Below are 144,179 nucleotides of genomic sequence, written 5' to 3'. Positions count from 1 at the left end.
CATTTTCAAGATCAGTAGACTCTCAGGTAGATAATAAAAGTTTCTCAAAGATTTGCCACGGTGCGACCAGGCCATGCCTCGCTCGCACCGCTATCTCTTTGTCGTCGTTCCAAGCGCTTGCGTGACTAGTTTCCTTTCCTTCCGCTTTCACGGGGTAGCGGTCCCGTCGCGCGTGTCTACTTTTCGCGGGGTGGCGGTTTCGTTACAATTTGTGTTAGAATGCTTTAGTTTCCTGTGCCACACAAATTGCGCAAATCCCACCACTCACCACCGGTGGTGTATAGACTTGACTCTAGCTAAGAACGTGTCCAAGATTGTACCCGAGACGATCAATGTCTACTATAGCAATCAGTATATATATATATATATATATTATTTACATATTGGGTACAGATTGCTGTCAAGGCCTTCGGAACCTAGTCGCTCAACTTGCTCGCGAGCCTCTTCTCCGTGTCGTCCCCTTCTTTCCTGTCTTTCAAGAGCTGGCGCAATGACCGCTACACTACCCCCCCCCCCCCCCCCCCCCCCTTCTAGTCGATGTGACGATTGAAGGTAGAAAAATGAACTTTGCGGTGCGTTGGTTTGAACACTTTAGTCCCCGGGGGCTCCTGACGTGACGGTTGGATATGCGCGGGCTTCAGCCTGTCTATGGATACAGTCTCTTTTTTCCCGTCTAACAGTATTTGGAAGTATTTCGGTGTCCTCTTCAAAACCTAAAATGGACCATCGTAGGGCGGTTAGAGGCAGCGGCGTAAAGCATCCTTTCTGACGAAAACGTGGGTGGTTGTTGACAGTTCGCGGCTGACAAAAACAGGGCATGTCGATGACGGTTTTGCGGGTGTGGGGCGAAGTTGTGACATAGCGTCCTTGAGACGGTGAACGTAGTCGGATGGATCGAGAGTGACTAGTATGTCAGGCGGGATGAAATATTCGTGTGGTAAGCGAAGCGTCGTTCCGGAGACAAGTTCGGCGGCTGAGCATGAAAGTTGGTCTCTGAAGACCGTTCGAAGACCCAAAAGCCCTAGAGGTAGCGATTCGGTCTAGTGGGTGTGAGTCCCGCGTGCGATGAGTGCGCTCTTCAGCTGACGATGAAATCTCTCAATCATTCCGTTGGCTTCGGGGTGGTATGCTGTGGTTCTCAGCCTGCTGATACTGAGGGGAGAAGTGAATTTCTTGAAGAGCGCCGATTCGAATTGTCTGCCCCTGTCCGTGGTGACAATTGCTGGAACACCGAATCGCGAAATCCACACGTGTAGAAATGATTGTGCGACTGTCTGAGCCGTGATGTCAGGAATGGGAAGCGGCTCAGGCCATCTCGTGAACCGATCAATGACCATGAGAATATATCTGGAGCCTTGTGACTCCGGCAATGGGCCCAACGATGTCTATATGTACATTTTCAAAGCGAGGTTTAGGAAGTTGGAAAGAGCCTGTGGGGCTTTGTGTGTGTCGATGAATCTTCGCTCTTTGACATGCCAGGCAATGTTTGGCCCAGCTTCTGACATCGATGTTTATGTTTGGCCAGACATATCGAGAGGTCATGAGTTTTTGTGTTGCTCGTATGCCTGGATGGGATAAACCGTGTAGAGAGTCAAAGCGTTGCCGCCTTAACGAGTAGGGAACGAATGGGTGGGGAGAACCGGCAGAGATGTCGGAAGTCAGGATACTTTCTATCCCAGGGAGACTGATGTCTTTGAGGTGTAGTGCTCCCGGTGTAGTTTGAAGTCTATTAAGTTCTGAGTCCATATGCTGGGCATCCACCACTGCGGCCGGAGACAGAGGCGCGGTATTATCACCAGTGACTGGGGCTACGCTTGGTCGAGACAGTGGTTCCGCGACTACATTCTCCGTCCCCTTTATGTGTCGTATATGAGTCGTGAATTCCGAGATAAAAGACATTTGGCGTAGTTCTCTTGGAGAATGATGTCCGCTGTCTGGTGTGAGTGATTGTATGGCGCCCGCCATAGGTTTATGATCAGTGAGGATGTGAAATGATCGAGCTTCCATAAAGTGTCGAAAATGGCGGATTGCCGAATAGACGGCGAGAAGTTCCCGACCGAAAGTGCTATAGCGTCGCTCGGTAGTTGTAAGTTTGCGGGAAAAGAATGAAATCGGTTGCCATTCGCCTTTGACAAACTGCTGGAGGACAGCGCCTACTGCGATATCTGAGGCAAGGTGGCACGTGCAATGTGCGTCTTGATGCTGGTGAATGCCTGTGTAGCCGCTTCAGTCCATTTAGGAAGGCCTGTTTTCGAAGGTGGAAGAATATCTTGAAGAGGCTGAAGCAAGGTAGCACAGTGAGGAACAAAACATCGATAATAATTAACTAAGCCTAGAAAAGCTCTAAGAGCGCGCGCAGACTGAAGTTGCGGATACTCTCGTATGGCGTCGACTTTGCTGGGAAGTGGTCTTAGGCCATGTCGGTCAATTTAATGGCCCAGGAAAGATACATTCGTTGCACCGAAATGACATTTGGAAGTATTAATCATAAGGCCATTTTCGTCGAGTCGTTGGAAGAGGCTGCGAATGTGGTGCTTGTGTTCGTCTTCGAATTTGCTCGCAACAAGGATGTTGTCTAGATAGGCGTACACAAAAGGTAATCCGCGGAGGACCTGATCTAAAAATCTTTGAAAAGTCTGGGCAGCATTTCGTAGTCCGAAAGGCATCCGAAGACATTCAGAGAGTCCGAATGGTGTGGTGATTGCCGTTTTTGAGATGTCTTCGGGTGCGACCGGTATCTGATGGTACGCGCGAACAAGATCTACTTTGGAAAATATGATTTCACCATCGAGAATTGACGCAGCATCGTGAATGTGGGGCACCGGGTAGCGATCAGGGGTGGTCGCTTGATTGAGGGCGCGATAATCCCCGCAGGGGCGCCAGTCGCCAGGAGTCGATTTTGGAACCATATGTAGCGGTGAAGCCCACGAGCTGGAGGAGGGCCGTATTATGCCCAATTCGAGCATATGGTCGAACGCTTGCTTGGCGGTCCGGTATTTTTCGGGAGGAAGCCTTCGGGGTCGTGGATAAACGGGGGGTCCTGTCGTCTCGATGTGATGTTGGACGTTGTGTTTGACTTGACTTGTGAAAGTGCAGGGACGTACTAGGGAAGGGAACTCTTGCAGAATATCAATGTAGACAGAATCTGTCGGGACGAGTAGTGGAGCCAGTCCAATTGATTGCAGCTTCGTGCGGGTCCCTGATACCGAAAGAAGCGTAGTGGCATCAATGAGACGACGGTTGTGGATGTCCACAAGAAGGTTGTAGTGTTGAAGAAAATCTGCTCCGAGGATTGGATGTTTGATGTCTGCGATAGTGAAGATCCAGCGAAAAACTCGGCGCAATCCTAGGTTGATCGTGAGAGTGCGGACTCCGTAAGTGGGAATGAGAGGCGTTAGCTGCCTTAAGTTGCGAGGATTGTTGATTACGTCGATCTTGAGCTGTTGGAGGCAATACTGATACCTCGGCGCCAGTGTCAACTAGGAAACGAATTTGTGTGCCCTTATCTGGAAAACAAAAACAGGCAAGAACGACGTTGCAACCGGCCAGGCGTACTCGTCGTCGCTAGTAGCTGGCGTTGCTGTTTCCCGGCGCCGTACAAGTGCATTTCTGGGCGCGGGAGCCGAATGTACGATGATACCAACATTGTTGGTTAGCAGGACTGTAGGACCTGCTACGTCGGCGGGCTGGCGAGTTACTTCGGCGTTGCGTTGGCGATCGTGAAGGGCGAAGAGCAGCCACCATTTCTGTCAACTGGTCCATGCGTCGCTCCATGGCGGTGTAGAATTCTGAGGGCTGTTGTGGAGATTGAGTTGTTTCGTAAACTTCTGGACGGCGTGTCGTTGATACTTCGACAATGCGATCCGCCACCTTTGCGAGGTCATCCAGGGTTGCGCTGTCTGCTCTCGCGAGCATCATACGGACGTCGTTGGGCAGACGCTGCAGAAACAATTGTCGCAGGAGTGAGTCCTCAATGGTGGCGTTTCCCAACAAGTGCCTTATCCGACGCAGTAACTGAGAGGGTGTCTCCCAGCTCTTCTGTAGTCAGGAGTTGTTGTAGCCGTCGTTGTTCGGATAGGCTGGTGCGTCGAACTAGTTCTGCTTTGAGGGTGTCGTAGGGTGTTAGCGTGGGTGGTGCTAAGATAATATCGCGCACCTCCGCTGCATCTACTGATGACAACGCGCTTACGACGTGATGGAACCGCGTCTGCTGGTCCGTGATGCGCCGCAAGGCAAATTGTTACTCTATTGGCGCGAACCACAACTGTGGGTCCGCGGGCCAGAATGGCGGAAGGCGGACGGCGAGGGCCGCGACTTGGGGCTGTGGCGCTGCAGAAAAGCCGTCCGTTGCCATTGTTGCTCACCTTGGTGTTCTGTCGGGACGTCCTGGTCACCACTTATAGCAATCAGTATTTATATATATACATTGTTTACATATCAGGTACAGATCGCTGTCAAGGCCTTCGGAACCTAGTCGCTCAACTTGCTCGCGAGCCTCTTCTCCGTGTCGTCCCCTTCTTTCCTCTCTTTCAAGAGCTGGCGCGATGACCGCTACATCTACCATTGCGACCATAAGGCCATCGTCACCACCATCATGACAAAGTAATCCACCGATGAAGACAAATAATGACCCACCGATCAAGACAAATACTGACGACCGATTAAGACAGTTCAATATATGTGTGTGCGTACGTTCCGTCACGATGACCACTGAACAATGCAATAAATGTGTTCGTACGTTTGTTCAATATTTTGTGTCAGGCCTGTGCCGTGTGCTAAACAGCTTCTTTGGTCATCTCCCTTTACAGAGTTGAATAGCTCAATATTTGTTTTTTTTATCAGACAATCTTTAACATCACGTCGAGCGCCTATGCATTCGTCCATTGCAACGGTTTTAGCGACGGTTTGTTTGGAGTGGAGCGCCATCTTGTGACGTCATCACTTGCGGGGTCAATTGTATCTGCATCGCAGCAGAAGTTTTTTTTTTTTCTTTTTTTTTTTTTGGTTGATGATAAATTATTTTCCTCACCCTTAAAAAGGTAGAGCCTTTCCTGTCTTTCGAAATCGCTCTTAATGACAGCCGTGCACACATGCTGAACGTTCGCTACGTTCGCTCTTCAAAGGCAAGCACATAATTGATTGCTCTATTTTAATTTTGGGATGTATTTTGAGATGTGCCACCTATGCTCCGTTCACACTACATTCGACCGCTGACAACACTACGACGCAACAGAGGTACACCTCTGTTGCGTCGTAGTGTTGTCAGAGGTACACAACAGACCTCTGACAACAACAGAGGTACACAACAGACGCAACACACCAGCAGTGTGTTTCTTTCTCTCTTCGTCGCTTTCCTAACGTTCAGCTGGTAATCAGTAAGCACGGATAACCAACCGGCTCAGCTACAGGCCATCACAACAGAGGTATCAGTCTTGGAAAAAGAAGTGTATTTTCACAGGGCTTGTCGCCTTATTTGTACGTTTGCTACCACCGGCCAAACCAATCACACAGAGTAAAAAAACAAAAATACGACGTAATAATTGCGCGCGATTGGTTCAGCCGGTCTGAGCAGAGGCACGAACACGACCAGTGCCGTGACGACGCATTGTTGCACTGCCTGTCCTGCGCCTCGGGACTTGGTGTAAAACATAGTATTGGAACCAACCTGCTTCCCCCTCTGCGCTGCCACAAGAGGTGTTCTTTGTTGCTCAGGCGGCGCTGCAAAAAGAAACTAATTTTGGGTAGTAAAACGTGGGCGTCTCAAACTGTCACACGTCTAGAAGCGTGCCTGCTCTGGCGCGGAACGCAATCACGAGGGAAATACAAGGAAACCGCGAACAGTCGACCGCCGTTGTATTACAGGTCAAAGACAAGACGCCATGGGCGTGAGCCACAATGGCGCGAGTCAAAAGACGCCGTTTCAAGCGTCCCATAATAGAGAGGAAAAAAAAAAAAACACGTCGCGACGCCAGGTATTATTATGTCACTACGCAAAGATAGAGGACGCGTACTATGGCGCTGGTTTCGATTGTTCTACGGCGTAGCACCTAGCCGATTTCAGGTGTCGAAAGGTGTCCTTCCGTCCTTCATTACTACAAAAACATGAAAGAAAAGAGAGCTCAGCAATGGCGTTACAAGTAGTGCGAGGTGCAATCAGGTGATTTTGTACTACCGAAGAGAAGGCTCCACCGTTTCTTCAATGCTTTAGTGCCGGAAGCCTATGGCTGTGGTCTGGGAGAGTGGGCTTCCAGTAAATGCTACGTTATCGTGCCTGGGTTCCCTCACACTATCTGATTGTTATGATCCCACAGGAGCGCGACTGTGAACTGTTGACCCGGACGGTAACGCCGATTGGCTGCTTACATCAAAAGCAACACAAAGAATTGTGACGGAAAGAGCTGCCCCTTACTACAGCCTGCCCAACGCGTCCCCCTTGCACTTCGGACATACGTCAACGACATGGGTAAGACGATACAACAGCAAGGTCTTATTGAACCGCTTTGTCCTCACGTGTCACACTGCTATACTGTGTTTCATTTTGTGTTGAACAGCAGGAAAGGCTACAAGCGCGAGCTCCTTGCTCTAGGGCATATCTCGGCGGCACAAGCTCTCGTGCACCAAGGGCAGCTGCCAACGCTATGAGCTCGCGCTTCTAGCCTTCGCTGCGGTACAACATAAGGTTAAATGGAGTGTAGTAACAAAACATTTGCTGGGACCTTAATCTCCAGAGTTCAATAAACAATAAATACATCGTTTAAGTTGCAATCCTCTAAAATTATTTCGAAGACATTAACCTTCTGTTTCCCCGAAGTGAACAAGAACCTTTATTTTTATCAATTCCCCCGCTACTTTGAGCGGGGAAGCTGGGTATATAAGTCACGTGGTTTCAAATTCCACGCTTAAATTAACGGCAAAACTACATTGGTGAATTGGTCGCGTGAGGTCAAATTTTCTGCTAAATTAAGGGGGAAATTTTATTGGTGTGTCACGTGTCCTCAGGTCACGTGTCGTCAGGTCACGTGCCGTCAATTTCCCCGCTCAATTTAACAGGGAAACTAAATCGGTGTATAACGCACGTGAATCCAATTTACCTGCTAGATTCAGCAGGGAAATTTCATTGGTGTGCCACTTGTCGACAGCGCACGTAATGGCAGCTTTCCCATTTAATTTAGTGAGGAAGCAAAATTTGTGTATGTGGCACGTGAAGTCAATTTTTCTGATATATTTAGCACGAAAATGTTATTGTTATGCCACATGTCATCAAGACACGTGGGGTGAATTTTCCCGCTAAATTAGGCAAATTCATTAATGCGCCAAGTGTCGCAAGGTCACGTGACGTTAATTTTTTTTTCGCTAAATTTCACGAGACATCTGAGAGTGTTTTCCTCGTTTAAGATTAATTTTCCGCAAATTTTAGCGGGAAAAGTGAATTGGTGTCTATCGGTCAAGGCAATGGTCAAGGATCCTTCCAGTCTGTTCGAGTTTAGTGGAGGATGTATTATATTTCGCAAACCCAAAGTTAGAAACATGCTCCGTCCGACAGTCGACGCCTGCAAGGTCGCTTTTCTCATAGATATTGAGTCCAGCTCGGCGCACGCGACCGGTTTTCTGCCATTACGGAGTTGGCGGGATAAAGAAAAGGAACGCAATACTCTGGCTCTGCAAGCAGAGCCTACACAGTTACTGCAAAACGCAGTAGAGTAAAGCGCCGTTCACACTCTTGGAATCAAGTACGACCGAGAGAGACCAGACCGGTTTTTAAGCCTCTTGCGACGCCTTAGGGCCAGTTCCGCTGCAGCGCATCCGGTCCCAAGACGTCGTAAGAGGTTAAAAAGCCGGTGTGGTCTCTCATGGGCGTACCCGGTTGCAAAAGCGTGAACGGGCTTTAACTGTACATACAGTTCACAAGCAGCACGGATATGGCCAAGCAATGGCCAATGTCTGGCGAAGGTCTTTTGGCCAGTGGCCAGAGAGCGGCCGTTCATTGGCCAAAGCTTGGCCGCTGGGTGATGCCAGTGGCCGTTGGCCAGTGGCCATTGGCCAGTGGCCATCGGCCAGTGGCCAGATAAAGGCCACTCACCGGCCAGTTTGTGGTTACTGTCTGGCCACTTGGCTATGGACCATTGCCAGCCATTGGTTGATGACTGGCCAACTCTGTGCAGCTTGGGATTTAATCTAGCACGCAGTAGAGTAATTGTATATGCTCCGCTCTCGGAGCAGAGTATCGCAATGGTGCTCCCTGGGTGGCCATGTTGGATCCAAGCTCCACGATCGGCAGCGAGAACATCAAAACAACGTAGCAGACTTTATCTGATCATCTAGAAATACACTGCAGAAACTGTGGTTTTGTCCCCAATTAAAAAAAATTCCCTCTGTTGGCGCGCACTGGTGACCCTCTCATTAGATAAATTATAGAGGCCAGAAAGAAGTCGAGCGACTTGACAGGTGTGTCAGCGTACCTTTGTTTTCGTTATTTGCCAAAGAACCATACTACCTGGCGAAGTAGTCAGTGTGATAAGCGAATATTTTCGAATTATTTTCCATACCGATTACAGCCTTCGGCGCACCAGTTACCGGTTTATCTTTGAACGCTAGAAGTATTGCTAACAAGGTCGATTGTCTTGAAATTTTGCGTCTTCCTCGCGATTCTCGTTTAGTGGTACTAACAGAACTTTGATTAGGTGAAGGAATTCAGGGTAATAAAATTGTTCAGCCCGGTTATCTTGTGTACAGGCGGAATCGGGGCTGACGTGGTGGAGGCGTGTCGGTCTTTGCAAAATCACATATCAATGTATCCGTACTTGATCAAATTGAGGGCAATGGAAATTTTTTTTTTGTAACACTGTCAATATGGAATTACAATTTTTGGGTGTGTGCTCTTCATCTAGCTCCAAACGTATCATATTTGTTTCTTGATAGTCTATACGATCACCTGCTGGCCCAGCATAGGCCAAACGTGATTATAACGGGCGATATTAATTTACCCATTTTTGATTGGAAGCAGTAGGCTACAGATCATCCAGGCAGACTTTATGTTATGTTAGGCATGATGCTAGCCTTAAAACGGTTAAGAAACGAAAATTAAACGGATAGATTATTCCTGAAAGGGAATGCTCATAGGCTACTTAGTACAAACACCAAGTTACGCAATTTTTACTGCTCTCGGAATTGCAATAATCCATTTACAAATTTTCATCATTTTCATCTGGCGACCATGCACTGCCCAAGTTAGTCACACCATGGTGTCCACAACCACGTGATCATGAATGCTCTCTCATTCCAGGCGTCCCCGTGATCTCCCAAGCTCTTCCCTCACCGCGGTACGATCAAAACCACTCACGCAACTCGGTATCCCGAAAGCTATTCGGGAGTTTTAGAATAACGTACGCAATTTTAGCGAACACTAGCGCTAAATTTAGCGCTTGTATCAGCGCACGCGACGCGAAAGAGTTTTAGAATCGCGTTTCTCCGTCGCGACGCGTAAGTCCAAGCATCTCGCGCTTGCGACGCCACCAAAAAACTGTCACAATTTTGATTTCACACACGAAATACTGTAACTTTAGAAAAATACAAGTTTTTTTGGTCCAGAGTACAATTTTAGACTTATTTAAACATGAGAATGCGGCGCAAGCGGTTGACCGGTCGTGTCCGCTTGCGTCGCCTCGGCAAGCGAGGTCTCGTGTACTGACCTTCGCACATCGCACATTCGCCGAGAAATGTTCGCGCGTAGCAATCATCAAACTGTCGGTGATCATTGCCAAACCGAGTACAAAGTCGTCCTGTATTGAAAATCGCAGTCGCGAGGATGCCGCCGACGTCGCACTCACGACATTGCCAAAGCAGCCGCCGACATCATCCTGAAAGCCGCCGTTTTTTAACTCTGCTCGTCTTGGCTTAAGCCAAATTCTCATCACGAATCCTTCTTGGAGAATCGCAAAGACTTTTTGCGTACGCACGCTATTTCTGCGAAATAGTGCACGCTAAAATTGCGCACGCAAAGCGCGAAACCTTGTTTGCGTTCGGAGCATGCGCAGTGGCGACGACGCTATTCTTTGCGCACGCAAAGCTTTAGCGTGCGTTATTCTAAAACTCCCTATTCTCGCTCTCGCCCCCGGCCCGTTAACCTTCCATCCTGCATGCGTCTGCGAGATATTGACGGACGACGGTGACCACGGCGATTTCGTCCGTAACTCGCTGTCGCTGGAGCTGGTCGCCAGCGGGTCGCAGTCAAAAATGAACAGCTTCCAACATCTCTTGATAGCAATCACTCTCATCGCTGCTGCGATCAATGTCGAACGCTTTGACAAGGCACGTGGTGCCGTAGACGTAATCGCCACGGACGGCATGCTCGAAAGGCTAAAGGTAGACGAGCAAGCTGAAGCTCGAGACGCCAAAAGAGCCAAGTCTGTGAGTGGGTGCAAGGGGACGCCGCGCGGGAGACTGGCTATCGTAGCCAGCCTCCCGCTCCGCCTGGATCCGCCCCTCCGAGAGACCCGCATATAAAACGATTTCTTAACGGAACTATCGCGCTATTTTCAAACCAAATGTAGCAGTATTTTAGGAACATACATTGGGTCCTAGCAGTATTGTCATCTATATCTTATTTGTGGCGTGTCATAACCCCTTTAAACCTTGATAAAAGCGTTCGCGAGTGCGCTCGTGAGAGTGCTCTTCTAGATATTTCTTTTTGTTAGTCAAATGTTTTCTGAGAGCGTGCTTAGTGTCGAACCCGGTATTTTAGATTATCACTTGTGGTATTTTTGTTCTATTGCTAAAAGACAAGAAATGGTTCTGTTCTAAATATAAAAGAATTTGGAAGAGGTACTAACGATAGCATTATTAATTACCTGGATGCTGAATTAAATATTACCTCTGAGGATAATTTTTGTAGTTTATGGGTGAAGTTTAAGGATGCTTTAAAGTTTTCCATTGAATATTGTTTCCCTTCCAGGAAAGTACGAAAAAATTGCACAAAGCCTCAGGTTAGTCTGGAAATTATTCAGATTAAACGCAAAATAAAGAAACGCAGAAGGCCACATTACACCTGAACATGGAAATTTCAGGAAATAAAACAGAAATCGGTGGTGAAGACAAGTTTGTCAAAAACAAACTGTTTTATTGTAATACTTTTTGAATTTATTAAAAGTAACCAACAAAAAATGTAAGCGTTACCTATGAAACAAAAAAAGAAAGAAAGAAGTACCGGAAAAACTAAAACTATATAGGGATTTTGTACCCGAGGATAGGAAAATGGTAAGAGGTTTAAATTGGTACTTTCACTGTCGGTCATTCCATGTGAAACGTCCCAGACGTTGCGCTCGACCACCTCCGATTTCTAAAAAAAAATTCATGGGCTTCGACCACAATGTGAGTAGCCATACCCTAAAATAGTTTTGACGAAAAAAATATTTTGAAGACGTGAGCGCGATTTTAGTTTTTGAAAACAGCGTGAAACTAGGCATCACTCAATAATTTACGAAAAATCAGCTTTTTTATGAAACACCAAACAATATTTTTTTCTTAACTTTGCACGGTTGTCGGCTTATAATGTGGTTAAGTTTGTGCAGTTTTGTTTAATTTAAATATTTTTTACAAATACATAATTTTATTAAAAAATAAACATTTTTGTCATTCTATTAAGAAAAATATAATTGCTCCCGGGACCCAAATTAACTTTTTACTGGCTGCCCTTCAGGTATATAACCTATAAAAATATTTTAAAACGCTCAATTAAACATCTTGCAGTAAAAAAAAATCCTGAAGTTGCCAAAAATTGCGTTTTGACGCATAAAGAGCCGTTCATTGCACCCTGAGGTGGTCCAAGTAAAGATACTAAATATGGTGGGTTTGAAAGAACGATTGATCGTCTTTTGATTCTGAAAGTTTAATCAGAGTAATTTATGTTTAAAGCGAGAAAACAATTTTTGAAATTAAACTCTCATACCACTACCCGGCGTCGCTTCTTAACGCCTCTTCGCCGCACAGCACGCCACCTGCGACGATAGCCGAAGCGATTAGGTCAAAAGAAACAACGGAGTTTGCTGCCCGCTTCCCCTCGTCCCTCTTTTCTGGCTGTAAGGGAAGAAACGGCGGGTATCGTGTACTAATCGGGGGTGCCGACAGTGCGTCGCCATAGCAGGCCGGCTTTGCCCTTTGTACCCGAGGGCGGCTCCTCACACACCGAAACCCTATGCCTAATCGACGGGCGGCATCAGCTGACGTGGACGTCTGAAACGCGATAATATCGCTGCGAAATCTAGCCGTCACGCATGCTGCGGTGAAAAGCGGAACTATGATCCGGTTCGCGCTTAGTTGGAGCGCAGTGAAGGCTACAGGCGCGTCATCAAAGTCTGAAACGCACTGATTCAGTATGTTAACTCGGACGCTTGAAGCATCGTCGCAAGCCAAGAGTGCGCTTCTAGCATTATTTTCGGTCCATATGGTCAGTGCGGGAATCTTTACATGACCCATTGGAAATAATGAATAAACAAAGGCACGTGTCCGCACTATTGACACTGGGTATCGAGTCTCATTCCTTGCCTTTTGAGGAACCCGCTTCTGCGCTAGTAAGCTAAGAAAGGGCTGACAAGCGAAAAGTTGGCTTTTGAACGACCATTTGAGACCGGAAATCTGTCGAAGAAAGAACTTCATTTTTCGTCAAGTACGTTGTACGGTGGTGTAACGATGGATGAAGCTGGTCCCTCTGGAGAAAGAAGTCAATCATACGGTTCCTGTGGATGCTGATCAGGGTACGTAGGAAAGCCGGCTTTATTTTCTACAATACAATGACAGTTGTTTCGTGTTTACTCGTGCCTACCCTGTCACAGTATCTGTATAGTTGCGGCCGCTCAATTCATGACTTTTTCAAACCAGATGGACTAGCTATTTTTTTAAAGCTGGCCGTTTGTCGTACATGTAGTATGTGTTACGTTAGACATGTATAAGCCCAAGCTTTAGGGAAGGATGTGTTGGCTTATATTAAATACACATGGTTCGCCTTATACCTGTCACAAACCAATTAGCGTTATAAAAGTTCAAAGCCGAATGGCGTTTTGCGTACAAGGCTAGCTTCTGCACGTAAGGCGCATATGTGCCCGACATGTCATTTATGCGCAGCACGCAGATATGGCTCCCATGAATGAAGGAGCAGTCATGTTGCATTTAAATTTCTTTTTCATTGCAGAAGCCGAACTTCTTCCGTGCTCCCTGGGTGCAAGGGGTTGCCATGTGACCACACAGACCAGCACGCGGTCCCTCATCAACGCTCAAGACCTGACGCACACTGATCGGCGGCTCCTTTCGCTCCGTTCCGGGCGCCCACAAGGTGACATCCGTACAGTGTGTTCACATCATTATCAAGTATACCTTAAAGACTACACATCACTGATTGCATCCAAGTGGTGTTCTAACCCTTTCTATGAACACGTCAAAAACCGCCGTGGATCAGCTGTAATTACAATAGCCTTGGCAGATGCGCACCCCAATTTAAACCTTATTCCTGGAAACCGAATTTGTCAAGCATGCCGGCGAAATTGTTTCGAATTGAAGAAGAGACCTACTTTTCAAGCACCAGCACCACCTCTGGCTCATGATGCCTCTTCTGAGCATGATGACCCCGAGGTAGCACTTGAGAGCGTGAACGAGGCCCTCGCAGCTGTTGGAGAGAGCCCTCTCCAACGAAAACGAGGGCGAATAAGCCCCGAGACATACGCCCAAAAGAAGGCTAGACAACTTAAAATCTCCGCCGAAAGAAGAATTTATACATCTTTGGGTGTACAGCAAAAACGAACTTCTCAGCCGAACCAGGATGAAGATTTTGTCTTGAGTGACTACGTGTGACTCATGCAAGATGTAAAAAACAAGTTTGACCTGGAGAGAAATAAAGAGAAAAAATTACAACTTCTAACATTGGCCCCACCCTCTTGGTCTCGCGAAAAGATTATGAACTTCTTTGAAGCCTCGGAACGACAAGCGCGTCAAGCCGTAAAGGTCAGGTCAGAATCAGGAATATTGGGCACCGTGCCAAAAAGAAGAGGCCGCCCGGTCAGCGAAGAAGTTAAGGCCTCCATCATGGAGTTCTATCAGGACGACGCTGTCTCGTACTGCCTACCGGGAAAAAAGGACTTGCTACGTGGTCGCCAAAAGCGTCTGTTGTTGCTCAACTTGAAAGAAATGCACGAGGAATGGAAAAAAAGCTGCGATTTCAGGTGCGACTTTTCAACATTCGCAAGTCTGCGGCCTTCACATTGTGTCCTAGCAGGGGGGAGCGGCAATCACACAGTTTGCGTGTGCATGCAACACCAAAATTTTAAGCTCATGCTTCATGCTACGGGATTAGACGAAAGCACCGAATAACTTCTATCCACTACAGTATGTGATCTACACAATGAAGAGTGCATGCTTGACAGGTGTGCCAAATGCCCAAGTACCGATTTTGCTGATACTTTGCTCCGCAGCGCTCCACTTCTTGATCCGGAAGAAACGGATTACGTCCATGTGCAACAGTGGGTTAGCGGGGTGCGTTGCCGACTGGAAACCATTGTTCTGACACGAGACGAGTTCCGCGAAAAATTCTTGGATATGCTGAAGGCACTGAAGGCTCACCACTTTGTGAGCAAACAACAGGCACGATACTTGCGGGAGCGCAAAGCAAACATAGGCAAGCACGAGGCAATAGTACTCATGGACTTCGCTGAAAATTATAGTTTCATCGTGCAGGACGCCCCGCAATCCTATCACTGGGTGAATACTCAGGCATCAGTACACCCCGTTGTTATTTACTTTCGCAAACAAGAAGCCATCACCCCAGAGATTTCTATAAAATCATTCCGTTTTATTTCTGACTGCCTAGAACACGACATGGTGGCTGTTTCTGTATTTCAGAGTGAAGTAATTAAGACACAGGGGATTTGCGGCCACTCGCTTGGCTGGAAAGCTAATCTTGTCTTCCACACTTGCAGTTTCATCAACAAGTTTTCTCGAGCCCAAAGTGAAGCACAAGCGTCTACATCGTTGCCGCATCGTGCTGTCCTTTTACGTGGCATTCGACGGCACTCAGCACCCTGCTCAACGGATTTACGGAGCCAACTGGTTCCCGTTACGACCGCTTCACGCCGCTCGGACTCTAATTGTCTGCTAGTTCTACACCCCCGTGTCACGTGCTTACGTGACTGCACAAAAGGCTCGTCAAGCCTTCATCGTCTGGGATTTACGGCCACTCGCTTGGCTGGAAAGCTAATCTTGTCTTCCACACTTGCAGTTTCATCAACGAGTTATCTCGAGCCCAAAGTGAAGCACAAGTGTCTACATCGTTTCCGCATCGTGCTGTCCTTTTACGTGGCATTCGACGGCACTCAGCACCCTGCTCAACGGATTTACGGAGCCAACTGGTTCCCGTTACGACCGCTTCACGCCGCTCGGACTCTAATTGTCTGCTAGTTCTACACCCCCGTGTCACGTGCTTACGTGACTGCACAAAAGGCTCGTCAAGCCTTCATCGTCTGGGATTTGCGGCCACTCGCTTGGCTGGAAAGCTAATCTTGTCTTCCACACTTGCAGGTGAGAGTGCACGCTTACTCTTTTCTTGAGTAGAATTGTTCATACTACCAGGCCGCAAATCCCAGTGTTCTACTTTTGTTTGTACAGTGCGTGTTGGCAAATCATGGGTGTCGATGTTTGTGTTTATCGAGAAAGAATAGGATGTTTCCTCCCTTCTAGCACCCGCAAATGTGTAAAGTTGAAACGTTTTTTATTCTGTCCGCGAGTTCTTGCTGTTGTTCCGTCGATCAGAGTTGTGTTTGCACTCGCGTTGGTATGCTCACTCCTCATTTTGTCCGGAGACGTAGAAATGAACCCCGGCCCCAAGAATGCTCCCGACCAGCCAACTCTCGCTACGTTGCAAGAGAAGCTGGAAGCTCTCCTCCTAAAGACTGAGTTAAACCACCAAGAAAGTCTGTCAAAGCTTAGCGCGATCACAATAGGGGTCGGTGAATTAAGCGAAAGGATCACGAGTCTTGAAAGAAAGGTTGAGGAATTGTCGGGAACTAATGAAGAAGTTACTAGAGTCTCTCAAGACCTCCGCTTGCTGGAAGAAAAAGTCGAATCAATATCGTTAAACACTGAAACTACACTAAACCTTGCGAGCGACCTCAACGCTCTTGATAACCGTATCCGCCGGAATAATCTTGTATTCAAAGGCATTCCAGAGGAACCCAGGGAAACCTGGGCCAGATCTGAAGAAATAATAACTTGCTTTGTCAAAGAACACTTAGATATAGAGGCAGGTGTAATTGAAAGAGCCCATCGGACAGGTAGAAAGAACGCAAACTTCCTCCGCCCCATCATTGTAAGATTTCTTAGCTTCAAAAGTAAGCAATCGATTCTAGAAAACGCACACAAGTTGAAAAACCCAGAATCTCCTAAGGTATGGATTGAGGAAGACCACTCGCCATTGATCCGTGAAGCACGCAGAAAGCTTTGGGATTACGCAAAAACGCATCGTAGTCCCCAATCACGCGTGCGTCTAGTGTTTGATAAACTTTTTATGAATGACAAGGTGTTTTTGTACGATACCCAAACAGACACCGTTGTTGAGTCGCAACGGTCTATTCCAAGCCGAATTACAAACTGACTAAAAAAGAAAAAGAGTACGTCTCATGATTTGTCCTTTTTTCTTGCCAACTTTCGGAGCATACTATCTAAACAAGATGCTCTCGCTGATACAATTGCAATGTGCAACCCCGACGTCGTGTTAGGAACGGAGACTTGGCTTTCTGATAATATACTGAATAATGAGTTAGTACTCAACAATGACTTTGCGATTTTTAGAAAAGATAGGATACAGTCACGTGGCGGTGGAGTCCTTATTGCTGTCAAAAGAAATTTGCCCGCTGTTCCCATTCTAATGGATGACAACATTGAAATAATCTGGGTGCGTGTAAAGGTTGCTTCCTCTTTCATTTTAGTAGGTGCATGCTATCGACCGCCGAACTCTTTGTCTGATTTCGTTGATGACCTGTATACCTCTATTGGAAATGTTACCTCTCGTTATCCAAGCTTGCCTGTTTTTCTTGGAGGTGACTTTAACTTTCCCGGGATTGAATGGACCACTGTTAATGTGTCTGACGAATGTCGCAACAATTCGCTTACATCCGCCTTTCTAAACATCTCGCAATCATTTTGCCTGACCCAAGTAGTACTTAAACCCACTCGGGACGATGCAATTTTAGATTTATTGTTCACTTCTGTGCCAGAATATTTAAAAAAGGTCACGTGTCTTGACAAGATCAGTGACCACGTGGCTGTCTTGATTAACTTCAGTATATCTATAAGAAATGCTCCCTTACAGTCCAAGGAAATTCACGACTTCTCTAAGGCAAACATTGATGGCATAAACAGTGTTTTAGAAACTTTTATTGGCGAATTTAACTCCGATTTCTTTTCTAGGTCAGTGGAAGAGAATTGGCAAAGGATAAAAAATAAGCTTAAAGACATACTTGCTACATTTCTTCCAAAAATTACTATACCTGATGCATCGGAAAAGCCGTGGTTCACGAAATCCCTGAAAAAAATGCTGAACACCAAAAGACGTCTCTTCAAAAAGGCACAATCTCGGGATACTGACGAATTATGGTCTCAGTACGATACTCAGGCTAAGCTGTGCAAACGTGAAACCAAGGTTGCAAAATCCAACTTTTACGGCAATGGTCTAAAAAACTTGATGCAAAAAAATCCCAAGAAATTTTGGAAAATAATTAGCCCACCTAAAGACACAATTCCTAATTGTTTCTTAGACCAGCATGGAAATGTAATGTCACCAACGGAGTGTGCAAACAAATTTAATGAGTACTTCGGAGATGTTTTTACCGAAGAGTCTTACCCGCTGCCCCAGTGTGATTTGGCACACAACCATTCTTTATTATCGAAGATTAAAATTGACCCGGATGGTATTAACAATATAATACAAAACCTGCCCCTCCAGTCTTCTCCTGGTGCCGACGGCATCAGTTCGAAGCTACTAAAACTTACACAGCCATATGCCGGGCTTCTTCTTGCACAGCTTTATCAACAATCCTTAGACCAGAGCATTATACCGCATGACTGGAAACATGCAATCGTCACTCCAGTTTACAAATCTGGTAGTAAATCGTTGTTTTGTAATTATCGACCGATATCTCTCACCAGTGTCCTATGCAAGATTCTTGAGCATGTTCTGTACACTCATATAATGAACTTTCTTGTAGATAATGGTTTCATTTTCATAAATCAGCATGGCTTTCAGAAGAACCGGTCTTGCGAAACCCAACTTTTTGAATTATTAACAGATCTACACACAAACATACATTCGCGCTTTCAAACTGACACTATTTTTATTGATTTTTCTAAGGCGTTCGACCGCGTGCCACATAAACGCCTACTTAAAAAACTCGAGTGTCTTAATATTGATAGTTCTTTAATTAACTGGAATCGGGAATTTTTGACCAACAGAACACAGGCAGTTTCTTTTCATTGTAATGTTTCTTCTAGTATTAATGTGAAGTCTGGAGTTCCTCAGGGATCGGTTTTGGGCCCCTTGTTATTCCTTATCTATATTAATGATATTGCCACTAGCATTTCCTCTACAGTCAGACTCTTTGCAGACGACTGCGTTATTTATAGAACTGTAAAAAACCAGACCGACTGTCTCTCACTACAGCATGACTTAGACGCCCTCTCTTTATGGTGCGACCGCTGGCAAATGAACATCAATACCTCAAAATCTAAATTTATGAGCTTCTCCACAAAAAAATCCACTGTAAGTTTCAACTACTCAATAGGACATTTATCAATTGAGAAAATAAATAAGTACAAATATCTAGGAGTTATTTTGAGCGAGAACCTACACTGGCAGGACCATGTAAATTATGTGGCTAGCAAGGCTAGTAGGTCATTAGGTTTTCTAAGACGAAATTTATATCTGGCACCTCCGGACGTTCGTTTACTCGCTTACAAGTCATATGTTCGGTCTCAATTAGAGTATGCCTCTATCATATGGAATCCTTGTCAAGACTACCTTATTCAACAAATAGAGTCAATTCAGAATAGGGCAAGCAGATTTATTTACAAAGATTACTCTCGACACTCCAGCGTATCTCAACTGAAAGAAAAAGCTGACTTGCCACTCCTCTCTATCAGAAGAAAACTTTCTAGGCTAACCTTCGTCCATAACATCTATTATAATAACCCACTCCTCAAGCTTAAACTATTAAAGCCGCCACACCGTATTTTTCCTCGATTTGACCATCAGCATAAGGTATTACTACAAACATCACATACTAAACTTTTCCAGACGTCACCTCTACAGTTGGCAATTTCCGACTGGAACAAACTTCCAGCCAACATTGTAACTTTAGCAAATGTCGACGAATTTAAAAATGCGTGTGCTCAATACTGCGTAAATTGAAATGTATGTTTTCCACGTGTTTTCATTACATTGTTATTTTTGCATGATGTGTGTTCATATTTCCACTGTTCTGTTTTCCTTGTATACTGTTGAATTTCCCCCCTCATGTATGCCCCCTTAATGAAATATTGAAGCGAGACCTTCCGCAAATTAGAAAAATTCACTACTTTTCAAATGGTGCGTCCTCTCAGTACAAGAATAAAAAAAACTTTGCAAACCTCTGTCAGCACGAAAATAATTTCGGCATTTCCGCTGAATGGAATTTTTTCGCAACGTCCCACGGGAAGTGTGCTTGTGACAGAGTCGGGGGTACAGTGAAGCGTCTGGCAGCAAGGGCCAGTCTTCGAAGTCCCTTCGAGAACCAAATCATGACCCCCCAGCAGCAGTTTACCTGGGCCAAAAATAACGTCGGGGGCATAAAAATACTTTGGGTGCCGAAAGAAATGGTTGAAGAAAAACGAGCTCAACTCACTCCAAGATTCAGCTCAGCGGTCCCCGTCAAAGGGACAAGAAGTTACCATCACTTCAAGCCTGCGTCACCATCTACGCTACGTGCTGGACTTACGTCCTATTCAGCAACGCAAGAATTTTTCATTTCAGAGCCGATTTGAACACAAACGACGCGTGAGCCTTCAACGGCGCGCATTCGTCAACACCACATCACCTCGTCGTTCGAGATTGCCCGTTCACGGGTCTTTTGTGCTGCTGTTTACATCTGTCCTGACGTAAACAAGAGAGAGTGATCGGGTTCTGTATGTAGGAAACAGCTAGCTTACTAATGGATGCTCTGAACCGGCAGCGCTAAGCATCTCCTGACATCAAGACACTGGAAGATCACAGGAGGACATCGCCGCGTAAAACGGTCGAAGTGGGAAAAGCCATAAAGCAACAAGAGTGAAAAACAGCCCCTTTTCACCGAGATGTACCCGACAGCTCAAGGTCCTGCTCCCTACCTGCGTGGGCCCAGCGTTGCCAGTCGCACGCTTCACCGGGCTCGACGGTGCCGTGCTGTGCAGAGAAGAGGCGCAAGAAACGACACCAGGTTGCGACGTAAAAGCTCAACTTCAAAATGTTTTTTTTTTGTATTTAGAACGAAATTATTTTAATTAAGCTTTCAAGAACAAAAGGCAATAAACTCTTCTGTAAAAGTCACCATGTTTCGCATTTTTCTTTCGACCACCTCAAGGCAGAATTGACGGCTCTTTAAACGGCAGCACGAAATTTTGCACAAATTAAGTTATTTTTTCTGCAAGATATTTAGTTGTACGGCCGGAAACTTTTTTGTGCAGTATATTCACAGGGTTTCCAATACGGATTTTTAATCATCTACAGCAACGAGATAGTTTGTAACCAAACTATCAAAAAGGCAAAACTTCTCATATATTATTTTTTTTTTAAATTGCTTCAAGCGAATATCCATGATCCTTATTACACGACAATCAAAATACCACGTGGTTTTTAGGAAAAAATAGTCCACTGTTCTCTAAAAATATCTTCATTTTCATCAATTAATAAATGACTCAGTTTCACTCCTTTTTTACGAGTTCAAACCGCCATCACCCTATGAAATTTGTTTCTCGTCAAAAATATTTTAGGGAAGCACCACAAACATTATGGGGAAGAACCATTGATTTTATTTTAGGAATCGGAGGTCGCCATGGGACCTTTGGCATGGCATGAAGAACTCCACGTCAGCTGATGCCGCCCGTCGATTAGGCATCGCGTTTAGGAGTATGAGGAGCCGCCCTCGGGTACAATGGGCACAACGGGCCTGCTATGGCGACGCGCTGGCGGCACCCCCGATTAGTACACGATACCCGCCGTTTCTTCCCTTACAGCCAGAAAAGAGGGACGAAGGGAAGCCGGCAGCAAACTCCGTTGTTTCTTTGGACCTAATCGCGTCGGCTATTCTCGCAGGTGGCGTGCTGTGCGGCGAAGAGGCGTTAAGAAGCGACGCCGGGTAGTGGTGCGAGGGTTCAACTTCAAAAATTGTTTTCTCGCTTTAAACAAAAATTACTCTGATTAAACTTTCAAAATCAAAAGACGATCAATTGTTCTTCCAAACCCACCATACTTTGTATTTTTACTTGGACCACCTCAGGGTGGAATAAACGGCTGTTTATGCGTCAAAACGCGCTTTTTGGCGGCTTCAGGATTTTGTTTTCACTGCAATATGTTTAATTGAACGGTTTAAAATATGTTTTATAGGTTATATACCTAAAGGGCAGCCAGTGAAAAGTTATATTAGGTCCCGGGACCAATTATATATTTTTTAATAAAATGACAAAAACGATTATTTTTGAATAAAATTATGTATTTTTAAAAAAATTTTAAATGAAACAAAACTGCACAAACTCAACCACATTATAAGCCGACAACCGTGCAAATTTAAGAAAAAATATTGTTGGGTGTTTCATAAAAAAACAGATTTTTCGTAAACTATTGAATGATGCCTAGTTTCACGCTGTTTTCAAAAATTAAAATCGCGCTCACGTCATCACAAATTTTTTTTCGTCAAAACTATATTAAAGAATGGCTACGGACATTGTGGCCGAAGCCCATGAATTTTTTTTTTAGAAGTCGGAGGTGGTCGAGCGTCGTCTGGGACGTTTTACGTGGAATGACCCATGTGTGTTGAATGCAAAAATGGAACACGAGGTGGAAAACCAGTAAGTCCGTTGTAACGTGATTTTGTCCGTTTCAGTGGAAAGGGTTTTGACCATGCCACGTAAGTTGAAAGTTAAAAAAAGCTCAGGTCCGAATAGGCTCTCCGGTGATTTTTAAAGCGCTACACTGAGCAGTGGGTTTAATATTTAGCGAATATCTTTCAAGTTTCGTTACTCACCGATGAAGTGCCTAACTAATGGAACAGAGCTTGAGTAAAGCGCGAAACACATGTACGTCGAAACCTTCCGATCCGACGTGTGGACTGCCGGATTTGGGGGGCGAGGATTTTCGTAGCATCGGAGAGCTTTGAAAACCTTCGACCGTCGTATTGCGTGGTCGGACGTCGGATCGGACGGTTTCGTCGTACATGTGTTTCGCGCTTAACACCGAATTTCGAAAAAAAGGAGATAAATGTTTAGTGTGAACTAATCGGCCAGTATCAATGACTTGTATTTGTTGCAAGTTACAAAAACACGTGGTGAACTGTTTTATTATAACTTTCTTTTTCAACCGAGGGGGTATTTTATCGACTATTCAGCATGAATTTATGAAGTGAATGTCTACCGTCACGCAACTTGTGGCGACAGTTCATGAGTTTTCCGCAATACTCGATGAATTGGGGCAAGTTGATGTAATTTTTTAGATTTTTTGTAAGGCCGCAAGGTACCACTTGGAAAACTGATTTATAAGCTAAATCGCTTAGATTTGCCTTCTTATACTATCATTTTGATTGCAGCATATTTAAGAAATATAACTCTGTTGATGTTGACGGTCATGTTTCCGAGGTTCTTGCTGTGACATCTGATGTATCTAAAGCAGCGGTTCTCAAATGGGGGTCCGCGGACCCCAAAGCTCCGCGAAGGAATTCTAGGGTTCCGCGAAGCCCTGCCTCATCAGTCAAGCCCGGCAAAAAGTGGTCTTTTTTTAGGTCCAGAAATATGCTTCAGTTTTCGAGGGCGTTTTTCGTGTGTATGTCGATAAACGAGGTCTACTTCACACTAGCCCTTAGTAATATTCATTTACTAAATTATTATTATACCTAACCTATCACTTTTATTTCCTCTCAGCACGAACGGGGTCCTCTATCATCTCCGCCAACCCACAAGGAGTCCGCGTAACATCGATGGTTGAGAACCACTGATCTAAAGAACTGTGTTATGGCGTTTCCTTTTCCTAATATTTGTTAATGATTTTTCTGAAATAGTGCCATAGTCGGTTTCGATAAAGTTGTTCGCGGACGACTTTATTATATTTAAAGAGATTAACTCTGGTGACGATCATGTTGCGCTTCAAGAATCTATCTTTGGAATTGGAAAATGGTGGGAAAATTGGCACTTGAACTTGAAGATCAAGAAAACTGCTTTAGAGAATTACGAGGAAAATGAGTATTAGTTCAGTTGTGTAGTGCTTACTTAGTTGTGATATTTCAGACGTTACTAGCTATCTATAATGAGGCGTAATAATTACTAACTCTTTAACATGGTCAAAACAACTTTTGAATATTTGCTCCGCAGCATTTTTAAAATGTTTTTAAAGTGCAGCCTCAAACACGTCTCAAGTAACATTAAGATTCTTGCATATGACACATTAATTAGAACTAAACTTGAGCATGCAGCAGTCATTTGGAACCCATACATTGAAAATATGACATTAAACAGATTTAGATTGTTCAAAGAAAATCGGGCAGATTCACATTCGGTAAATACAGGACACTAGACTACCCCACAAAACTTATGAAATAGAATCGCATATCAATGCTAGAATCACGTAGAAAAATTTCTCGGATATTATTTCTTCATAACGTATTAACACAGAAAGTAAGCAAGGAAGCACCCACTTACGTAACTCCGCTTAGAACAACATGGAGAGTAAGGAACACACTCTCCAATTTATTGTCTGCAAGACAAATGCTTTTAAGAACAGTTTTTTTCCTCGTACAGTTCCTAAGTGGATTTCACTTTCGAAAGATATTTTTCAAACATTTAGTTTCAATCAGGCTGTAGAAGACTATTTACTTCATTGCCCTAATTTGTTTGCAGCATTGGTATTGTCTTTATGTTTATATATAGTATATAGTCATATATATATATTTACTATATCTGTTGGCCAAGATTGTTTTGTTGTGTTGTCTTGTATTTTCTGCTATTGTGTATTTACATGTCTTTTCGTGCTTCTATATATATTTGGTTCACCTGCTTGGGCCAGAGAGCTGGCCTGTAGTATTGTGAAATGAATAAATAAATAAATCTAAAAAAGGTGGCATAGAGTAAATATATAAAATATATGTGTAAACAGTAATACATAGACATTTTTCGTATCTCTAAGAATTATGTTTTTATGACCAATTCAGTGAACACTACGCCCCCGACCTAAACTTCCGAAAATGTGAGAGAATAATTGTCGCGGTAATTTATTACTTTATTACTTGTTTGTCTGATAAGGAGCCACACAAAGATTTGTGTGGCTCCTGCTCCAACCGCTTCTACGCAAAATAGCAATACCTAAATTGCTCGGCCGGCTGTAACCGCCGTTTTCATTGTAAAAGCATCGACGTGCGTGCCGAAGACTACAACGTACTTATGGAGACTGGTTTCAGCACCTACAAGTGTACATCGTGCATTCGACGGTCATCAAAGCCTAATGAATCCGGAGACGAGGAGGGCTCGGCAAGCGTTGAAAGGACACCGGCAGTTCCGTCGATTGTGAACGGTGAGTCGCTCTCTTCGGAGGCGGTCCACATGTTCACAACTATTCTGAACAAGCTGGACTTGCTCGTGACAGAAGTGAAGTGCCTGAAGGCAGAAAACAACAGCCTTCGGTCTGAGCTGTCACAAATCCGCAAATGCCTCCCGAGCTCGAGACCGATGCAGGCTGGGCCACGAATGCCTTACGCTGCTGACATGTCGGCGAACGCGAGTGCTGCTCCACCTACCACGAATGCGTCTGGGAGCCTCGATCAACAGTCTTCGTCAGCTTGGACTGCCCCTGACATCGGCAGTCACAAGACGGATTTGAACTACGATACTGCTACATCGGCTGCGTGTGCTTCGACGGTCGCGGGCCGTGCGGGCCAACCTGGTCCGGGGGTCAGCTCCCCAACGAACGTTACCGAGGACGGTTTTGTGCCGTGGAAGTCTCGACGCCAAGCAAAGGCCTCCAGTGGAACGTCCAAGAACTGCAAGGTAAAATCTGTACCGCGCAAGGCGCTGTCGAAGGCCCTGTTTGTGTCTAGGCTAGATCCGGACACATCGGTTACAGAGGTGCTCGATATTATCAAGCCTGTTCTGAAGGGAAAGATCGCCTCTTGTGCTAAACTTAGGACGAAATACACCTCGTGTGCTTCTTTTCATATATCTGTGGAAGACGAGACGTTCGAGGCCTTAAATAACCCTGAAGTGTGGCCGGAAGGGTGCCTGTTTCATCAGTTTTTCGGGAAACTGGACGCGTCGCGCGTGTCTGAATCAATAGACCAAAATGGCAGCGTCGAAGAACACAATTAAGATATACTATCAAAACGTCCGCGGATTACGAACGAAGGCAGATGAATTTTCGTCGAACCTAGCGCTTTCCTCTTTTGACATAATCTGTCTTACTGAAACTTGGTTATGTGCCGAAATACATGATTCACAATATTTTACGAATGACTACACTGTGTTTCGCCGCGATCGTGATTATAGCGCCACTGGTCAACGTTTCGGCGGTGGGGTGTTAGTTGCAGATTCGAGCAAGTTAAAATCGTGCCGTAGACAAGACCTTGAGACTTGTGACGAGTGCGTATGGCTCGAAATTTTATTGCGTGATCGTAGTAAATACCTCATCGGAAACTATTACTTCCCACCTAAATTTGAATGCTCAACTTTTATTTCATACTTCGACACTTTAACAAGTTTAATCAATTTTAGCGAATACAAAGTGCAAATTTTTGGAGATTTTAACCTTCCAGGCGTAGACTGGGCCCTTGGCAGACTTGATTTTTGTGATTACCTGACAGAGAGCAAAGCTTCTTGGTTTTTGCCACTTATCAACTTTTATGGTCTTTCACAGCACAATCTAACGAATGCTTCTGGCAATACACTTGACTTGCTTTTATCAAACTTCCCTGTCGGCGCGATAGCGTTTTCGTCACACCCCTTGGTGAGGGTCGATGCTTATCATTTGCCCTTTGAAGCCGAATTTTACTTGCCATGTTTATCGCGAGAACTATCGAAATTCATTTACTGTTACGAAAAGGGAGATTACTTCAGCATTTACAGGCATGTAGAATCACACGCGTGGTCTGAGCTATATGATTCTAATGACTCAGATTTTGCAGCACAAAAATTGACTTCGGTAATGAAGGAAGCTATCGAAAAGTATGTGCTTAAAAGGCTCGTTAAACCGAGGAAATTTCCGAGCTGGTTTTCGAGGGAATTGAAGACGGCTCTGAGTAAAAAGACTCGTTTTCATGGTCTACAAAAGACAACGTGTAAACAAGTATGGTACCAAAAGTTTTCCAACTTTCGTTCCTTAGCTAAAATATTGCTTGCATGTGATAAATACGTCCACGAAAGACATGTTGAAAATAGTCTATATTCTGATCCCAAATCTTTCTGTAAACACGTAATCACTAAACCGCATTCGTTTTCACAACATTCATCTCTGCGCTCTTCTAGTAACGGTGATACTCATTATGTTACATCGCCAAAAGACATCGCTGATGAGTTTGCCTCGTTTCTTAGCAGCTGCTACTTACCGCCCATACATTCGGTGAAGTCAGATCTAATCAATGATCCCAGTGATGGGGACTCGCTCTCCCTGTTCAGTGTTGCTACACGGGACGTTGAAAAGGCGATAAAAAAGCTCAAGCCGAAATCGTCAGTGGGCACTGATGACATTCCACCATTTATTATTAAAGGATGCTGTGGGCTTCTAGCGCCAATTTTAGCCCATATTTTTAATGTATCTTTGCGTACCAGTATGTTTCCAGCAATATGGAAGGAAGCCATAGATGTGCCCATTCATAAAGCTGGTGATGCTGGTATTGTATCAAATTACCGTCCCATGTCACTACTGTGTGGTTTTGCTAAAGTATTTGAAACCATTATGCAAGAATGTCTTTTCTCTCATTTATCTAAGTATCTGACGCTGCAACAACATGGTTTTATTGAAGGGCGCCCTGTTGAAACTAACCTTTGTACTTTTCTACACTACGCAGCCCCGGTCATTTCAAACCGAGGGCAGGTTGACTCGGTATATTTCGATCTTACAAAAGCCTTCGACATGGTTGACCATGCTTTGCTTGTACATAAATTGAAACAATATGGTTTCGCCCCTGAACTTTGTGAATGGGTTTATAGTTATTTGTCATCGAGGAAAAATTTTGTTCGAGTTGATACTGTTTTTTCTAATCCGTTTTTCCCAACTTCAGGCGTACACCAGGGGTCAGTGTTGGGGCCACTGTTGTTCTTGGTATTTATAAATGATATATTAAAGTGTGTAAAGTTTGCTAAAGTGCTTTTATTGGCCGATGACATTAAGTTATTCTCAAGCATTTGTTCTGAAAAAGATTGTGGTGCGTTACAGTCTGATGTTTTGAGTATTTTGCAATGGTGCTCATCCAACCCTTTGCCTTTGAATGTAAACAAAGCTAAAGTCATCTCGCTAACTAGACGTAAAAATCCCTTACATTTTAAGTACACGTTGGGAAACTGTATTATTACTCGAACTGATATGATCAGGGACCTCGGGGTGTTAGTCGATTGCAAACTGACGTTCAGTTCTCATGTAACTACTATTTGTGGTACCGGGTTCAAAATGCTTGGTATGATCTCCCGTTTGACTCGGCACTTCCAAGCACCTGAGGCCATATTATGTTTATTTTGTGCTCTGGTCAGGCCCAGGCTCGAATTCGCTTCTGTCGTGTGGAACCATTTAACGGAGACTGAATGTAGACGTATTGAAGCGGTGCAAAGGCGTTTGGTTCGCATAGTCTATGATCGATACTTCCACAGGAGACTTTACTTCGACCACCATTCTCTGCTTAAGATTTTGAATCTCAGCACTGCGGATGACCGAAGGCATTGCCAAGATGCGGCTTTTCTACAAAAGCTTATTTAGGGTGTAATTGACGTACCTGACCTTTTCGGCAGCATAAAGTTACGTGTGCCAACGAAATTCACGCGACAGTGCGACATGTTCTACCCCGACATGCGATTAAAGGAGTCACCGATCTATCGTATTCAGACATCATGCAACCTCCTTGTCCAGCACGATTTTTTTCATGCCTTACTTTACCTTTAACACCTGATGTGTATTTTATGTACTTTGTTACGACTGTTTTATTATGCTGACTGTTCTAATATGACTATTGTGGTTTCCATATGTTTGCATGTTTCATAGGAATCTGACTTCTGTGCACCACTTTCAAAACCATTATGGTGTTTTTGGGCACGCAATAAATAAATATCAATATCAATAACTAAAATGGAATAATTGCCGTAGCCTCTAAGAGGAATTGCAGTAAATACTGTATTTTAACATAATTAATTTAAAAGAGTATCGAAGGTCAATTAAAATTTTGGTTAATTAATCTACTGTGGGTTTTTTATAAACGCTGAATTAAGCTATATAAACGATACCCCCGGAGAATTCTTAAGATATCTTATGCAGGCTTAATATACGGCCAGCATTTACATGTTTATGCGACAAATACAACAGTAACCGCCCAAGTCGAATAGAAAAAAAGCAAGAGTGCTATACAAAGCGATCGGGTGAACTTGAAATTTCCAGAGGAGAATGCGTCATAGGTTTCACTGTTGTGCTGCTGTTGTTTTTTTCTATTGTTTGTACATTTCAGTCGGATGTTTTGCATATTTCGGCATGTTTGCGTATTTAGAGCTCAAATGGCGAAATACACACGTCAGCGGAAAGGGCAAGGACAAGTAAAAGACGTAGAAAGGGCAAGCCTTGAACTCAGAACTGGCGTTTAATGGAAAGGTTGTGAGGGAAAAGAAAAAAAACTTACGGGCATTTGTAAATTTTAATTAAAGGAATGTCGAACAAACTTCATAATTAGCCTCTGACCTGTGGTAATGCTCTTCGTTCATCGCGTGTTCCACAACCTAAACCGAGTGGCCGAGAGGTTTGAGGTTCGAATCCTCCTTGCTGCACCTGACAAACTTAGACGACTGCGTGCAGAGATCGACAAGCAGCAAGACTATCATGACTGATGTAACATCAATCATGCACGGAAGTTGGTTGGCTGTCGCAGCAGCATCATTTACGAAAACCCGTTATCATGTGGAAAAGTGTATGGCGGACAATCAGGGAGGTGTGCCAACGTGAGACTCGAGTGGCATGCCGTATCCCTTAAATCTTCACAAGGGGGCTATCTAGCCGTGCATGTGGGGGACTGTGGTTGCGCCAGAATTTTGTCTGCCATGAAAGTCCTCAAAACGTTTTATGACCCAAGGGCTAGAGAAGTATATGAGGCTCAAGTGATTAGGTCAAAAGGACAGGCCTGCGTAAGTTCGGCATCGATAGCCCTGTCGGTGAAAAAGTTAGATTTTTTATAAATTGTTGTCCCTGATTTACCTTTTTCTTTCTTTTATGCGTAAACACCGTCCCACAATTACCGTCATCTTCTTCCTTTACATGTAAACTTTGAATGTCTTCTCTATTTAGTATAATCACTATATTTATGAGGATAGGTGATTTTTGATATGTATCAGTTTTAAAACTAACGACACGTCAGAGGCTAATTATGTAGCTAGTTCGACATTCCCTTAATTTTAAATTTAAATATACCCGTAACATATTTCTTCTCATTTGCAATCTTTTCATTAAACGTCAGTTGTGAGTTCAGCGCTTGTCCAGTCTACGTCTTTTACTTTTGCTTGCTCTTTGCGCTGCACTGTGAATTTTGTATAACCAACTGGCCCATTATACAATTTTAGCTCAAATGGCGAGGTAAATGCAAGCCGCGCAGTTCCCCTTTTTGTTTACCGCTTTGAACGCCATTTCGTGAAAGTTACACCAAGCATGCTCTGTGGCCCTAGACGCCTAAATGCTACAGGCATTTAGGCGTCTTTTTTTTGTATCTCTACAAAAAAAAAAATTTTTTTGTAGAGTAATATATTGGACATTTCTGTATCGCCTTTTAGGGAGAAAGAAAAACCCTATATTTGTGGAGTGTAGCTCTTGTGAGAGTTAGTGCCGGTTACTAGATAATTTTAGATGTTTGGTTAGTAACCGGTAGTAGCTTTGTCAGTTAATGACGCTACAAATGACAGTTTCTACCTCTAGTTACTAGAAACTAGTGAGTGTTGTTACAAGCAGGTACTAACTCCTAATTAACAGGCTGAAGTCGAGCTAGCATAATGCAAAAGAAAGCAGTCAGCTGGAACGAAAGGGGCAAAACGCAGACAGGGGGAAACAGGAAAACATCACTGACTATCAACTGAGGCTTAATGCTTCTTCTGCATCACTTTAGCTCAAAGATTCACACCTAAAGTAATGCCAATCAATCAACCTAAATACTTACATTACACTGCTAAATTAAATAAATTATATTAAGTTAAATAAGTAAATCTGGTCACTTACACCTCCCTGACCTACTCACAAACCACCACCGACACATATCCCTTTTATTCCCTTTCACGGCGTCGTGCCACATTACAAAAACATGCGTTTTTTTTCTTGCTGACCGTGACGGAGGACATGTTCCCGGAGTCATCGGCACTTTCCTGAATGGCCAGGGCCTCGAGAATTTCGCGTGCCAAGGAATATCTGTCTCTTTTAAAAATAGAAACGCTGCTAAAGCTTGGCGTGCACTTACACATGCGGCAATGGGCTGCAAGGTGCCCAGCACCCGTTCCCTGCGGTGACGCCGCGTGCTCCCTGAGTGTCGTTAATGCTGCGTCCCGTCTCCCTGATGTAGTAGCTCCCGCATGCCATTGGGATCTGGTACACAACACCAGTCTGGCACGTGGCGTTTTTAGTCCTGTGCGCAGTGTTGCAGGTTTTCTTATGGTTCTTTGCCTTATCTACTCTGGGGCACATAAGGTTCCCTTTGTTCGGTGCCCAGCACACGACCCGGACATTTTGTCGTGCAGCGATCTTTTTGAGTCGGTGGGTTACACCGTGGATGTAGGGGACTACCACGAAGTTCTTTCCTGGAGTTTGTCTTTCTCGCTCGGTCCTTGGTGATCGTCAAGAACAATTCTTTATATAATATCAGATACGGCAGATACGGCTCCAAGAGGGACATCTGGATACCCAGAGTCACAAAGGCGGTCGATCCGTTTTTGGAAAGCTAGCGTCAGCGTGATGGTGGCATGATTTTGGCAGCGCTGACATAAGTGCCGTGTTGGCAACAATTCGTTCGACGGTTTTTGTATGGCCATATTCAAACGGAAGAGAATATTTGCTTGAACGAGGTTCCTACCTCCATCGCACATATCCATGCTTAAACTCAAGTGCAAGGTCCAGGAACCAAATAGACTTGCCCACCGGCAGTTCGTGAGTGTAGACCAGGTCGGGGCAACATTCATGGATGTTCCCATGATCGTGCTCCTGCATCCGTTTTCTTCACTCCAACGTTTGGGCAGCACAAGATGAGAAAATCGTCCATCTACCTAAAGAGGGCTTCGATTTTGGCATAGTTCAGGGTAGATTGGACGTGCCTACCACACGCCGTCAAGAACAGATCGCATAGATGTGGCGCCACCCTTGAACCAATGCAGACCCTACTTTTTTAGACGTATTCTATACCTTCCTATGAGATCACGGTCGCCGTTAAATATACCCCAAGTAGTTCCAAGAAGGCGTCTATCCTAATCCCTGTAGCGGTTTGAAGAGGTGTTAAGCCGTGTTCCTAGATGGTTGTCGCAAAAATGGCATGAAACTGGTGTGGGGTATTGAATAGAACATATCCTGGATGTCAATGGAAAATCCAGAAACTACCTCGGACCCATGTTCCTCAAGATAAGCAGTAAGTTGTTATGAGTTGTGAATTCTAAATGAATCATCGCATTGCACCAAGGACAAGTGCTTTGCAAGGTAGGTTGACACATGAGCTTGACAGGTTTTCCTCTCCGAGACATTGGCACGAAACGGTACCCCTACCTTATGTGTTTTGGCCAAGGAGAAAACGTCGAGGTGTCCGCCCTTTGTAGCTTTCACTTTCGTGCCCTATCTGGTTAGGTTGTGTTATTCAAGAAGCCGCTTAACAACAAGCTTAGTTTTTCTGCTCCGATTTGCATCAACCTGGATGAAGTTTTTTGCTACGGCAGCAGTGGCCTTCTCTTTGTAAGTCCCGGCATCAAGGATTACGAAACCTCCGACCTTTTCTGAGACACATAGCCGCAAATCCTTACTCCGTAGTGCTTCTACCGCGCTGCCCAAGCCTGGAGGTGCCGGGCACCCTTGACTTGCGAAGCAATCATCATCTTCATCATCATTTATTAAACCTTGAAGGCCATTGCTGGCATTACACAAGGTGGGAGAAACTGCTGAAGAAACATTATATAAAGGAACAAACAAAAAAGTGGGTTACATGCTGGAAAACATTGCTATGTAAAACAGCAAAAAACAGGAAAAAAAAAACACTTAAAGCATGTTTAGGGAAAAACAGCTGATGAAACAGAAAAATACCCAAAAAAAACATTTCTATAAACACGAGTTGACTTTGCTATTACTGCAACTGCAGATGAATGGTGAGTTGGGATATGAATGTATTATAATCTGTCTGGGTTACGATACTGTTAGGCAGGCTATTCCAGTCCGTTATTGTGAATGGCAAGGTGGAGTTAAGAGACGAAACTGACGAGGCGAAAATTGGACGAACTTTACAGACGTTATCAATGCGAGGAAATATGCGAGTGGCTGGGGATAATAGTGAAGTTCTGATGTCATGGTTATGATAGTAAATCTTGTGAAAAAGAGACAGGCGTGATAATTTCCTTCTCGTTGAGAGGAGATCAAGGTTAGCTTTCATTCGTAAAGAAGTGATGCTGGTGTCTTGTAAGTAATCTGAAAAAAAATTAAAAAAAAATACCTTTCGAGATAATTTGTGATTTTTGCTCTTCGTGAGCTCCTGAGCTCGTGTTTTTCTAAGTAACAGGTTAGTTTTGTGAAGGCATAGTCTTTAAATGTGCGTGTATCACATTCGAAATCTTTAAATTAACTGCTCGTATAATTTTGCAATGTACCGAAATATTCCCAAACTATTATTATATTCGTAAACCCTTCCGTTTCATCAGAAGGATAATTCTCGCTTATATCACTGAATTATTGAGTATTAACCAATCCGTGCATTACAGTAGCGTTTAGAAAGTGTTTGTTCAAATTGGTGAAATTAAGAAACGTATTTCTTTCCTAACTGCGTAAGAATCACCGCTAATTCCTCTAGAACTGCTGGGAAGCCACATTCACAATCTTTGATGCGAAGATGCACAGCTGCGGAAGATATAGTAAAGGTCATAAAGACAATTGCCTCTGACGTCCGCTAGCACTATCGAAATAAAGATATTTGTACGTAAGCAAGCCTATAACGTACAGCAGCAACATTTAGCGACCACTCAGTTCATCATCAATGCCCGCTTGGCCTCCCCGCTTATTTGATCAACGGCTTCTTAGTTTACTTAGATGTCTGCGCTGAGATTTAGAGACCTGGCAGGCGGAGCAACATTAACCCGCCAACGTATAAAATAAAACAATGCTTTATTGAAAGAAATAGCGTTTGAAAAGAGCAGAATCAAAAACGGTTTTTCTTCATTGCTCCACGACCTTTTGACTCAACACTCAGAAAATAAATTCCCATCGATATCTCGTTCCAGCATAAGTTGACAAAGGGCGAAAGCTATACGTCACCCTAGTACCATTCAGAGTCTGTGCAAATCATAAAACAGAAATTACGTCACCCTGTTGAATATTGTTTTCAATGTAGTGTGTATTTGTAAAATTGCAACAGTATTTGACAATATATTACAGCCTAAAGTAAAACTAATGTCTTATTCCTTAGGAACCTTGTCAAATAGAACTTTTATTAACCTCTTAAGCGTGATGTTACCGCTCCAAACAAACCGTTGCTAAGGGCGTTGTAATGGACGAATACATGGGACTAGATTAGGCACCGAAAGAACGATCGGTCAAAAATCGGATGTGGAATTCAAACGTCTAAAAATAATAGAAAGAAGAAGCCTAGATCTCACACCTAGCCCTACAGTAGTTTTTCAAGAGCCGGCTGTTTTTGAAATGTTTGCTACGGCAACATCCGGTCCTCGAGACGTCTCGAGATGCCTGCTGCAGACGACAGACGTATGACGAACGCATATGCAATAACATAAGTGTGCCCTCTGCAACACTTCGAATAGCTTGCACAATAATATGATTTGGATTTTGTATTTATTCGGAACATGGCAGGCCTAAGAAAACTCATTAATTTTATAAAAACGAATTATATTTTGCAGTGCGATAGGGGATACTGTCTCGCGAAATTGATAACACTCATGGAGATCTGCTAAAAATACAGTGATAAAAGCATTTGTTTAGCACATGATATTAAAGCAGCTTCGGTCCGCTTTTATGATTTTCCGCTTCATGTGCATTGTAATCAAAGCGCCATAATTTTGACTCTACCTTTTGCGGTTGGAAACCCCAAATCATCCCCTGTTTTTATTGGAGTATGTTATCGCCCACCGGGAAATGACCCATCATTCGTACCCATCCTTAACGACCACATTGTTTTGTTGAAGCGTAAATATCGTAACGCCAAAATGTTTTTATTTGGCGATTTCAACTTTCCTGGTATTAATTGGTCTACTGGATTACACACTAATGCAGTCGAGCGTGATTTTTATGATATGTGTCTGAACTTAACCCTTTCTCAAGTAATAAAAGATGCAACGCGTGTGTCCTCCCAATCATCAAATATACTAGACTTAATACTTACAACTGCTCCTGAAACGTTGGATAGTATATTCCACCTTCCCGGTATTAGCGATCATCAAGTAATACTGGCTAACATCAAGCTCTCATTTAAAAAAAGTCCTACTCAGCAAAAACTAATAACACTTTATGACAAGGGAAATTATGAAGCTATTAACACTGAACTACACAATTTTTACAATGCCTACGAGATCGGTTTTCCAACGCGGCATGTTAATGATAATTGGCTTTTATTTAAGAATGCTATGCGGGATCTCATTAATTTATACATACCAACGCGTCTAATTAAGTCAAATCCGCAGGCACCATGGTTTAACTCGTCACTAAAGCGTCTTAATAATAAAAAGAAAAGGTTATTTAGGTCGGCAAGTAAATATAACACCCCCGCTGCATGGAATAAATACAACTCTGCCGATGAAGCATACAGGTCTGCTTTAGAATCCACCAAACGATCATTTTATTACCAACGTCTGCCTAATATGCTAATGAACACCCCTAAACAGTTCTGGAAAGTTATCAATCCATCTCCAACAACATTAATTTCTTTAATTGATAAGGCGGGAATAAGCATCAATGTTGAAAACTGTGCTAATATTCTTAATGAAGCGTTCAATTTGGTTTTTACGAAAGAAATTGTTGGTAATCATCCTGTAACTTCTGCCTATAACTTTCCACTTCTGTCAGCCATCGAGTTGGATGAAGAAGGCATCTACAATATAATCAAGAATCTGAAATTATCATCTTCAGCTGGTGTCGATGAGCTTAATTCAAAAGTTCTTAAAAACACAAATACTCTTACTAGTAAAATATTAACCCTCATTTTCACCCAATCACTAACTACTGGCTGTATTCCTGACGATTGGAAAGTGGGGAAGATCGTTCCGATCTCAAAAAAAGGCAACAAGTTCTCTCCTTTGAATTATAGGCCCATCTCGTTAACATGCATACCCTGTAAAATCATGGAACATGTAATCTTCTCAAAGCTGGTATCTTTTCTTGAAATGAATAAGTTCTTTTTTCCTTATCAACATGGTTTTCGCAAAGGGTTTTCATGCGAGTCGCAACTTTCCGCTTTCATTCATAATCTACATTGTAATCTTGACAATAACATACAAACTGACGCAGTTTTTCTGGATTTTTCCAAGGCCATCGATAGGGTTCCCCATAACCGACTGATGCTTAAACTTTCCCAGCTTAACTTAGATGCTAACGTCATTTCTTGGATTAACTGTTTCCTTACCGGTAGAACCCAGTTTGTACTCGCTAACAACCAATCCTCTTATCCTTCTCCCGTCACGTCTGGAGTTCCTCAGGGGTCTGTTTTATGTCCTCTTTTGTTTTTAATATATATTAATGACCTTCCAATATCAGTAGCTTCTAACATTCGTCTTTTTGCCGATGATTGCGTAATATATCATAGCATTATTTCTTCCGCCGATAATATTATCGTGCAGAACGACCTAATAACCATCGAAAAGTGGTGCACAGACTGGCAAATGTCACTCAACGCTGATAAATGCATGCTCCTTTCCTTCCACCGCCGCACTAACCGAATGTCATTTGTGTATCGCTTAAATAGTTTCGCCCTAACATCCTGCACATCGTATAAGTAACTTGGTGTATATCTCACCCCAAACCTCTCGTGGGCAACTCACATTGAGCATCTAATTAAATCTACTAACCGCTCTTTAGGTTTCCTCAAGCGTAACTTAAAGTCAGCCCCACATCACCTCAAACTTCTCGCCTTGAAAACACTTGTTGGCCCTAAACTAGAATTTGCTTCATCTGTGTGGGACCCTCATCAGTCATATCTCTCTTCCGACGTCGAAGCAATTCAAAATCGCGAAGTCAGGTTCATTCATTAAAATTATTCGTATAACACTAGTGTCACAGCGTTGAAGAAACAAGATAACTTACAAGATCTCAGCATACGCCGCAAAATAACTCGTCTTCTGCTCTTTCATAAACTATTTAATGACGCTACTAAGTGTGAGTCATACATTCAAGTAGCTGCTGAACGCCATCTCCGCAATTACCATCCTCACCAAGTCATACCTGAAAAATTTAAAACAACTACTTTCATGAATTCATTTTTTGTCAAAACTGCTAACGACTGGAACGATCTTCCCCGTGAAATCACTTCACTTGCTGACCCATTGAAATTAAAAACAGCTCTCCTCTCAATTTTCTAACTTGTGCATATGTTTACATTGTCCATACAGCCAGTATTGCTATCATCAGTATACCAGTCTAACTAAACACCAGTATCATATTTAGAAGTTTTCTAGCATTTATCGAGCATTTTTTCGAAACTCATTATTTTTGTGTGTGTTTACTGTTTTATTTTTATTTGTATTGTATAATTTGCAAGTTCTTATTTGAGTGTCTATTTGTTACACTGTTTATTTTGTACTTTTCCATGCTCATAATATGGGCACGTGTCTCGTACCTGCCTAGTAATCATCAAGTTGAGAGAACAAATCCCTCTGATTCTTTAGTTTTAAGTAAGACCCCGAGTGTCCATGACTGAAAAGGAACGCGTCTCCGTGCCTCTAGAACATTCGAGGTTACTCTTATTTCGAGTTTAAAAAATAAAGAATCCAGAATGACCTTGCCTACTCAGTCTCCCGTGCATACTAACAAAAATTTTAGGCCCAATTCTCCAGATGCTGAGTGCAGCTAGATAAGGAGCCAAGCGCAGCTTTGTCAATTCACAGCCAGTCGTCACGCCGACGCACCGTCGCTCGCTGCCGCCGCCGTCGACGCTCATCTTTTTTTTTCTAGGCACGAGTGTTTCGAATAAATCTTTATTTTCGATTTACGCTTATCGATCCATTTACACCTGCGACACCATGTATATATATGTTACGGACAGTTCGTTGGATCACACATATTTACACTAAAGCAGCTGTGCTTTCAGAAATACTTGAAACTTGTGCTGACTTGCACCTCGACCTCAGTAGATTTCACGTTGTCGTCGTGGTCCGTTATTCGGCTCCAGAGTTTGTTTCTCTTCTCAGATGTTGCGGAAGCGAGCTCCACGGGCAGGCATTCGCGCGCTTGTGCTCCACAAGCGTCGATCAAATTTGTGCACGGGAATCGTTCGCTTCCGAAATCACACAAAGAGTTGACCCCGAAAATAGAAGTTTCGTTGATCGTAACTAACTTCATTCAACGCGGTCGTGTACTCCTTCACAAAGAACCACTTAAGCCACGAAGCTATTGCGTCGTCTGCTAGCAAGGCAAAGCCAGTTGGGAAACTTTATTACGGGCTTTTTTCATCGCCTTATGGCACAGAGATGATAGAAAAGTCTTCATGATTAGATATTGAGAAGCCACAACGGTTATTCCCGAGTTCCAGTAGAGCAACAAACAGGAACAAACGACAGCGACAAGCGTCAAACCAGAATCTTTCTCGATTCGACAGGCTTTGTGGACAAAAGGAGGCTATGCTAAAACAAGAGCATCATGCACGCGAGGGTTGCTTTGGCAGGCTTGCAATCACTCGTGCTTACTTCACGAACACCGAACGACTAAACGCCTGCCAAACATACCATCGCTAGCATGCTGCATGTGTTTGAGGCTTGCCGCTGTTGTTTGTTCTTGTTTTTCACTCTAGTGGGACTCGGGCACATAAAAAATATTTACTTTTACAGCGCAGCTGTTTATGACTAGGATTCCGTGGATTTTTCGTGGGCGTCAACAGACACTCAGGCCCCGAGACTGATGGAAAATAGCTTCATTCTACCCCAAACGCTTATACGTCTTATCACTTGGATATGCATTTTCAGTGGATTAGTTATATATCGGCACCTTTTCCGAGATCAGTAGACTCTCAGGTAGATAATAAAGGTTTCTCAAAGATTTGCCGCGGTGCGAGCCGCGTAGGCCATGCCTACGCTCGCACCGCAACCTCTTTGCCGTCGTTCCAAGCGCTTGCGTGACTAGTTTCCTTTCCTTCCGCTTTCACGGAGTAGCGGTCCCGTCGCGCGTGTCTACTTTCAGCCGGGTGGCGGTCTCGTTACAATTTGTGTCGGAATGCTTTAGTTTCATGTGCCACAGAAATTGTGCAAATCTCACCACTCACCACCGCCCGTGTATAGACTTTACACTAGCTAAGAACGCGTCCGAGGTTGTACCTGAGACGATCAATGTCTACCATTGCAACCACAAGGCCATCGTCACCACCATCACGACAAACGGATCCACCGATGAAGACAAATACTAACCACCATTTAAGACAGGTCAATTAATGTTGTGTGCGTACGTTCCGTCACGATGACCACTGAACAATACGATAAATGTGTTCGTACCTTTGTTCAGTATTTTCTGTCAGGCGTGTGCCGTGCGCTGAACAGCTTCTCTGGTCATCCCCCTTTACAGAGTGGAATAGCTCAAGATTTTTTAAATTTTTTTATCAGACAATTTCTAACTTCACGTCGAGCGCCTATGCATTCGTCCATTGCAATGTTCCTCGTGACAGCTTGTTTGGAGCGAAGCGCCATGTTGTGACGTCATCACTTACGGGGTCAATTGTATCTGCATCGCAGCAGACGTTTTTTTTTTTTGTTGATGATGAATTATTTCCGTCGCCCTTAGAAAGTAAAGCCTTTCCCGTTTTTCGAAATCGCTCTTAATGAAAGGCTTGTAACTTCTGTCGTCTACATTCATGCTGAACTTTCGCTACTTTCGCTCTTCGAAGACAAGCACACAATTGGTTGCTCTATTTTGATTTTGGGATGTGTCACCTATGCTCCGTTCACACTATATTCGAACGCTGACTACACTATGACGCAATGGAGGTAAACGAGTCGTGGAAAAAGAAGTGTATTGTCACAGAGCTTGTCGCATTTGTACGTTTGCTGTCACCGGCCAGACCAATCACTCAGAGTAAAAACAAATTACGACCTAATAATTGTGCGCGATTGGTTCAGCCGGTCAGAGCTTATCACCAGCCAAGCCGATCAATCAGGGTAAAAAAAAATTACGACGTAATAATTGCGCGCAATTGTTTCAGCCGCTCAGAGCAGAGGCACAAACACGACCAGTGCCGTGACGACCGATTGTGGCATAGCCTCGGCTACGCCTCGGGACTTGGTGTAAAGCATAGTATTAGAACCAGCCTGCTTCCCCTCTGTGCTGCCACAAGAGGTGTTCTTCGTTGCTCAAGCGGCGCTGCGAAAAGAAACTAATTTTGGCTAGTAAAACGTGGGCGTCTCAAACAATACAGGACACTAGACTACCCCACAAAACTTATGAAATAGAATCACATATCAATGCTAGAACCACGTAGAAGAATGACTCGGATATTATTTCTTTATAACATATTGCCACGGGTGGTGACCAAAAAAAGGGGAAATAAACAGGAAGAAATAAACGTTTAATGTGGCGAACTTGTGCCAAAAATAAAAGGGTACAAAGATAATAACAGAGCGTCGCGGGCGTCGAAGTCAGCGAAGCAGCACAGTCGAACGCTGGGGCGAAAACTGACCCCGCTCGCCTTGCGGAATTCCTTATGTACCCTCGTGAGTTTCTGGATCGTTGTGCGTAGAAGGTTCGGCGCGTAGAACATTCTGACCTCGAAGAACCCCCCCCCCTCCCCCCCCCCCCCCCCCCCCCCCCCCCCCACCGTGGATGTAGGGGACTACCACGAAGTTCTTTCCTGGAGTTTGTATTTCTCGCTCGGTACTTGGTGATCGTCGAGAACATTTCCTGATATAGTATCAGATACGGACATCTGGATACCCAGAGTCACAAAGGCGGGCAATCTGTTTTTGGAAAGCTAGCGTCAGCGTGATGGTAGCATGATTTTCGCAGCGCTGACATAAGTGCCGTATTGGCAACAATTCGTTCGACGGTTTTTGAATAGCCATATTCAAACGGAAGACAACATTTGCTTGAACGAGGTTCCTACCTCCAGCACACATGTCCATGCTTAAACTCAAGTGCGAGGTCCAGGAACCTAATAGACTTGCCCACGGGCAGTTCGTGAGTGTAGACCAGGTCGGGGCAACGTTCATGAATGTTCCCATGATCGTGCTCCTGCATCAGTTTTCTTCCCTCCGACGTCTGTGCAGCACAAGATGCGGAAATCGTCCATCTACATAAAAAGAGCTTCGATTTTGGCATACTTCAGGATAGATTGGACGTGCCTACCACACGCTGCCATGAACAGATCACATATATGTGCCGCCACCCTTGAACCAATGCAGATCCCTCTTTTTATGGCGTATTCTATACCTTCCTACGAGATCACGGTCGCCGTTAAATATACCCCAAGCAGTTCCAAGAAGGCGTCTATGCTAATCCCTGCTGCGGTTTGAAAAGGTGTTACGCCGTGTGGCATGAGACTGGTGTGGGGTATTGAATAGAACATACCCTGGGTGTCGATGGAAAATCTAGAAACTACCTCGGACCTATAATTAGAATGAAATTAATTGCAAAGGTGCAAGCGAGCTGGACAAGAATGTCACCTAGCTGTGTTTGGAGATTAGTGTTTGTCTTCTGTCCCCCTTTTTCCCCTTCTCCAGGGATTATTTTCATCATACCTCGGACCCATGTTCCTCAAGATAAGCAGTAAGTTGTTATGAGTTGTGAATTTTAAATGAATCATCGCATTGCACCAAGCACAAGTGCTTTTCAAGAAAGGTTGACACATGAGCTTAACAGGTTTTCCTCATCGAGACAATGGCTCGAAACCACACCTTTACCTTACGTGTTTCGGCAAAGACGAAAATGTCGAGGTGTCCGCCCTTTGTAGCTTTCACTTTGGTGCCCTATCTGGTTAGGTTGTGATCTTCAAGCAGCCGCTTAACGGCAAGCATTGTTTTTTGGCTCCGTTTCGCATCAACCTGGATGAGGTTTTTTTGCTACGGCATCAGTGGCCTTCTCTTGTAGGTCCCGGCATCTAAGACTACGAAACCTCCTACTTTTTCTGAGACACCTAGCCGGAGATCTTTACTCCTTAGTGCTTCTACCTCGCAGCCCAAGCCTGGATCGTTACTCCTAGCCGAAGATCCTCACTCCTCAGTGCTTCTACCTCGCAGCCCGCCCTTGACCTGCCAAAGATGAAAGAGCGTGTTGGTGAAAATACGGGAGTCAAAGAAAGAATAAAAACACTTAAGGACAAGGACAGACAGCACAGTTCTTTCAGAACTGTGCTGTCTGTCCTTGTCCTTAAGTGTTTTTATTCTTTCTTTGACTCCCGTATCTTGACCTGCGAAGCAATCAATACCTCTCGAGATAATTTGTGATTTTTGCTCTTCGTGAGTTCCTGAGCTCGTGTTTTTCTGAGTAACAGGTTAGTTTTGTGAAGGCATAGTCTCTAAATGTGCGTGTATCACATTCGAAATCTTTAAATTAACTGCTCCTATAACTTTGCAGTGTACCGAAATATTGTCAAACAAATATTATATTCGTAAAACCTTATATTTTTCTCGAAACCGCTAGAAAACGCTCGAACATCAGAAGGATGATCCTCGCTTATATCACTGTAATATTGAGCACTAACTAATCTGTGCATTACAGTAGCGTTTAGAAAGTCTTTGTTGATATTGGTAAAATTAAGAAATTTAATTATTTTCTAACTGCGTGGGAAACACCGCTAATTCCCTTTAGACTGCTGTTAAGCCACTTTCACGATATTCGATTTGTAGATGCACAGCCTGCGGAAGGTATAGTAAAGGTCATAAAGACCGGGGCCTCTGAACTCGGCCAGCACTATCGAAATAAAGATATTTGAACGTAAACAAGCCTATGACGTACAGCAGCAGTATTCACCGACCACTCAGTTCATCGACCGATACCCGCTTGGCCTCCCCGCTTATTTGGTCAACGGCTTCCTAGTTTACCCGGATGTCTGCGCTGACATTTAGAGACCTGGCAGGCGAAGCAGCAATAACACGTCAACGCAAAAAATAAAATTATGCTTTATTGAAAGAAAAAAAATAGCGTCTGAAAAGAGCAGAATTAAGCACGGTTGTTCTGCATTACTCCAGGACCTTTTGACTCAACATCCAGAAAATAAATTCCCATCGATACCTTGTTCCAGCATAAGTTGACAAAGGGCGAAAGCAATACGTCACCGCAGTGCCATTTAGGGCCTGAACAAATCACAAAACAGTAATTACGTCTTGCTGTTGAATATTGTTGTTCAACGTAGTGTGTAGTGTGTATTTGTAAAACTGCAATAGTATTTGACAATATATTACTGCCTAAAGTAAAACTAATTTCTTATTTTTTTAGGAACCTTCCCAAATAGAACTGTCATTGACCTCGTAAGTGTGATGTTACCGCTCCAAAAAAACTGTTGCTAGGGGCGTTGTAATGAACGAATGCATGGGACTGGGTTTCGCACCGAAAGAACGATCGGTCCAAAATCGGATGTGGAATTCAAACGTCTAAAAAGAATAGAAAGAAGAAGCCTAGATCTCACACTTAGCACGACAGCAGTTTTCCGACAATCGGCTGTTTCTAAAATATTTGCTACGGCAACATCCGGTCCTCGAGCCGTCTCGAGATGCCTGTTGCAGACGACAGCCGCATGACGAACGCACATGGAATGATAAGTGTGCCGTCTGCAACACTTCGAATCGCTTCCACAATATTATGATTTTGAATTTTTTTTATTTGTAACATGGCAGGCCTAAGAAAACTCATTGATTCTGTAAAAAACGAATTATATTTTGCAGTGCGATATGGGATACTGTCTGGCGAAAATTATAACACTCATGGAGATGTGCTAAAAATACAGTGATAAAATCATCTGTTTAGGACATGATATTAAAGCAGCTTCTGTCCCCTTTTGTGATTCTGCGGTTCATGTGCATTCTAATAAAGGCGCCATTATTATAACTCTACCATTAGCAGTTGGAAACCCCAAACATCGTTTTCCAGGCTTATAATATGGGCGCGTGTCTCGTACCTGCCTCGTAATCGTTAAATTGAGAGAAAACATCCTTCTGATTCTTGAGCTTCAGGTTAGACCCCAAGGGTGCATGACTGAAAAATCATGCACGCTTGGGGTCTAGAAGATTCTAGAAGATTTCTACAAGATTCGAGTTCTAGAAGAACTCTAGAAGTTTCGAGTTTACTCTTACCCCGAGTTTAAAACAGAAAGGGGCCAGAATGACCTCGCTTACTCAGTCTCCCCAGCTTACTAACAAGAATTTTAGGTCGAATTTTCCAGATGCTGAGTGTAGCTAGATAAGGAGCCATGCGCAGCTTTGTCGATTCACAGCCAGTTGTCACGGCGACGCATCGTCGCTCGCTGCCGCCGCTGTCGACGCTCATCTTTTTTTTTCCTTCTAGGCACAAGTTTGCCGAATAAATCGTTATTTTCCGTTTTACGCTTATCGATCCATGTCCACCTGCGACACAATGTATATATATATGTTACGGATAGTTCGTTTGATCACATATATTTACACAAAAGCAGCTGTGCTGTCAGAAATACTTGAAACTTGTGCTGACCTGCGCTTCGACCGCTATAGATTTCACGTCGTCGTCGTCCGTCATTCGGCTCCACGGTATTTTTTCCTTCTCAATTATTGTGGAAGCGAGCTCCAAGGGCAGGCATATTTGCGCGCTCGCCCACCTCAATCATCGATGAAATGTGTGCACGGGTGTCGTTCACTTCCGAAATCGCACAAAAAGTTCACCCCGAAAATAAAAGTTTCGTTGATCGTCACTAACTTCATTCAACGCGGTCGTGTACTTTTCCCAAAGAACCACTTAAGCCGCGAAGCTATTGCGTCGTCTGCTAGCAAGGCAAAGCCTGTTGGGAAACTTTATTACGAGCTTTTTTCATCGCCTTATGGCACAGAGACGATAGAAAAGTCTTCATGATTAGATATTGAGAAGCCACAACGCTTATTCCCGAGTTCCAGTAGAGCAACAAACAGGAACAAACGACAGCGACAAGCGTCAAACCAGAATCTTTCGCGATTCGACAGGCTTTGTGGACAAAAGGAGGCTATGCTCGAACAAGAGCATCATGCACGCGAGGGTAGCTTTGACAGGCTTGCATTCACTCGTGCTTCTTCAGGAACACCGAACGACTAAACGCCTGCCAAACGTACCATCGCTAGCATGCTGCATGTGTTTGAGGCTTCCCGCTGCTGTTTGTTTTTGTTTGTCACTCTAGTGGGACTCGCGCATAACAACAATATTTACTTTTACAGCCAAGCTGTTTATGACTAAGATTCCGTGGATTTTTCTTCGGTGTCAACAGAAACTCAGGCCCCGAGTTTGATGCAAAATCGCTTCATTCTACGCAAAAGCTTATACGTCTCATCACTTGGATATGCATTTCAGTAGATTAGTCATCAATCGGCGCCATTTTCAAGATCAGTAGAGTCTCAGGTAGATAATAAAGGTTTTTAAAAGATTTGCCGCGGTGCGACCCGCGTCGGCCATGCCTACGCTCGCACCGCTTTTTCTTTGTCGTCGTTCCAAGCGCTTGCGTGTCTAGTTTCCTTTCCTTCCGCTTTCACAGGGTAGCGGTCCCGTCGCGCGTGTCGACTTTCTGCCGGGTGGCGTTCTCGTTACAACTCGAGTTGGAATGCTTTAGTTTCATGTGCGACACAAATTGCGAATCCCACCACACACCACCGGTCGTGTATAGACTTGACTCTAGCTAAGAACGTGTCCAAGGTTGTAGCCGAGCCGATCAATGTCGACCATTGCAACCACAAGGCCATCGTCACCACCATCACGACAAAATGATCCATGGGTCAAAACAAATAACGACCCACTGATCAAGACAAATGCTGATCATCGATTAAGACAGTTCAATAAATGTGTGTGCGTACGTTCCGTCGCGATGACCACTGAACAATACGAAAAATGTATTCGTACCGTTGTTCAATATTTTGTATCAGGCCTGTGCCGTGTGCTAAACAGCTTCTGTAGTCATCCCCCTTTAGAGAGTGGAATAGCTCAAGATTTTTTTTTATCAGACAATTTGTGACTCCACGTCGAGCGCCTATGCATTCGTCCATTGCAACGGTCCTAGCGACTGTTTGGAACGAAGCGCCATGTTGTGACATCATCCCTTAGGGGTGAATTGTATCTGCATCGCAGCAGAAGTTTTTTTTTTTTTTATGATAAATTATTTTTTTCAACTTCAGAGAGGTAGAGCTTTCCTGTTTTTCGAAATCGCTCTGAATGAAAGGCTTGCAACTTCTGTCGTCTACATTCATGCTGAACGTTCGCTACGTTCACTCTGAAGTCAAGCACACCATTGGTTGCTCTATTTTGGTTTTGGGATGTATTTTGGGATGTGTCAACTATGCTCCGTTCACACTACATTCAAACGGTGACAACACTACAACGCAATGGAGGTAATCGAGTCGTGGAAAAAAGAAATGTACTGTGACAGAGCTTGTCGCCTTTGTACGTTTGCTATCACCGGCCAGACCAATCACTCAGAATAAAAAAAAATTACGACGTAGTAATTGCGCGCTATTGATTTAGCCGGTCAGAGCAGAGGCACAAACACTAGCAGGGCCGTGACGACGCATTGTGGCACTGCTTCGGTTGCTCCTTGGGACTTGGTGTAAAACATAGTATTGGAACCAACCTGCTTTCCCGGCGCTGCAAAAAGAAACTAATTTTGGGTAGTAAAACGTGGGCGTCTCAAACTGTCACACGTCTAGACGCGTGCCTGTTGTGGCGCGGAACGCAATCACGTGGGAATTACAAGGAAACAGCGAAAAGTCTACCGCCGTCGTATTACAGATCAAAGACAAGACGCTATGAGAGTGAGCCACAGTGGCGCGAGTCAAAAGACGCTGTTTCAAGCGTTCCATAATAGAGAAAAAAGGACGCGTCGCGACGCCAGATACTCCGAAGTCACCACGCAAAGATAGAAGACTCGTACTCTAGCGCTGGTGGAATGCATCTCAGAGTTTCGATTGCTCTACGGCGTCGGACCTAGCCGATTTCAGGTGTCGAAAGGTTTTCTTCCGTCCTTCATTACTACAAAAAACATGAAAAAAAAAATAGCTCGGCAAGGGCGCTACAAGTAGTGCGAGGTGCAATCAGGTGATTTTGTACTACCCATAGAGAAGACGCCACCGTTTGTTCAAAGCTTCAGGGCAGGAAGCCCACAGCGGTGGTCTTCGAGAGTGGACACCCAGCAAATGCTACGTTACCGTGCCTGGGTTCCCTCGCACTATCTGCTTGTTACTACGCCACGGGAGCGCGACTGTGGACTGTTGACCCGGACGGTAACGCCGATTGGCTGCTTACATCAAAAGCAACACAAAGAATTGTGGCGGAACCAGCTGCCTGTCCAACGCCTCCCCCTTGCCCTTCGGACATATGTGAACGACATGGTACGGTGATACAACAGCAAGGTCTTATTGAACCACTTCGTCTTCACTAGGGATGTTGCGAACCATCCTAGGCTCGATTTCGAAAGGTTTTGATATTTTCGAAGTGAAGTGGAGTTCGATTCGATATTTTCGTACCGACCGAACTTTGAAATCGAAAAATTCGCCACTTTCGACCACAGTGCAGTTTCGAAATCGCGAAGTTCGAAGCTTTTATGGTTTCTAGAATTTCGGGTTCACATATTTTGAATATTTTTTTACTTTAGCTTTGATAAATTCTAAGCTTTTCGAACTTTCCTAACTTGAAGTTCGAGATATTCGAAAATATCGAATACCTTGGGATCTGAAATTTGAAAAATTCGAAGATTTTGAAACTTTTTGGATATAAAATTCGAGAAATTCGAACGCTTCGATTTTTGTAAACATAAAATCGAAAATTCGAAGATTTCGAACTTCTTTCTACATAAAGTTCGAAGGTTTCAATTCTCTTTTAACGCAAAAAAAGAAAAAAAGTTTTCAAAGTTTGAAGTCCGGTTTTCATGTTCCTCCACATTTTCAGTTTCAAATAATGTTTTCACGACTCACTGGTTTTCACGAAATCAGGTTTAGAAAAGTTAGGGTGTGATATTTAGACTCCGTGAAGTTGGGTCAGGCAATTAAATGAGACGACCAGTGTCCGGGATGTGCTGGAATATTTGCCAGTGCAGAGTGACGTGTGACCATAGATCAGTAATTGTGACCGCCAGCCCCATAGGAAGGGGGGGGGGGAAGGTCTTTAGCGTGTATCACACAGTAGGGATCACACTGTTCTTCGATACTCATCCAGTTCGAAACGGCCAGGGGCGGGCAGGAGGTTGAAACTCAGAAAAAACTTGAAGCGACCTGGCGAACTACCTCCCTACCCCCTTGCACGCTGGTAGTAATCCGATCAAACACCGCCCGAGTGACGCTGACATATAGTATGTTAAGTTCGTAATTGTTCTGGAGGTTTATTTTCTGGGCCGGTGGAAACGCCTCGTAAAAAGCACAGAAGCCGACACAACTCGAGGTCGAGAAGCGTTCTACCATACAAGTATACTACTTTACTCGAGTATGCCGACGTTGTGTGGGATCCTTACACAAAATGTAATATTAACAAATTAGAACGAATTCAGAAGAAGGCGTTAAGATTTATATTTAATAAGTATGGCAGAAACACCTCGATTTCGAAGCTTTATGTACAGGCCGGCCCTCCGCTTTTAAGAAACGTAGAAAGATTAATCGACTGAAATATATTTTTAATCTAATAAATGGGAACTACGACTTAGATTATCTAGTTACTTTCACTTGAACACATCTAGGTTCACAAGAAATAAACACAGTAAATCAATCACTGAAATAAAGTGCAGGAGCGACTGTTACAAATACTCTTATTTTCCTCGTACTATCGATGCCTGGAATGCGTTACCCGAACAAATTGTATCCTCAAATTGTCTGACGTTGTTTCTAGCATTGATAAACGAATTACCAGAGTTTTGAGGTTTCAGGCCTTGATACCCCTCAAACGAATATTTTTCTGCTCTTTGTGTGTTCGTGATCATATATGTAAATTTGTTTTCTTTTTTTTTTCCTTTTTGCTGCGCTGCCACACTCTGTGCTTGCTTTTTTCGTACAACTTGATCCATCTATCCCTCCTACCTTGGCCAACGCACGGCGGCCTGTAGTATAAATAAATAAAATATGAAAGCCGTTTACAAATCCCTGTAACGCCGAATCGGAGCGCAGCTCTTGAGGAGGAGTAGGGAAGGGTACTGAGGGGGGTCACGTCACCTGCGGGTAGTCACGTGCCCTCGGGGGGGGGGGGGTCACGTGATGTCGGGGGGGGGGGGGGTCACCTGACCTCGGGGGGGGGGGGTAACGTAACCTCGGGGGGGGGGGGGGTCAAGTGATCTCGGGGGGGAGGAAGGGGGGTGTCACGTGACCTCGGGGGGGGGGTCACATAACCTCGGGGGTGGGTCACGTGATCTCGGGAGGGGGGTCACGTGACCCCCCCCCCCCGGTTACGTCGACGCCGACCGTGACGCCGACGCCGACGCCGCTCAGGATGGAAACGGGCCCCTAAGAGCTGCGCTCTAAAAAAAAAAGTGGCGTCGGGAGAAAAAGGCCACGGCTTCTCGGGGGAAGTCACGTGACATAGAAGAAAGTGTCACGTGACCCCCCCCCGAGGGCACGGGACCTTGTTAGGGTCACGTGACCTCGGGGGAGGGGGGTCCACGTGGAGGGGGAGTCACGTGCCCCGCCCCCCCCCGTGGTCACGTGACCTCGGGAAGGGGTCACGTGAATTCCCCTAGGGGTCACGTGACCAAAATTTCCCCGCTAGATTTAGCGGGCAAAAATTTTCCGCTAGACTTAACGGGGAAATTTTTCCACTAAATTTAGCGGGGAAATTTTTCCGCTCAATTTAGCGGGAAAATTTTCCACTAGGTTAAGCGGGGAAATTTGTCCGCTATATTTAGCGGAGAAATTTTTCCGCTAAATTTAGCGGGGAAATTATTCCGCTAGATTTAGCAGGGCAATTTTTCTCCTAGATCTAGCGGGGAAATTTTTCCGCTACATTTAGCGGGGGAATTTTTTCCGCTAGATTTAGGGGGGAAATTTTGCCGCTACACTTAGCGGGGCAATTTTTCCGCTAGAATTAGCGGGAAAATTTTTCCGCTAAATTTAGCGGGGAAATTTTTCCGCTAGATTTACGGGTAGTTTTTCGCTAGATTTAGCGGGGAAATGTTTCCGCTAGATTTAGCGGGGAAATTTTTGCGCTAGTTTAGCAGGGAAATTTTTCCCCTAAATCTAGCGGGGAAATTTTTCCGCTAGAAATAGCGGGGAACTTTTTCCGCTAGATTTAGCGGGGAAATTTACCCATAATGCACCGCGCGGTTACGCCGACGGCGACGGCGACGCCGACTCCGCTCAAGTCGGAAACGGGCGCCTAAGAGATGCGCGCTAAAAAAACCGGGTGGGGGGGGGGGGGGATTGCAGCCCCCCTTTCCGCCTTCCAGATATTTCGGACTGTTAAAGAAAACAATACGGGAAAAGAAAGCGTGGTCGAGCTTATTTTAATCTGAAATTATTTATGCATACGTATAGCGACTGCCGCTCTTCACTGCATAACAGATCGAGTAGATGGTCATTCTCGAAAACTCGCTGTCAGAAGGCACTACTTGACACATGCTTAGTGGTTCCAAAGTTCACAGCTATGTCTTTTCGACCTAAATAACTGTGCCATTGATAAAAAAAATTCAAAATAAACATAACAATAAATGCCGGGATAAAAAAAAAAAAAAAACTTTCAAGAATTCGGCGGAAGTGTTGTATTCTTGCATATTCAGAGGCTCAGAACTTCAAAAGAAGTTTCTCTTCCCAAAATGTGTACAGGCTAAAAGAAACACCTCCCAAGAACGTGAAGCGAAAAAACGAATGTTTATCTTTTAATGGCGTGCTGAACTTGAACAATATTAGATATCTTCTCCCATGAGTCAATTTTTTCCTTAACTTGAAAAAACAATAAATACAATATTTTGTATTCTGCAGATGGCAATGATAGGTACTGTCTGTCGTGTAATTTAAATGCGATACCTCAAACAACTTAGACGAAAAAAAAAACCAAGTTTAGGGCATAATTACCCGTAGATACATGTTTGGACATTTGTCCGAAACTTATCTTGAATAACAATAATCACATCTTAAGGCGACATTTACCTGAGCTATACATAGATCATTCTTAAAGTTTTTAACATCTCTACCATAATAAGCTTCGACTAAAGCGCGCTTCAAATTTGGCACAAACGACAATTGTCAAAAAACCGTCGTCCTTCCATGCTCCTTCGGGAATCTATTTCTTTAAAACCAAGCATGCCAGATGATTGAAATAAACGGTCCGTTTTTCGCAAGGAATGCAACACCGCATGTAAAAATACGAAAAAAAAACGAATGTACCTCACTGCTTGAATCTAAATCAAACCGCTCGCCGGTCTTTCGAAGTTACACGAACCTCGAACTTTTACGCTAAATGTTCGAAGTTCGTCCAACTTTTCACTTTTCAGGAATCGAAAGTACGACAATTTCCGAATTCTTTAGAATAATAAAGTCGAAAGTTCCAAACTTATCGAATGTTTTAGCGTAGTAAGTTAGAAAGTTCGAAAAGCTTCGAATTTCGTAGTGCAAGAAGTTTGAAAGTTCGAAAATCATCGAATTTGTTGGTCTACCCAAAGTTAGAAACTATGCTCCGCCCGACTGTACCCGCCTGCAAGGTCGCTTTTCTCATGGAGATTGAATCCAGTTCGGCACACGTGACCGGTTTTCCGCCATTACGTAGTTAGCGGGGGAAAGAAAAGGAACGCAATACTCTGGCTCTGCAAGCAGAGCCTATAGAGTTTCTAAAAAAACTCAGCGGAGTAACTGTACATACATTTACTCTAGCACGCAGTAGAGTAATTGCACATGCTCCGCACTCGGAGCAGAGTATCGCAATGGTGCTCCCAGGGTGGCCATGTTGGATCCAAGCTCCACGATCGGCAGCGAGAACATCAAAACAACACAAAGCAGACTTTATCTGATCATCTAGAAATACACTGCAGAAACTGCGGTTTAGTCCCCAATTAAAAAATTGCACTGTGTTGGCGCGCAATGGCGACCCTCTCTTTAGATAAATTATACAGGCCAAAAATGCGAGCGACTTGACAATTGTGTCAGCGTACCTTTCTTTTCGTTATCTGCCAAAGAACTAGACTACCTGGCGAAGTAGTCATGTAATAAGCGAAGATTTTCTGGGTGTTTTTTTTCTATTTCTTTATACCTTTGTCTTGCTTCATACAAAGAAGTAAAATAAACTTGAGTTGATAGTCAGCTCTGTGTTTGTCTTTCTATGTGCCTTCTTTTGGACGTGTTTATGACGCGCCGTTGCTATGAATATGAACTCTCACCGACTCGCTCAAGTTTCCGTCTGAACAATGCATTAAGAAATCATCGTCATTTTATTATAATAATATTTTTCATCAGCAAACAAGTTGAAATGTCAGGCAACATTTGTTAAAGGTCACATCTTTCTACAAATGTGAACACTGAGGCACACTTCGCTATATATGTACGGATGTAAGATAGACAGAACACATTTCCTTGCTCTTTTGGTTAGTATCCATACTGTAGCGTTTCTGCTAACTCTTAATAACTTAAGAACTTATAGAAATATTGCACATTTCTTATTTGGATGCATTTATTTAAATGAAGCACGTTACTTTTGATAAACGCATGAACTTAAGTTAGTTCAAATATTATTTAATTTTTCTTACGAAATGTTTTTACTGCTTATAGGTCATCGATGCAATTGTTTTTTATATTTCTTGAATTGTTCTAAATATCTCTTTTGTATTTTCAGTCCTCTTTGCTACTGCGAACATACGCGTAGTTGTGGAAGCCACGATGCAAGCGAATCATCTTTGGTGGCTGTTTGCAGCGCTGCAAGTCGGGTGGAGCGTTGTCGTACCTCCGAAGGGTAAGAAAACAAAGGGTTTTACATGCATCAAGCGCATGTAAAGCGCTTGATGCACTTATGATGCAAATAATTATATCTAAAAAAAGAATATCTTCACCATGTACTTATTACAGAAAAGGAACCATGTTAACCTCGGGAAACTATGGTAATGAACCCTGTAACAAACAATCAAACTCGTACAAATTCGGAGATATCCCTGCTGGCAATAAAGTTCGAATCGTAGGCTTTTTTTTGTAGAAACTATATAAATGTCATAATTTGAGATGAACATGTTCTTATCATCAAATATTTATGCAATGTCCTCTCTCAGGTCTGAGAAACAGCTAACTTTATGACCTCCTACCTTACTGCACTCAATTTTGTTTAATTTACCGCTATTGATATAAATTTAGAGGAAGAGATTATACAAATCAGATGAAGTTGGTTCATTTGGATTGATTTGATTTAAGTTAGATTTATTTAATTTACGTCAGCATTATGTGTTTCATGTGAGATATATTTATTTTTACCACTGCCGGGTATGTTCAGACAAGGAAAATCATAGGGCTGTCAGACCTATTTTTCAAATAAAGTTTTGTATGAGGCCGGAAAGCATGGGCACAAACAAAAAAAAACCTTACTGTTTAAAAATGCTGCTTTCTTTTAAAAAAAAAAAAAAAAAACGCGCCTGAAAGTAGGCGGAACAACAGTTTCTCTAATTCCGCGTAGACAAACCTTCGATGCCCCCCCAGGAATAAAAAATAAATCTTTCAGCGACGTAAACATTTTCATATATAAAGCACGCCAACGGGCATAATTGAAGTACATAAAAACCTGTTATTTTTTATTGAAAATGTGAAAATTTTGTGCTACCCGGCCCGATCCCGGCCAGCAGGCCGGGCCGGGCTTGCGCCTTCGGGCTGGCCTGGGCCCGTGCATTCCTCTACTCTAGACGTCACTATGCTCTGTTTTCTCTTGCAATGGACTGTAGCGGATGTCACGAGCCGCCTCAGCCAATAAAGCGTATCGAGTGACGTCACTGCGGCCTCTCGAAAGTCATGTGACACTCACACGGCATTGTGTTGCTTTTATTGGTTGTAGCCTCCTCCGCGGTTCATGGTAAGGTAAGACGGTGCATAAAATTACAGTACACTTAAGTCTGCTTACGTGTAGGAATGAAAGAGCATTCCTATAGGCAGGGCATTCCTACAAGCAGCGCGCTTACTCTTCCCCGGGCAGCGCGCTCGCTCTTCCGCGGGTGAGGACAGCGGGCAGCGCGCCCCGCTCCTCCACGGCGCGACATGGCTGAAAGCAGAGCGTAAAAGCCCGTTCACACTCTTGCGTCCGAGTAAGACCGAGAAAGACCAGACCGGTTTTTAAGCCTTTTTCGACCTCTTAGGACCGGATGCGCTGCATCGCGTCCGGTCCTAAGAAGTGCAAACGGCACCATCGCGAGCAGGCTGCATGGGTTTGAGTTTTGCCGCTGTCTTTTGTTTCTGTCTGTCACTCTAGTAGGACACGGGCATTATCAACTGGCGACAAAACACAACATTTAGGGAGACCGAATGCAAGCCGGTGCTATTTCAGAATCTTGGGCTTTCACCCTTTTTGAGAAACATGATATCAAGTCGGATATTTCAATGCGCTCTTCGGCTGATTTTTCTTTTGCTGTTTAGAGCGATTGGGGTAGGTAACTTCACGTAAATATTTCGAACGTGATTAAATATTACTTCTGAAATGTGAACGTTATGTTCGGACGAAAAGCCAGTCTCTCATGAATTAGGTATTCACCGCAGTGCTCCCACTCATTACAATAGAAATAACTGTTATAATCCGACAACATTAATAATTAGCAAGAACATTATGAAAACTATTTTACAATTTCAGATCATCGTAAAATAAAAGATCAATTTTTGATTGCTAGTTTATTGATGCCAGGAGGAGAATAATGGAAATTATTGTAAACGTTTAAGCGAGAAGGAATCCACCTATTTGGCAAATAGATGCAAGGAAACCAAAAAAAAAATGAAATGTTGAGAAGAAAAAAAAAAAGAAATACACCCAACACATTACACATTTTTCTGGGTTACTGCAGTCGTATGGCAAATCTTGTACCTTTTTGTATTTTTAAATGGTCCTTCTTTGACCTGCGCTTTTTCTAAAAAAATTGCGTGAGGGGCTTCCGATATATGTTTTTCTACATATGTAATACAAAGTTTAGACACTACAGTATTTTTTTATATTATTAGAAAGGGGCTCTAATAAATAATGAAATAATAACGAATTGTTTATATCCGAGTATACACTTAACTTGGATACTATCAGTAGTGGCAATACATAAAAAAATTTATTAGACCGAGGAACCTGCAATTTACACGTCATCATGTTAATATATTGGAAAAATGATAGGGTTATATGATGGAATGGAATAGTAGAATGAAATAGCGTTGAACAATTGAATCATTCAACGAAGAAAGTTTCGGCTTTATGCTCATATTTGTATATAAAATGCACGAGCTCCTATGGGAGCGCTGCCGCAAGCCGCTAATAGATGGAGCAAGCGTACGATGCCACAAATATCTGGGATACAGGGGATTCCGCGTGAGTTTAGCCAAGTTTGAACTATATTTTGCCGCATCTTATGAAAACAAAACCAAAAAATTAAGTGTGTTTATTATATGGAGGAAGTCAGGCTATTTTGTTTTGTACTTAGCCCAATGAAATAATCGATTAAGTTAATAATGAACTTTCGAAATGTTTAATAAGAAGTAAAAGTCCAAAAGACAAAGTTGTACAGCGTCCTCAGATACATCCAATTCAGTGTTTCTTTTTTTTCTTTAAGAAACCACTAACACGGTTTGTTTTTGCCGGCTTCGTAAAAAAACACTTGAATTACGAAGAAAAAAAAAATGTAACTGCGCGCTGGTGCGCCTTGCATTTTAGCGCCCTCAAACATGCCTTTAACAAATTAAACCGGTCTGGCGACCGGGCGCGCTGCCGCTGCGGCTGCTAAAATAAAACCAGAAACAAGGCACTGACAGTCAATGTGAATGGTGTATACAGACAACATGGAATGAAAGACAGTGGTCTGGGGGACAATGACACGAGGCATAGATATACATAACAAAGCGACAGCCTCCCCCCCCCCCCCCGCCTCCTCTCTCCCGAAATAACATCACCCAGCAATACCAGGAATAAGTACATTCGATTCGGTGAGAGGGTTCTGAAATAGTTATTTTCGAGTTCGGAGGAGTGCGGGTGTCGTGCACTAACGGCGTAGAACCAGTGCAGCCACCGCGCTTGTATTGGCGCTGTGATCGGCTTCCAGAACGGAAGTGCAGGGTGTCGTCTGCATCTGTTTGTTCTTGTTTCTGCTCGCCACGTCTCATGCTACATTTGATTCTTCGCGGTTTCATGCGAACATTCGCATTTGCTTCGTTCGGAGGTACATAAACGAAATCGTTTCTGTGTATGTTTAGCCATTTGAGTGTACTAAAAACGTTTTCTGCATGAAATGCCTTTCTGTCTGCATCTTTAAGGGTACCGTCTGCTTTCTATCGTTCATAAGTGTTCGCGTCTTTCGAAAGCATACGCCACGATAAGATTTACATTCACTAGACAATAGATTAATTCCAAATCTCTTAAGTTTCGCGTTTTGATGTTCGTGGTAGCAGGATGATTTTGTGTCGGGAGTTACTGGTGGTAGCAGGCGGTAGGGGTCACTTCAAAGACCAACGTCTGCCGAGAGCGTCTAATTGGCCAAAAAAGTTATCGACCGTCATTTTGGCGTCAAGTTTGTCATGTCGAGCGCTAAGAGCACGCCATAACATGATGCCTTTTGCGCTGTTTGATACGCCCTTCGGCTCATAACATTGGCCGCGCTCGGACCTAAGGTAAAGCGAAGTATAGCGAGTAAGTGTAGCTCCACTGCGTAAAGAAACAAGAAATCGCGGTTGCTTTGGATAGAGACGACCGGTTCACACGCCGAAGGCAGAGAAGCCAGGATTGTCTTTAAACAATGAGAAAAAAAATGGGACGGACGCATACTGCATTGTTAAGGCTAGCAGAGATAACGGCATTAAAAAATTACTTTGCTCGCAAAGGCGAGACATAGGCGCCAGTGCCAGAGCCATTTCCTCTTTGGTGCGTCCCAAGTGAAAATAGGTTATTTTCGCACTAGGAGACACTTATGACTTTTTTAATGAAGAGAAATCAGTCATGGTCGACGCCCTTGGGCTGCGAACAGAAACTGAAGGCAGCCCGCAAAGATCTTTCACTGCTGGCACCCTGGAACGCGACGCAGGCCAATGGCGATATTGAATAATTATGGGGTATTGAGGCAGACCGGTACGTTCACAAAGTGGCTGTGAAGCAATGATTAGGTGTTCACGGTGGCTAACCCGCATGCTAGCATGCGTGACGTGAGCGCAGAGACCGGAGTGCCTACGTCATCAACGTGGAGAATATTGAAATGTGGCAACCTTCCCTCCTCCGAGGCCCAGTTGCACCAAAACTTTGTGACCGGGTATCTCAAGTGTAAACTCGACTTTTGAAACTGCATATTGATCAAAGCAGCCGAGGATTCCTACTTTTTGAACGAAATGGTGTGGACTGACGAATCGAACTTATCCGCAACGAACATTAATAGAGTGACACCAATCCCCATTGGCTTGCGAAGGTTCGCCTCCAGTACTAGTGTCCAATGTTTGGCGCGGCAAGTACAACGGCACGCTCATGGGCCCAGTATGTTTGGACGCGATTTGTACTGGGCAGAGATAGATAGATAGATAGATGATAGATAGATGGGGCTTATTTGTGTGCCTGCAAACAGCCAAGTGGCCTGAGCAGCAGAGCACTGTCATGTACACAGATACATAAAAGTATGAGCTAAAAACACAATCAGGCGAAAATGTCTGTTTCACCAAAAAAGGCATCGTGAGTCTGTTGCAGACGTGTCATTGGGCAAGTGGCCCGCACATCAGGGTAAAACGTGTCTCTGCATTTTGATGTCCTCCCTGACGGTACCCGGAACCTCAGCGACATCAGCAGCTGGGCACAATCAAGAGAACCATGCGCAATTTGACGCAGGAAATGCATGTCTCTTGCAATTCGTCTATCGTGCAGAGGCACTAGACCGAGGTCAGTGAGCAGGGAATGGTAATTGTAGAAACGGCGGCGGCCAGATATATCGGTCGTATAAGATTCTTATAAACTTAAGCTGTACGTTTTCAATAAGATTACTATGTAACATCGTTACAGAGTTCCAAACCACAGACGCAAACTCGAGGCGTGATCTAACCAATGCACAATATAGACATAAAAGACACTCAAAGCGACGAAATTTTTTGTCATCCGCGAAATTACACCCAGTTGGCGAAGTCCTCGGCCAACAATGCGAGAGACGTGGAGGTGAAAATACAATCTCGAGTCCACAAAGACACCAACTGTGGTTGGAGGCCTCTGCGTCTGCCACTCCGGGTCGGATGAGCGGTGCACGACCGTGCGTTGATGACGACCAGGAGACTGTTGTCGAGCACGGAACTTCGATAGCGGTACGCCAGCACGCGATGCACTTGTGCCAGCGATAACAGCTGATGCGAAGCTACCCGTGGATGCGTGAGTAAAAACATGAAAGGGCCAGTCGATGACTTCTGCTTTGATGTCCCACTGACATGCTGATACCACATATCAGCATGACAATAGGACATCACAGCTGCAGGGCTCCCGCCAACAGCTGCAGTCAAGCACAACCACGGCTGGACCGTGCCTTCCCCGGACATTGAATCGGGCGCAACGAGCCGTGTCCTGGCCAGCAGGATCAGCCGATCTTACCCCTCGATTTTGTTATGTGGGGCTATAATAAAACCTGATCACACTAGCGGCAAAGGCATTGCCGGTGGCCGCATTGGCCTCCGTTTTCCTCGCATTATTGTCCTGTGACAGCACTGGCCCTCGCGTTCTTGAGATCGCGCGCGCGTATCCGCCGGAACTCCCGCGCTTTCGTCGTCTGCTCTTACTTTCTTCCGTTTCGGCTCCCATCTTTCGCATATATCAGCATCGAAACAGCACTCGCTGCTTACATGGCAGGTGTCGATGATCACGTGTTGATCAGCGCGAATACGATCATCTTAGCTTGCTTGTTAATCTTGAAACTTTGCCGCGCTCTCAACGGTAGGAGACGCAGATTCTGAGTCCGGCCGTGTTGGTGCTACCGAAACACCGAAGGACAGGTCAGTGCTTTGCTGCCCCGGCTGCGCGCCGGAGACGAAGTCTACTTTCTAGAGTGTCACCAAATCAACACGACATCCCTTACAATGCAGCGACATGCGACAAGTGCCAAGGAGAAACTCATCTGTTATTCCGAATTCGTCTTTGACCATTTTCAAGCAGTTGTCCTTAGCGTTCTTATCTATTTAGCCAGGCACGTCTTGTCATAAAAAAGGGAAACGTCACACAGTTTCGAGGAACCGCTCCGTTGGAAAACATATTGGGGAAAATAAGGATTGCAGAAGAAACGAAATGTCACTACGCTCTTTTACAGCGTTGAAGACGCGTAGAGAAGAGGCTTGGGCTTTGTCATGGCATTGCAACGTCACTATCCACTCCGCCTCGCACAGAATCCTTTCTTTTGCGGCAATAAACGGCGAGCCCTCAACCGCGTTCAGGCCGGTTGCTTGGATGGCAACGAGGGTCGAGCCGCTAAGGTTGAAAACTGGTTTTGGCCGGCAGCCCGCGGCAGCAAGCGGCGGTTGGCAAGCCTCTGCGAGGCTAGTGTGGTCACGGCAGAAACCAGAACGCCAGATGCTTTGAAGGCCAAGGTAATGGAAGTCTGTGGTGGAGTTTCGAAGATATCGCTGAAGTGCGCGACAGCAAATGGATTGACAAGATGAAACTACTGCGTTGCCTCACAGGATGACTTGCCTGAACACGTCTTGTGAAGAGAAAAAGTTTTTGAGCGAAATGTTGAACCCACGAATTAACTACTATTCCGCCTGGTACGACGCTCAACTCTCCGCCATCTAAACATCGAAGAATAACCAATCTTTTTTTCTAGCTTCAACACTGTGCTTTTTGCTATAACAAGCGGCAGTGCGATTTATTTACACACGCGAACTTTGAAATAACTCAGTGTCGCGTATCTCGCGGCCAGCGTCACAATCATGGCCTTGTTTTTGGATTTGTTTTCGCAGCGGCAGCGGCAGCGCGCCCGGCCAGCAGGCAGGCTTAATGCATTCAAGCCACGTTTGAGAGCCCTAGAATTCGCAACTTTCAGCGATGGTGGTACCGCGGTGTGAGAATCGCGCTCCCTAGCTTGTGGATGATTGGCTCCACAAAAAAGATGCTCGCTTACACCTTCCTGACGTGAAATAAAAAAATGAACTAGGGCTCTAATATTGCTCGTACATAGCAAAACTAGAATTACTCACGCCTTGCAGATCCAGCCTCGTACTGCTGTTCTACGACGATCATCCAGATGACAGACATTTTTATAGGCACCAGTGCGCTCCCTATAGGCCGTGAAAGTTGCGAATACAAGGCGCGCGAGAGCGCAGTAGCTTGTTTTCCCGTAATTTACGGGCTGTACAGGAAGACTTGAAAAACAGATAACGTTAGGAGTTTCTTGACAAAAACCACTGAATGGAATATTTCTAAAAGCGCTGCACAACTTTGTCATGGGGACGTTTGCTCTGATTTGAATATTTTAAAATGTCATTAACTCATCTTAATTAAGTATTTCATTGGAAAAACAACAAAGAATAGGCTCACTTGCGCCAAAGAACAAAGAAACCTTATTTTTTTGGTTTCGTCATTCTCAAATGCAATAAAATATTTCTAAACCTTAGCTAAAGCTACGTGGAACACCCTACCCTACATATTTCTTAGCACGATGCATTGATAATGCATTCCCTTTAACTGCAACAAACTGAAGCCGGAGATAACATCGCGAATTGTGATATGTCCCCACTCTTGCATGCCCATGTAGAGCCAAATGAATAGGAGGGCCGTCTGTCCGTGCGTCCTTGTATCTTTCAGCCCTGTGGCGAGTACCCCTGAAACAAATTATTCTGTGATTCCTTGCCCTTTTCACACTTGGTATGCTACTGATGTGGCCTTGAAGAGCACGCTAACCTCTTAAAAAATTTTGTGGTTGGTGTATGTATTTTCATCTGCAACTGGACTAACATCGACAAAGCTATAGAGTGGTATTAAGAAGACAAACCATTACAGCTTCTCTCCAGCTCAAAGTTTAAGGGTTTCTTTGACCACACTATGAACAGCCGATGTTATAAAGAGTTGTAGTTTACGTCCCTCGGTGCAAGATTGCTCTTGTATTTGTTGTGCTTCACATTTAAAAATTTTCAGTGGTTCGGCGTGAATTTTTTTATTTGATTAAATATGAACATCCTCCTGTTTGGGCTCCTGTGTTTTCCGCCTTCATGTTTGAAAAAATAACAATTATGATTCTAAGCATGACTGACATATTTCGACTTTCCGTTTTTTCTTTCTCTCACAGATCATAAGAATGTTTGCACTACGGAAGAGTGCAGAGAAACTGGTAAAGACTTTTCTAAATCGTAGTATTTTTATATAAAAATTAATTTACACTGCGTTAAAGTGAGAACGCATTTGTTATAATTTGAAGACTTTAAAGGTATCGCTTCTGAAAAGAGTAAATAAACACACCAATCGTCCATCGGGCTCGCGCAGACTTTATTGTTTACAAAGAAATATATAGAAATTAGCTCCAACATTAACCTTCAAAATCCTTTAACGAATGAAATGCATCAGAAAAAAAATACCTAATAAATACTAAAAATACCTTTTGGGAAACGATAAAGCCCACCGTGTTTGTATTTTCATACAAAACCTATTTTATACCCGACGTATTTTTTACGTAACGTATTTTGTAGGTATTTCTTATAGCCTACATGACCCTTTTTAATAACACTGCACATTGCAAAAGGGGGAGAATCAGCATGTGTTAATTGTAGCGCAGTGCAATCTTTAACTTCTAAAGATTGATTGAAACTGCAAGATATTTCGCATATTACAGTGAGAAAGTTCGAGAGATTGAGTCTCGACTTCTGATAGGAATGAATTGAATGTGTTGCTTTAAGACAGGAGAAACCGCTACCAGGAGAACAAAAATGCGTACCATTACGATCCATATGACATGAATTACCCGATTTGGCATTTGCTGTCTCTTCGGTTTCAACAAGTTTTATTATTTCTAAATGTCTTAAATCTTTCAAATTATGCGATCTTACCATCGCATTCCACTCCCTTCTCAGACCAGAGCTATCTTCAAATCTCTGGCGTAGGTAAATGACCACCAAGGGATGTTTCAGCTCATAGTATACGCGATAAAGAAGTTTGCATATATGTGATAGTTTTGAAAACATATATCCTTACGGGCAGAATATCGTGTATGTAATATTCGAAAAGTGAAAGGTAAAGGATGAAGACGAATTACCTACGTGCTTTCTAGGAGTGTTCGAGCTATGCATACATATTGTGTCTGATACCTCAAATAAGTTTTTAATATTATATGTCAATGCAGTTGCGAGAATAGAAAAAAAGCAGATGCTTGAATACCTCTATTTTCCGATTTTCAGCAACACGAATTAAAAATGGCATGAAATCTGACATCAACCCATGCGATGACTTTTATGAATTCGCCTGTGGTAATTACATCTCAAAAACAGCGATTCCACCACAGAGGACTGCAGTCAACAGATTTATTCAAACCATGATGAAGTTGGAAACGGAAATGGAACGTAAGCAGAACAAAGAGTATTATCATATATTATTGCATTGTATTTCCACTTCAAGCATTCTCATAAATAATGTTTTCACGCTCGCTCCAATGCCTACGTTTGCTTTCTTTACGTTGTAACATCTCTGTATATTATGCCTTTACGTCCCTCTGAGACAAGTAATGATGCTGCGGATATCCAAATCCTCAAGCTAAATGATAGAGCGGGCAGTCTGAGGTAAATCGCAATTATTTTGCGATGTAGCGTAACCTTTGATAACACTAATTGTAAAAAAATCACCGATCAGGCTTATGCAAGTGTGATTGATGCTGCACACCTTTGACACGGCCCCCATTATATACGGCAACCTTAAGAGCAAGCCATTCGGGTACGCAGACCTATTCTATATAAAGGTACATCGCATGTACCCGGAACGTCTAAAGGTACGTCGGACGCATCTGGACCCCAGAGCCTTGAGATACATGTCGTACGTGCGCGGTACCGAGAGATGCGTCGGACGTAGCCGCGATGGGGAAGAGTCGTATCATAGCTGGTCATAGCGTGCCTTACTGAGACCCCACTGGCAATTTTCATTCCATCTTTATTCTCATTGCTACCGTAATTAGTTCATTCTAAGTATTCCTTTTTTTACATACCCGTCATATTCAAGAAAAAAGGGGGGGGGGGTGGGGGTGTTTACATTCAAGAGTTGCTCCGATCTTTCAAAATTTGTGCGAGAAATATTATTTTAATGTAGAAAATTCATAAGCTAAATGCCACAGATGAAATAAAACTAACCCCGAAGAGAATTAGCCCGCTTGCCATCAATTCACATATCGCAGCACGGTCAACCAATTGCTCTCACCACGACTCCACGAGTCTTTGGTCCCGTTAGCTGTATACAAACTCACGGACTTTCTTCTCGAGTTTCGGATTGCGACTTTCGCATTATTGCGCGTTCCCGCACACGTTTTACGGGTCGCGGCGCCCTTGAATACCAACTCCCGCTGTCTTCTTTACCATATCACACAATATCGCAGATGCTCTGCAGTGCCGCAGTTTCTGTTGCCTTTTGCGTACGTGTTCACTGTTCGTTCTAACTTCACTGTGTACACTCTTCGCACTCTGGGGGTACAGCAAAGTTCTGAACGCCTGAACAAATGGCCTGAACCTCTTAAAAAAATAGAAGCGCGCTTGCAAGTCAGACGACGGAGTCGAACGAACGGCGACGAAACAGAAACCGAACCCACAACGTCTTACTTGTCCCTATAATCTAACGGGCCTGCGCGGTACCGCAAGTGCCGTTGCGTGTCGCCATCTACCAACTGATGACGAAACTGAGTGCTAGGGTCCAAAGGTGGTGTGCTGCCGGCGCGTTAAGGTGGGCACAAAACTAAAAGCGTGAATAAAACGTACAACGAGAAGCGGAAAGGAAACAAGCGACGTTTCGGACGCTCAGCCTTGACGGAGAGCAGACATCGCATGTCCCCGATTCCCAATTTCTTGTACAGAATTAAGATGCTTACAATATGTTCGACGTACCTTTAGACTTCTCGTTCCCCGTAAGTCCAACGTACCTTTAGAAGTTCCGGGTACATCCGACGTATTTTTAGACTCCGCGTTCCGGATCGGATACGTCCGACGTACCTTTAGGCACAGCGTTCTGCATTAGCTCCAAGTAAGTACATTCTGAAATGAATCGACCCAGGGCATGGCAATAACAAGTTTGTGTCAGATTCTGCGGCAAAAACAAAACAAAAACATTTCCTCCCGAAAATGTATGTCGACAACAGCGTCTGCTTGATGCACTGTATACGTAAGAGATCACGCATACATATAAGACACACTTGGTATTGGTTCCTAATGTAATTTCTAAACGCAAACAATGTAACACACAAGCACGAGAGGGGATGTGATGACGGTGTTCTTTGCTCGTTTTCTTTTTCGTGTGTGTTAAACACACGATAGTAGGGGAGAATAGATTATGCCGTTGCCAAAACACACGAAGAGTCTGGGTCCGTCCAAGGGTAGATCAAAATAACCCCGCAATCCCGTTACCCCGAAGAACATTATGGGATAACCAAGACGTCTCCTGGAATTTTCCTCAAAGGAATATTATTAGACTTCCAAGCATAGAACTTGCACTGCAGAAGGTCCACACGTTTAAGCTTGGGATCGTGTCTTAAAAGAAAATAATAAAAGTTTTAAATCAGTGAAGAATGACCACGCCAATGTTTCACAGGTTACGTCTAAACACGAGTGCCACGGACCCTACTGGCGTTGTTTGGCTAAGATTGTGGAAGTTCCATGGGGATAAGAGGGCGTCCGGTGCGGAGGCAGATCGAAAAACCGCCCCCCCCCCCTTCCCCCGAACAGACACCATTAACAGCTACGGAGGATTTGAATGCTCATTGCGGCCGCAACTCTCGAAAATTAGAAAACATACCTAGTAGTAACGGCGGGACACCCGGGGTTTTTATTTATATTATAACATGCAATGAGCGCGAAACACTTTCCAACTTTCCCGAGAGCCTGGTGGGCGGTAGGGTGGCATAAACACTAGGCGACACGTCACAGCAGTTTCAGGTTTGAATGAACAGCACCCACAAACGGCCTGCTCCGTCCGTCTTTCTATGTTGGTGGCCACAGCGTGATCAGGTCGGCACTAGAGTCACCGGATCTTGGAAAAGTACCGCCAAGATCCCGCGCATGTTGGCCATTCTTTGTGAGCCGTTGCGAATTTCCGGTCACAGGTTGCTTTATAAAGACATTTCGCCTATACGAATATTTGTCCATTCACACCCCGGCGAATCAAGCGGACGTCTTCGCTGCACCCCGTCATGGGCTGTCTGTGCTTGTTGGCCTTAAAAAATAATTTTCCTGCAATAAATTACGTTGTAAGAGATCTGTCATAAAAAATAATTGGTAAGCGGATTGGATACACAGTGTCAAGTACGCTTATACTGGCGAGGAGCGCTTCCAGTACGAGGAAGCTCCGTGGCGATTTTGGTGCGCTGGTTAGTACGACTTTTTTCAAGCTTCGAGGATATCAAAAGGTCGAAATGACGCTTGCCATGTCAATAGAGAGCAATCAGCCAATCAGATTGCGACGTTTGGGTCTTCCGTATGTTAGTATGTGTTTATGTCCGGCTAGGAGGTAGGGAAGGCAATGAGAGTACTTTTCCAGAATTGAGTGATTTTAAGCAGCACCATTGTGTTCAAACATGAGAACAGTTTGATCAATTCGAAGAGAAGATTTGCTTAACAAGAGGTAGACAAGGTACCATAAGCCGCAGAGAAAATGTATCTAGATCAGCCCTTTGTTAACGGAATGATATAAGGACGGCGTGTATATGGTAGTTAGAAATAATATTAAAATATATTTAAACCATCCTCCTTTCTTCAGCATTGGAGTGCTGAATTTCTTCCAGTCACAGACCTCTAGCATTTGGCAGCATGATATACACTGTACAAACTAGAAGTCCGAGCTAGGGTTTTTCCAGCCGTCAAGACTTTTTTAGCCTGTGTTTACGAAGATTCTGAAGGACTTAGATATTCCATTTCACCCAGAGTAAAAAAATATCACCTCTTTTTTTTAAGTAAGTGCCAGCGTGAGTTGTCGTAGAGGTTTTGGGCAAAGCTTCAGCCATCGAACAGATTTGCGTTAGTTTTGTTGACTGCGAGAGAGCACAACGCGAATATGACATGAAGGTTCCTCCAGTTTTCTGATATAAAATTTCAGTTTTTCATTCATACCGACAAAAGTGAAGAGTATATTTATTCAATAAGTAAATTATTTGCATCGCTTTTTGATTATCTAAGGTGTGTTCTTTATTAGATAACTCATGGGGGGGGGGCGCAATTATCTCTACGCCTCACCCTGTCAAGCGGTTTTGAGAAGGTGCTTTGTATTCTGCAACAATTAACTCAATGACATATCTCGTGCAACTGCTAACCTACAGCTTTGTTTTATTGCGTTTAGGTGTTATCAATACCTACACACCACCAGCCGGGGCGCAAACGCCTCGGACAAAAATGCATTACATCTTCAAATCTTGCAAAAAACCGGGTACGTGATTATTCATATATTTCTCTAATTGAGGTGCACAAAACGTGTTGTGAAATATTCGTTTCGTTAAAAAAAAGAAACTGACGAAATCTGTCTTTGCATTGTACAAGAAAAGTTTTCAGTTGTTTAACTTTCGGACTGTATGATTCTATGCCGAGATTAAGGGCTGTTGGGCTGATCCTACTTTAAATTTTTGCTTGGCGTGCTTTTATTCTAAATTTCACAGGCTTGAATGTAAAGGTTCGGGAGCTCTCTACCTGGTTAAGCAGTCACGAAGAACGATAAATGCGAACTCTAATCACATTTTTAATTTGAATTCAAACGTTCAGAAACCAGTTCGGTCTCTTTCTGTAAAAATTTCCAGTTGAACTTAATAGGACAAAATACGGACACAAAAAGTGATACATTCAGATTGCTGGTAGATGTATCCTTCTCAGCTGAACACTTCCAAACGAAATTCACCGAAATTGCTGAGCTGAAACCTGTAACACGGTCCGTTTTTTATGGGTGAGTCCTTTAAAAGGACACTCGCGGCCTATGCACATGCATAAATGCATAAATTTTTGATGATGTCATGTAGTTACTGGGCAGTATGCCTGAATAACTGTTCACGTTTCTTCTTGTTCTTTGATTGAACTGTGATCTAAAGAAGAAGTGCGTTCTCCAACTACTTTGACAAGATAGCGTTAAGGAGATTATGCCGCAGAAAAGCCGGCGTCGGTGGCTTAAGATCCAAGATTGGTCGATAGGCTCATGACGTCACAGCCACGTGACCTCGCGCGGAAACTTAAAACAACCGACAACGCTCACGTGAATCGTGACGCCACGCGTGGAATGCAAGTGATTAAAAACATGACATGTAATGCGAATTAAAGGTCGCCGCATATCTCAAATGATTTCACTTTCTAAACCAATTAATTTTCCTTAAAAAAACAAAAAAAAACCTTGAAGAATTTTAGGCTGGATTCAAAACCACGCTACTCGGTTAAGCGCCAGACACGCCACAGTCTAGGCGAGCACGTTGCTGTTGCTATTGTGTGTCCGGATTTTACAGGGTTTGCTGTGCTATCGCACTTGCTTCTACATCCTTCTTCAGGTCATTGTGCTCGTGTTGGAGAAGCGAGGTCGCTGGAAAGTTTTTACTTCCGGCAACGTAGAAATCGGAACAATTCAATTATGATATACGGTAGACGTCACTTTGAGTTGTTTTTTATGGGGGTCGATCTGTATTAAAATTCCAGAAAGACACCAGTTTAAAAGCAGACAAAAAACAAACTGCTCATCAACGGCCAGAGCCAGGGGCACCCCAGAAGAAAAAGGCAGAGTAGGCCTCGAAACGTTGGGTTCTTATTTGGGGTTTGGTTGGACGTTATGCTTGAATACCTGATATTATTTAGTATGCCTGTCACTGCCTGCACAAATTCATTGGCTTCATGAATTTTACCAGACGATTTTTAGCTATGGCTGCTTAATGTTAGATTATGTGAGCATCAGATATATGTGTTGTGTTTAATACACCGACGAATAATTATTAACTTTACGTAGTGAATTTACACCTGTCCATCATCATCATTTTATTTCTAGCAAAACATTCTGGATATTTTATAGGGTAGTGTCAGCCACGCTCTTTGTAAGGGAGATGTAGTATAGCATTTCTATGTCATGTGAAATGCCTAAGTAGCCTAATCTATTTATTTTACAATTATTGTTGAAGTATGTAGGGGATTCCCCTTGGTGCTGCGCGCCTCGGAGTATGACAGAAAGCACCGCTTCAACCACACGTAGTCATTTATCGACTGTCATCGGCCCGCGCCCGGCCCATAAACTTGCGCACATACTTCGGCGCCGGCCTTTTATTAGCGCTGGAGCGCCGCTCGTATAAACAATTGCGGTTGGCCGGCGTGCGGTGTAAATGGGTAGACGATTTAACATCCGGGCAATCTTGTCAAACTCTTTGCACCAACGGGTTGCTCGCAAGTATTACACTCAAGACTAGAGGCAACTTCGGTACAATAATGCCTCTATAACGCATAAAAGTAGTCGCGGAAACCTAAATTACTAAGGCCATTTTTGTTTTCTTTTTTCGAGAACCAACAAACTTGCCTCCGTTTCGTCTTCTGGGTGAACTATACATTTATTTCTTACTCGGTTACACTGGCATCCACATTACAGAATTTGATTTAAATGCACGATGTACAGACACGTGGCCTAACAATATGACACTAGCAATATTCAAAAGTTAACCTAAATGGTCACTGTGGTGTCATATGGATGTTTCTTGCAGATACAACGGATGTGAATGAGATCAAGAACCTTAAAGCAGTTCTTAAAGACAGTGGTTTCGCATCGTGGCCCAAGGTTGTTTCGACCGCCTCCCCACCTAAAAATCAATATTATGTGATTAATGAACAAGGTTGGAATGGACTCTTTGGAATTACTGTGGAAGTAAATTATTTCAACCCCAGTACCCATACAATATTCGTAAGTAACTGCGTCCTCTTGAATTTCATTTGAGTGACAAATAATATTGTCACGCCAAAACTGCAGCTTGGGCGAGTTCTTTGGGCATATTGCTTACTTTACAGGGCGCAAATATCCCGCATACACAAGTATTTTTACAAACACAGAACATACCCACTGCGTTGAACTCAGAACTCTATTTTTTAATTTATCTTTCGTTGTCTTTTTTGTCTGTTAAACCAATACACACAAATTGTCCACAAACATCTCTTTGTGGCCAATATATATAAAAAAACATCACACAACGTTTTCCCAACTATCTTCGTGTGCCCAGGTAAACTAATGTTTTTTTTTGACAACGTGAGAGATAGAGAACTGACATATTTATTCTCAAGCCCTGCAATATCCTTGGCATCAATGATTTTCCTTGTCATCTGATTAACATGCTTGCTTAGGATGGTGCAACTTGCAGAATGGCCGCACACATACACGATTCAAACACTGTATACCTAGTTGAACCGAGCTTGCATTGGCAAATTGTTGTTGTGTTAACGTAGTCGACGTTGAGAGACAGTGCAGTCTGCCCAATGCAGCTTTTTCCACAGAAAAGGGAATAGAAGTAGACCACTTTTCCTGTGCACTAAACGAGGCTGGTGCGTTTTTTTTTTTTTTTTCGTGCAGTTTACATGTGTGCGCAATGGATTCTTCACTTTTTTGCAAAGGCTGAAGGGCTCGTTCCGAGCAGTGAAGATAACTTCACGTTGACCCTAGTCGCAACTTTTTTGAGACCACGAGAGAACTTATGGATGTTAGATACAACTACAGGTCGAGTTGTCCTGTCTTTGGGTTTTGTCTTCATAGCTTCACCCTTTTTCATTGCTTTGAGGAGGCTCTCGGCGATCGACGTTAGTACTTGACTAAAAACCCTGCCGATGTTAATTGAGAGATTTGCGCGTGAAATCTTTCTTGGGTTGCACGTTGGTATCACTTGTTGGGACAGAATTTTATCATACCCTCTTGACCAGCTCGGAATGCGCAGAGCTGAACGGTAGGAGCGGTTTCTTTCCCCGTGGCTGATATGCCCAGCATACATGGTGGGTTAAGAAAAATAGTCTTATAATCAGAAATCTGACGGATCTCTTCTGTTGAAGCTCGTGTGTTCGATCGAACGGACGCATGCAGTTTTTAAAACGATATAGAACGCTGGCCACTGTAGTTGAGAACTTATTATTTTCGAAATCAAAGGAAATTAAATAATCGTCGACGTAAAAAAAAAAAAAAAAAAAAAAAAAACTTTGATGACCGTCAACGTATCTAAACAATAAGTCAGCAAGAAGCATTTCTTCTTCAGAGGAATGACAAATCTGCCGAAGGTATCGTAGGCGCAGCTTTACGACTACCCATTAGAGCCACCTGTTTGTATACCTGAACACGACTTAAAACCTACAAGTCCTTAAACGTTTTAAGCTTCATCGTGAACAGCGAGGCATCGGCAGTGGACACCTACCTCCCCCAAGCACATAAGATACGCGCCGAGCTTCGCAGTGGGGGCGCCGAGTCGGACCTGAGCTTAGCTGACAATCTCCCGAATGATTTTAGTATACTTACTTCAGTATGAACGCGGGTCTCTGTATTGTACACTTTTCTGTAATGCTCCGAGAATTGCTTGCCTCTATATTCAAGGTTTCTTTCCCAGAACTCCGCGTCGCCTTGCATTTGAACGTGAAGTAATGGCCTGGTTGCCAATTAGTGCTATACGGAGATGGTCGATAGAGTCACCGTCTCGCCGCATCCTCTTCTTTCTTACGTTGCGCCATCTGTCGGCAGCACATCGAAGAAGGCGAGCACCGTCGTCGCCGTACTGGCCGTCCTGCGATCACCCAAACTCGGCGGCGTCAGCGGCGTCTTTTATTCCTTCTCTCGAGAAACTTCACATGTGACAATTTGTTTGAGCCGGTGTGCACTGACAACTTAAAAGCACGACCCTGGGGCATTTCTAGAAGCGCATGACTCTCACGCAATTGCTCGCCAGAGTACGGCGAGTCTAGACGCACCCACCCAAACACAACGTAAACATATTAGAAGCAGTAGCATTTTAATCCCCTGTCATGGCGGCCGGAAATGGTGCCCACACCCCATAAACCAGGAGTATAACAAAGAATTTCAAAAATCGCTGCACCGTTTTTGAGGAAGCGAAAAGATCTTTCCGGGAACAAAAGTGGCAGCCTCGGCGGACGTTAACAATTAAAAAAAAATATGTACTCATTGGGTGAAAATTAACTAATGTGTACTAATCTACTTTTTAAGTACTGAAAATAAATCCATGATTCCAATTAAACTTTTTTTTTTTCAGTAATCATCGAAACCACCAATATATACTTGTTTTAGAACGATGTAAGGCAGGTACAGCGTTTTACAGCTGAAAAGAACGCTCTATTTGAACGCGTTTCTAGGCTTCGGTTTCCTACTCGAGCTAATATTAGCGCCAGCGGTCCTGCTTCCCCGTGGCTAAAGCGCGAAACAACCGCCTCGCCTCCCTCGTAGGAGTCAATGAAGTATGGCGCAACAGCGTTGCGCTTCGTGGCCACGGGAAGCGGAGGGAGGGTGAGGGTGGAAGGGCACTAGCGCAAGGATGCGCTCATATACACTTATTCCACAAGGGCATCGCCATCTTGAAATATCGCCACTGCCAGTATGGGCGAAAGCATTGTTTTGCCGTCGCCTCGCCAGTAAAATGCATTCAGGATATTGTCACGAATGATAATTGATGAGACGACAAAACTGAAGCAAACTAAACGTTTAATTGGGCAAGCTTGTGCCCAAAGCAAAATAGAAGAAGGTTAGCGCCGCAGGCGTCAATTTCGGTGAAACAGCAGGACCGAGCGCTAGGGCGAGAGTTACCCCTCTCGCCATGCTGAGTCCCTTATGTACCCTCGTGGGTTTCTGGAACATTCGGCGTAGAACTTTCGGCGCGTAGAACATTCGGAACTCGATCAGACGAAAATGTTTTTGAACCTACGAGAACGCCAAGTTAAAAGAATAAATAAAAGCACACTGCGCTTACTGGAACTGAACCTAGACTTTTCGAGCGGCGACAGTGAAGCGTGGTAATCATTCGGCCACGCACTTTTTTCCCCCTTCTATTTATTTAAAATTGAACTTTATGTACATGTTAAAAAAATTCGTTCACACTTCCACCTGCAGTCAAAGTGCAGCAGAACCACAAAAGAGCATAACGCACCGTGCAGAGTAACACAAAGTGGCGCAATATTTCGCATATCTAATCCGCAGTTCAAAGGGCGGAATTGGAGAGGCAGTATCAACCCGGAAAACCGCAGCAAGGCAAATCGCATGCCTTACTTGGCGACGGCAGAGAAGCTGCCCACTCCGAGCCGAGCCTCCAGTGTTTCCCAACACTCAAGCCCCTCCTGCTCTGTTGTCGCTACCAGCGAGCTGACATAGACAAAACCATCCAAAAATGCCTCCACGCAGGTTTCCCTCCTTCGGCAACATGAAGGTGATCCGCTCTTGACCTCCACAGCACGTGCAAACCAAGGATGGTCAGAACCTCAAAGGCTCCGACTATCTCTTCCTCTCCCACACTCAAGCAAGATTGCACTTTGCCACGACACATACAGATCCCATTCGGCCACGCACGCGCTCGCTCGGTGACGCGCGTAGCAATATAACTTGGTGAACCCTGTATAGAAATTATTTATTGAGGACATAAACTGCCCTCTATACCTTTGATGGGTGCAAAAATACATACACCGCAGTAAGGAATATATCCCTAGAAATATGCACGAACTATTCACAAAGGCGATTTTTTTTTACAAGATACAAAATAAGCTTACACTGTGAGCATGCACTTTTTTTCATTTCAGATGGATGTTCCCCGCTTCGAACCCTTGACGGAGGGAGCATTTCGTGACCTTTCAAACCCAAAGAAGGCATTGTACAAAAAGTTCATTGAAGATATAACTAACCTTTTATATCCGGAGTATAGACAACGCATGCGCTCTATTGTAGACTCAATATATAATTTCGAAGTTGAACTTATGAAGGTAAGAAGTCTTCTATACATAAACGAATGGTGCGGGTGCGTAAAATAACTAGTTAAACTCGTAACATTTACCTGAGAGAAACAAGGAAATAGGAACCGCTAGAACCGATTAATCTTTGCAGAGTACCTAAAGTGTTAAGTTTTACACGAAAACCGCGTCGCTTTGTTACATTGTTGTCCTAGCGTCGTCAAATATTTCCCGGTATCGCCTGCTTTATCGCCGCGTAATATCAAGGAGAAAAGCGGACGTTATCTTTCACTAACTTTCTTCGCAAAACTTCATGACGAAATTGTTTGTATGCACTCTCTCTGCGTGCATAAAAACCTTAATTTTTCCTTTTCTTTGTTTCGAGGTGTTGAGTGTTGTATCGCTGTAGCTCGCTCTTGCTTTTCAAGACTCAGTAATCACCCATGGCGAGGTTTAGGGTTTTGGGCGGAGTGCATGGAGCGCAGCTCCAAGTATCACCGGGGCAAGTAATCATGAGGGACTGCTTTTTTTTTTTTCGCGGGATAGATTGCTCGCTATTTGTTTTGGAAACCTTTGCGAACACCTGTGTTCATTTATTCTTTATTTATTTATTCAAATTATCATCAAGGCTGTCCGAGGGAGGGCATTACATACGGGTGGGGTGGGCGTTAGAGCCAAAAGTACATAACAATACGGAGAAAGTGACTTGATATTATGTAATGTTAGCATGATATGAAAAAAATATTGAAAAACACAAAATTCTAAACCAAGTAAGTGTGTGTAAAGGACAGATATGTGCGAAAGGGAAAATATTAGACGTTAGTGACACTGCAGGGAGTTCATTAAATTTATTTAGATCATCTTCGGTGTCTACGTGTACTGGTAGGTGGTATATATAAGCGCGTACAGACAAGGCTTAAAAATTTCGGCCGGTCGTAATTTGGTGATTGTTTCCGACCGCCGAACCAATGCCTTTTACTATTTTTAAAACTTATTGTTTCTTAAGTTAATAAGTTAAACTTATCAAATTTATTGCAAAATTAATATAACTACTTTTTATGTTGGAAAGTAGTAAGGGACGTAAGCAAATTTTTCACTGTGGCTTGAAAACGGTTGCCCTTTTGAGACAAACTTCCAGATGCCTGTATATCAGTTTTGTGCCCTTCCAAACAACCTTAAGAAGTCAATGATTTTGTCTTATCCGGGTGCCTCTTTCAGTAGTAAGCATACGACCTCACTGTAAAACGACGTTCAATGAACCCGCATTTTTTTCGTCGCTAATTGGGCTCGCTGCAAGAGCTTTCAACTCCTGAAATCTAGAAGAGTTGTTTAACACTTGAAATGCAGGAAAATATTTTTCAACTCCAGGACGCCCCTGGTAGTTGTGCCGCCCGCTAGTTCACGACAACTTAGAATCTGCGCTCGGGCTAAGAAAGTAATGCAACCACACATACATGTATGGTGCAAACATTGTCTGAAGGTTCAAGGTGCTCCCTGCTCGTGATACTTCAGCTCAAGATCTCAATTTCGCGAGCACTGAGCGAATAGCATCTTGACCATAAACAGCGGTTGAAGAAAGTTGTGGTGGCTGCATTCGAAATCACTGACGCCCGGGAGAACGGCAGGCTTTCGAACACCGAAATTCCAGCATTTGCGATGTCGGAATTTCCATCCTTCGCTGAGTCGGAACCCCTGCAGTAAATTGTAACGCAATTCGTCGAGGATCAGCGTAACGGCAACATCAATAATGTGTTATTTGTTTTTCTTGTTCTATAGAAAAATAAAAATATTCCGTGATGTTGGGTCTGTCCAGATAAGATCATGCCCACGTGTCTATGCGAGATTTTATTTTCTCATATTTTGATATGCTACTCCCCCATCCATGGATAAAACGTAATCACTAAGCTTTTGAGAGAAAAAAATCATTTCTAAGCAAGCTGGGTATCGCTGTGGGCACCTTCCGAGTAATCTGGTGAGTTGGGCCCGTTGGTATTGAGACACGATGAAAAACAGTGCGCAAAATACAGGAGAAGAAAGAGACAAACCTAGAACCCAGAAGCGCTGACTGGTAACTGATACTTATGAGAGAAAGAGAAAAACAACTTTCATACGTAAAAAAAGAAAAAAAAAAAGACGAAGCACAATACATTTCCACCATGAATATTTACAAACGCATTAAGACACTAAGAAAAATATAAATCTCTAAGGGCACACAAGCAGGACAAATCGCTTTTTCAGGAGACGCTTATTCGTTAAAAGGACTCGCTAGAACGAGCAGTTCCTTCTCATGCAGCGTTATGAATGACCTGCTGACACAACACTCGCTTAATTTTGCTGTATTGTACGCTTCCACTGGTCCGATATGAAAATTTTCTTAAAATCCTCCTTTGTTTAAACTTTGGTGTGAATCGGCACGCGTGACAGTACAGTGGAAGGTATCCTACACGATACGTCATCCCATTCCAAAGCAGTAAGAAGGGGAAGTAGCTTTGTCCATTTTAGAGTGGGCGCAGGTGAAGTCATGTTTCCACAAAGTAAAATATAGTTTTAAAGCTAAGTTGGAACGCCTACCCTCTTTAGCATTTCCAGAGCAGGTTTAAACTGAGGTAATGGAGTCCTTGTTACGCAAGGTCCCATAGAGCGGAGGGGTCGCTCGATGGTGGTTCAATACGTCCACGAAATATCACACAATTTGAAAAAACTGGCGAATCACTATGAGGTTCCGATGGTAATTTTAGCCCCCCGAAGGTGGCCAGAATTTGCTCTCAACTGCGCTCTAAAATAAAAAAAGCGCTCCGAACCCGGATGCGCGAAGCGACATCAGGGACAATTCTTTCCATGCACAAAAGGCCTTGTGTATAAAGCACTCCATATGTTCGTTAAAAGCGATGTAGGGCAGACGGATCGCTGTGTCAAAGACCTCCTCCGAGAACACTATTATTCACTTCATGCCACCAGAGGGGGCAGTAGTAAAATTACTGTAATTGAATTACTTATGACGCCACGGAGGCTCCAGAGTTCTGGCTGACTAAATGTGTGCCTAATGCGCGCGTCATTGCACACGCCACGTGTGACATATTGCGTGCGTCGTTGGGCGCTTGACGGCTTAGCGAATGGGGAGGAGGTGGCACCACGTCATGAGTGTATAAAATGAGCGCGCTGCGTCTTGCGCGTCACTTGCTCTTCGGATTTCATCGGTGTGTTTCTACTACCTCAAGGCAATGATCCTCTCAGTTGACCCCATCCCACCACCACCGACACTGCCACAACCGTTATAACGCGAAGATTACACGACATACATATATCCCTCTAATCACGAAGGCATTGTCCCAACAGATGATTACATCATCACGACAGACCTACCATTATACATGGCGGTCGTATAGCCTGAAAAAAAAAATCATCGTTCTGCAGTAAAATGGTCCGAATGTTTCCGGTCTGTGGCCAACGTATACGCAAACGCACACACCGAATCAGCAGAAAGAACTTTAATGCGTGTCGAAAACATTAATTGAAAACATTTCTCCAAGGGGACTATAATGCTTTCGCATTCCCAAGCGCAAACAGTCTTAACTGTCCCTGCCGAATTTTTTAGTTCTCTTACCTTTTTTAATATGTTTGTAAATAGTCATTGTATGAATGTGTTGTGCATGGTAATTTTCTTTCCTTTTTTATGTATAAACGTCGCTTCCTTTTTTTCTCATATATATCAGTTGAGAGTCAGCGCTTCTGTGTTCTATGTGTATCTCTTCCCTGGCCTCTTTTTTCGGTGATGTTTTTCATCATATCTCACACCTTCCAAGTTTTTCAAACTACAAAAAGAATCACATAACTCTTTCGCCCCCATGAGACTTAAGCTCAAAGAATAGAGAAAAAGTAGGATGTCCCTAGACTCACCCAGAGCTAGGATGTCCATAGACTCGCCCAATGCTAAAATGTCCCTGACGGTGTATTAGAAAGGAATAACAAACGCCTCCAAAGTTAGGAGGTCTATAGAACGTTGACGCATGATGCTATGGACATCCTAGTCACCGTTAACGGCGATACAAGAGTGACCAAACAGAAAGTAGCCAGTCCATAAAACGTCGAGATCGAGTTTTGTAGCGGTAACTTTAGCTTCTTCTTTGGATCTGTCACGGCGTTCTCTTCAAAAATGCTTTAATCAGGTTGCGGTATGAAAACAACTTATCCTTTTTGTCGCCGAAGAACATCACAATCTGAGCCCTCTCTCCACTCGTGTTCAAGCTGCCTTATTGATGCTCATTCTCCGATGATAATATACCGGCCTTGTAATTGTCTTTGTTAATCCTCGTCACCACTGTAGTCGTCGCACCGGCCCATTGCTACCGACTCGGGAGGGGACATGGTAGCAACTAAGCGCTTATTCTTCAGTAGTGATCGTTTATACTAAAAACCAAGATAGAAAAATACGTACAAGAGCACGTAGCGTAGATTACAGCGTAGCAGGAATGGTCGTTGCTCTACCCTGCGTGACTGCGTCACAGTGATGGTGTCTCTGATTAAATGATTAGTCACTCCTTCAATATGGTCTATACACCCTAGTGCATTGAAAAGATCCGGCGTGGAAAGTCAACTGCAAATATACTTTTCGCGTTTTTAAGCGATGTTCGGTAGTTCTGTGACGGTTGTGGTTTTGTACATAAAGGTTGGTGGAATACAACTATCAGCTGAGTTAGAGACGTTGTCTATCCCTGTTACTTTTTACGCTACTGTAAAATACTCTTTCCTTCTTCTGCATGCCCCAGACTCGGGTCAAACTCATTATGGTAGACTTCCACCTGATCGCCTGCACACTCACTTAAATAAGAAAAAATATTTTGGTAATGGGAGCCAAGATCTTTTTTCGTACATCGCTATAGAGGTTTGTAGACCCGTCTTTCTCCAGGTCGCGCAGTTCTTTTGTCCAACATTTTTATTTTGTCAGGGAATGTAGGGCCATAAAACCCCAGAAGAAGCCAAGGTGAAGCCCAACTTGTCTTTCTTTGGCCCAAGTTTGTGTTTCTTGGCCCTAATTCCCAAAGCAAGGACGAAAGTTAGGCTTCATTGCATCTAGTAAGGCTATCCTCCGATATCTTTGGCCCAAATCGCCGAACTGCCGTAGTTAGACTCCACTTCTGGTTGTTTGGTTATCATGCGGCAACTTTGGGCCAAAACTGACTAACGAGTGGTTGGCGGTTACGGTTAATACGTGGCATTTATGGCTTACGTCTGGCACTTTGGCAATTATGTGTGAAGCCAGAGGGAAGACATAAAGGCCAAAGGATAGTACTCTTACTATAACTAAGCCCTTGGGGTAAAAACTGCCTTAGGCCAAAGTTAGCCCCCTAGTATCACCAAGCTTATACAAAGTTATGTTTGTGTAGGACGTGCCAGCTCGTCATTGTACCGCCATCTTGCTGCTGGTGTGTGTAAATGGCCTGGTAGTCACGTCTCGCTCAGACTTGCACATGAATATTAGACTGGAGTTCATAGAAATCAATATCTACCCAAGATGGCGGCACAAAGTTTTTGAGAGGGGCTGCTTGCAATCATCTATAGCGTGTTTGTTATGTATTGCTTGTCTTTTCAAATGGAACCCTTTCTTTTAATACTGCCTTCAAACCTTCAGGCTACAACTGAAGACAGCAGAATTGATCCGAAGGACAACAGAAAACTGACGACACTTAAGGAAGTAGAGAAATTGATTGGGGTGAGTTACCTAGAAAACCCGCCTTTAGAGAATTTTCGAGTCTGGCCGACCGTGTAAGCTATATACAGAGTATATCGCGTGAGTGCAGGAATCCCCCGAAATTTAACCCACATATCTTTAGCTCAATCCGCACACTTGAAGTTTTCAGTCACGATAAAAACGGAATTTGATTTCGTGGTCGCTACTCTCAAAGCGCAATGAAACTTTTAGGTTAGCTGTCGTTTACTGAACTTACCAAACTGCCAATTTGCATGACGGGTTGAATTAGTGGCCAAATTTATTTTTAATTCGAACTATACTTGTGTAAACAAACAAAAACTTACAATATTTGTTTTCTTTTTTTTTAATTCTTGCAACATACCAGCTCGCTCCAATTTGACGAATTTATGCTGTTTCTTTCCGCAGTGAAAAGTGTTTGTGGTAACCTATAGCTTAAGTCCACGCACCTAGTTAAACAACAAATACATATATATATTTTAAAATGTGACTGCCTAAGAGTTTTTGTTTGCAGCTCTTTGTTATTGAGAAGATATTGGAAAATTAGCGCGAGAAGTATTGTGATAATTATAAAACGCACATAATTGTTTCTGCACCTGAATAAATCATAATGAATACGTTATTGTGTTGTATGTTTTCGAATGCTTTCTGAATACAAATAAGATCTTGAAGTAAGTGATTTGTAAGAGTATAAACTGATGGCCTCTCGATTCAATTGATTCCGCTAGAGAATCAGTTGAGCTCGAAAGTTGTTTAAATTGTGAACAATGACGCTTTTGTTTACTGCATTGCGAAGTGAATTTTTTTGCTTTCGAGAGTTCTTAGTTACTGCATTTATTAATGTTTGCATATGCGGTTCCTGAGATGTTATAATAGAGCACTTGTGTGCATAATGCATGTATATATCCCTCCAACTGGTAATCCCATCCGGCGATGTGGTAAGAAAAAAAAATTAAATAAATAAATAAAAATTAACAAAGTTAAATTTCTGATGAGGTTGCAATTTAATTGTGGATATTTTCCCGTTCTCATTAGTTTTATCTGCTTCAATTTGTTTGAACAGGAACTGCCCTGGAAAACAATTCTCCAACACCCATTCCAAGCGATTAGAACGGCTTTAAAAGACTCACAAAGCGTCGTCGTATGGAGATTAGGGTACTACAAAAGTGTTTCTAGACTGATTCGTCAAACAACGCCGTAAGTACATGCCTTCACTAGTTTGAATGAGGTGGCGTCAGCATTTAAGTATGCCATAAAATAAGTTGCGGAAATAGGCTCTGCGCGGCAGTCAGCTCAAATTTTGCTGTAAAATGTTTAATTTAGATTGGTGCTGCCCGTCCAAAAATGTCTAGTGCCAGCTGGTTGACACATGAGCGCAAGCTCCTCCTGCGAAGCTCCTCAAACTTCCCATTTTAATAGATTGAATGCAGGAGGGTAAGCGAGTCTCCCCACGCCTCCTCTCCAGAGTTCGTGCGGCTTAAATGAAGAGGGAAGGGCTTTGTGAGAAGAGCTTGTCCGTCTTTCTTAACCTGCAACGGCCAATAGTAGAGGGGACACAACATGCCATTTATTCATTTACCACTAGATTTATGGGCGCTGAAAAAGAAAATAGGTCAAACAAAATATAAAAAAAAACACAGCAAAGTGGGAAGCAACAATAACCAAGCAATACGACACAATTATGTTTACATTTTCCGTATCGAAGGATAGTGGTGTATGTTAAAAGAATAATGTATTACTGGAAAACTTGACTCTGTTTCTGGAAGGATAATTAACCAGTACGAATCTAGTTGTAATAACACAATTATGAAAACAAATCGCGTGAGACTGAGAAAGGTCAAAGTAATGACATGTAATTTTGATTTCTGAATGAATATTCAGCTTTTTCAAAAAAATTTAATTGTTTGAAGTTGTAACCTGGATATCCACAACAGAGGAAAGACGTTTCCGCCTTCTAAAGCAGGGTATTGATAGGCTTGTTTTAATTGTTGTTTCACTCTAATCCCGGTGATGAGAGGAAAGTCCGGAAGTGATGTGCGTGATTGCGCAGCTTCCCATACCGAGCTGAACAATTTACTTAGGAAATCATGCGGAAGCTGCATCTTTCTACCTTGTAGGAACCAGGATCTGACGTAGCAATGATATTATAAAACTGGAGTCGAAAATATTTTTTTGCGAGGTCGGGCTGGGTAGATGTGCACCACGAAGTATTTCGGGATACATATACTGAGATCGATGTATTAAAAAAATGCAGGTACCGAAGTAAATTGGTTTTAAGGCAAAAATACAAATACCGAGATACATTTCTTTTACTTTGCAACGAATTATTCCTGACTTCTAGCAAAACGTCAAGAGAGTATTCCATAGTAGGGTTATCTATCTATACGTGCATAAACATATTTATATCCGAACAGTAGTAGGTGGGGAAGGAGCAGGTAGGGGCTATTGTAAATGGTACTGTTTGTATTCTTTTTATTTGTGAGTCTATTCACACTCCCTTCTTAAAGCTCTTTATCTATTCACACCTAGAATCCAAAATGCCGTTAAAAAACATAGTTGCCCAAAACGAAGGGCTGAACACCAACGACTGCTTAATAAGGGCCATCTGCCTGAATTGATTCTTGTTTTGTCGTGAGACTATCTCTAAAGCACACAGATATCGAACGAAGCCAGATGTAGTCTGCACGGGACCTGAACAGGTTCCGTACAGGAAGATAAGCCGCTCCTGAAGTTCTCTGCAGTTAAAGACTGATTCCTTCCTCCGCTGAACTCGTCTTGATTACAGCGTTCGATTCGCTAAAACGAAAACAGTAAAAGTATGTTGTTTTTTTTAGAGAGGGGGGGGGGGGGGGGCGTATCTTGCTATTCGTCCAAGCAGTCCCTCTGCCAACGCCCTCTGTTCCTGTTGTTTATGATTTTTCTTTTTATCTTCTTTCGTGACTATGATATACCAAGGCACCACAGGCTCCCTCCTCCCCCCTTACCCCTTGTAGAGGGAGTTATTTGCCGAGTTCGTATCACGAACTCTGAAACCCTTGCACCAAAAAGTTGGTTTCTGACGTGGCAAAAATCACGGGACTGTACGTAAAAACGGTACATACAGTAAAAAGTCTCTTGTAGAGGCGTCTTCTGTCTGTGTCGTATTTATCTGCAGTCTCGGTATTTTTCTCATGCTAAATATTCACCAGCTCGTTTGCGCTCTCACGTTCATTTCAGTGTTTTTTGTTTTGTTTTGTTTGTCGTAAATAACAGAGAGTTAATTTTCGTAAACAAAGGTAACACGATACCGAAGTCTGGCTTAGAGTACCGGGATACAAGTTATACATTGATAATGTATACCACTACTCATAAACAAATACCTTTTTCATAAGTATCTCAATTTAAGATACACGTAGTCGAAAGTATATCTGAGATACTATAGCGATACATTCGTATCGCGAAGCAAATGCACCGCCCTGGTCCGAAGATAGCCTGTGGTTAGCGTGAGTCACTATGTAATAAATGTGAGACTTCTATAATATTTTGAAGTTACATTCACACTAAGTCAATCGTATACAGCTTGCAAACAAGTAAGTAGAAAGGCGCATATATTTAAAGTTATTAGTATTCCTTGTTCCTAAAATAAAACTATACCACTTTAAAGTCGGGCTAATTATGACATAAAACAGAGAGACCTCGAAGTTCCTGAGCACATATTTTTTTCTAAAAGACACAAATGAACGACCAATTTTCTTGTGTCAAATGTATCAAACAATTTTTTTCTTGCAGCTGGTGCTCGCTCTCACGAACTTTGGATCTCAGCGCTCGTTTGCCCGTGCTTTTGAGAATGCCATTCTGTGTTTGAACAAGAGTCACTAGGCTACTTCACAACACATATATAAATTTTAGCAAATTATCAATATCCTGAGAAGGTGAAGATGAAAGATAAGTTACTGTGAGATATACGTTATTGTGTCCCATATTTCAATTAGGCAAGTCAGATAGGAAAGAAAAATTCAGTAACTATCGATTGGCGTTTACTGAGTTGGCAAAATTATATTGAGTTTAGACCGGAGTTCTAAACATTGTGCTGTAAACAAATAATGTACCCATGTGGCTTTTACCGAATGAGAGTATTGCAAAGTTTGGTGCATAAGTCAAGAACCGTATTCTTTTCAATATTCCTAGTTTCCATTGTGTTAACCAGCAAGATATGCGTTGGGGATCGTATATTCGGAATGAGTACTCCGGCGTAAAAAACGTCTGTGAGCACGAAGCGAAGTTGAACTATATCCAGTGGAAGATGTTTGCTATTGCTAATACATCCATACATTTATGATGATAAAAAGATGAAATTTGAGATCATTTCAGTGCTTTGTTTGAATATGAAATTCACTTTTGTTACAGGGAAGTGCTTTTCAATTATCTCGGGTGGAAACGAATTGTTCAGCTTTTACCATACACAAGACTGACACTCTACACTACATACTCTTCATTTATGGTATCAGTTGACGCCTCCTTTAATAAGCTGTCTGCTCAAGCTAACTGCATCCGTCAACTGATGAAGAATATGAAATTCGTTTTTGGAGATTTATACACATCTGAATACTTCAAGCCAGAAGCAGTGTCTGATGTGAGTTACCTGTGTATTACCTACTATGTTTTTTTAATGATTTTGTGAGTTTCTTTGTTTGGGAAAGAGAAGAATCTGTCGAGGAGTCATTTTCTTCGACGCTGCTCGGGTTTGCTTGGTTTCGCAGGAATCATGTTGTGTCTACTTGGTCATACTGTTGACATTACGGTACGCACCGGGGTAGAACCTTGAGCGCAATGTGCACTGCGGCATACATGCGCGCACACCTCCCCCCTCTGTGATGTATGCATCTCTGCACGTAGGCCATCACGCGTGCCATTTGTATTGTTTAAACACGGAAGTGAGATCCCTCGCGCGTCTAGAAAGTGAGCAGCTCGACAGGGCGTTGGAGATTCTGCTTCGGGAAAAATACCGAAAGGTTAAATAAAAGAGCAAAATATTATTGAAAAAGCAAAGCAACAATAAGCTTCTATATCGGCGTCTTCCTAGGGCTCACCAGTACGGTAGGGTGTTGCCTACACATCTAGTCTTCCCCGAGGATGTCCTCCTAGTGGTTGGCAAGTGCCGCTCAGTAGGCCAAACAGGCGCTGTGGGGGAGCGAGCCACTCCTTTCAGGATTGGGGTTGGAGAGGGACAGGTTTGGTGAGAGAGCGGAACAAGTTTGGGAGATTAATAATAATAATAATAATATTTATATCCATTTAAAGAAATGGTGGAGCAAAAGGGAAAAAGCTTCTACAAGAAGCTTGACTGGCTTTCAGCCCCATTTTGCCCCCAGCCCCTCTTTGGAACGTGAGCCAAAAAGGGGATGGTCCTTTATCTTTTGGATTTTGTTTAACTAATTGTTTTTCAGTAGGTATTAAACAACATTAAAATAAAAATATGAGTCGGTTTCAAGAATAATAAATAAACCTTGAAGAGACAGGCAAACAATCACGTTAGGATTGAACCAGTAGTGCGTTGCGGTATACACTAACTGTTTATTTACATTATTTACACGCTGAATCTACGGACTGTCGAAGTATGACATGGGTGCCCTGCAAATTACCCGAGGAGGAAAGCTCCAGCCCGTTTGACATTTTCTTCTTCCTCCGCTGCTGGGCCTTATATGTGGTCGCCACACTATTCCCCCATCCAGTGTGTAGGATGTGTGTGGAAAAAAGAAATGGACCTTGCGTCGTGGAGAATTCCTGTGATAGCGCGTCATAGCAGTCGTGGACAGTTGTGTGGACTCCATGTGGGCAGGCCTGATTCTGTCGATAGATATGGTTTGTTGCTTGCCGTGGATCAACATGTCAAAATATTTCGGCGTCCGCTTCGTGATTATGTACGGTCCATGATAATGTATGGTCACTTACGGAAACGTGGCTTGTCTTTGTAAGATCCCTACTAATGAAAAGTGGCCGCGGGGATCGCCGTCGCGGGGATGTTGGTAGCCGTTTCGACTTGGTGTCTTTGAGCCGATGAGCATAGTTGGTTGGGTCCGGAGAAACCGCTGGGTCCGTAGGGGTGAAAACGCATTGCGGACCAACGCAGAAAGTATGCTTACCAGCTCCGCAGGAGTGCATCAAGATTCTTCTTTGAATGCTGCTCGTAGGCCAGGAAGTGCTACTAGGAGCGATTCTGTCCAATGAGTGATATCTGGACGCGCCATACTTGAATATTTTAGCTGGCAATTAAATTATTTAACAAGACCACTGACCTGTGGATGGTAAGTCGTCGTTTTTAGTCGACTAGTACCAACAAGAAAGGTGAATTCGCTGAAAAGTGCAGACTCAAATTGCCTACCGCGCTCGGTGGTGAGAGTGGCCGGCATGCCAAACCGTGAAATCCAAATTTGCATGAATCCCTGAGCGCCTGCTTGAGTTGTAATGGTGCTAATGGGGAGGACCTCTGTCCATCAGGTGAAGCGGTCAACGGCGGTTCGTATATATTTGTTGCCTTGTGATTCTAGGAGTAGGCCCACTATGTCTAGGTGGATATGCGCGAAACAGGTACCCAGAATGGAAAAAAAAAATCTGGTGCAGTGTGCGTGTGCCTGTAAACCTTTGCACGTTGGCAAGAGAAGCGGCTGCGAGCCCAGTTTCGAACGACAATGTTTTTGCTAGGCCAAACGTAACGCGCGGTTATTAGCTTCTGTGATGCACGGATACTGAGATATGTCAGCTCATGGAAGGAGTCAAAGTCTTGTCGCCATAAGGCGATTGGTACGAAGGGTCGAGGGGCACCAGCTGACATATCGCACACCAAGAGGTGGGATAGTCCAGGTAGTGTGATCTCTCGAAGAACTAATGCACCTGGTGTAGTGGTGAGCCTGGTCAGTTCTGCGTCATTATGTTGGTGTGCCAAAAGAGTAGCAGGAGTAAGGTTTGGGTTATCTGATATTTGGGCGATGACGGCTCGAGACAAGGTGTCGGCAACATTGTTATCAGTCCCCTTTACGTGCCGAATGTCTTTGATGAACACAGAAAGAAATGACATTTGTCGCAGTTCCATGGAAGAGTGAGTTCCACTGTTTGACTCCTGAGATTGTATGGCGTCTGCCGAGCGCTTGTGATCCGTAAAGATGTAAAATCGTCGATCTTACAAAAAAATACCGAAAATGACGGGTAGCAGAGTAAACAGCCAGGAGATCGCGACCGAAAGGGCTGAATCGTCGTTCCGTATTGATTAACTTGCGAGAGAAGAAAAACAACGGTTGCCATGCATCCTTGTAAAACTGGTGAATGCCAGTGTCCGAGGCGTCGGTGACAAGACATATCGGTACTCCCGTTTTTGGATGATGCAGCAAGGTAGCACGTGCAATGTGTTTGTTTATGCTGCCGAACGCTTCATTTCCGGCATCTGTCCAGTTTAATGGTGCAGTTTCTCCGGTTGGTAATACTTTTTGAAAAGGCTAGAGAAGCTTCGTGCATCCGGGAACAAAGCGGCAATAGCAATTCACAAGCTCGAGGAAGCAACGTAGGTCACGAGCTGTTTGGGGCTGGGAATACTCTTTAATAGCCTTTAATTTTAAAAAGAGTGGATAGATGCCGTGACGATCGATTTGGAGGAGTAGGAAGGAAACGCTGGACGCTCCTAAGTGGAACGTTTTCGGGATGATTATTAAGCCCTGCTCATCTAATTTCTGAAACAGACATTTTAAGGGGTCTTGGTGTTCTTGCTCGGTGCAACTTGCGACGAGAATGACGTCTATGTATGCATATATGAAAGGCATTCCTCTAAGGACTTGGTCGAGAACATGTTGAAATGTCTGTGCAGGATGCCTCAGACCAAAAGGCATTCGAAGAAGTTTGAAGATGCCAAACGGTGTTGTTATTGCTGTCTTGGGAATGTCCTCGGGAGCCATGGAAATTTGATCGTAAACACGAACAAGGTCGATGGTGGAAAACATTACCGCTGGGTCGAGAATCGCTGTTGTATCATGTATATGGAGCAAGGACACCAGACACCTGATGTGGAGTTTGGCACCATGTGGAGCGGTGATGCCCACGGGCTGGAGGAGGAACGTATGAAGCGCAGCTTGGGGTTCGACTCGCTGCAGAGAAGGGGGGTTTCCGGGGCTTGAAATCTATCTGATCTGACGGCTTCAAGGGGTGTACGAGGAAGGGACATAGAAAGTCGCCCCTCACCTGCACCAGAACAGTAGCCGATGAAAACAACAGAGAAAAGTAAAACTGAAAATATAAGTTTAATCGGCGTAATTGTTAAAAAAAAGAGAAAATGGGAGTCTATAAAACAGAAGGGAGCGTAGGGGTGCCGGTGTGGCAGCTGACTATTGCGAGACTGACTCGGCAAGGTCACACTGGGCACTTTATTTACTACACACGGTATGTCGAAGATTTGTCCTAGAATGTTCCAGAGAGTAAGCACGTATCGTCTGGGTGTACTTAGTAGGAGGAATTCATAAAATTGATGTCTGGCGCCGGAGCATTCCATTTCCATTCCCTCTCCACCCTGCGTGCGGCAATATCTCGAGTCTTAACTCTAAGATCACTTAGGGGCTTCATATTCAGCACAACATATCAAGCGCCAATCGCATGATTGAATATTTAAAACGTATCTTATAACAATCTTTGTTAGCAGTCAAATAGTTCTAATAATTTATTTGGCCTAATCTCGAAAATATTCTGTACTTTGGGATCTTCTGTGCGAGACACTTGTAGCATCTGAACTTAGTTACAACACGATTCAATAACTGACTAATATCGTCTCACTTGTTCTTACAATGTGAATAAATGCACGCGAAAAGTGCACAATGATCAAACATACCCATTTTACCGCATCTGGCATACAGATAAAGACGCGCGGTGCGCCGGTGGTGCGCCTAGCCGCGAGCTGCCAACGGCGCACGGCGCCCAGTTTCACCGCTCATGTGTTCAACGCTTTATGTACGGTTAATGGACCCTCTGCCTGTGGCGGGCCTAACTGCGAGCGGCGAGTTTTACGCGACGCGCACTTCAACCGCGCATATGTGGCATGCTTAAGCTGGTATTATAACCTGCAGTTGATTTCCATTTTAGACGTTAGGAATCTAATATATCTGTATATTAGATTTCCCCCTGTATCCAGGCACTTTTTTGCACGACAATATATTCCCGTCAATGGTATAGCATGTCGGAAAGCAAACTGTAAATAATACAAATTCGTTTAAAAAATGCGCTTGAATGTAAAACCTGCTTTACAGATAAACGAGATGATCACATATTTGAAGGAATCTTTCACATCTCTTCTTGAAGATCGGCAAAAGGATTGGCTTGACACAAGCACAAGAAAGGCGGCAATTAAGAAGGTAAAAGAGGACCTTTCAAATAGTTATTTTAGCCTGTCTAATTGAGCAAAATGTTTTTTTTTTATAGGTACAGGATATGTACCAGCTTATTGGCTACCCTAACTGGATCAAGAACCCTAGAGAGCTCGAACCTTTATATCAATACGTAAGCCTGCTTTGCCAAATATTTCTTACAGGCTTCTCAGCGCACAAATATCACACACTCACACTAGAGTTTCAGACAAATACACAACATACACACCGGGCTGAACTCACAACTTTATTTTAGATTTTATCTTTGTTTTCTCAGTCGTCTGTTAAATCAATGCACACAAACTATCCGCGATTATCTCCCTTTGGCCAATACACAAAGGTTTCGCAATTATCTCCTTCTGGCAACGTAAACTAACTATTTTTCTAACAACATGAGAGACGGAGTACTGACACATTTCTCATCAAGCCTTGCAATAAGTTCGGCTTCAGTGTCACGCTGCAGTTTTGACAAGGTTTTAATTCTTCATTTGCCACTGATCGTTTTTTTCGGGGGAAACATGATTGGAATGAGGCGACGCTACCTCCAAAACTGTGAATACACTAATTCGCGAGTCGAGTCTCAGAGTGGCAGTCCCGTTCGATAAACTGCTTAAGAAACAAGCATAGAAAGCAGGGAGATATTTCCATCGCATCCTTTCTTCGTGTATTCCGATTTGTTATCGTTTTTGTGAATTTGAAGGACACAAACACTGAAGAAAAAGCAAAACCTTTGGAACTTAGTGTTGAATGTGATAATCGATGCGTGACTCCTCCAACGATTAAGCATGTTTAAAGACACACTTTTTTATATTTAGGTAACTTTTAAGGCAAAGCGTATGTTAAGCTAGTTATTTCAAGCACATTGTTATAATAGATACTTAAAAACGAAAGAACAAAAAAAAAACATAATTGTTACTTAAAGGGTGTGGTCGTCAGTGTACGTATTTAATATTTTTATTATTCTGTTTTAACTATGTTAAGCTGGTATACATTTATACATTGATGGCGACAATATTATGTAAAAACGCCTAAGAGATTGGTTCCAAAGATACTCTTTTGTAGCGTCCATAATGATGAATTGTATGAGGCTATATGAGTTACTGCAGTAGAAATATTGCGAGACAATAATATTTTTTTATTACGGTAGTTCAAATTGACGTGAAAAAATGATTTTAAAATCTTGCTTTCCGCTATGTCTTTATCGTTTAAAATATGTAGCATCATTTTGGAACAGCGTGAGCATGATATTGTTTTCGGAAAATTAAATCAACTATGCCCGCATATAATTCTACAGTATGTAATGTATGTTGATATTGTCACAAATGTTAAGCTATGGGGAGGTAAATAACCAAAGAAATTAAAGGTTTAATGTGGCGAACTTGTGTCAAAACAATAAAGGCAACAGAAAATAACAAGATATCGTCACTGGCGTCTAAGTCGACGTAGCGGCAGGTTCGAACGCGCAAGCGAGACTGATACTCCTGTCAGTCGAACTAATTTAGTGCAGTTCAACCGAGTGCACTTCGATTGAGTGCCATTTGTGTAGTGTGCCACACGCCTTCTTCCTGAAGGACACACTCGACTTCGAGTGAGTTTGCTTCTTCTTGTTTTTTCTTATTTTCCTTCATCTTTGCGTGTTTTAATCGATCAGAATCATCCAGTTGCCGTAAGTATTGTCAATTAACGTAACACTGCATTGCAACGTGTCTGTTTAAAATACTAAATATTTCCAAAAGAGTTATGCCTTTACTTTAATATTTTAGGTGTCTAATAATATTTTACTCATCGTTATTGTCATTATTTAGGACTGACACCAATTTATCCCGTGTGGTACCGAAACACTTGAAGTGACATTTCGGTGAGCTGAAGTGCACTTGGTTGAGGTGCGCTAAATTAGCCCGTCTAGATGTAACTCCGGCTCGCCACGCGGAGCCCCTTATGTTCACGGGGTGGCTTCTGCTACAATCGCCCTAGAAGGTTCGGTATGTAGAACATTCGTTCTTCGAACAAGCAACAGGGTTCTCGAATTTACCAGAACGCGACATTTACACAAATAACGAAAATGTGCGCCCACTCCTAGGCAGTTAACCTCGGCCCTTTTGCGTGGAAGTCAACCACAATACCCATTGGGTTTTTTTTAAATTTTATTATTAAAATACGGGTATTTGTACATAGTTAAAAAAAACGGAGACTGTCCTGCATATAATGCAAGCTTCAAGAGAAGGAAACATAAGGCCACAAGGCAATATGTTAAAACTATAAATGAAAATGAAATAAACGGGACCGGACGGGAACCAAACTCCAGCAAGCAAGTGGCAGACCCCACCTGGTGGTGTAAGATAGCCCACGCACTCCGAGGCAAGCCTTCAGCGTCTCACAACACTCTAGTCCCTCCTGTTTTGTAGACACTATCAATAAAGTGGCATAAAAAAAAAAAACACTGCAACAAAATTCCTTTCCGCTGATTTGCCTCCCTCGGCAACAAGGAGCTGACCAGTTCTTGACCGCCACAGTGCATGAAGGCCCAGGATGGTTAGAACCTCAAATTTTCGACCAGATTCGCCTAACCCGTACTCAATGAACATCGCACTTCGCCATGACACATACAGATTCACTCTTAGCACCGCACGCAATTGTGCCTAAAAAGTTATGTATTAGTGCAATACAAGATAACATGTACCAGCGTTTCTGGAAAAGGACAGATAGAGCATTTGATAGACTAAGGTTCGTAAAGCCTTTTTTTCATCAATCACATTTTCATGGGTAACACTCTTCCATGCAATCAAAGAAGGAAATTTTGTGTTGCTGTTTTAACAAGTTATCAACAGAGCAAAACCAACTAGCCCAACTAGCCATCCTTATCAACAGAGCCGTTCGAAACACGTCAGACTCAACTGCCGTTCCCTCCCACATTTGATAAAAGGGAACTGGAATGAGCATGTCAAATGCGTCCTAGTAGCGTCTTCCCTTTCACCTTGTCAAGGTGCCGTTCAGAAAAAAAGGGACCTTAAAAGAACGAACGGTAGCTTCAATTTCGTTATAAGACTTATAGGGGTCACGAAATGATTTTTATACTTTTTCCTTCTTAGCTCTCTTCCTCAACTCACAAATTGCGTACACTACCAAACAGTCCATGAACACGGAAAGGAGGGACTCCTTTCTTGCTCGAACCCTCGTTTGTGTACCCAAACACCGCCATTCTCCTCCTAGAAGGCTAACCAGTCACTCAAACCCGGAGAAAAGTTGTTTTCCCTGCTCCGTTCACCCCGAAGGTGACAATACTGCGGAAGCTTAGTACTAAAGTATTAAAGAAAGATACGTGTCAAAGGAGGTTCGCATGGAGTTCAAACCCCGTTCCTCCGCTCTGACAACTTCGCAACGCACGCGGCAATACACGCATACAGCTATTTTCTTATAATCTGTACATCACTACTTCTGATTTTGCTTTTTGTGTCCCTTTTACTGTTACGTTTACTTGAATAAAAAAAATTCGATGTATATACTTAATTTCTTAGTGTGTCTAATCGCTCACGTATATATTGAACTAACTCGAATGAAGGTATCCTGAATTGAATATTCGAAGAAATCTATTGCAACTAGATTTTTGTATTATTTTATTAAAGTCGAAAATAATGTACTAATACCTTTCTGTTCTGTTTTTAGCTACCGCTACTTTCAGGTTCCATGAGCTACGTATCACTGATAAACATGACATTACGCAACAATTTTCTAGCAAACCTTAAAGAATTGCCTAAAACCGTTGACAGGAGAAATGTGTAAGTATCCACTGCCTAGATTATAAAGGGTGACTCCGTTTGTGCATACATATATCTTAAAAACGTAATACTCATTTTATGAATAATGTTCTTACTGCACGTATGTTGAACTAAATTGGACCACGACAGTCATAACCAGTGGGACAATTTCAAAACAGTATAACAAAGCTATGTACCTCATACATTACCTGCCACGTTGCAATTGCAGTATGAAGAAAGCCATTTTTCTGTGCCAGGTCAATTAAAAGAAAAGAATTAGAAAATAAAAGCGTCATTGATATATATATATATATATATATATATATATATATATATATATATATATTTGTACAGCGTTTTACCTGTAATGGAGAGGTCCCGGGTTCGATACATGGACTAGGTGCATTTTTTTGGTCGCGCACCAATCACCTAGCTGTGTTTGGAGATTTGTGTTTGTCCTTTGGCCCTCTTGTTCCCTTTCTCCAGGGAATATTTTTTCGGCATTGATATATTTTATTTTGTTTCTCTTAAATGCTACTTATTTCATCACTTGAATTGAGAATGTCTCTAGCCCCGGCATAAAGTAATGCGCAAAACCAAGACGTAGTTATAACAGCTAGCACGCCGCAACATTAAAATCGTGACGTAAATGGCTGCGACGACATAGTCGTCATGAGTAGGACTCTTTTTAATGCACCATTGTGGAATGTGTAGCACCTGCGCAGCATGTAGATTTGAAGTTGGGAGACAGTAAATGAGAAACGTTTTTGCTAAATATGAGCCTCCTTAGATCTGAGGTATCTCTAGGGATATGATACCTTTACTGCAGCATTTCTTTGAACTGTATGAATATTTCGAGCGTAAACAAACAAAAGTGTTTGATGACGCGTCATGTCGAACTGCACAGAAGTCCACGTTTAATCCCGTGGGCATGGGATCTTGAAATTTGCAAAATAATGTAGATGGTAAAGGAAGTTTCTGTTGATTATAACAAGAAATGACTAGTGACACATTCAACACATGTGCCTTGTAATTATGATGACTCCAGGACAGCGCCACCTTGCGTGCTTTTGAAGGCCATTCATATGGTGAGCGGCGAAATATCCGCGGGTGCCACTTTGGCTTTCACCTTGTATTCAACGGTCGTACATCATGCCTCGGCAGAAATTGTGCAGGATTTCACTAAGTAGTCTGCTCAGCGTGTGTGAGTCTGGCTGAAGTGCAGCACAACTGGGTAAAAAATGGCGTCGTTTGTTTTCTTGCACTAAAATACTACTTCAAATGACACATTCATGTTGATAAACTTCTGGTTTAACCCACTACATCTGCCACGGCGAATATGGTATATTTGTTTCTTATAATTCGAACAAAATAAAACTGAGAAAATAATGTCTCATCAAATTGAAAATAGGAAAGCGAAATTAGAGAACCTCTCACGTGTGTACTCAACACTCTAGTGAAAGCGTCTTCGTTTATCCTGTTGGTTCCAATGTATTTTGTGAGTGCTGGTTTCTTATTAATTCCAAGTTCATTCTTTTTTTTATTCTGTAAACCAGTAAACAAACATTTACTAATAATACCTGGCAGGCAGAAGAGGTATTCCAGAGTCGCTTCAATTAAATACCTGCTTATTCACTCAGTCGACTCGAAACATGCGAGACCACCTCGCGATCAAAGTCTCAATTCTAATGCGTCAGTGATACTTCAGGGTCTCCGAAAATTATGTATACACCTGCCGTGAATTTCTATCGCTTGTATGCTTAATTTTGCGGACCCCAATGTGCATACCGCGTGATTTGCATTTTATCAAGTGATTTTAAAGTTGTAAACAATTCTTAGTTAAAATTGAATGGAAGAAATTAATGAATCACCTATATTTGCCGGGTCATGTCTAACAATTAGGAGTTTGTGAAAATTTATGCTTTTCTTTTAAGCAAGTAGCGATGTAACAAACTTGTTTGTCACGTATTCGATATGGGAGGTTCTAAGCGTTAGTCGCTGACAAGCATTTGTTGGTCAGCATCCGTCGAGTCTCACTTGGCAACTCGGCAACTTTGTTTGCAACATAACTGTGCGCGCGTGCATATTGTCACGGGTGGTGACCAAAATAAAAGGAAATAAACGGGAAGAAATGAACGTTTAATGTGGCGAACTTGTGCCAAAAAATATAGGGAGAACAAAGATAATAACAGAGCGTTGCGGGCGTCGAAGTCGGCGTAGCAGCGCAGTCGAACGCTGGAGCGAAACTGACTCCGGCTTGCCTGCGGAGCCGCTTTTGTACACACGTTGGCTTCTGGAGCATTCGACGTAGAAGGTTCGACGCGTAGAAAATTCTGACCTCGAATCAGCTAGACGGTTCTCGATTTCACCAGAACATTGCATTACAGTGTTAACAAAAATGCATAGCCGCGGCCAGGAATTGAACCCTGGCCCTTCGCGTGGGAGGCAAGCGCGATAACCGTTAGGCTACGGCCGCGCTGCCTACTTGGCGCGCGGCATTACTCCCCCCTTAAAAAGTGCATCGCCCCGATGCATTTCAAAAGAAAACAAAGCACATAAAAAGAACGGTAAACTAAAGAGTCACTTGAAACACATAAGATTCACAGTCCTATCGAGCGTAGTACGGCTTCAGGCGCACGACGTGGACGACTTCAGGTCGTGGTGGGCGGCGTGATGATGTTCTTGTTCCGTCGGGCATCACCTCGTAGTTCAGCTCGCCGAGGCGACGAAGTACCTTGTATGGTCCAAAGTACCGTTTCAGCAGTTTCTCACTCAGGCCGCGGCGACGGATGGGCGTCCACACTCACACCCTGTCTCCGGGCTGGAAGTGAACGTCCCTGCGACGAAGGTTGTAGCGGCCCGCGTCGACGCGTTGCTGGTCTTGAATCATGAGTCGGGCGAGCTGGCGGACTTCTTCGGCACGTTGAGCAAGCGCCTGGGCGTCGTCGCTCTCATGGTCAGATGGCTCATGGGGCAGCATTGCGTCCAGCATGGTCGTTACCTTCCGACCATGTACCAGCTGGAAAGGGGTGAATCCAGTGGTCTCCTGAACCGCCGTATTGTAGGCAAACGTGACGTAGGGCAACACCTCGTCCCACGTCTTGTGCTCTACGTCGACGTACATAGAGATCATATCGGCGATTGTCTTGTTGAGTCGCTCGGTCAGCCCGTTGGTCTGCGGGTGGTATGCAGTGGTTCGACGATGGCCGGTGCCACTGAGACGAAGGATTTCTTGCGTCAGCTGGGCCATAAACGAAGATCCGCGATCTGTAATCAGAACTTCGGGTGCGCCGTGCCGGAGGACGATGGACTCGATGAAAAACTTGGCGACTTCCACAGCAGTCCCTGAAGGAAGAGCTTTCGTTTCGGCGTACCGCGTGAGATAATCTGTGGCGACGATGATCCAGCGGTTCCCCGACGTCGAAGGCGGAAAAGGACCAAGTAGCTCCATTCCGATCTGCTGGAAGGGTGTAGTTGGAGGAGAAATGGGCTGCAGAAGTCCGGCCGGCCTCGTCGGCGGTTTCTTGCGTCGCTGGCACTCGTGGCATGATCGTGTGTACAGGTGGACGGTCTTGGGGAGCTTCGGCCAGTAATACTTTTCACGAATACGGGCCAGTGTCCGGCTGTAACCAAGGTGTCCGGATGTCGGGTCGTTGTGGCAGGCTTGGAAGATCTCCTCTCGAAGGTCACTCGGGATTACCAGCAACCACGGTGTGTTCTTGTCGCCGAAGTTCTCTTTGTAGAGTACACCTTGTCGGCTGGCGAAGGTCGGCAGTACTCGTGAGAAGACACGTGGCACGGTACTCCTGCCTCCTTCCAGGCGCTCGATTAATGCGCGCAGCTCAGGATCGTCCCGTTGACGTCGTGCCATATCGTCGGTGTTCACTGCTCCTAGGAAGCACTCGTCGTCATTGTCGTCGCTGCAGCCGGAAGGGGTTTCGACGGGGGCTCTGGACAGGCAGTCGGCGTCGCTGTGCTTGCGGCCTGACTTATAGACCACTGTCATGTTGAACTCTTGTAGTCGAAGACTCCATCGAGCGAGGCGTCCTGACGGGTCCTTCAGGTTCGCAAGCCAGCAGAGCGAGTGGTGGTCCGTGACTACACGGAACGGGCTCCCGTACAAGCACGGACGAAACTTCGTTATTGCCCAGACGACCGCAAGGCATTCTTTCTCGGTCGTGGAGTAATTTTTTTCCGCCTTGGACAATGTCCGACTTGCGTAGGCGATGACTCGCTCGATGCCTTCTTGCACTTGGACTAGTACTGCGCCCAGTCCCGCGTTACTTGCGTCCGTGTGAATTTCTGTTTCCGCATCCTGGTCGAAATGTCCAAGCACAGGAGGAGTCTGGAGTCGTCGTTTCAGTTCGTCGAATGCTTGCTGTTGCTCCTCGGCCCACTGGAACTTCTCGGCGTCCTTCCTGAGATTCGTAAGTGGTGCGGAAATCCTTGCGAAATCCCGAACGAAGCATCGATAATAGGCACAAAGTCCAAGGAATCTTCGCACGGCCTTCTTATCTGTCGGCGCTGGAAATGCCGCGACGGCGCGAGTGTTCTCGGGGTCTGGGCGGACGCCTTCGTTACTAACCACGTGGCCAAGGAACTTCAGTTCGTCATAGGCGAACCGGCACTTTGACGGCTTGAGTGTGAGTCCGGCGGTCTGAATGGCTTGAAGAACAGCTCGGAGTCGTCTCAAGTGCTCGTCGAACTCAGCTGAAAATACTACGACGTCGTCAAGGTAGACGAGACAACTCTGCCACTTCAGTCCTGCCAGTACGGTGTCCATGACACGCTGGAAAGTTGCTGGCGCCGTGCATAGTCCGAAGGGCATCACCTTGAACTCGTACAACCCATCCGGCGTGACGAAAGCTGTCTTCTCTCGGTCCCGTTCGTCGACTTCGATCTGCCAGTAGCCGCTCTTCAGGTCCATCGATGAGAAGTATCGAGAGTGGCGCAGCCGGTCTAACGTGTCGTCGATGCGGGGAAGTGGGTAGACGTCTTTCTTCGTCACCGCGTTCAGCTGCCGGTAGTCCACGCAGAACCTAAGCGTTCCGTCCGTCTTCTTAACCAGCACGACTGGAGAGGCCCATGGACTGCTTGAAGCTTGGATGATGTCGTCATTCAGCATCTCTTGAACTTGCTGATGGATCACCTCCCTTTCCTTAGCGGAGACTCTGTACGGCGATCGATGCACAGGGCGCGCGTCTTCCTCGGTAACGATGCGGTGCTTGGCAACCGCGGTCTGGCGCACCTTCGACGACGTCGCAAAGCAGTCGCGGTATTCGGCGAGGAGGTTAACCAGCTGACGCCGTTTAGGGTCCGGAAGCTTAGGGTCAATGTCGAGCTGCGCTGGCGACGTACTGTCTTGCTGTGGCGGCGAGGATTCGTCAGTAATCGCGGTGACTTCGGCGGGGTTTCGGAGTTTCTCGACGTGGCCCACGGCTGCACCTTTCGTGAGGTGTTGCGTTTCGTTTCGGAAGTTCGTCACGAGGGCCACAGTCCGCCCATCCTGAAGTTCAGCTACTCCCCTTGCGACGCCTATGCCTCTTCCCAGGAGCAGTTGGAGGCTTCCCTCGAGAAGAACTTCGCCAGAGGAAGCTTCATCGATCCCGACAAGTACGAAAACACTCGACCGCGGTGGTAGGTTTACGTGGTTTGCGAGGACTCGGACCGTGGGTGACGTCGCTTGGGGTTCCTCCGCTGGTGGAGCAGGTTTTCGTAGCGTCAGCCGGTTTGTTCCGAGGTCGATGACGGCGCCATACTCGCAGAGAAAGTCCATTCCGAGGAGAACGTCCCTCGAACAGTCATGCAGAACGACGAACTTGACAGGGCACGTTTCACCGTGGATCTCGACGCGAGCAGTGCATCTCCCGACTGGTGTGATGAGATGTCCTCCGGCGGTTCGTATTTGGGGTCCTTCCCACGGCGTCATGACTTTTCGAAGGCGGCGGGAGAGCCTCCCACTCAGGACTGAGTAGTCTGCTCCGGTGTCCACAAGTGCCAATGCGTCGTGGCCGTCGATGACGACGTTTAGGTTGTTGGACACCGTTGCAGGGGCGTCGTAGCGATGCGTGACGTCGGGAGAGTGGGAGCGCTCCGGCGTTCTTGGAGGCTCTTTACTCGGGTCGTCTTCGGCAACGGCACCTCCAGGCGTTGCCGCACTTAGTTTTCCCAACGGGATAGGGGGGACAGGCTGTCACGGCGCGACCGACGGAAAGGCGACGCGGAACGTCGGGGGGATGGAGAACGGGAACCTCGTGGTGCGGTGGGCGCTGATGACGGAGGGCGACGGAGGTATTCTTCGATGTCCCTTGGTCGTTCTCCAAAACGAGGTCGACGGTCGTTTGGAGCGAATCCTCGCAGGCCGAGCTGGCGGTAGGGGCACCTCCGGTAAACGTGGTCAGTCTCCCCGCAGTGGAAGCACACCGGGCGTCCGTCATCCGTGCGCCACACGTCGGTCTTTCGAAGTCCACGCTGCTCTTGGCGCGGCGCGTACTGCGGCGAAGAGACTTCTCGTTGGGGTGCAGCTGGGTACTGCCGAGCAATAGGAGGCTGCGGACGACGAACAACGGCGGCATAGGTCACAGCTGGTGGTTTCGGTGCGGCGTCGGCGAGAACGTCTGGCTGGAGCGCTTGCTGGACCTTTTCTCGAACAATCTCGGCGATCGAGAGTGAAGCTGGGTGTTCGGCGGCAGGTATCAGCTTCTTCAGTTCTTCACGGACGATGTCCCGGACTATTTCTCGGATCCCCGGAATATTGGTGCTGAGGGCGCAGCTTGACGGCGTGGGTGCAGCGACGGCAGGAGCTCGGTGGAAGTGAGCGGCTCGTGCTTGCAGGGCCCGTTCAATGTTGGTCGCCTCTGTTACAAACGTTTCGACGGTGGTCGGCGAGTTGCGGACCAGGCCTCCGAAAATGTCATCTCGAACGCCTCGCATCAGGATCCGCAACTTCTTTTCGTCAGTGGCTTGAGGGTCGGCGCGAGTGACCAGGCGCAGGACATCCTCGACGAAACTGGTGATGGTCTCGTTTGCGCCCTGGGTTCTCATTCGAAGAAGGTCCTCGGCCCTCTCCCGTCGATACTGGTTTGTGAAAGTTCGCCTCAACTCATTCTTGCAGGCGGTCCACGAGATCAATGATGTCTCCCGATTCTCGAACCAGTGTCTGGCCGTTCCTTCGAGCGCTAAGTAAAGGTTCTGCAGGCGCTGGTCGTCCGTCCATCGGTTGTGCTCGGCCACCCGCTCGTACTGTTGAAGCCAGTCTTCGACGTCTTCGTGGGCGTCCCCGTAGAATGGCGTCGGAGTCCGGGGTGCGACTGGCAGGTAGATGAAGAGAGCAGCGGCCCGGGTCTGTGACTGCTGGCCGTCCATCGTCGGCTTCGTCGGCTGCTTGGTCCTGGGTGGCAGAAGTCCGTATTCCGGGTGCAGACCTTGGGTGCGGCGACTGGTCCGAGTTTCAGGTTCCGCGTCGAGTGGTGTTCTCACGGGGCTCGGAATCGGGCTTGCACTGCGGGCCCTGGGAGGGGAACGCTGCACGGGCATGCGCTACCCCGCACCTCCACCAAAATGTCACGGGTGGTGACCAAAATAAAAGGAAATAAACGGGAAGAAATAAACGTTTAATGTGGCGACCTTGTGCCAAAAAATAAAGGGAGAACAAAGATAATAACAGAGCGTCGCGGGCGTCGAAGTCGGCGTAGCAGCACAGTCGAACGCTGGAGCGAAACTGACTCCGGCTTGCCTGCGGAGCCGCTTTTGTACACACGTTGGCTTCTGGAGCATTCGACGTAGAAGGTTCGACGCGTAGAAAATTCTGACCTCGAATCAGCTAGACGGTTCTCGATTTCACCAGAACATCACATTACAGTGTTAACAAAAATGCATAGCCGCGGCCAGGAATTGAACCCTGGCCCTTCGCGTGGGAGGCAAGCGCGATAACCGTTAGGCTACGGCCGCGCTGCCTACTTGGCGCGCGGCAATATCTATGACGAGAGCACGTCATTTCCTCTGGTGAATGGAAATGCTTTTTCTACAGCAGCCTCTAAAATCCCCCCCCCCCCAAAAAAAAAAAAAAAAAAGAATCAAAGTCAAAGAGGTTGTGAATGGCCTTGACGCACGTTGCGCAAGCTGTAATGTGAACGTCCGGGCTTGTTTTTGCACATTCCAAAGTTATTTTTTTGTAGAAACAGCAAGTTCGTGGCGCTCTGATTCTTTAGAAAAATAAGTTGCAAATGTGATAATTGACCTATATGCGAATTAACATAGCCACACCGTGCCTTGATTAGCGCGTCATTTGCTAACATCCTTCCAGCTCCGTCACAGGTGGGTGCCCGTAACGTGGTACGATCAAAACCTATCGTCGCAAATGCAAAATTGTCAGATACCACCAAGATTCTAAAGGGTGAAACTCGATCACCAGCTTCATTTCTAAAGTTTGACCGCTGAGAATATCTTTTTGGGTATAAATATAGCAGTGCACCTTTGAAGAAAAAACGATTAGTATTACCTAAAAGTCACGCGACAGGCCTTCTATGCTTAATATGCCTAATTTTACTTTTTGTCTAAAGTTCTGGAGTGCACGACGCTCTACCTAACCACCTGGTCATATCTTGTTGTACAAAGTTCGGCTATAAATTAAATGTAAATTATTTTTACTCTCAATTTATACTATCCATTTAAATAACTATATATGCAAGATGTACTTTATCTCAGTTCACAATTAAAAAGAAAGAAGTGAAATTGTTCCCACAATTAATTTTACTCAAGACAATAAATTTCCCCACGACGTATGCAAAACAAAATATTTTAGGTTCCCGCCCAAATGCGGATAAACCCCACAACTCTTTTTTATAGCTCGTTGCAATTAGCTCGAAAACTTCGTCAACAAATAAAACTAGTATTTCTGGTAAAAGGGGTAGGACACGAGGGGTAAACTGGTATTTTACCCATTTGTTTTACGCGTTCAACGTTTTTATTGCCCGTTTATGTTTTTATTTTTTATTCCCATTTGAAATAAAATGCTCGTAGGTTTCTTAGTGTATACACTACGTTTGTGATTGTTAGAACTCCAGTAATCGCAAAATCAATTTAGGAAAGTTTATAAGTTTCGTATTTCGACCAGTCAACTCAGGTGCAACTCTGGTGTCGCTGCGCAAGTTAGTCGCACTATGGAGTCCATTAACAACGTCGTCACGACATGTGGTTAAACGCGCTCTCAGTCTAGGCTTCCTCATGCCCCCTAGCTCTCCCAAGCTTTCCATGCTACGACCTTGATCCTCAAACGTTTCTGCCATTCTCTTGTCCTAATGACCTTCGTCCCGACGTCCGGGTGTACCTGGCTGGCCTGCCCTCGGTTTTTCGGCCACGGCGCCACGGCTCACCGGTTTTCTCTACAATCAAATGAGCAGCTCCCAACGTGAAAGAAGTTCTAAATGCCGAAGAAAGTTTGCTGTGCGGTAGGTTGGAATGTACAAGACAGCCGCCGGTTTCGATGTCCCGGTTTCGTAAAAGCCTACGCGACGACAGGCTTAAAAGCGTAATGTCGGGCGCCGTGGCTGTGCCTCGTGGTACGAGATGGCTTTGTGTGCGGACTATTTCAAAGTCGAGTGCACTTATACGCGAACCATGGCGAGTTCGTTCGTGACGATCTCGTCGTGGTGGCTGGAGCTGGTCACCAGCGGGTCGATGTAAAAATGACCAACTTGAAAAGACTCTTTATAAAAATAGCGACTGGGATCAGTTTCACAGATGTGGGAACTAGAAGACCCCGACCAAGTGGGAGATATGCCTTATGCCTGTTTCACATGCTGCGACTGTGCAAAAAACAAAAAAAAAATGGTGCGACAGCCGATGCAGCGACTGCGATCGCAATATTTGGTCTCACATACTCCAACAACCACGCAATTTCTGTCGGCGCGGCCGGCTCTTCTACCCAAGGTTAGTTGCAACGGACATGGACAGGACACATTTGACTTTGCCTAAAATGGGACAAAAACGTCTTAATAAAAAAAATCTTTTACGAGCACAATATATAACTAGAAATATATCATAATTAAGCATCAAACCAAAACCCTTTAGGTGCCTAAATTTGTTTTTTTGATATTGAGCTATCGCGGATGAAAGCTGGCTAATGAACGGTTGGTTGGCCAGAAAGCGATCGTACCGACTCTGCGATAAAATACCAACTTGGTGTTAACCAGTCGCAGAGCCACTGCGACAATGCGACTGCGATTTTAGACGCGCATTTACTGCAAATCGCACCGATTTCGGACGAGAATCGCAGCTTGTGATGCAGCATTTAGGCGTCATTTTCTCGGAACCTCGTGCTTGAAACGCGGACGGTAATCGAGGAAGCTAGAGCGCGAGATGCCGCGAGTGCTTGCAAGGGGATGCCGTGCCGCCAGGGACAGCGGGAAATGTACCTCACCGACGTACTGAACATGGCGGTCTTCGCGAATGGGGTTGGATTCGAAAGCCACGAGAATAAATAACTTTATCTACGGAACTAATGAGCCACTTACAGAGGAATTTGACCAAAAGTACCGCGACACCCTACGAGTCCCAGCAGTATAGCTATTGCATATTTTATTCTTGCCTTGTCTTAATCCCTTTAACATCCCGTTTCAAAAGTGCATAAAGCTGTGTTCTTGTCTTTTCGCTTCCAGTTTTCTCGATGACCCGGCCACAGTCAATGCAGAGTATATTCCTTACACGAATGCGCTAGGTAAGGTTCCATAAAACTTTGAATATTGATTATAGACAAAACAACTTGAGCCCAAACCAAGACCAGCGTGTAAGGACAACAAGGAAAGGAGTGCGTTAAAGTGCATTCACGCAAAGCTATGATGGCTCAAAAGGGCCCGCATAAAGGAAAACGTACTCTGGTATTGCAGAATATCTGGCAAGGAATCGTTTCAATCGTAGCGTCCTTCTGCCGTCCGACATGTTTTATTGCGATAATTAGTGTCCCCCAAATAGGTCGCAGTTTTTGTTTGCTCTCCCGTGTTCTGTATCTAGGAGTCATTTTATCTTTTATTTAAACATTTTTTTTATTTTATTCTTATGGAATGTGTAATAAAATTAGGCTTTAAAACAGTACCATACAACGTGTCATAAGGAGAAAAACAGCAACAAGCAAACAATAATACATCAACCGAGTCAAGTCACCCTGTCTACACCGCCTAAAATATATTTGTCCAAACAAAAATAGTCCAAGAGTAAATAAAAAATAAGGCACGCAAAACCAAATCCAGAAAAAAAACTGCAATGCTGTGAAATATTTGCTATCAAAAATATTATTTATTTTAATTCAATTAAAAAAGTGATGCTTTGGCTAATTGTGAGGATGCGGTATTAAATGTGAAATTCAGATCGCTCCACGACAGAACTTTTTGTTAAAGTGAAAATGTTGATGTTAATTTGAGTAATATCTTGAAAGACCCGAGGGGATGGTAGGTTTTTGTACAATATATTGTTTTTGGAAAAGGCATAGCGTTGTTTATAAATCGTAAGATAGCCATATTTTAAAGTAACAAAAGCTACTTTATTTGTTTTTTGTTTATGTATGCTACTTGGAACATAGAGGCAAGTTTGCTGCCTATGAGTACAGAAAATATACTGATGAAAAAATATAACAATCGAAATCGGTTGTTTATGTTTTGTAAATAAATTTGTATGCACTTTTTTATATTGGAATTTCTCAAATATTCCGAAATGATTCAAGATATAGGATAATATTCATATCAGTTTCAAACAAAATTTTGCGAGCCTCATAAATCATTTGTGAACAAGCGTTTCGCATACATTTTTTTGTGTGTTTTACTTGTGCCCATTTTTAAGTAGTATGCGTCTCATCGATGGCAAAGGGCTGTGGTAATTTCCTCGCGGTAGAACTATCTTTCGCCTAAACCAATAAATATCTTGTGCATACACTTATTTACAAAACAAAAGTATGTGAACAAAACTTCACATATTTGAAATTTTGACCTGAAACCGAATTTTCCAGGTTTAATATATTTAATATGTCTGCAGTTACATTCGATCCAATACGTTTTCTTACAAGGTTTCGGAATGACCTTCTAGCGTGCCCTCTCGCGATATAAAATTAATCTTTAGCTCTTTTGCCTTCCCTATTGTTTACTTATTGTGGAGGAACCTGAATATGGTGCCTTTATTCTTTACTTTATAGGGTGCCCTGGTTCATTTATTCTTAATTTCTTCTATTTTTATTTTTATTATGTATTAACTTTACTTTGGTTACTTTTTTGTTTGCATAGCCATTTATTCACTTATTGATTATTCATTACTGCACATGCTGGGGATAAGAGGAGCGCCTGGCCAAAAGATTGTTCAATTCGCAAAAAATGGAGCGACTTTAAATATAATTAATTTTTTCAACAGTTCTATATGCAGGGCTACTGCAGAGTCCATTTTATCAGAAGGATATTCCAATGTAAGTAATTATACTTTTCTATAATAATAATATCTTTATTAGCTTTGAAAAAATACAGGTGTAAGCGTGCTGGCCCACGAAAGCATAGATGCTTGTATGTGGGACCAGGCAGCCAACAAAATACCGTTACACATTGAACACTGGAGAAACAAAACAAACGAACAACAGCAATGTAGGCGTTTGGGCAACGAATACGCACCAAGTAATTATTTGATTATTATTGCGCGAGCGTGAGGCACCATTCTCTTACATTTTGTTTTACCGCATGAAAGGATGACAAGTTCAGCAAAGATTCTGGCAAACAGTTGAACATCGAAGGGATATAGTGTCGTTTTAACTTTTTTCCATAGTTTGTTTGTATTTTAGGGACCTTGAACCTATCTGTACGCCGTAAGTTTCTTTTTTTTACCTCTTGTTTAAATGTTCTACTATAATAATTACTTTGTTATTATCACATATTTATGAAACTGATTAAATGACAATACTTCTAACGCCCGCATTTTTTCTTCAATGTCTAGTTTATCGAACACTGACCCGTAAGAAATATTGTTTACACTATATTTTATGATTATATCAATTCCGTGTTTTTTGTACTCTGAACAATTCCCATATATCGTAATCCCATACCGTATAACAGATTCTCCTAGCGATCTGAAAATAGTTCTCCGCAAGTTTACAGAACATACACGTTTTAGCTTGTAAAGATACGCCGATACCACCCGCATTCTCTTAATAATATATTCGATTTGTTGGTTCCAAAGGAGATGTTGGTCAAATATTAACCCCAAATATTTAACCGAGGAGTCATAAGGTAATGGTCTACACGTACAAATGTGTTGAGCATGATCATGAAGGTGAAGATATATGTTTGGTACTAGAGTAATTTGTTTATGGGGATTACGAAAACAAACTAATTTAGTTTTATTGACGTTCACAGAAATGAGATTACTTGAGAACCAGTTAACTAATACATCTATATCGCTTTGAAGCAGCGGAACCGCCTGGTTATAGTTGTCATACGGTAGAAATAAAACGGTATCATCCGCGTACTGAAACATTCTAGATCGTAGTTGTAATAACCCTAGATCATTCACATATATATTAAAAAATAACGGACCTAGTGTGCTACCCTGTGGCACGCCGCATTCGACTCTGAGTTTTGTACTAGTGCTGCTTCCAATTTTAACCATCTGAAACCTGTTTGTAAAGTAGTCAGTGAAGAATTTCTGAAACGGGCCCCTGAAACCATGCTTATTGAGTTTTGATAGGAGGAGTGCGTGATTAATTGTATCAAATGCCTTGGATAAGTCCAAAAACAAGGCAAGGGCTACTTTGTTATTTTCAAGTGTCTCATTAACACAGTCCGAGAAAACTTCAAGTATTGAAATAGTGCTCCTTTGTTGCCTGAAATCGTATTGCCCGTCGTTCAATAACGAAAATCTCTCACAGAAGTCATTCATACATATTTGTACCCATTTTTCGAGAATGTGAGCAATTGTTGGTAATATCGATATCGGCCTATAGTTTCCTAATTCTTTCTTACTACCCTTTTTGTATAGCGGTCTCATTACTGACAATATTAGTCCTTCCGGTATTTTTCCTGTTGTCAGGCATCCGTTAATTATCGCGAGGAGGACCAGTTTTACACTTGAAAAATTGTAGCGCAAATCCCTAATGCGAATTTGGTCTATCCCAGGCACTTTCGTTATTGACATTGAATTAATAATGTTCATGAGATCGTACTCATTTATTTCTGGTAGGTGTGCTGAATTTACACAGTCAATTTGGTCAGCCGGTTCATCATTTACATGCACCGCTATCTTTTGCCTTGGGGCTTGTACGGTACTAATGAAACTGTTGTTGAAAGATTCGGCTAATTCCGTGTAGTTATCTAATGCTGGAAAATTCTTTCTAATTGTATCGTCAGTGTTAGTTTTTCTTTTCCTACCCATCAACTCATTCACGAGATCCCATGTTTTCCTTGGGTTTTTTGCAGAACTAAATTTGCTAGTATAATGATTTCTTTTGGCTAATCTAATTTTAGCAGTTAACTTATTTCTTAGCACACGACATTCGGTTTTTAAAGCGGTATTACCCGGATTTTGTATACATCTATGCCATAACCTGTCTTTCAAATGGGATAGTTCTAAAATCTCTTCATTAATCCAGACATTTTTTGTGTTTTCTTTGCTTCAATTTTACATTTTCGACAGATATTTTATATATCTCTTTGAATTTATCAACGAGTAAGTCGTAAGCGGTAACATGGTCATGTACTAATAATGAATTCCAGTTATACATACTGATAAGATGGTCTACCTTTTTGTTATCTAAAATGGTTTTAAATACCCTCTGGTTTGACATTTCATTTTTTTTTTACTTTCACCCAATATTGCTAGTGCTACTAAATATTGATTAGCTACCTTCTGTTTAATTACCGCCGGCACAAATGTTGCATTACTTATTCTTATAACTATGTGATCAATGCATGACTTAGTTATTGTACTGCCATAATATTTCTCTCTTGTGTAATCGCGTATCACGTTCTAGAGCCCGAAGGAGGAAAGCGTGTCTAAGTAGCTTGAAACCCCATACTTATTCTCGTTTAAGACATCTATGTTAAAGTCACCAGCCAGTATGATATGCTGGTTGTTATCAAATTGGCGCAATAATGGTGAGAGTTCCTCACAGAACATTTTTATATTAAAATTAGGCGGTCGATAAACTGCGCATACAATGTAAGAAATGGATGCCTTGTGAACGGAAATTGCGCAGAGTTCTGCATGGTCAAGGGAAACGTTAGTTCTTTCCGACAAACAGCTATCATTTAGAGTGGGTGGCTAGGAAGCTGTAAAGGCGAACTCAATTATAGACGACTTATAGGATATTGAATGCCACGTATTATAAGAATATGTTATTCCGAAATACGCGCTGTTCACTGAATAGTCATGTATGTTAAACAGCGTCAAGAGGAGGAATGAAAATGTTTTATGTACAATATTTACATTTGTGGGAAACGTTTTGATCCGTTGAGGCGTTCGGTGTGCGTTTCGTCTTCCGGTATTCGTTCTCGTTAGTCTCTTATTTCGTTTTTCTAGCAATCTAGCATGTCATTTTAATCGTTTTCACTCAAGAAAGGAAGTTCTAATTAAATTGTTTTACAAACACTCCCACAGAATAAGCATAGACCTGCTCATTTGTTGAAGGGCTCTAGCTGATACAAAAGCTGGACCGGTCGTTTGATAACCCTTCCATGGGGAAGTTTTACCGTGCATGACCGTGCGTGGCGTCCGGGGTTCGTTGCGTCCGGGGAAAGGTTGAACTATGCGTCCTGTTTTCCAGCTCTGACGTGGCTGTAGAGGTACGCACATTATGACGAAATCCCCTTCGTCGAGTCCTCTGGATTTGAGGGGTCGGGGGTGGTGAGCTGAGCGTAGTTCATTTAAGTACTCCCTTCGCTATCTCCTCCTGAAGTGGTTAGCCGCCGCTTGCCTATATTTCCAACGTCCTTGAATATTGGTGGCGCCGGATTAAGATGAGAGGTGTCGTTTGACCTTCGGGGCGCTTAAGACGGAAGTTCCTTTCTTTCGGTCGCGTACGAACGTCTGGTTGTAGGGCGCCTTGCTAGATGTAAAGGTAGCCGTGGCGTCCCTCTCAGAATTGTCTTCTCTCGAATCGGATGACGTATCCTCCGTGCTTGCTGTGGTCAGCGGGATGTCTCCATCCGGCTGGTCGTTCTAGAGCTCGTCATTGTAGTCTTCCTTGTCATCGACGTTGTCTTTGCTCGGGGCATCATTTGCCGGTTGCTTGTTAGAGAACAGTGTGCTGGGGCGCTCTACCCTTCCACGTGTATTTGTACCGGATCAAGAATTAGTTCGTTCTCACTGGATCAGTCTCTTCTTTCATTCGGGTTCTGCGCAGATCCTTGAAGCAGCTATCCCTGACAATCTGGTGTAAGCTTGCTCATCAACTCCATGTCCTGGTCCCCTCGACTCCCTCGAGGACCCCTGGTTCATGGCCTGCTCTTGCCCGTGGATATGTCTGTGTCTGCTCGCGAGGAGACCTGCGCACTTCTTCTATGGGCCTTCTTCTCGACTCCTGAATGTTCCTACTTGATTCAGACCTCTCGTGCATCTTTCACAAAAACTCCGTCTGTTGGCCGACTTTCTCTCCAGAAAGCACCTGAACTGGTCTTCCAAAATGGTCAACAGGTGACGAAGTAACCTCTGCCGAAGGTGGCTGAACGGACCGCTTTTCACACTCCACCAGGCGTGAAACGGCTTCCTCCTGGTTCCTGTCCTTCCTGGCGTTCAACTGCTGCGTGTACTGCTCGTACTGTCTCCGAAGCACCTCTTCATCCTGCGCCACTTTTTTGCCTGTCAGCACCTGAACAGGAGAGGCCGAAGTAATCGAAGGGACGGTATGTAGCAAGATGGCGTGGTGATTCATGTGCCAGCTCCTTCTTGTCTTCCCTCTCCCTCAGCGGTATGTCGCCTCTCTGTGGCAGTTGAGGCTGCCTGTAGAACCTCTGCTTCCCAGGGGCCTTCAAGCCTCTTGCAATCGCGCGTTTTCCCTCATCTTGCTCTGAACCCTTTTGTACCGCTCCCTCAGCAATGCCTCCACCTGAGCAGCCTTCTTTTCAGTGTGGACCTGTATACTGGCCTCCTGAAGTAGTCAAATGGTCTGGACGTGATTGGTTCGTTGTCGCACCTGGGAAGGGGATCGAACCAGATTGGGGCCTTTTCGTCGGGACGTCCCCTAGCTTCCTTTTCTAAGATATCTTGATCAAAGGCCTTACACCTCTGTGCCCTGTCGTACTACCGCCGGAGCAGTTCCTATTTCTGACGCACTTTTTCTCCGGTTACGACGTGAACCGGCCTTCCGTAAAAGTCAACCGGAGACGACGTCGAAAGCGAGCGGCCCGCAGAGGAGAAGTCGTACGGATCGCGATCACCCTTGATAGGCCTTCTAGGAGTGTCACCACTGTCGTCGAACCTCACCGTAGGTTTCTCGTCACCGTATGATTTGCTGCCGTCTTTGATAGGCGTAGTCGGAGGGGTCGCCACGGCCGAACCTTGGAGGTTCATCGTCCTCGTCAATCTTGAAAACGGTTGTCTTGAACCATATGTTGGCAGCGTTGCTTACCTTGATAAGCCTTTGTAGAGACCACCCGCAAATGGTCTCCACTGCGGTGAATGAAAGGTTGACGCGACGTGCGTTTCCGGTGCTAATCCTTCAATGGTAGTCTGCTCCTATTAGAATGCTCACTCCACGCTCCCCTTGACAGTACCCCACAAGTAGATCAGCGAGTGTGAACCCTGATCTTCGTAGGTTTCTGATGATGTCGCCATTAGTGAAAGTAAGGATCTCCGCAGATTTCCGAACCTCCAAAGCCTCGACTGCGATCTCGGCGGGCCCGTGATGGCTTCAAAGTACAAGTTCCGCACGACGGCAGTTTCTTTTTGTCACAGGCACTGAGTCGCCGAAAGCGAATATCGCTAGCTCCTCCTCTCCGACCGGTTGACATCCAAGCCTTTGAGAGGTGTCTCGGCGGATGGAGGTTCGTTGCTTCACTCCGTCGATCAGTGCTCGTAGGGACGTTTCGGTCTGACTACTCGCTCCTATCATGGCTGTCTGAAGCAGCACCTGATTGTGAGCTGTCGTACTGGAGCTCAAGATGTCGCTAAATTGAAGAGGAGTCGAGCTGGTGTTAGCCGGCTGCCTTGTTGCCGGCCACTCGGGGTCACACATTACGGTCAAGTGTTTTTGCGGAGCACTTTGCACACTAAAGTTTCTGCGCTGATCTGCTCTCTCTGGAGCGACAGAACAGTTTAGTGCACCAAAAGCACCTGTTTTCTACTTTTAGCTTGTCTTTTTTTATCATTTGAGGTGCCCTGCAGTTCTCCAAGTTGTGCTTCTTAGAGCAGCAGAATACGCAGCGCCTTAGTTCAAATTTCCTGGCACTTGTCAATGCTGCCGCCGGCCCTTCCCTCTCGGAGTGGCGTCCTAGGCGATGTAAATCCGGTGTTTGTTGTTGTGATGTGTGGGGTGTCAGCTGGCGGTACTTGTCTCTGGTTTCCATCTCGATGTCAATGAACTTGAGAAGCCTAAGGGGTTCATTTTTGTCTTCGTTCTGTGGTTGCTTTTCGACAATCAAGCTGCAATTTTATCTGAGAACGAGCTCTGAAGGGAGAGACTTCTTTAGTACAGTATGTAGTAGTACCCCATAGGAGTCCGAGTCAACTCCGAGGCTTTTTAGACTCCTCATCCGGGTCATCGCATCGTCATAGAGTCTCCGGCGTCCATCCACGGCGTCTGACGTCGCAATTTACTTTACGCTCAAGAGGTGTGTGAGGTGGTCGTTCACGATGACAGAAGCTTGACCAAATCCTTTTTTGAGCAGCTCTATGGTCGTGTCGTAGTTGTCACCGGTTACCGGAATTCCTTTGATCACCGCATCAGCTCGGCTGACCAGGTGCGCTTGAGGTACTTCAGCTGATCCACGGGAGACAAGACGGGGTTCTGGTCGATAGACGATTAAATTTGGTCCCAGAATGTCTGCCACTCTGCCAGCTCTCTGTTGAATTTCGGCAGCCCAGCTTCGGTACTTTAACGTTTGGGACAGTCGCACCGTTCGTCTCTTGTCCCTCTGTATGTGACGCGTTGTTAGTGGCCGAAGAGGTCGTTTCGTTGTTTTTTGCTGTAGTTTCTGTAATTAACTCAAAGCTCTCGACCTGGCTATGTTGATAAAATCTTCATCACCGAAGCCAGCTTCCCTTTCTTCTTCCATGTTTTTCTCATCAAGAAGGTCCTCTATCACAGTGTCGAGCTTCCGAAGCAATTTTTCTTTTAACGCAACAAGGGTGATCGTATCTTCAAACTCACCTTGCTGCGCGGGAAGTTGGTTCATGGCTGTTGTTACCTGATTGATTAGCTTTGTAATCGCGGATTTGACTACTCCTCGCTTCTTCTTGAGCTTCTCCATAGCAGCCGTTGTCGTTCACGCTGTTCGGTTGCTTGGGTTGCCCGAGGTCGTTGTGGCTTGCGTCGAACGTCTTCTCTTGGCAAATAGCTCGCGAGTTTCGGCACCATGATATTTGTTAAATTGCGTTAAGAGGAGCAATAAAAAAAGTTTATGTACATTATTTACATTGGTGGGAAACGTTGTGGTCCGTTGAGGCTGTTGGTGTGTGTTTCGTCGTTCGGTATTAATTAAGGCGATCGGTGTGCCTTTCGTCGTTCGGTGTCCTTTTTTCGCAATTAAGCAGGCCCTTTTCATCGTTTTCACTCATAAAATAAAGTTCTAATTAAATCATTTTTACAGTATATACTATTTTATACGGAAATAGCACATATCCTAAGTAGCACGCCACTAAAGAGGTTATTTCAAATAATATCTTTACTATATATCAATTCAGTTATATTTCCTCCTTAAGTGACTGAATCCAGGTTGTAGTACATCTTTACAATAATTTAATTCTACGCTCTAATAAACTCAGATATGTCCCTACCCATTCTACTATTTAACACAGTGCTGTAAAAATGGGAGCGACTGGCTGGACTTCGGCACACGAAATAACACACGGCCTCGATACACTTGGTAAGTACCAATTTATTTATATACAGTCCATACTAATAACTACGGAATGTGTGAGTTACGTTGCTCTAGACTGTGTTTGTACAGAAACATGTCTGAAGCATTTTCTCCTCACAGTATGAATATTTCAGTGAAGAGGAATCATTTCGCTCGTGACAAGTGCTGAGATTATCGATTTTAGTCGTGCTTAGGCACGCAATAGTAATGCATTATAAATATATTAAATAATCAATATTATTAATATTATTATTCCATCAAAACATTAGTCACCTGCGTACAAAAGCAGATTGCTTTTTTTCTAATGTTACCATGTGTTTACCTTGTGTTTCTAATGTTACCTTGTGTTACCATTTTCTAATGTCACCCGTGCCGGCGGCGCCGATAACAACTCTAGCCGAGCCTACGTCTGCGGTGGTGGATGTGGTCGCAATCACCAATATCACCAAGGTCCGAAAGCTGCAGTAAGCCGCCAACTTGTTTCAAGCTGCGACTTAGCTGGCAATGGATTCCCTGGGCTGCTGGTCTCTTCGCTGGAACTTTTTTTCTGCTGACGGCCGAGTGTCGTAATTCTTCAGCAGAAGCGTCATAAGCTTGTCAAAGCTTAGGTTTTCACGTGTCCTTGGTGTGACGAGTGCTCATATTGCCTCATAGGTATTGGATTCACAAATGGTGAGCAGCAGAGCTTTCCTCTTTAAGGCTCTTAGACTCCGTTGGCTTCACAGCAAAAAGCTGGGACGCTCGGCCGAGGATCTCCAAGCTGTTTTGTCGAATTCTTCCAGCTCGCCTTGAGTGACCATAGTTCCCAGTGAAGTTCTTGTCTGTCGACCGACCTCGTCACCAAAATATTATGTTTCTTGCGCAAGGACTCAAACTCAAACTAGGTAGCGTCCGGATGTCGTAATTAACGGCGCCTCGAATCCTTAACCGGTGCACCAGTCTCCTGCACCAGACCCGTGCCCCGACCCCGTGCTCTGAAAAGCCCGGGCGCCAGGCTGAGCTGTCGGTTGGACACCAGTAGATACATATTAAAAAAAGAAAAAAAAACTCTATCAGTAGGCCATGGCACTTTACTGTTGTAACCTCATATGACATAAAACAAATCAATTTTCTTGTTTCAAAACAAAACAAATCATCTGATGAAGTGATTTGAGTAAAATTCTTTAAAAATTAACAACACAAAAGCGAATCTCGCATGTTTCCATAATCCTTTAAAAGTTTTTGTTCCCACTGCGCCTCTATTCTTACATTCGTCATCATGCACCTCGCGCAGTTGTAACCCTGTTTCTTATCGTAACAACGGAACGTACCAAGGTGTTAAGTTCGATAGTGACGTCATGGAATACACATCGAGGAACTGTATGCAAAATGCTCACACGTGCATCTAGCTTATTGTATAACATAACGTATCTCGTCCCACCATATGTAAATCATTGAATACTGACGTTTTAGCCAATAGCATTCTCAGATATGAAATCACTATCATTGGTGGTTGTTCTGAACCATGGCACACCAAAGTAGACAATGTTTTAAATAAACATTTAAACATATTATAAACAGTTCAGATGCCGACACAGAACAGGAATAAATTGCTGAATTAAATTTCTTGCTATGTCAAGCTCTGTTTTCCAAAACGGTTGCTTTAAAATACTTTTGGAGTAACCATTTTTGAAGTTCCTCACATTGCATCTCGCTCCCTAAGACATACAACACGCTTTGAAGCACCAAGGTGCCAACAAAGTCTGGTAGAAGACTGATGCGATTTTATGTGCCGGACATGTTTAATAAGTTTTCTGACAACATTTTTGAGACGGATTCTTAAGGAAAACTTAAACATGCCCTACGATATCTACTTTGACTTTGTTTCGGCAACTCCATCTGCATTGGGTTTAACTTCTGGACATTTTGAACCATACTTCGTTTTTTTTTTTAATTTCTATGTGTAACCAAAGTTTTTTTTCTTGTTTCTGAATCTTTGGACATTTTTAAAATAGGCTTTATATCTTTTTTGCGATTTGCATAGTGAGTTTTTCCCCTTCTTTATAGTGGCGCTGAATCACATGGAAGCAACTGTTAGGTTGTGAAATCACTGCTATTGGATGAAGTAGTTTTGACGCTCCAACTTTCGCTGGAGGCTGGGTTTCGGCCACACAAGCCATACAGGATTTGATTGTTGTGAGGTGTCATATACTGTGAGGATTCATATTAAATTCACTTTTTGTACTAAAGTGTATTTGGAAACAATGTTTGTTAACAATTGTGATTTTCTGTTTGACTACACGCACCGTGCTCATCAAGGTAATGTTCATCACACATGCCCTAGATGGGTTTGATCAACCCGTGTCTCTACCTGGCTTTATGTGTCCGTGCAATAAACATGTAATATTATTATTAATTATTAATCCAAATTATTATAACATTATTATTATTATTGTAAATATTAATAATAAAGTTTCAGTACTAGTTGCATTCGACTTAGGAGGCTATGTCTGAAAATGTGAAGAAAAGATGGTTTTCTATGCGACAGCGTAGTGCCAGTTTTGAATCTAGAGGGTGTCTCACTTAACTTACTCCAAGAAAATAAAAAAAGCTGGTGCACACAGCGTTTTTGAAATAACACAATATTGCTGGCAGTTCTATTGAGCAAGCCAAGATAATTTTGGCAATCTGCAAACGCAAGACAAAGACGCAGTTACTCTTATGAGTTGATACTAATTTGTAAAATTAATTAAATTTGTAGAGGGTAAATTAACGCATGCTCCCCTGGGTGAGTTTGCATTTTCCAGGTTTAGGGCAACCGATTGAATGAAGAAAATTATCATGTTTGTTGGGATACACAAAAATGTATATTCAACAAAATTAAAAAAGAACACTGCACAAGTATCTTCTTTTTTTTCCAAGTGTAGCACAGTGTTTTTGATAGGACCACAAGAGTGTTCTGTGATGTTCATCGTAGTTATGCTTCTAGAGCTCATATGACGGTCATCCGTAGCGTAATCATCGCTGCGCCAAGGATCTTGGACGAAGTCGCGTCTTCGAGTGGTCTTCATTGGCGATGGCCGCGCATGGGTCCAGATGTGAACTACGGTTTTGAGGCTTTTCTAGTCTCTGCCGAAATTCACCTACGTCGCTTCAAGTATCTCCGATTGTGTCTTGCACTTTATCTTTTTTTATTATTAATTTAGAGGATACTACGGACCATTTAAGGTTACTGTGGAAGGTACTACAAATATTAGCAGGAACAAAACCTTTTAACACAATAAGAAAATAAGTGGCTATAGTGTTCAAGTATACCGAAGAAAATCAATAAACAGGCATTTAAACAATACAATATACAAGAAACTAATTTACACATTAATGAGCATAAGACTACGTCAACTACATGAAAGTAAAATAATAAAAATTAAGAAGCGGTGTCCACTTTCTAAATTTTATAATGAGAGGTTGTGTGAACACGCAAAATAAATGAACCAAACTACGACGCTCGGCAGCAAGACGTTCGAGACATTCAATATATTTAGTGTAAAAAAAATGTTTCAGAGGTTTCCCTCACTTCCCCCTACGCCTTCCTTTCTGAGGTTTTCCGTTCCAGGCTACCTCTCATTCTGCGGGCTCACTATTGGGCTCTTTTCGACCATCATCTTATAAGCTGTAGTATCTCCGCGACATTTTCGGGACATCTCCAAGTCCGTTCGCATCTCTAGGTCGACGCCGTAATCTTCTTCCTTGTTCACTTCCTTTTCCTTCTTTTTTATCGCGGAATGTGGCAACATTATCTTAGCATTGAGTGCGTACCAGTGTCCACTAAAAAAGCAAACATCTCTTCCTAGGGCTGCTGTGTAATTAGATACAATGTTCATTTTACAGGCAGCCAGTTTGACGATACTGGAAAGCTTCACGACTGGTGGAGCCCCGTTGTGCGGAAGAAATTCGAATCTCTGGCCAATTGTTTCACCAATCAATACAGTGCTATTAGAGACACAGAAGCTGGCATGCCGGTACGTAGTCTCCAATACCTAGATTTCAGTTCCGGCAACTGTTAGATAAAAGCGCACATCCTGCTCTCTTTAAAATATTTTAAAACCGGTAATATACAGTGTTTGTCTTTTTTTCGAAGAAATTTTTTTTAAAGAGGGTTGCGCGTCAGGACCCTTGTTTTCACCATATACCTATGAAGCCCGGTGGATGTTAGATGAGGGAATAATTGCCCTGCAAGTTGATTATTTAACTAAGATCTCTTAGTAAACTTTTTTATTATTGGTTTTAGGGGTTATGTCGGAATTGCAGTATAAAAGCCAATTACAATTAGAGGTAACACCAAACTAAAGAATTTGTGAAAATGCAATGTTTTTTTAGACTTTTGTGAGGTAACTTACGCGTTTTTTATGGACTGCAAAAAATTACGCAAAAAAAATAGTGCATCAATCCCCGTCCGTAATGACGCGAAGAGTAACGTGGTCGTTTCCACAATAGCGTTACTATCTCGGCAGCGTGAGCTTGGAGGGTGCGCCGACAGCACAAATGATGACGTGACCTAAACAACTACGTCACTCTTCCAAGCATATTGTGGGCAGGGCTTGATGCGCTCTTTTTAAGCGCAATTTTTAAATCGGGCAAAATAACGCGAACATTGATCCATTAACATCTAAAAAATCTTTGCTTCCGTAGATTCCTCAAATTGGTCTGACCCTATTAATAATTGCCGTCAATACTGCAATGGCAACATGACCCAGAGACTAATAATTCTAAAGCTAACTAACACATTTTAGTTCATTATTCAACCTAGCATGACGGTAATTTAAAAAAAATACAAATGCATGGTAAAATATAAATGCATGGTAAAATATAAATGCATGGTAAAATATAAAGGCATGGTAAAGACGGCACTAATCTAACTCCCAACACCATGTAAGAAAAATCTGTTGGATTTAGAAATTCACACCATTTATCGGGTAATAGATCTATTTTCTTCAGCGGATTTAAAACTGCATTATTTTTAAATAAAATTTGAATCAATAGTGGGATTAATGAAGGTAGAATAAAGGTCGGAAACGCGCAATTCATAACAGCAAATTAGGCGTGAAGTCAAAATCGCAATCCCGTCATGACGCCACGGTCTTGACTATTCTTAAATAAATTCGCCGTGAGTCCCTATAGTGTGACGCTAATTGAGCCTTGCATATACTTGTAGTGCAATTTTAAACGACGGTTATCTAAACACACTTTCAGTGTTTATATACAGGGTGTTATTCTAGCTGCACCAAAATATTTAATTAAGGCTTAAGAAGTTATATAAATCTGATTTGCACTCTGTTTATATGGCTTGGCAGATATTAGTTAGCAATAAAACCATCGCTATTATCAAGCTAATTAGCTAAAATTTGTAAATAAGCTTTTTAATTACTTTAATAAAGATATATGTTTATATTACAAACTTTGAGGCGCTCGTGTGCCAAGATTTTTGCTTTGTCAAATTTGCGTAATCAGCTCGTGTTCTGCGATTTTCTTCCCCGAATTCAGCACTTTTTTCAGGCCAATGTAACGAAGTTTGGCTATAGCACCCACTTTCGCGGGATTGTCGGATTGAATGAAAATATGCTTGGTTAAGTATTAAATTTGAGAACAAATATCGGAACACGGGCTAGTTAAGCGAATTCTAGACAATGGATCCGTCTAGGCATACATCCACCTTAAAATTTGTAACATAAATATATATCCTAATTAAAGTAATGAAAAAGTTATAAAGAAAACTCGTTTACTTAATTAGTTTGATAATAGTGACGGTTATATTTCTAACTAATGTTCGCCGAGCAATATAAACACGCCGTTAAAACCACATTCATATTACTTTTATTACTTTATTTAAAAAAAATGGTTAGGCTAAAAATAAAAAAACTGTATGTTATTAACAAGAAATAGGCACTCCCGCACCAAGTACGGGAGATTTAGGCCTCTCTGGGGCGACTGTAATGCAACAGGAGTCCAATGATAAGGTCTACATTATAACTTAGAAGAAAGCCAGTGAAAGCCGCTGAGACTTCAGTACCAGGTGGGCGACGAAAGGTAGCCTTTAGTTTCTGATTATAATTGTGGTATTACTAGAGTGGCGTTATTTCCATCAAAAACCCCTTTCAAAATTATTGGTTGAAATAATGTTCGTATTTACTTGGCGTCCAAGCGTCATGCTCTGGGTCGGGCTGTGCAAGAGAGACTGACTTAAGACAAAGACTGATGACGTGTCTGCTTTTTATTGATTTGTGATTGAGATATATTAGTTTATTTTTAACCGCTTGTCTATAGTTGATGTTTTCCCCCTGAACGTATTCTGTGTGCAATATAAATTTCGCGAATTTCGGAGAGAAATAGCAAATACTACGCCATTAATGTGAATTAGAAGAAGGCAATATAATTTCTTTGCATTCATAATTACAGCTGTACGGGTTGCGGAATTTGCGAGAAAATATTGCGGACAACGGCGGCATGAGGATCGCATACAAGGTAGTTTTTTGTTCTTTCTTCGTGCACTTAACTGCCACAAAATTGTAGGCAAGCGCCAATTTTGGCAAATTTTCTTTCTCATGCCATGTAGAAGTACTGAACAAAGACACAATATTATCGGGAAAATAAAAGAAGAAATCTGGATTTATTTACTTGCTTAAATAAATAAATAAACAAATAAACGACACGAGTTCCTCTTTTAAAAAAAGTTTGTCTCGTGTCGTGGTTTGCTTCTTTTTTTTATTACTTCCGCCTATTGTAAGTTCCATCGATACGCGGTTCAATTGATTTAGACAGTGTTGTGACTGATCGAGTAATTGATTGAACTATGTCATTGTATGAAGAATGGATTCATGCTGGATTTGCATTTTTTTTATTATATTCGCTTTCGAGGCCCTCCACTCTAAGGAGAAATAAGTTCGCGCTTTATCCCTGGGCATATGTCACGTTACGCGGTGAAAAAAAGAAGAGGAAAGAAGAGGTGCCAGGCTAGGCGGTGGAAAGTGAAGAAAAAAAAAGAAAAAAAGGAGAAGCTCGAGAGAGTGGGGCTCGAGCAGAGGGACAGATTCGACGGTGCCCCGAGAACGCTGCCTACCTCGGCCGCGAACCGCAGAGGCAGATGAATTCGACGGTGACCTGAGAAAGCTGCAGTCCTCGGCCGTGAACCGCAGACGCAGGCCGGCTCCACCCAAACTCGGACCCGCAGCCCTCTACAAAGATCCAAACTATCAAGGCGACGAACCCTGATACCCAGGCGGGAAATTTCTCGGAGAAAAACTTGGGCCACCTCCAACAGAGCCCGGAATTACCTCGGCAGCGACCCCTGGTAAAAGCAACTGGCTCCGGCGAGAACCCATCATCAAGTTTCAACAGACACTGGTGACCCCAACGCGGGAGGTCATCAACCTGAACGGGGACGTGAGAGTTCAAGACATTTCTAACTGTACAGGTGTAAATACTTAGGCAATAGGCATCTTTTCTATTTACGTATGTCGCTGTGTTATATAAATTGATTCATACCGTCCGACCGTGCACTCTCCTATCTTACTCAGACGGTTGACCTGAACCACGACAGCATGCTAGGGTGTGCTTTCCTCATACCCTGACCATCAGCGAAAACGCTTTTTCTCTAAACCTTCAACTGGCTAGATAAGAACGAACGTGTCAATAATTTGTGTAATTGATTTATTTCTTTTCTGTAACACAAACATGCATTCACATTCACTTGAACTATATACAAATGGTTAACATTTATTTTTCATCTGCCAGTTAACGATGCATACATATGCCTATGTCAGAGGTATTGAACAATTGAAAACAAAATTTTGGATTTAATGTGCATGTTCTACATAGTTACAAAAAGTTAATTTTCTAAACTGAATTTTTTTTTCGCGACTGCAACCAGAACGCGGTCAACACGAAGGATTTCAAAGAATGACAAAGCACGCGATTTCGCTATTCTAGCATTAGCTTGCAACATTTTTAAATCTATTTATCACATTTAATAAAGAACTTGTGTCTCAAGAATACTAAATTTAGAGTTGCAAATTTGCATTTCAAAGGATTCTCGTTTTGTAAATTATTTTAGGTCTACAATACTGTTCATCTGCCAGTATAGGGTTAACATTGCCAATTCTGCTTGTGGAATATAGGCGGGGTTCGACGGTGAGCCCAGTATTTTGAACAAGACTAATGTTGCAGAATAAATGCTACTCTGCGTCAATAGTGTTCACTCTAGCATGTTATTATCCTCAAAGAATACTTGACCACGGAAACTACGTTAATTATGTTCATTTCACTCTAGACCTCCTGTGTATGATCGCACTGGTTTGCAGAGGATGGTCTTTCCCGTTCCTTGACTTGATCATATTTTAAAATGTTCAATGCTCTAGTCTACAAATAAATAAAATAAAGGTGTGAAAAGGACTCGCCTTGATTATTATTGTAGTGTATAGACTGCACACCCCGCTTAGAGATGGCGCCACAGTCGCATCGCGTATCGCGTCAACACCGCGATCAAGCCGTGCGCGGCACGACCAACGGACGGTAGACGAACGGCAGCCATGATGACCGACGCCTCGCTGGCCGCTTATTTTGGTATTAAATAAAGTTATGTTCGAATACAAAACATAAGAATTATAAACGATTGATTTAGTTCAAAGTAAAAGAAAAAAGGCGATGATTAAGAAAAAACTTTTTAATAATATCTGTTCCGGTCCAGCTTGTGACTAGAACGATAATGAAATCACTTTTGAGGCATTATTTAGATCTTGAATGTTTGACTGACCAATTAAAAATGTTGAGATTTGGGCGACACTTTTTGTGTTACACCAGACTTATTTACATTTCGCACAACAGGAAAACTTGCTACGTATTTTTCAACTACAATAAGTTAGGGAAATAAATATACAAACTTTATATGAACGCGATAGGATTAAGGAGCTTGCGTCGCGCCGGCTTTGGTGGCGTGACGCCGAAATCCTTATTGGTCGATAAGGTCATGACGTCACAGCCACATGACCTGGCGCGGGAATTTCAAACAACCCACAACGCTCACATGATGTCACGCGTGAAATGAAAGTGATTAAATTATGACATGTAATGGGAATTAAAGGTCACCGAATGTCTCAAATTATTTCACTTTATAAAGTAAATCATCACCCTTAAAATATAGTTTAAAAACTTTAGCCGGGATTCAAACCCACGACCCTTCGCCTGCGGGCCAGTCAGGCCGTGCAATGCACGTTTGTACGGCGAATGGGAAGGTGATGCAAACAGGGCCTGATAACGCCATAGCGTTCCACTTTTTAAAAACGAAGCCTAAGCGTCGTCCACGTTTTTTTTTATTATTTTGTTAAAAATATGGTACGCACCTGACAATAGTTTACCTAGTTTAAATGATAATGCCATTTGTAGCGTTCAAAGTGATGGCATAAATTATATAGGAAATGAAATCTCAAATATGTTCAATTCAACACGCGCAAAGGACTTGTAGTGTAAGTTGAAATTATTTTTTCAGGAAAAACAACTTTGCATACAGGACCAAACTCTAACTGCCCGAATTTTAAGGTTTTTTGAATAGTTATTTTTTATTTATTTTGTTTTATTCAATATGAAGATATCTTAGCTAGCATCGTCTAAAATAACAGCAATAATCAGATGTCATACATGGGTTTGAGATATATAGGCTCTTGTTTGAATATATGTCTTTTATCTAAGCTCCTAGGTCAGAGATGAATGGATATTATATAAAATAGAACAACCTCCTGGACAACAATTCTGATCGTATTATAAACTTCAAGATATGCATGAAATTTGAGATTAGCCTATGAAATACTTATGGTGCATAAACAGTGAAAAGAGTAAATAATTATACAGTAAAAAATTACTTTGAGCATAGCAAAACCAAAGAGTTACGTTGGTGTATCATCGGCAGCAAAAGGAGCACGACAATGCTCAATTAAATTCGTTTTCCGCTTGACCCAATATTTTTTTCTAAATTGTTCCATTCCGCGACGGAACTCCCGCTCGTGTCTAAACGAACACGTGATTATCAATTAGCAACGCTCACGATCTATCATGCCTCGACTGCGGAACGTTGTACGGCGAATGTTTCATCGATATTGGCATGGTAAATGTTCAAAAGCGACAATGAACTTCAGCGAGCCGTCGTCTTGCTGCAACAAGAAAACTCTAAATGACAAAATAGTTCAAGATTACTCTGTGAAGCATAATTGTACTCTTGCGATTCATATGAAGGCGAACTTGTGATCTTCGGCAGCTCTAATGGCAGCTTATCAAGTGGCGCCAGTGAAAGCGTTAGCACTTTCCGAATCAACAGTAGCAAAGCACGAGATGATGCACACCGGCGGCTATAGCTGCCGCTTTATGACGCTGCCACTACTGAGCGGTCGACAACGCGGCGCGACACTATGGGCACAAACACGACTTCGGAGTTTCGGCGGACACCAAATTTACCGCCTAGTTTGTTGCTTCAAATGAGTTCTTCTTACCACGCCAGCAGTTTAGATCACATCACGTTTTTTTTTTTTTTTTTTTTTAACAAAAGCATACACAATTTCTTTTTCGTGTATCTACCTCCGCGCAAAACACGGGATGAAACAACTGGACCCGCAATTCTGTGTACGTCTGCGGTCACCAAAATAAATCTTATATCTCCATTTATTAAATAGTCACAGGTAAAGTACCGGTACATCACATACTATTCCCAGTTACGACCACAGCTCAGTAAAACAAAAACTGCTTGCAGGTAAGCCAGATGAGTATGAAAAACTGTTCGAGCTCATTTTGTCCGCGATAGTACAGTGCTTATCAAAGGTACAGCCACCACTAAACTACCCAAAATAGTTCTTTATTGCCGGCTATTCAAAAGCTAAAGTGGTCACGGCAAAAGCCGGAATGTTTTCCCCGGGCTGGGCTGTGAATGAAGAGCCAAACCTTCACCACGTTGTTCGTAGTTTGGCGGTTAGACGCAGAAATAGAACAATGTTCCAAAACCGGATAATCTTGTGGCGGCATTGAGTTTGGGGATCTCTGTACTAATGTAATTTTTTATACACCCATCTTGCAAATTGCTTAAATTTAAAACGAAATAGAATACCTTTTACTTCAAATAAACTTCTTACTCTCGAACTAATTAAAGCTGAAAAGTTGTAAGGCACTAAGTTTTGTTCATCATAATTGTGTTAACATTTTTTTTATTACAAGTGCATGAAGGGCAAGTGTAAGTTTGGTGATAGTTTATTACTGGCACTGCAAAAAAATATAAGATAATAATGAATCATGAGTTTCGAATGCTTTGTATATTCTAGCTCAATTACCTGTTTGTAGAATCTTTCTTTTTCATGTTTGTTACTAGAACTTGCGCATTTTTATGCGCAAGTTCTAGTAACGTAGGCTCGGGTTAGAAAACAAAAAAGGGATTATTGCACAACAATTTTTATGTTCCTGGAACTAATATACATTTTAAGCATGTTTCAGTTGGGATTGCAGGCAACAATTGATTTATTTGATTCAAGTAATACGCTAGCACCTGTTTATATCGCTGTTTAACCGCTAGCACCTCTTTAAATCGTTTATATGGCTAATTAACATAATACTTCGCCTCTGTGAGAGAGCATGATATGCAAACGCGCTACAGAATGCTTCGGAAAATAGCGATAACTGCTCACTTTAATGAATATTATGGATGACGTTACAGGCTCTGCAAACGGCCCTAACGCGGACTCCTGCAAGCCGAGTGAAACTACCTGGATTGGAGAAATACAGTCCAGAGCAGCTGTTCTTTATTTCATTTGGAAGTGTAAGCCGAAATATTCAACTTTGACCACCCAACTACAAGTGTTTCAGCTATTTTGCGAAGGCTTTAAAATATGATGCACTCTGGCGAGTCGAACCAACCCAGTATTGTTCCTAGTTATATACATAAAGGCAACATATTGTTTGTATTATGCTTTAAATTGGCTAATTAACACAAATTAATTAGCGCAATGTTTAAATTATATTATGTGCGAAACCTTTTTATGAAAAGTGTTCCAGGGCGCCATGAGAAACATTCCATTATATAATAAGAGCAATAATAATCTCTGGAGAAGGGGAACGAGTGGGACAAAGGACAACACAAACCTCCAAACACAGCTATGTGTGATTCGTGTGCGACTAAAAAACTCCGCCTGGTCCTTTTTTCTTTCTTCTTTTTCTTTATTGATACTGTCAATCTCTTGCGAGATCGTAACAGGAGTGGTACATTGAAATACTTTCAAGCAGGATGCACTTGCTGCGACAACAGAAAACAAAAATCGGAATATGTGGTAGCATTTACAACGTCAGGTGGTAGGCTGTTCCAATCGATGATTGTACGAGGAAAGAAGGAGAACTTAAAAGTATCGTTTTTATATTTATATGGCTTTATTGTTCTGCTATGTGTATATCTGGTAGACCTTGGGCAAAAAAAAAGTTATATACCTATCTTTCTCTATTCCAAGCTCGTCATTGGCAATAAGGTAAAAAAATTTCAGGCGGTTTATTCTCCTTCTTTCCTGTAGAGTTTCCAGGCCTGCGTCATTACAGAGTTTTGATGGAGATACATATGAGGAGTACATGTTATACACAAAGCGCACTGCTAATCTTTGAATTCGCTCAAGTTCTGATATACAAGATGAGGTATGTGGATCCCAAATGACGCTAGCATATTCCAGCACTGGCCGAACAAGAGTTTTATACAGTAGTAGTTTTGTATCACAGGAGGCCTGCCTCATATACCTACGCAAGAAACCAAGCTTACGCATTGCTTTACTAGCGGTTTGATTGATATGAGCATTCCATTTAAGATCAGACGTTATTATCAACCCCAGATATTTATATGAACTCACTGTCTGAAGGTTACGGTTCCCAATCGAATAATTAAAAATAATAGGCTCCTTTTTTCGAGTAATTGACATACATACAGTCTTTGATAAATTTAGTGACATTTTCCAGTCATCACACCATCTAGACAATTTTTCTAACGAGGAGCTTAGTACTTCGCAGTCCGCAGAACTTTTGATTTCTCTAAAAATAACGCAATCATCCGCAAACAGTCGGATCTTTACTGGAATTCCAGAAACAATATCATTCACAAATATTAAAAACAACAAAGGCCCCAGGACCGATCCCTGTGGGACGCCAGAGGTTACGTGTGTGGTACCGGAGCATGCGGTGTCAACTTGAACAAACTGCTGTCTCAGAGATAAGTAACTTTCAAGCCACTTCAAGATAGCAGGATTATCTAAAACTGGTGACAGCTTTATCAGTAACTTTTCGTGCGATACGCGATCGAAGACTTTCGAAAAATCTAAGTAAATCACATCAGTTTGCCCCCTTACGTTAATCACAGATGCAAATTCATGCACAGTTTCTGTCAGTTGGGTAATGGTAGATACTTTTTGGCGAAAACCGTGTTGAAAACTAGTAAAAAAATTATTTTGTTCAAGATATGTCGATATGTGTTTAAACACCACATGCTCCAACACCTTACTGCACGTACTAAGCAGAGAAATAGGCCTATAATTGGAAACTGATCTTGAGTCACCAGACTTTAAAATTGGGATAACCTTTGCGACTTTCCATTTGGAGGGTACCGTGGACGTCTCCAGAGATTTTCTGAATATCAAAACCAAGTACTTGGCGCTCCATTCCGCGTATCTTCTGAGAAAGGCATTAGGAATGTTGTCTGGCCCAACTGCCTTTTTAATGTCAACATTCAGTAGATAATTCACTATACCCTCCTCAGAAATCGTTATATTCGGCAAAGCATTTCTACTACATGAACTGTTTCCCGGCATAGCCGCCTGCACCGGCCCTCGATTGTTGTCAAGGCTGAAGACCGACGTGAAGTAGTTATTGAGAGTATCAGCAATGCCCTTAGGGTCGTCCACAATGTCGTTATTAATATGCAACTCGTTTACCCTAGACTTTGAGGGCGATATAAACCTCCAAAACTTCTCAGGCGAAGACTGGAGAAAAGAAGATAAGGTCACATCAAAGAAGCGATGTTTCGCCTCCCTAATGTTTTCCTTCAGTTCATGGTCCAACTGCCTCACGTGGCTTCCATCCTTCGATCGCTTACGGAGTCTACGGAGTTTACGGCGCTTTTGGATAATTTCCCTATTAATCCACGGATTTTTTTTTGCTGGAAATCTTTACTCTTTTTGGTATGAATTTGTTGATGCAGTCGAGAACGACATTTTCGAAGAAGTTCCAGAAAAAGTTCACGTCGTACTCAGGCACTTCGTAAGCACGAAGAAAATCGCTAAAACAGAAGGCTAACGAGTCAATAATAGCAACGTCATCAGCTTTAGAGAAGTCTAAGTATTCGTTACGTCTTTCTGTGTTGCTTGTTTGATTCATTAAAGGCAAAGTAAGTAATACCATCTGATGGTCTGAAATGCCTTCCACTACTTCAATGCACTGTACTCGTTCAAGTAAGTTCTGGGAAAGAAATATCAAATCCAGTATCGAGCCTTTTTCTTCAAGAAGTCTTGTAGGGGAGCGTACAATTTGATTTAGATTATGACAAAAAGATAGCTCTAATAGTGTTTGCGATATCTGGCACGAAGACCAACTGTTCTCCCAGTCAATGTCTGGTAGATTGAAATCGCCAGCAAAAATAACTCTGGAGTTCGCGTGTACATTCTCTGAAAAATAGTCTTTTATTTTTTCGAAAAAGTTTCCGCTGCTAGGTGGTCTATAGAAAGCACCGATGATAAGGGATGTAGAAAAAATGTTCACACGAACCAATAAAATTTCTACGCCATCAATATCTGGCATTCGGTTATAGTGCACATTTTTTGTAAGAATAATGGCTACGCCCCCACCACGCGTGTGTCTGTCTTTTCGTACTATTTTATAGTCTGGGGGAATAACCTCAGAATCAGATACTTCTTCATGTAACCAGGTTTCTGTGATGACTGTGACGTGCGGTTTCCGCGTCAGTAACACGTGTTCGATATCAACAACTTTATTCATTATGCTCCTCGCATTCAAATTTAAGAATCTAATCGAATCAGTGGCATTGCGCCTGGACTGTCATATTTGTCGCGAGGGTTTTGGCTGACTCAGTGCTATTCGTGTCTGTTTTTCGGCGTCCCAGATGTAGAGTGTATTATTTATTTTTAGCTTGTTGTAGATTAGAGTAACTTTATCGCCTTTCTTACGATTTTCGATAGCGCTGTCCCAGAGCTGTTTGCGAATATTTCGAACACGTAAAGAAAAGTCTTCTGAAATAGAGGTCGTCGATCCCTTCAGTTTCGGGCAGTTTCTCAAAACTGACATCTTCTCTGAAAAATTTAAAAACTTCACCATGACTGGTCTAGTTTTACCATCTGTTCGACGCCCGAGGCGGTGCACTCTCTCTGTGGTTACAGCTGGTAAACCAAGCGTATCACAAAACAGTCGATTCACTACGGTTCTATGAAGTGATTCAGCTGTCTCGTCATCGGTCTCAGGCACGCCAAAAATTACAAGATTATTTCGACGACTCCTATTTTCGAGATCGTCAATCTTGTCTACCAAATCAGCCATTCCACTTTCCATTGATACGATCCGTTCTTCATTGTCAGAAAAAAGTTTAACTGTCGCTTCTAGGGTCGACAACTTAGCTTCGAAGCTCCCTAACTTCTGGTTAATTTCCGTAAATTTTTCTTCCGCTCGTTTTTGATTTTCATTTATAGCGGCAAGTTCCTTGGCCATTTGGGACTGGTTTTCCAAAACTTGAGCCAACATTTCTTCAACTGTAGGACCTGGATTACTTTCAATGTCACCGCTTAATTGCAAGAGTAGCGCGACGGTATCAACAAAGCACGAGAAAACAGTTGTGCGGCACGGCAGCACAACTAAACAAAGTTCGTCGCTTTTGTACAAGGAGTACGAGCAACCAACCTGCATGAAGAATAGAAGCGGGTTTAGCCGCATGTTCTTGACAGAGCTGCCGTGCCCACTGGTAGGTCGTAGGTCCGTCTTCGGCTTTATAGCTGCTGGTTCCGTCGATGTTGATGACGTCGGTGCACTGGCTGCGATGACCACCAGGTGTAGATGTGGGACGGCGTTGGATGATGACGGTGCGAGGATCGGAGCAGCCACCGAATCAGCAGAAACCACCGGGCCGAAAAAAGACTTCGGCCACAGCAGCACAAACTGCATGAAGAATAGAAGCGGGTTTAGCCGCATGTTCTTGACAGAGCTGCCGTGCCCACTGGTAGGTCGTAGGTCAGTCTTCGGCTTTATAGCTGCTGGTTCCGTCGATGTTGATGACGTCGGTGCACTGGCTGCGATGACCACCAGGTGTAGATGTGGGACGGCGTTGGATGATGACGGTGCGAGGATCGGAGCAGCCACCGAATCAGCAGAAACCACCGGGCCGAAAAAAGACTTCGGCCACAGCAGCACAAACTGCATGAAGAATAGAAGCGGGTTTAGCCGCATGTTCTTGACAGAGCTGCCGTGCCCACTGGTAGGTCGTAGGTCCGTCTTCGGCTTTATAGCTGCTGGTTCCGTCGATGTTGATGACGTCGGTGCACTGGCTGCGATGACCACCAGGTGTAGATGTGGGACGGCGTTGGATGATGACGGTGCGAGGATCGGAGCAGCCACCGAATCAGCAGAAACCACCGGGCCGAAAAAAGACTTCGGCCACAGCAGCACAAACTGCATGAAGAATAGAAGCGGGTTTAGCCGCATGTTCTTGACAGAGCTGCCGTGCCCACTGGTAGGTCGTAGGTCAGTCTTCGGCTTTATAGCTGCTGGTTCCGTCGATGTTGATGACGTCGGTGCACTGGCTGCGATGACCACCAGGTGTAGATGTGGGACGGCGTTGGATGATGACGGTGCGAGGATCGGAGCAGCCACCGAATCAGCAGAAACCACCGGGCCGAAAAAAGACTTCGGCCACAGCAGCACAAACTGCATGAAGAATAGAAGCGGGTTTAGCCGCATGTTCTTGACAGAGCTGCCGTGCCCACTGGTAGGTCGTAGGTCCGTCTTCGGCTTTATAGCTGCTGGTTCCGTCGATGTTGATGACGTCGGTGCACTGGCTGCGATGACCACCAGGTGTAGATGTGGGACGGCGTTGGATGATGACGGTGCGAGGATCGGAGCAGCCACCGAATCAGCAGAAACCACCGGGCCGAAAAAAGACTTCGGCCACAGCAGCACAAACTGCATGAAGAATAGAAGCGGGTTTAGCCGCATGTTCTTGACAGAGCTGCCGTGCCCACTGGTAGGTCGTAGGTCAGTCTTCGGCTTTATAGCTGCTGGTTCCGTCGATGTTGATGACGTCGGTGCACTGGCTGCGATGACCACCAGGTGTAGATGTGGGACGGCGTTGGATGATGACGGTGCGAGGATCGGAGCAGCCACCGAATCAGCAGAAACCACCGGGCCGAAAAAAGACTTCGGCCACAGCAGCACAAACTGCATGAAGAATAGAAGCGGGTTTAGCCGCATGTTCTTGACAGAGCTGCCGTGCCCACTGGTAGGTCGTAGGTCCGTCTTCGGCTTTATAGCTGCTGGTTCCGTCGATGTTGATGACGTCGGTGCACTGGCTGCGATGACCACCAGGTGTAGATGTGGGACGGCGTTGGATGATGACGGTGCGAGGATCGGAGCAGCCACCGAATCAGCAGAAACCACCGGGCCGAAAAAAGACTTCGGCCACAGCAGCACAAACTGCATGAAGAATAGAAGCGGGTTTAGCCGCATGTTCTTGACAGAGCTGCCGTGCCCACTGGTAGGTCGTAGGTCAGTCTTCGGCTTTATAGCTGCTGGTTCCGTCGATGTTGATGACGTCGGTGCACTGGCTGCGATGACCACCAGGTGTAGATGTGGGACGGCGTTGGATGATGACGGTGCGAGGATCGGAGCAGCCACCGAATCAGCAGAAACCACCGGGCCGAAAAAAGACTTCGGCCACAGCAGCACAAACTGCATGAAGAATAGAAGCGGGTTTAGCCGCATGTTCTTGACAGAGCTGCCGTGCCCACTGGTAGGTCGTAGGTCCGTCTTCGGCTTTATAGCTGCTGGTTCCGTCGATGTTGATGACGTCGGTGCACTGGCTGCGATGACCACCAGGTGTAGATGTGGGACGGCGTTGGATGATGACGGTGCGAGGATCGGAGCAGCCACCGAATCAGCAGAAACCACCGGGCCGAAAAAAGACTTCGGCCACAGCAGCACAAACTGCATGAAGAATAGAAGCGGGTTTAGCCGCATGTTCTTGACAGAGCTGCCGTGCCCACAACACAACACAAGGACAAGGACAACACAAACCTCCAAACACAGCTATGTGTGATTCGTGTGCGACTAAAAAACTCCGCCTGGTCCTGATATCGAACAAGGAACCTTTCCATTTCCAGTAGAGCGCTCTACTAACTCATCTAACCAGGAGTTAGACACCTGTAGAACAAACGGATTTTATCAGCTGCCACCAGTCTAACACCAACATGGGTGAACGGTCTGGCCTGCCTTTCAAGGTTATGATGTTAATGCAATTAATGCAAAGCTGCAAGCGAGCTGGTCAAGAATAAAGATACTACTTCTCAGAAAAGGGGAAGATCGAAGATGAAAGAGAAACACACATTTCCAAACACAGCTAGGTGACCGGTGTGTGACCGAGTCGTTTTCATCAAGGTAGACTTGTGTTTGATGCTATCGAACTTTAGGAAAATTGGACGAGATTTAAAGGAAAAGTGATATTTTTCCATACTAACGCGGAAAGTTGTGTTAGTTGGTAGGTAGACCCCATATTAAAACAGCGCACAAGCAGAGAAGAAATAAAGGGAACACGAAGGACAGGTCGCTTACTCCCAACTGATGTATTGCTAAAGAAAGATGAAGACGAGGCATTAGAAATGAAACACAAATGCTTGATAAAAAGAAAAATAAATGTAAGACACGATTGAGTTGTGCTAAAGAAAAGAGAAAGAAAAACAACAAATTTGGAAACCCAATGAAATAAAAAAAAAATTCCAGGCCGGCCAAAATCACTCATTGTTAGTGTTGGCTAGGAATGCTACTGGTTTCTTACTCAATGATAGCAAGGAATGGCAATGGCTGCCACATTGATGGCCTATTTTTTAAATATATACTTTCCATATCTTTCTTGTTTGTCAATCTCGACATTCCCTAGTATAGTTGTATCCCTCACAATAAATCTGTGAGGTGTTTCCGCACTTTCCTTCGTATCCTCTTCGCTTTCTCTCTGCTTGTTCGTTCTTTCAATAAGTTTCCTACTTGGCTACCCGGTAGAGAAATTGCGATGCTAGTGTCCTTATTCACGTGAGCTTTCTTTTTTTATCGAGCGCGTTTTTTTTTTTAAGTTTTAAACTACTAGGGACACTAAGGCTTCTTTCACGGCAACGACACGATGGGATGTTTCAGCATGCACAGCAACCTTGTATTGGTGGTTTTGTGCACATGTTATTCTTTTACAAAAAGCAGCTAGTCAATCAATGTTAATATGTCAATTTAACGTATTGGAAAACGTATATTAGCTTCCCAATTGCGCTGAGAAACTTAGGAAGATGAGCAGGCGAGAGCGCTAAGGGCACGTGAGAATGCCAAGCTCTGGTTGGATTGGTTAGCGGGTACACCTCAAGCCAGCCGCCTTTGTCTCCACTCTGCTCGTCGAACGCATTCGAAAGCAAGAACCAAACGCCGGAGGCCGGCGTTTGGCTTTCTAAAGTGCTCGACGAGTGCGGTAGAGACAGGCAGCCTTTGTCTGCTTAGAACGCGGAACGCCGGGGACCGGCAATTGGCTCTTCAATGGAACCTGTGCAGTGTGGTCATTTCATGCCAAAGGAGACATGGCAAATTTTTCCTGTCTGTAATATGTACGAAAAACATTAATTTGGATAAAGATGCCTCCAAACTTCTGTCGCTTCCGGTACAAATTCTCGTGTGCCTTTTGTGCTGCAGTGCTGTGGGAGAACTGCCGACGTTGCTGACTTTTTTTCTTATTCATCTGAGCATGGGCTTTGAATTTATGTTTTACCACTCCTACTGAAGCTTTAAAAAGGGAGAGCGGTATGAATAAGTGAAAGAAGCGCATTGTACATTCCCAAATTTAGAAAGTAGACGATGGCGGTCTGCGTTCGTCGGCAGTTACCTGAGCAGCGGTAGAGTTGAAGTAAGACGCTAATATCATTAGGTAACGTAAAGAGGACACGGACGCATGGGAGGGAGAATAACGTCCACTTCAATTGAATAAATCCTGTGTTAATGAGAGCGTTAAAGACCTCGCTGCGGCGTCGCGTACCGTTGATGCCTCGTTGGCGAACGCCGGCGTGCGCCGCCTACGAGGCAGGCACGCCTCAGCAACAACAAACTGCTTTTATATTTGTTGGACAGTAGCCTCCTCTATACTCAGAAAGCCTGGCACTTCGACGACGGAGCCAGAGAGTGCTCGGTCGCAGATTTGGAGCGCGAGGATCTGGTAGCACAAAGCATCAGAGACATTTCTCGGGGAACCTGGACGTCAGCACACAGATTTTCTAGCGGCCGAGGACCCGAAACACACTTTTTACCTCGGGAGAAGCGCGTTTCGGCGTCTTGCCGCAGCGAGGCGCCAGTCACCTGGCTCTCCTTTCATCCTTTATCCGCCATTTCGCCGGCCGCGTCTCGTGCCGGGCTTTGTTAGTGTATAGGAGACTGTGGTTGAACATATGAGAAGGATTTAATTTTTTGGCTATTTCAAAAGTTGTTGGTATCACTGCCCAGATTGCTTTTTTCTGGCTCTCAAATATGGTTGTTTCTGCGCAAACTGGAGAATTTGGCATTTAATTAAAACGCAACAAAATAAGGGTTTAAAAATTTAATACGAGCAATTCATTACTTAGTTTTAAAGGAACAAAGACTCACAGTGTCTTAACAAACACCCAACTTCAAAGTAACTAAAATAATTTAAAAAAGAAACATAAAATCTTCTGTTGCATTTCGACTAAAAATGGCGTATTTCCATGTTTGTATTTTGGTGTAAGATAGGAAATATTATTAAGTAATTAGGCGGCCGCCTAAATTTCTGTGGCACTAAACTGTTTTAGGCAATGTTTTTTCTTGACCACATGGGTTTTAATCAAATTCCAAAAATATAAAACGTGAAATCAACAAAAAATGAACGATATTTTTTAGACATTAGGTCTTTTAAGAAAAAAACAAATGAACTTTTTCTACATATCCCAGACATAAACAATTGCCTCGTCTTTTTTTGCCATGGAATGACCCAATGGAGAGACAGGCAGCTAGCTTTAGCTGTACCCACTAATCATTCCAATCAGAGCTGGACGTTCTGACGTCCCCGCACCCTCGCATCTCCTCTTCTCCCTCACTTTGTCGGCACGTAGGACTTCGCAAAATACTGCGTTAGTTTAACACGTATGGCGTGCACCAGCTTTGTTTTTTTATTCTTGTCCCCAAGTTAGTTGAAACACCACGTATGACGTAGGAGCGGCAGATGTTACATTTCGCAAATAGGAGTGCATTTTCTACAGTGTTAAATTGGTTTCAGCCACTTTCTCTACAGTTCAGGCTTTGCATGCCGCTGAAAAGAATTGTGCCCCTACGCAGGCAAAAGAATGCCTAGTTATTCTTTATTGCACTTAACCAGGGATCTCCGAACCCTGCCCGCGGGCCAAGTCCGTCCCGTGGAGGCGTTCCAGGCAGCCCAGGGACGGTCGCGGTCTTTGCCACGACACCCGACCCGCGGCCGGCTGAACCAACGCAAAAAATAACGGCTCGTAAAATAAATCGGTGGCGCGACACGCACGGAAGGTGCAAACGAAGATATCAGGAAGGATTAAAAAAAAACGGTGTTGTCGTGTGAATATTCAATATTTTCGAATAATACTGTATTCAATATTCGCTTCGAGATGTACTGAGATATTCGTATTTCTCGAAGTGTTGATGGCGGCGAGTTAGTCCCGTTGGGGCGATTCTTACCGAGCACCGATGCACTGTGCAGAAGCAACACCCGCGAAGCTCGTTTCCGCGGGTGTTGCTTTTTCGCAGTGCACCGGTACTCGGTAAGAAGCGGGCCCAACGGGGCTAACTCGCCGCGATGGACATTTCGAAAAGTACTATTATTGCGGTTTAAGAGGAAAGCCCACTTTCAAAGCGAGATCGTGCACGCGCTCGCGTGGTGTATGGAAAAAGAAATGAAAACTTCGTAAATGTTTATAATTACAGTACAGTAAAATTTTCAGAATTTAACGGTGGCTATTATGATAGAGTATATGTCAGGCAGAGATGTCCGGACCACTTACGACGAGCATCATTCGGGATTGTCGTTTTTTTTTTTTGTCTCGAAATTCTAGATTTAATTAAAAATATTCGCATCGCAAAAAAAAAAAAAAACATTTATAAGTTTTCGAGTAGGTATAGCTGGGCATCATTATAGGTTTAATTTTATGTGAAATACATCGTTTTCTTGCCAGTCCCATTTAGGCAACAAATTTTCTGAACTCACACTTTAAGCAATAGTTATAATAAAATTAGCTTAGCTTAGATATGAACAAGGGGTAGCTTCGGAATAACCTTTTGCGAGTTCAGATGGGTTTTTGTTTAGGCATGGCAGACGTGAAATACTTAGAGAAACTACACCATATTCGATTAAAAAGTATTCGGGCCAAACCTCTTTTCAATTCAAATTCCATCAAAACTCTAAATACACTATCTCCACATGCCTAGGAAATTGTGTCCGAACGCCGGTTTTCTGGGAATATTATTTAGTGTACATCGTCATTACCAGAGTTACTATTCGTTGTATCCTGATTCATATCGGCGTTACTAAAAAAAAAAAACTCCTTTGCGTTCTCGTGCGTCTCACGCTTAGTGTTCTTACCCGATCTACCGTTTTCATTAGTATTCTGTCCTGTGTGAATATGCCATAGTTTCTATGCAATTTGATTTATGTTTGGTGAGATCTCATGGTCACAATTATTTTGTAATCAAGTGAATGTCAAATATTTCATTTAAAAACCAAAGTATATGAATTACATTTCTTTTTGAATTTATTGTCTAGTTTAAATTTCCGCAGTTAAATGATTGCTTATTCAGTTTTTTTTTTGTTTACATTCCTAAATTTAATATTGAGACTGCAACAGGTCCCCAATCCGAACCCTTGCCAAACGTTTGGCGACCATACTAATTTAATAACGCGTCTGAGCCCAATGCTTGAAAATTATGAAGTTCTTAACTTTGAAACTTGTTTTGAGCTCCTATTAAAAGTTTAAACATTCTAAAATTAAGATCCAGGAACGAACATGCGAACTAAATTTACACCTATAGTGTATATTATTTTTTGGTCAATCTGCATTACCTGTATAAACACACGTTATTCCAACTTCTTTTCTCACAGATGTTCTGCAACAAAATGACCACGGACGCAAGGATACAGTTTATTCGTGCAGACCCCCACACGGTACCGAGACACAGGTTAGCAAATTTCTACTAGCTAAAAGCTAGTTCCTCTTCAAACGAACCATTGCTAATAGATTTCATTATTACACTCTTGGAAGGGTAACCTTTAGTAGAGGGTACGTTTTTGCAAATTTGTACCTTTTAATATGGCAGTTACAGTGTAACCGCAAACGCTATTACCCTCAACGCATTAGTCACGGGAAAGCTTCTGTATCGTTGCGTCGGTGCTTTTTGTTTTTAATTCTTCACAGTTGTTTTTCGAAAAGGCGGTAATAGCTACGTGGATGCCGTCTTCACCGTATTTTCGTGTGGTCGGTGGAAATTATATGAGGTGATAAACGTTAAATTATGCTCACTAATTAACCGAAATTTGATTACTAACCTGTTAATTAATGGCTTTATTTGTCACGTTGCAATTGCAGTCATAACGTGAGTAATGGTTCTTGCCTCACCCTATTGAGGCACTTCGTGAAAAGACAACAATCTTTCAGATATTTGCGGTCAAAATTTTGCCTTCGCTCGGTTCAGGACCGCAAGCTGCGACGTATTTTCAAGACCGCAAGATCATCTGCAGCAAAGTGACGTAGTTCGTCCTGTCCCTGCGTCACTGTCATTTAAGTTTGACGCCGGCGCGTCCACCAAAGGCACACCGTCGAGATAGTTACAATAAAACTCGATAAAAGTGCGTATCACTTATACGCACCATAATCAGGTGCGCCTTCCTGCGAGTGCTTTGAATCAAGCAAAGAGGGCAAACTTTTAAACGACAAATATCTCAAAGGTTGTAATTTCTTTTTTCTGACCGGTCTAAATTGGGTCAGGTTTTAATATTTGGTCCCGTTAAGACTGCAATTGCGACTAGGCCAGTTGAGCCATTAATCAAAAAGTTAATCAACATACTTTGAATATTTAGTCAACAAAATGGGACGTTTATTTCCTCATCTAATGTCCGCCGAGCCCCACAAAAATGCGGTAAAGACTGCATGCACTTATCAATGCCCCCTTTTCTTGAAAAAACAACAGAAAAAAAAAAAAAAAAGTACGCTCTCTATATAGTATCTACTTATGTATACTTCTCAGCAAGTCATTTTCGCCAATTTGAGACCCTCCTTGAATATAGGTTTTAGAAGCAAAATTAAACACGAAGCACGTCCCTCGCCCTATAATCGGCCCCGCTCTTTTAAAGTTGACTGTGACCCTTGTCATTTCTACGCTTACATAGGCTCCCTGATTGGTGAATATGAACACCCCACATAAAAGTATGCGCTTGGGCAGCGTAACGAATGCATCAAATGTTAAGAACTACTCTCTTTATTGTCAAAGCCTTAAAATAATTACAAAAAAAAAATGAAACGCCCTGTACACGACGATGCTCCAAAATGAATGAACTTTTAGTGCAAGGTAATGCTCGACATAGGTCACACAGGTCTTCTTTGCCCCAGCTTAACCAGCAATGCTTTCAGTTGTCCGTTCATTAACCCTCGGGGTCCAGTGTCCTTGGGCAAAAGCAGTTTTTGGAGCAGTATCAACAGCTGCGATAGTGCGATCACGAGGGCTTTCTACAGTGTGCACGAATAACTCGGTGGAACGTTGTCCTTGTTTTGTGCCGTAAATCACAATCTTCTCAACTGTTGCGTATACGTGTTAACACTTACAAGAAACCACAAGACTCAGAGTTATAACTAGGTTAAAAACTTGTATTCTTCGAAAAAGTCCAGATTTTCTTTTTGAAAAGCCGTAGGACGCAATGGTTTTACAATACTTTTAAACACATGAAGAAAAAAAACGGGATTGGTACAGAACAAGTCAGCCACCAACCGCGCCAGTCTATTACAGCGGTGTTGTTAAACGGGTATTCTCACGAGGGAGAAATCCCGGGGATTTCTCCCCGGCACGCGCGCATCACGAGATGAAACGCGAGTCTTTTGCCCATCGCAAAGCCTGACGTTTTTGTCGTGGGATGCGCGTGCCGGGGAGAAACCCCCGGGATTTCTCCCTCTTGTAAATACTCCTTTAGGGTAGGTTCCCGAAGATCATGTCTGGTACAAAACACTTGTCGACAAAAACACCTCTGGACAGCTACCGCCATCTATAAGCGACGGCGGCAAGCACACAACCAGTATGGCTGCCACCGTCGCTCGTAGATGGCGGCAACCTTTCCAGCTATCATAGAAGAATGGATAGTTGAGCGGCGCGTTGGTGGGGATTCATCGTAGGAACCAGCGAGAAAAACAGACAAGGACGAGGAAGAAACACACATGACGAACGCAGCGCTCGCCACGTGTGTTTCTTGGTCCTCGTCTGTTTTGCGGGCTGTTCCCTACGCTCTTATCAGTTTCGGTTTAGACTCACGATGAGTCGGTCGCGTACCCTTTCGTGGAAAGTGCGGCAGGAGCGGTGACGTACGCAGCAGCGCGAATCGGTCCGCAACCGACATTAAGTATTAAAACAAGACAAGAATAATTCGTTCAGCATGAAATTTAATATAAAGCCAAAACTTGTTTCTGGTAAAAAAAGAAGTTTCTTTTATTACTTAGTATTGTTCAATAGCCAGGCCCCTGGAGTTGCTGACTATTTAAAAATATTTCGTAAAAACGAACCACTAGCATTTATATATTATCACAATTGTTCAAATCGGAATACCAACGTGCTCTACCAATCTAAGCTAACAGCGTTGATGGTTGGTGATATTTTGTACCTTTCTGTGACATGGTTCACTAGACTAATAGTAGTAAACTATTTTCAACGCGTGTCCTGGTGTATACGCTTACTAATACTAATTCGCGCAAAACATGGTTCTTTTATTTACAGGGTAAATGTGGCTTTGATGAACTCTGTCGAATTTTCCAGCGCTTTCAGCTGCAGCAGCGATCGAAAGATGAACCCGAGACAAAAATGCGTGCTCTGGTAATAAACATGTTCATTGAGAATTGAAAAATAAAGACATGAAAGAACACAGCGGAGGGTTCAACGTTTTATTTAAACATAACTACATTACCAGTGATTATTCAGCATGTTCTAGCTTACTGAAAACAGTTGGTATTTGTTAAACGTTAAAAAATATTATAAAAATGTTTCGACGTACTGGCATTTGTTTAGTTATTCTGATATTGGATCTCTACGTAGGAGCGTACATACCCCATTAGGGTAAAGTGGGCTGTCCTCGGGAGACCCAAAGGAGCCCTACTTGGAAAGCCCACATTGGACGCAGCTTGGGGCCCAAAGAAGGTGTCGGCAGCTAACAACCCTTCGTGAAAAACAAAAACAAAAAAAAACATTTGAAATTTAAATGGGTGGCAAATAGGTCGACCCGTTTGAATCGAATGGGTGGCAAACCTGTCGATCCGTTTGGATCAAACGTGATTATGGGATACGGGTACCCGTTTGGAACGGTACCCGTTTGAAACGATACCCGTTTGCTATGGGTGCCCGTTTGATACGAATGTCCGTTTGATACGGTTGCCCGTTTGATACGGGTGCCCGTTTGACCAGGCACGTGACCACATATCTGAACGCGCCATTCGCATAGGCAAATTATTCGCTAGCCCTAAATCGGTATCGCCTGGAAGGTTGGTTATCTTAAACTCATAGACCTATTTCTAACATGTAGGAAACACCTGGAAAAAATCGTGCTCGCGCAGGTGCTTGCACATGGGCAGGAAAAGAGACACAAGAGATGATTTCCAATTCACCTAGAAGTTTATTACAACTTATTCCGTAAGCAAGTACAAACGTGCAAGCGATCTGTGAAACGTGAAGAGGCACTCTAAGCTTTTATACAGCCGAGGTAATTCTAGACTATAATGGCAGAATTTTGGGGAAATTATTCTCCCGGCTGCCGCCAGATTAAACGCTGCATAATTCTATAGATAATCAGGAAGAGTACGCGTAGAAGAACGGTCAATCGTTGCCAGCAAGTAGGTTGCAGTGCACTTACCCTAATAATAGCGGACTTGAAAGATGTAATGCAAAATATATGTCGACACAGTCAATGCAGGACAACCGCACACACATAAAAACAAGAAGAAAGGCTCCTTGAAGTTTCAGCACGGTGTGGCGCATAAACTGTCATTTGCCGAACCAAACCAAACCGCAAGAATTCCCGACTTCTTTGCAGAATCGCTTGTTGCCGATATAAGCGTAGGACTTTTCGAACACTGGTAGCTTTGGTGTACATCCAATACGTTGTCGAGAGACATCCTAATAAGACCGCAGGGAAAGCCGGCGGATCGAAGCAGGTAGGACGAACGAATTTCGAACTGCACAGGACAATAAGCAGAGAAAACACAAAAGCGGCTGCCACCGCGCCCCGCCGGGTCTTGGAGGCTTTGGTTATCAGCGTATAGCGTGCCCCCCTCTCCCGGGTTACGTGACAGAGCTGACCAGAGAGGAGGGAGGGGGCGAGATGAAGGCGCAGGATACCGGGACACCCCCCATACTTCAACAACAACAAAAAAAAAACAAGAAAAAAAATAAATAAAACTCGCTGTTAGTTTCTTTTTTGCAGTCAATGCGAGGGGAGAGGTGCACTAATCGCTGTACACGCGCTTTCCTCCTGTCTTGGGATTGCTTCGAGGCAAACGACCCACTGTACGTAAATGAACATCTTTGTGTTGAGAATAAGATTTTGCTAAGTAAGGCTCGCCAGGAGAGGCGAGACAAGAACTGGAAATTTGTTTGGGTGAGACAGGGCAAGATTTTTATGCGGAAGTGTGAAAACTCTCCTGTGCTGCATGTGACGTGTGAAGGGGACCTTGCGAGAGTTGTGTAGTCGTCTTAATGCTAGCGCCTTGTTCTGTGTTCTTAGGATCATTATGCCTTACACTTTCCAACAGGTTGACAATTTAATGCTAAACCGTGAGTCTTTTTGTTTGTTTCATAGCAATGTACGCAGTCTAAGAAAGAATCTAAATCAACTACTTGCATGTATTTCACGGCACCAACAAGCATATGATATAATTGCTGTAAGTGAAACATGGCTTCAGAATACTGAAACGGCTCTTATACCCGGGTATATATTTTCCTCCCTTCCACGGGTCGCACGTACAAGGGGAGGTGGCGTTGCATTCTTTGTGAAAGAGGAGATTGTCTTTGAAGTTGTACATACTGCCTCTATCAGTGATGAACATATGAAGCACTTTTTATTAAACTTCCTTGTAGTCTAATAATTGGAGTAGTGTACCGTCCTCCAAGCACCGCAATAACACCTTTCTTAGACAAATTCGAATCGGTTCTTGTACAAATAACTCATAAGCATACCGGCCGCATTGTAATCCTTGGAGATTTTAATATTGACTTGGCATGGGATACGCACAATGATTATACTCTACTTCTCGAATCCTTTAGCTTACACAATATTATACGTGAACCCACTCGTATTACCAGTACTTCGAGTACGTTGATCGATCACGCGCTTTGTAACATCGATAGCGGTGCGTGTGCCGGAGTTTACTCTGATCCAATAGCGGACCATCTGCCTATTTTTGTTGTGTTGCAAAACCAGTCGTCTGTAAATACGAATCTTTGTCCTAAAATACGCACCAAGGTAAACTATGTCCTACTTCGAAGTATATTAGAACAAACAAATTTTTATGCTTTGTATAATCATGACATCAACAATGAATATCAAAACTTTGTTCATACTCTTAAAAACGCAGCAATTCAGAGCGCTGACAGTAGGACAAACAGCAGATATGGAGAGCCGGTCTGCCCTTGGATGACGAGTCAAAGTTTAGGCGTACTGAAAGAGAAAGACAGCTGGTATCGTAAATGGAAACAAAACCAAAGCAACAAATATTATCTAGGACAATTTAAGCGATTAAGGAACGCATCTATTTCTCTTATGCGGAAAAGGAAACAGCAATATTACTCCTCTCTTATCGAACAAGCCGACGGGAATGCACAAAAGATTTGGGATATAGTTAATCACGCACTCGGCCTTCGCTCAGATCGACGTGTGCAACCCGAAGTAGCCAGCCAGGAAATGGTAGACAATTTTAATGACTACTTTACGAACATAGGTCCTCTCCTAGCAGCACAGTTGCCACATGTGATAGTTTCCACGAGGTTAACGGCTTCGGTTGTTAATACCTTTGTCATGCAGGAAATCGAGATGGCTGAAATTACGTCTACAATTAAAAGTTTTCGAGTGAACAAATCGGCCGGGCTCGATACCGTTCCAGTAAAATTAATAAAAGATAATATAGACATTTTAGGCGTTCATTTTCTACACTTGTTTAATCATTCATTGTAAAGCGCAATATATCCCGATGAGCTCAAAATAGCAAGGGTTGTGCCCATTTTTAAAGAGGGAGATACTTCCGAGCCGTCTAGTTATCGACCAATATCAGTATAAAGTGTAATTAATACAATTTTTGAAAAAAATAATTTGTAAACACATTCAGGAATTTATAAGTAAGTACAATATTCTCTGCCCTAGTCAGCACGGATTTAGGCCGAACAGATCTACCTCTTCCGCTGTACTCGTGTTAACTCAGCTTCTTAATAAGGCTCCTCATGAAAATAAAATTCCTGTGGTTGTTTATTTGGATATAAGTAAGGCTTTCGATACAGTTAATCACAAAATACTATTCAACAAGCTTCACGAGTACGGTTTTAGGGGAAAGATATGAGAGTTATTTCAAAGCTATCTTTCTAAACGAACACAATTTGTAACGATTAATAATTTTATCTCTGCACCAGAAACAGTGCTTACAGGGGTACCACAATGCTCTGTTTTGGGGCCCATTCTTTTTTCTCTCTACGTCAATGATTTTCCTTCTGTTTTATGTCAGTCTGAAACACTCATGTATGCAGACGATACGGCATTAGTTTTTGTCGGGGACACAATAAGTGAACTACAAGGTAAAGTAAATGAAGAATTAACAAGGGTCTTAACGTGGTTCACTAGTAACCAACTCACACTTAACATAAAAAAAACTAAGTACACTGTGTTTCACTCTAGGAGAAGGCAAACAAATTCTGAAGAACTTGCTATATACTTAGATAACGTGCAGTTGCTGCATGTTTCCTGTTACAAATATTTGGGTGTCTTGTTTGAAACCGATATGCATTGGAAGAATCAAATTAAAAACATAAGCACAAAACTTGCACACGGATGCTACACACTACTAAAGGCTCGGGAGTTTTTTAATTCGTCTATACTGCGCATTCTATACTTTTCGTTTGTACATAGTCACTTGAATTACTGTATAGAGTCTTGGGGCGGAACATACACCACGTATTTAGAGCCACTCAGTCGATTGCAGAAAAGGGCTATGGGACTCATTACTTATTCTAGATATACCGAACCAAGTGGTCCTCTATTTCGATCAGTTGGTGTGCTGCCACTAGACCTCCTATACAACTTAAAAATAGCTGAAACAGTTTTTAAAATAATAAAAACTAACAACCCACTCCCATTACAGATATTTAAATTACCATTACGGAATACGAGAGCTGCAACAAATAATCTGTTTAATTTGCCATCTTGTCGAAATGTTTATGGAGAAAGGCTTATTGAATTCAACGGTGCCCTGGTATGGAATGATATCCCTACCGACATCAAATGTAAACCGAATATATTGCCATCCTTAAAGAAGTATTTAATTAAATTGCGAGTCAATGAATAAGTTCAATATCATGCCCTATATATATTATTTTTTTCAATTAGTATGTATGTTGTTTTGTGAATACTTTGATGTGTGCGTACATTTGTTTTGTTTGCCTGCCGCATTGTAAAGGTTATTTCTTATGTTGGACCCGCGACTAGCCTCCACGGCTATGAGTCCAAGCAACGACTGTGTATTTAAAAAAAGAATAACAAAGGAATAATAAAGGGAAGGAAAGGAAGGAAAGGAAAGCTGACCGCGCCGCGTTCGCAGCCTCGGAAAGCAGGCGAATTTTTTCAGCACGCCTGAACGGTGGAAATGGCGCGCGCCGGCCAGAAGCTCGGCTTGGGCCCGAGCGAAAAAAGCACCCAGCCTGAGCTTGTAATTTGAATGCTGCAACAGCGGGCCTGCTTTCGCAATGCTCGATGTTCTTTCAACCACGTGTTCACGCGCTACCTTCGCTGCGTCTTGAATTGAGGCGAAACGGTGTCTAGAGCCCTCTGCGTGAGAGATTCGAGCTCAATAAGTAAATTGATGCAACAAAGAATGCCAAAGTTTTAAAGTTGTGTCAAAAATACCGGCTCGGCACGTCGCGTGTTTACGTAAAAAAAATATTGTTGATTGTTGTTGCAGTATACGCGAACATCCGCGCAATCAAAATATAAATATAAGTACTGGCATTACGCGGACGATTGTAGATCGATGAACTGGCGCTCCCGGCTTACCCGAAACAGGCTGCCACTGCTGAAACTGGCGTGCCCATATGCCCCCGATCTCTACATTCAGTATGAAACGGGCTCCGGAGAGCCGTTTGATTAAACCGGTACAACTTGCCGGTCACCGGTCACCCGTCTGTGCAACATGCATGGTCGCCGGTTTGAGCAAACGTGCGACAACTTTGCTCAAACGAGTGATCCATTTGCCCAGACAACTGTCCCGTCTGCCAAAGAATTGACCTGTTTGACCAAATAGTTAACCGCTATGGCTCATCCGGGGGACCACTTTGAGCCATACGGGCGACCGATCCCTTT

The 144,179-nt window shown here is 43.5% G+C and overlaps 1 protein-coding gene across 1 annotated transcript; it reads left to right on the top strand.

Annotated features, from left to right (window-relative positions):
- Window positions 1-52,824: 52,824 nt before the first annotated feature.
- Window positions 52,825-138,449, top strand: LOC120844441 (neprilysin-2-like). Its single transcript, XM_042289729.1, has 20 exons — window positions 52,825-52,897; window positions 61,392-61,433; window positions 62,494-62,655; window positions 66,617-66,703; window positions 68,988-69,184; window positions 73,048-73,227; window positions 78,824-78,904; window positions 79,965-80,098; window positions 83,288-83,513; window positions 88,162-88,266; window positions 88,334-88,411; window positions 91,942-92,054; window positions 102,692-102,750; window positions 104,427-104,478; window positions 112,011-112,078; window positions 115,940-116,070; window positions 118,505-118,570; window positions 123,792-123,893; window positions 135,477-135,553; window positions 138,350-138,449. The coding sequence occupies exons 1-20, from the start codon at window positions 52,825-52,827 to the stop codon at window positions 138,447-138,449; spliced, it is 2,133 nt and encodes a 710-aa protein (XP_042145663.1).
- Window positions 138,450-144,179: the final 5,730 nt, after the last annotated feature.

This window comes from Ixodes scapularis, unplaced genomic scaffold (assembly GCF_016920785.2).
Source record: "Ixodes scapularis isolate PalLabHiFi unplaced genomic scaffold, ASM1692078v2 PGA_scaffold13__105_contigs__length_92229423, whole genome shotgun sequence".
Lineage (NCBI taxonomy): Eukaryota > Metazoa > Arthropoda > Arachnida > Ixodida > Ixodidae > Ixodes > Ixodes scapularis.
Note: the sequence above shows the minus strand (reverse complement) of the source record. Positions and strands in the feature narration are given on the sequence as shown.

Coding starts and splice junctions, on each gene's coding strand:
- LOC120844441 (XM_042289729.1), top strand. CDS start 52,825: ATGCAAGCGAATCATCTTTGGTGGCTGTTTGCAGCGCTGCAAGTCGGG. Junction 92,055..102,691: donor ACCGTTGACAGGAGAAATGT/GTAAGTATCCAC, acceptor TTTCGCTTCCAG/TTTTCTCGATGACCCGGCCA. Junction 135,554..138,349: donor CACACGGTACCGAGACACAG/GTTAGCAAATTT, acceptor TTTTATTTACAG/GGTAAATGTGGCTTTGATGA.